The sequence below is a fragment of the Schistocerca serialis genome, chromosome 7 (assembly GCF_023864345.2).
Source record: "Schistocerca serialis cubense isolate TAMUIC-IGC-003099 chromosome 7, iqSchSeri2.2, whole genome shotgun sequence".
NCBI lineage: Eukaryota > Metazoa > Arthropoda > Insecta > Orthoptera > Acrididae > Schistocerca > Schistocerca serialis.
In genome coordinates this window covers 208,527,662-208,671,840 of record NC_064644.1, presented here as the reverse complement: position 1 = coordinate 208,671,840, position 144,179 = coordinate 208,527,662, and positions in this window count along the sequence as shown.

The following is a 144,179-nucleotide window of genomic DNA, read 5'->3' as shown; positions in this document are numbered from 1 at the left end:
TGCACTGTGAATGAAACTGTATTTGTATTGCCACGGAATGTGGCTGGCACGCTACATACACCTAACACAGGTATTTGTTCTCCACTATAAGTAGCCAAAGAATGTTTTGCCGCTGAAAGTTTAGGGCTGCCGATAGCCGCATACGTAGCACTATTGATGAGAGTCACAGACGCACCAGTGTCTAATTGAAAATTGAAGGTCTTATCCTGGATGCGTAGCTTCACAAATAGTTTATTACACTGTCTCTGGATCGGTGCAGTGGAGGCGGAAGACACAAAATCAGCGCGTTTAGCGCGTGTTCGCTGCTTACGACAACTCGTGGGTTGGGCGGGTGGAACAACAACTCCCACTTCACTTGCAGTCTGTACATTACTTTTTACAGCGTTTGAATTACGCTTGGGTCGCATAGCAGAGGGCTGGGTGGGTGGCTTATTGCGAACAAGTTTATTACCAACACGAACCGTGGAAGAGTCTTTAAACGCGACCTTCTGGGCGGGCTGGCTTTGAAGAACATGAATTTCCATGGGCTGGGCAGCACTAGAATTGTTCTTGCGTTTACGCAAACAATCAGTCTGGATGTGTCCTTTCCTTTGACAACAGTGACAAACCGCGTTTCTTAACGGGCAACGTTCACGAGGATGAGCCAGAACACACTTAGGGCAAGACTTAATTCTATCATTTTGCACACGCGGCTGACGAATGTGTTTAACATGACGCGGCCGGCTAGTGTTTACAGTCTGACTCTGCCGGTGGGGCCGCGGGCGTGACATAACTTGCTTAGCACAGGCAATTTGAGAAATGCATGGCTGAACTAACTCACACTCAGCAGAGTCAAAAGTATCTTGGGCTTCAATGATGTTCATCACAATCTCTAATGACGGGTCAGGCAACTTTAAGATAGCAGCACGAATACGAGAATCTGCAATGTTTTGAGTAATAGCGTCTCGTAACATGACATCACTGTAGGAAGCTCCACACACACAATTAAATCGGCACTGACGGGTGAGGCCCCGTAAATCTGTTAACCACTGTTTATTAGATTGATGTGGCAGTTTCTTTAATCTGAAGAACTTGTATCTGGCTGCTGCCGCATGAACTCGCAACTCGAAATACTCAGCAAGCTTGTTAACAACAACGTCATAGTCTAAAGCTTCTGGCTCGGATTCCGGGAACAACTTACAAAGTAGTCGATAGACTTCCACGCCTGCAGTGGAAATTAAATAAAGCTGCCGCTCAGTACCTGTGATTTTGTAGACTGTCATGTGCGCCTGCAACTGCGCGAAATATTCTCGCCATTCTTCTCGTGATGCATCAAAAACACGGAAAGGTGGTGCTGCCTGTGCTTGTTCCTTTTGTGTTGGTGGATTAGCCGCTTGTTTGGCGATTGCTTCCACCAGACTTTGTATTTGCTGACTCTGTAACAAGATCAACTGTTGTAATTCGGCAGACATAGTGAACACAAAGTAAACCAGCCCCCAAAATTTTATCTCTATAATTAGTATAACAAGAACAAGTTGAACCAGCCCTGCACACGAGTTCGGAAGTCCTCGTCGCCAGTTTTGTGGCGGTGTTCGTAGCGACAAACAATTCGCTGTAGAAATGGCTTACGAAGTCACCGCCACACTTTTAATAGCGGGCCGACCGGTCCGCTGGAACAGTGAACAGAAAGATGAAAACCCAAACACTCTGATTAAATAAAAGTCGGTACTTATCTTTATTCACGAAGATACAGTAACACAGTAGTGAACTCGGTGTCTACAGAAATCTGTCTAGTTCGAGTCGGAGCGGCTAGGTCAGCGTCGGCTGACGACAAACAACAACTCTGCTGCGATGAACACACAACTGACTCGCAAGTACACAATTCGGTGGCGAGTATACAACTTGAGCGGCGAATACAGAACTCAACTGTCCTAGCGCTCGCGACTCCAGCTCTTAAGAAGCCAGAAGCCAGCGGTGGCGCGCGCAGACTTGCGGCGATTTCCTGTATCGCTGGCGCTGCTTATGCGGACGGCGTCCGGACTTTGATGCTGCCAACCTTTTGGCAGCGGGCTCGGTTGGCATTACTGGCTAGGATATAACACTCTTCATGATTACCTTTAATACACCTCTCTCTTCCCCCACTGCCCGCATCTCGTGGTCGTGCGATAGCGTTCTCGCTTCCCACGCCCGGGTTCCCGGGTTCGATTCCCGGCGGGGTCAGGGATTTTCTCTGCCTCGTGATGGCTGGGTGTTGTGTGCTGTCCTTAGGTTAGTTAGGTTTCAGTAGTTCTAAGTTCTAGGGGACTGATGACCGTAGCAGTTAAGTCCCATAGTGCTCAGATCCATTTGAACCATCTTCCCCCACTCTTCTCAGCACCTCCTCATTTCTCACTTAGTTTACCTATTCTATCACTTCCATTCTTCTCCAATTCTACATCTAAACTGCTCCTATTCTGGTTTCTTCTCCTTTCCTCAACATACATGTCTCAGCTCCGTATAATTCAACGCTCCATATAAAACATTTCGCCAGTCTCTTCCTCAGATCCCTGTCCATGCACCCACGTAGAAGATCCCTCATTTTATTAAACTACTTTGGCAATTACTACACGTGTTTTGACCTCCTTATTACACTTGTGTCGTCCGTAGTTATGATCTCCATATATCTGAAAGCACACTTGTTCTATATCTTCCTGTCTTAACTTTATAGTTGTTCTTACTTTTCTTGCACTTAGCACCATACATTTTATATGTTGTCCTACAGTCGGTAGGAAAGAACAAACAATCAAGTTTGGACACACTTTATTTATCTAAATCGCCTTCTTGGCGTGCACTAATTTCCAAACTCAAGAACAACAAGAAACACAATAATTCTTCTGGTGACAAAAGCCAGGTAAAAGTTACAAGACATTGAAGAGAAATAATAACAACCACAATATACGGTAAACAATTACAAATTGGCATTACGTCCAACAAGATATAAATACCTACAGAAGACTACAGCGAATGTCTACTGGGCTAGAACCAGTGTAGGTATCGACCGGAGCTGTCCTAGCTATAGGTACACACTGCCGGTCTGACTCTGCTGGCGTTCTTATAACACTGATTCCGCGGAGTGCTACTCTCAGTCACAGTAGTTCTTATTGGTGGATCTCTGTTACAAGGCTTTTCACGAAGTAGCGCCTTGTTTATGCGGAAGGTCTGTTGATGTTTACATTCACTGGCGATGTTTCAAATGAGCTCTTGAAGGGAGGTCGGCAGCCCATCTTGCTTGTCTGTTGTGTGGGTCCTCTAACTGATAAGGGGCCGCTACGACATTTTTTTTCCTTACTAATTCTCATTCAGAATTCCTCATTGGTCTCATTTAAATCTTTTAACATTCCAGTCATGGTTTTATCGCTCTCTGTCAATAATACCATATCGTCCCCGAATACATTGTATCTTCCCTCGACCAACCCACACTTCTCTCTTTCGTTTCAGACGTTCCTGAATAATATGCTCCAAATGTATGTTAAACAACGTTGGGGAGAGACAGCAGACTTGTACGATTCCCCGTCCAATTGTGCTTCGCTGTCATCTCATTCCCAATATGTACTCGTATTTTCTGTTGTACGTCCTTCGAATATGTCGCTGCTGAAGTGCATGGAAATCGCGCAGTCGTTTGTACGAGATCTGACCTTCCTTCTCGTGCACTGACGGCTACACTGAAAGCATGAAGAGCGCACGGGGTGCGCGCATGCGCACGAGGCCCGCGGCAGCGCAGTGGAGCAGAGTGGTGGCTGGGTGCCGGGTGGCTCTGGCTACCAGCCCGAGGCGCCGCGCCGTGCCTCCGCGACTGCATTAGCATACTGATGCCGCGGCGCGCCGAGCCCGCAACTACCGCTGCCCCCTGGTGCTCTTTATATTTAGCCCGACGTCCCAGTCATTAGACATGGACAATTTTGCCCCCGCCTGTGTTTTTCCCCGTATAACCTGCAGGGCTCCCTCAGCAGTTCATTGCCTTGCGTCTTCATTTTTCACGGGTTCAACACTTATGCTCGTTACTGGACTGTGCGTAAGTTTAGGCATGAGTCCGTGCCACAGTTTTACTCGACGTGTCGTATATACACTTTGATATCTGTGACACTTGTCATATCCTATAGTAGACTCGCTGCATGTTATATGAACGGTAATCGTGAATGTTTACTCCTTCTAGTATTTGATTCGGCCTTAAAAAATATCAAAACGCATATACAAATTTCTTCTAAATACACAATATCGACACCTATAACATGAGCTGGTGGCTTTCTGGTGCCAGTTTCCATCGATTGTCATTTTGATCTTTGAGTCGACTTCGATTCTTATTTGTCTTCTGCTCATCTTTGGCGGCGCGGATTTAACGGCAGCGCGTGCGCTCTGCTGGGTAGGTATGTCGGGATCGGTGGTGAGTGAGAGTCACGTTGGACTGTGTATGTAACCAGGATGGCAAGAGGACGAGTCGGACAACGATGGAGCGGTGCCAGCGGCTACGGCGTGTTGAGTCGTGGTTTTCCTAGAAGTCGGAAGGAGAAGCTCCTTCGAGTCTGTTATAAGCTACACCGGCCGACTGAATTGGAGTCGCCGAGTTGCTTCGGTGGGTTGCGTCCGGCTTAATTGAATATACCAGTATACTAAAAATCCTTTGGAATTTTTTTAGTTGTTTATCACTTACCTCGGTGTCGTGACTAACTGTCTTGACGTCAGTTGAGGAAGTGTGGCTACGCCCAAAGAACCGACATGAAGCGTGGTTAAAGACACAGCTAGAGGTGCAACGAGTAATGAGTAAGTCAGGCTCTGGCGTTTCAAGACACGCCGAGATACGTCCTCTGTGCTACCTTATAGTCATTTGGTTGGTAGTTTTGCGTGTAAATGTGCGCCGAGATAATTCTTGTCATCTTAACTTTAGGGCATGATTTTTAGCGAACATATTAATCAAAGTTTGGGGCTGGCCATGGCCAAGTAACTCACGGAGGCTAATTTGTTTCTATTCAGTTGTATTGATCACCTATTCTCTAGATAAGATTGTGAAGTTTATCTCTCAGAATATTGTCTTCCGTTGATGTGTGTGTCGTGTTAGAGACAATTGGCAGCGGTCGACGCGAGCATACTGAGAGTAGAGAACCACGGGGGCAGAGAGATATTTAAGACCCTGTCCTCTCCTTTACATCTTGGATTATGTTGTCAGCGTTGCGTGATTCCATTTTTCCGGTGGAGAATTATAGCATCTGAAGTTCAGTTGCAGTGCAAAGTTGAGTACATTTCTATGTCATTTCCTGTATCGTGGACCTCTCGTACTCGTGGATCTCTCGTATTGATTTGAATCCTTGGTCTGCTCGAGTCTATCGGTAATCCAGCGCGATATTGAAGCAACCTCATGTTCTACTTGTAATCATTCTAAGAATATTGTTGATTCATCAACTGAGTAAGTAAAATTGAAGATTGGTTTGGTCAAAATTAAAGCACCTTCTTAATTGTGTAAGTCATTTGTGTATAGCTTTGTTTAGGAAAGTTGGCTAGCCAATTAAAAGTTCTGTGTTCTTACCCTTAATCTGTTCGTCAGCTGATGGGAAATAATGAGAGTTCTGATGGGAATCGTATGAACATTTGTACTATTTAAGCAAAGCTTTACCTGAGTATATTTAGCTGGTCATATTGAAATTTCCAGTTTTATGGGTCTTGTTCCGGTTAAAGAAATTTATTTGTTATTTGTCCAAGTGATCTGGCCTTCTAAGACAGTCTCCTGTATTATTGTAATTGTCATGTTATAATGCTTTTGATTGCAATAAAATATGTAGCAACTACAACGGATTCCTATTGTGATATTTGTGTGTCACTACCTTTGATCAATTTCATAATATTTTCAAAGCATGAAACTGTTTCTCCTTCAAAAATTATAGTAACGGTTGTCTGGTATGTTTACTCCTCCTAGTATTTAATTTGGTATAAAAATATTCAAAACGAGTATACAAAATTCATCTGAATACACAACTTCGACACCTATCATATTTTCAAAACATGAAAGTCTTTCTGCTTGAAAAATTCTGTGCTGTACGTCATTAATGAGACACAACCTGTGCCCATATATTCAAGGTATTTCCAGCTACAGCATCACAAATCACAAGCAATGGATTGTACCTCATAAATCGTTCATGAGACACTACCTGTTCCAAAAACTAGTTTCAACGTACTTCCAGATACAAGGTCACAAACTACTGGCAGTGGACTGCAGCCCTCTGATCATACATCATTTAAAATGACGAAGTCAGCACAACCAGTGTTGTGAACTTGCATTTGTGAGAGAATTAATATTTGTAAGTTTCAAATAAAAGAAAGAAGGCATTCAACTCTATGTTAGTACAAAAATATACAAGATGTTCGAGAAGAAGTGTTTGAACTGGAGTGACATGAAATTTTTAACTGAATACAGATTTCCAGACACTGATGATCGCCCACCCGGTTAATTTATTTTACTGGATGGTGATCATTCTTACATAGCCACTCACTGTAGACAATCAGCTACACCCTTCTAGTTACCATCACTCGACATTCTCACTCGCACAGCTCAATGAGTACAACTAGGTGCAGCTGATAAGAAATTTTTTTACCCAACAGTCTGTTTAGGTCTGCAGACCACCCTCATGATCCTGTATACCAATTGAAAGAACATGTAAGAATCAGTGCAAGATTAAATTGCCACAGTTATGTTAACTGATATGCATGTCAAAGAAAACCGCACGTAATAAAATGTCACATACATAAAAGTGTTTACATCGTACTACTCGATATAAAACCAATAGTGCCAAATAATAAAATCCATGATATTGTCACTGGAAACAAAAGTGCGACGTACAGAATGGTGTGACCAACGTAGTAATATAAACTGCACTGTGAGTAATAAAACGCAACAAACTGTGCCTTTCTTCATGCTACACCAACAGTCAGCATTCTACATTGTAACGATTGCACAGCTGATCTCTGTTTACCAGTGGAACAAAGACGATGTAGAGTTATGCATACATCTACAGTTCCAGTACGATACCAGCGACTAGTGTATTTCGATTATATGTGTTATGTGTCATACATTACAATAAGTAAATGTGGCAGTCATAACTATTTAATAGTCTGTAAGCCACATCCAACAGCAGCTTATGTGTGTTTCAAGAACAGCTGCTGTGACAGCAAATGCTTAAAATTAAGAACTCATATACATGCGTACACGTCTGCGTGAAAGAAACTACAGAAATATTCACCCTGTACACTGCTTCCATTAAGCAGTGACCACTGAGCGACAAACTACAGTTCAGCCAAAAGTAAGTGGGGCAACAAGTAAGCAAATTGCTATTGGATGTTTCCGAGTAGTTTTAACAATCAAAATCAATCTCTAAATTTGGCAGAAAACACAAAGAATTCTGGTCACAAGTAAAATACACTAGTGGAAATCACAATCCATACAATCACCATGTGCTAGGAACAGTAATGTTAACCGATGAGAGCACCTCTAGGGAGGAGTAATTAAAAACAGTTTTCCATAATTGTTTCATTTAAGAAAGTGCAGAAAGCACTCCATAAATCGAGTTACGATCACTTGCCAACATTAATTTGGTTGTACATATCCTAGGTGGAATGAAGTCACTTGATAAAGGGCAGGCTTCCAGTTCTGGTTGCATACCAGTTAGGTTCCTATCAGAGTATGCTGGTGAAATATCTCCATTTATAGCAACCATAGAAACGTTCGCTGGACAAAACATCCACGTACAAGGACAGGAAAATGGTGCAGATCACACCAATACACAAAAAGGAAATAGAAGTATTTCACTGAATTATAGAGATTTTCCGTTATGAACATGTTGCATTGTGCACATCCCGCATGTCATCTTGACTCTGTTTACATACTTGATCAAGAGGAAATAAATGATATCTTCGTAGCTTTGCTTAGTGATAATCTTCAAAATATAAGCAAAAACATCAACTGCATGGCACGCATTTGATGCTTAATACTGACATTAAAAATATTATGAAATGTGCCACAGTAATTTATTTACAACTTGTGCGCTGTCTGCAGTTCAACAACATATACATCAAGCTTGAAAACCATGTGGATAAAAAGGAAATTCACAATCTACTGGCTCATGTAACTGAATAGAACTATTTAGCATTATATCTAAATAACTGCCGGCACTTCAATGTGTTTTTATTAATGAATCAGCTTATAAAGCGACACTAAATATTCAAATATTCTTGCCCAGTGTAGGAGCCATTGATCAAAAATATATGTAACTCAAAATATTAACCATCTGAAGATGAGCATGGCAACCCAAAACCGGTATGACTGTAAAAAAAATATTTGAAAGGAATTTTTGGCCGTTTGCCCACTCAGGAGTTATAAACTGCAGTTTTTTGACGATTAGGATTCTGAGTCGCTCAACACATTATTAGCCATAAAAACATATCTGTTTCCATGATAACAAGAATCAGGCAAAGCCGCCAGTTTCTCATTTACTGCAGACACTTAACTATCCCGGTATTTTGATGTGGCGCAGGAAACTCAGTAGGAAGCTGAAGTATGAGGAATGATGCTATAACTTGGATGACGTTGTTCAGCTCATGAAACATATTATCAACCTACAGGTTTTCCATTGTTCAAGTGAAAGTGGATTCTTTTATTGACTACAGTTCCTGATAGACTATCTACTAGACCACTGTATAGTGAAAATTCATTTAAATTTGTTGCCAATAATATCGAAAACTTCATTACTGATTTACTTCATATTTTTACACGATGCTGGAATAAAGTTCCGATGGGCATAGGCTACATTTTTAATCTGTATCATAAATACCAGTTTACTTGAATTTTGTATGGAATACTCTCATAAACATATGAAGGGACATAGGTTATAAATTTTGCAACATATATAATTCATTAATATTCATACATCATGTAACAGGGACAGGTTGTTACCAATGATGGCGAAAAGTTCATGACAAATTTACTTCAAATTTTTTCTCATTAACAAATGTTTCGACACCCATAGGCTGCAAATCTTTTAATAAGTGCAGTGTGTAAATATGCATATATAATATATAAGGGATAAACAATGTTAGCAAATATGCCAAATGTCCCTAATCAACTAATTCAAATTTTTCACGATACTCTAATAAATGTTTGGATGGATATCAGTTAAATATTTTTTTAATATATAAGTAATAAATAAAAGAGAAACCTCAGCTGGATTCAAAACTAGGCGAATACCAAGGTGGGTTCAGAAAAGGTCGATCATGCGTAGAACAAATCCTTAACTTGAAAAACTCAATGAAATTTTTACATAGTACTTCAAACAAAAGTTATGTCATCACGTTTGTCGACTTTAAAAAAACATATGACAGTATAGACTGAGAATCCCTTTTTGAAGTATTAGCAGAATTTGGACTAGATCAAAAGACAACAAACATCATAAAAGAAACACTCACGGAGGCCAAATCCAAAGTAAAATTTATGGAGAATTGAGCACAGAATTTGAAATAGACACAGGAGTACGACAAGGGGATGTACTGTCCCCAGTGCTCTTCAATTGTGCTCTTGAAAAAGTTGTTAGAGAATGGAAAAAAGCAGGTGCACCAGCATACAGACTGGGACCAAGACATAAGGGCATAGAATTAGACTGTTTAGCATTTGCTGATGACATGGCACTGACCGCACAAGACATTACCGATGCACAGAAACAGCTAGAATTATTACAAGAACAGGCAGCTAAAATAGGATTACTAATTTCACTTGAAAAAACAAAATTTATGACTGACATCAAAGATGCACCTTCTGATCTCAAAATTGGTAATAACTACATCTCTCGAGTAAAAGAATTTAAATATTTAGGTGAATGGATTGCAGAAAATTGTAATGAAAAGAAATCTGTCAGATCAAGAGTCCAGAAAATGGAGACGGCGTTTCAGTTAACAAAAAACATTTACAACAAAAGAGTCTCTCGTTGGAACTGCAAAATACGACACTATACAACAGTAATTAGAACTGAAGCTCTCTGCGCATCTGAGACACTAAACCTTCAACACAGAACACTAGAAGAGGAATTAGAAGTGAAAGAACGTAAGATAGTGAGGAAAATCCTAGGACCAAGAACTAAAGATGGGGTACATTATCCAAAACCCAATGCAGAAATATATAAAAATATCTCCAAAATAATAGGCACAATGTGCATGAGAAGAATCCAATTCATGGGGCACTTAGAAAGAATGGACTCAAACAGGTTAACGTACAAAATCCATACATTTTTAAAGAACAAAACTACAAGACCGAACTGGTACAAACAGACGGAAAAAGACCTGAGAGAATTAGGGTCTCCAAATCTATATGATAGAAATGAAATCAGAAAAATCACAAACACACGGGGTTTTGAGGGAGAAGAGAGAAAAACATACATGGTCTACGCAACGAAAGCTAGCCCATTCGTTGTTCATAAAGGAATACTGGGCGAAAAGGAAGGCAAACAAATGTTGATTACGCGTGGTCCTAAGTGATCCATCCGCGAAGAAGAAAAAAAGAGAAATGAAGTTAGCAGAAATCTCAAGTTTTCTCTACAGATTGATCAACAATTTTTCCATGATACTCAAATGAACGTTCACGCTGACATAAGCTACATATTTTTTAATACGTCTATATACACTGAAGAGCCAAAGAAACTCGTACACCTGCATAATAACGTGTAGGGCCTCAGCGTTCCCGCAGAAGTGACGCAACACGACGTGGCGTGGACTCGACTAATAACTGACACAATGAATACTGCCTGGCTGTCCATAAACCCGTAAGACTACGAGGAGGTGGAGATCTCTTCTGAACATCACGTTGCAAGACATCCCAGATATGCTCATTACTATGCATGTCCAGGGTGATTGGTGACCAGTGGAAGTGTCGAAGCTCACAAGAGTGTTCTTGGAGACATTCTGTTGCAACTCTCGTGGAATTGCCCAAGTCACTCGGAATTCACAATGGACATGATTGGATGCAGGTCATCAGACTGCATACTCACGTACGTGTCACCTGTCAGAGTCGTATCTAGACGTATCAGGAGTCTCATATCACTCCAACTGAACACGTTTCACACCATTACAGAGCCTCCAACAGTTTGAACAGTCCCCTGATAACGTGCAGAGTCCATGGATTCATATTGTCTCCACACGCGTACACGTCCATCAGCTCGACACAATTTGAAACGAGACTCGTCCAACCAGGCAAAATGTTTAAATTTATCAACAATCCAATGTCGGTGCTGATGGGCCCAGACGCGGCGTAAATTTTGTGTCGTACAGTCATGAAGGGTATGCGGATGGTCCTTTGGCTCCGAAAGCCCATATCGATGATGCTTCGTTGACTCGTTCGCACGCTGACACTTGTTGACGGCCCAGCATTGAAATCTGCAGCTATTTGCGGAAGGGTTGCGCTTCTGCCACGATGAACGATTTCTCCTGTCGTCGTTGGTCCCGTTCTTGCACGATCTTTTTGCGGCCGCAGCGAAGTCGGAGATTTGATATTTCACTGGATTCTTGATACTCACGGTACACTCGTATGGGAAAATCCTCACTTCATCGCTACCTGGGAGATGCTGTGTGGTATCGCTCGTGTGCCGACTATAAAACCACGTTCAAACTCATATCTTGATAATCTGCCATTGTGGCAGCAGTAACTGATCTAACATCTGCGCCAGACAATTTTTGTTTTATATAGGCTTTGCCGACAGCAGCACCGTATTGTGTCTGTTTACATATCTCTGTATTTGAGTACGCGTGCGTATACCAGTTTCTTTGGCACTTCAGTATATATGAAGAGCTCATTATCAAAAAGGGCTATATCCACTTTCGATTTTTTTTTTTTTTACAGGAGAGGCAGAGAACTTAAAAGCATGTCAGGAAATTACCTACGATTATAAAAAAGACTTTAAATAACGAAAACGTAGCAAAAAGTAAACCATTTTAGGTCATCTCTTTTATTTTGTTATGTATCCTTTGGAGCATTTCCATTCAGCTTGAACAAAAATGCAACAACAAACAACGCTAACACACACACACACGCACACACACACCACACACACACACACACACACACACACACACACACACACACACACACAAGTAAACAGAAAAAGATACGGTGCCTTTGCTATGAGTGGCTACTGATGGAGCTTGCCAAACTTATATACATATACTAGCTGATTTCCTTGAAATTTTTATGAGATACCCTATAAACATTTGAGCGGACAGTTACAGATATTGTATATAAATGTAGCTTATATGTGATGTATAAAGGGTAAATGTAGCACAGTTTCGAAATGTTCGGTAGCAGTTACGTCAGATTTTTTGTTCAATACTGTAATAATCATTTGAATGAAAATAATCTATATATTTCATTATATATGAAATTCATAAAGACATAAATGATACGCAAGAGAAATACAAGGTTAGCTAAAATCTTGAAAAGTACATGAGAACTTCACTTCATTACTCTACATTATATTAATTTCTGTTCCATAGGTCATGAATATAACTTTTTGTAATTATGTGTAACTTGTCAGTTTAACCAAGTTTTCATTACACATTTTGTTTGCACAGTTACTACTTCATATCTAAAAATTCATCTATTGAGTAGAAGGAGTTACCATCCAGAAATCCATTTAATTTGGTTTCAAATTTTGGTTGGCTGTCTGACAGACTTTTGATGCTACTTGACAAATGATGAAAGATTTTTGTGGCAGCAGAATTCAAACATTTGTGTGCCAAAGTCAGATTTAGTCCTCAATATTGAAGATTATGTTTTCTTCTAGTGTTGTATCTATGCATTTCGCTATTATTTTTGAACTGTCCCACTCATACCACAATATTTAAGCTTTTCTACAAGAATTTCATGATTCATATAGTCAAAAGTCTTTGAGAGATCACAAAAAATTACATTGGGTAATGTTCGGTTATTCAGAGCATTTAATACTTGATAAGTGAAAGCATATTTAGTGTTTTCTGTTGAAAAGGCTTTCTGATCACCTGACTGACATTTTGTTAGTGATTCGTTTTTACAAATATATGAAGCTACTTTTGAATTCATTTCTGTTTCGGGAATTTTGGATAAAGATGTCAGACGTGAGATTGCGTGGCAGTTATTAGTATAAGATGTATCCCCTTGTCATGGACTGGTTTAACAGTGGCATATTTTAGTCTATCTGGACACTATGTTATAATAAAAACTTATAATGACGTAAGCTATATATCTTTAAACAACAGTTTGGAGGTATTCTGTTGAAAACAGTTGCAGGAAACATAACGCTGTGGTATGTTGCTCCGTGCTGTGAAAATGAGCAGTTTCGTTAACATTTTCATAGTCATTTTTAGCTACTAAAGCAGAGCATTTAAACTAATAGACGAATTGTTTATCTCAAATATTTCCTCCTTCCTCTTTATATATAATTTCAGACAAAAATAGTGTCCTCTTTTGTTTCCTTCCTCACAGTTGATTTGAAAAGAAAGTAGGAGAATAGTTTAGATGCTGTGCTCCAAATGTACATTCTCAGAAATTTCTTCCTCAAATTAAAGCCTGTGTTTGATATAAGTAGATTTCTTTTGGCCAGGAATGTCCTTTTTCCCGGTGGTAGCCTGATATTGATGTCCTCCTTGCTCCTTTCTTCACGGGTTATTTTGTTGCCTAGGTAGCAGAATTCCTTAACTTCCTTACCAATCTAGATAATACGTTCCTCACTTTTCTCATTTCTGCTATTTCTCATTACTTTCATCCTTCTTCGATCCACTCTCAGTCCATATTCTGTACTCATTAGATTGTTCGTTCCATTCAATAGACCCTGTAATTTCTCTTCACTTTCACGGAGGGAGCAGTGTCATCAGTGAATCTTATCATTGATATCCCTTCACCTTGAATTTTTATTTCACCTTTCTTTTATTTCTGTCATTGCTTCTACGATCTTTAGCTTGATCAGTAGTGGAGGAAGACTACATTTCTTTGTTACACCCTTTTTAATTCGAGCACGTCGTTCTTGATCTTCCACACTTATTGCTCCTCCTTGGTTGCTGTATATGTTGTATATTATCAGCTATACCTTACCCCTATTTTTCAGGTTTTCAAATATCTTGCGTCATACACTATGAAGGTGTCTTGATTTTTATAGTCTTGCTTCCATCAACGACCTCAACCTCAGGATTGCATCTTTGGTGCCTTTCCCTTTCCTAAACCCAAAGTGGTCGTCATCTAAGAAATCGTCAGTTTACTTTTCCATTATTCTGTTTACTATCCTTGTCAGCAACTTTAATGCATGAGCCGTTAAGTTGATTGGAGCATAACTCTAGCACTTGTCGGCTCTTGCAGTCTTCAGGAATATGTGTATAATGCTTCCCCGAAAGTCAGATGGTATATCACCAGACTTATACATTCTACACACCAATGTCAAAAGTCGTTTTGTTGCCGCTTCCCCCTATGAGTTTAGAAATTCTGAAGGAATCATGCACATACTGATACTTTAGTAAACATGGTATGTTTTTTCATATTTTTTGCTGTAATACTTTTTGATTAACGTATGCTGTTAAATATTATTGCTGACATTAACTGGAATTCAATTTTATGTTTGTTGTCAAATATCTGGAGATGGCTGATTAACCGAAATTAGTAATGGCTGATGGTAATTTTATTGTCTGTTGCTATCAACATTATAAAAACGTTTAGCTTTGCTAAACACATTGTATGTGCCTTTAAGCTTTCCATTCCTGTGTATGAGTTTCCACAGAGTTTTGGCTACCCTAAAAAATTTTCTACTGCTTCGATAAGGCATACTTTCGAAATTTTTACCGTCCTGTTAGGACACTCTCATATTCAGTCAGTTTTTTTCCTTGCTTGCCGTTATCCTGCAAGTTGGTAACGTGCTACAAACAGCGTGGAGAATGGCCTGTAGGTGGCAGCATAGTGCAGATGCACACATACCATCGTAGTATCAATATAAAGATGGCCGCCCCACTTGCGACTTGCACCAGAGCGTTATTCGGTTTTTGCGTTGTGAAGGTGTGAAACCTACTGAAATTCATCGACTAATGAAGGTTCAGTACGGTGATGCATGTTTGTCACAGCGGCAAGTCTACAAATGGAGCAGGAAATTCGCAAATGGTGCGACTTCAGTGGAAGATGCTCCTCGTCCAGGTTGTGACTGCACAGAACATTGCAGCAGTTGAAGCTATAGTGAAGGAAAACCGCCGAGTGACACTGAATGACATTGCAGCATGTTTTCAGATTAGTCATGGGTCAGCCCACCACATTGTGCATGATGTGCTCCAGTTTCACGATGTGTTTGCAAGATGGGTGCCACTGCAGCTGACTCCTGAAATGAGAGAACGACATGTTGATGCTTGTGAAGAACTGCTTCGGCATTTTGAACGAGAAGGTGATAACGTCCTTGCAAGAATCGTTACTGGGGACGAAAGCTGGATTCACTTCCATTTTGAGAGTCTTCCTCATCCACCCTACTCAACAGATCTTGCCCGAAGTGATTTCCATGTGTTTGGACCAATCAAAGATGCAATGGGAGGAAAGAAGTTCCGTTCTAATGAAGAGGTATGCCACGCGGTGCATGAGTTGTTGCGCGGACTACCAAAACAACGTTTTTCTAAAGGAATTTGTGCACTTTGTAAGCGCTGGAGGACTTGCATTGAGGGTGGAGGAGATTAAGTTGAAAAGTGATACAGCATTGTACCACTTCTGCACAATAAATAATATTTAAAAAAATATTTGAAGTTTTCATTTGACTCACCCTCGTATATAGAGCCTACTGCCGTTCTGTGATCCAGCGCGAATGAAGTTTGCGGTGCCTGAGACTGCACAGGTGATGTGAAAACTGCCAAACGTCTCGAGAAGAAAACATTGTACCTGGGTTTCAGGATTCGTTTAAAACAGAAACGTCACGCCAATGGTAGATAAAGGATCCGCTTGAGCGCACTCTGAGCTAAATTACTACGGATGGGGTCCACTTGTGGCCTCCTGCTGCGAGCCATCAACCAGTCAGCAAAATTTCCCTCTTAATCACAGCGAAGGAGAGTACTAGGTATTGTGAGTGGGGCGGAATGGTGGGGGCGGAGGTCTTAACGAGCCGCGAGCAACAAGTGCCCGACAGCGGCCGGGGCGTGGCGGGCGGACAATAGACTGCCGCCGCAGGTGGCTGGCCTGGCTCCCTCTGGACAGGGTGCCCCGAGTCAAGAGTCAGCCGGTCTCATTACGCATCGTAAACGGCGATGGTTTCAGTGCTATAGTCACACCTGTAACAAGGAGACCACGGCAAGTTCTATAACTTGACTTTCCAGAAACTTCCCACAGTGGAAGAGGTGTCAAAATAGCCGAACACGTGTCTCGTTTTATGCGTAGATACCAGACTATTTCTGAGAAAATCTTGTGTATCTGTTGCACGGCCCTTCTTGAAAACGGAAATAACTTGCTCTTTTTTCCCGTCTTCGTTGTTCCAGCGATCGACGGTAAAATGCTGCTAGAAGGGGAGCAAGTTATTTAGCGTAATCTTTGTAGAATCACATAGGTATCTCATCTAGTCCTGATGACTTTCCACTAATAAACGATTATTGATTTTCCATTCCGTGATCGGTTATCTCAGTATCAGCCATATCGACGTTCGTGATGTAATTGAAAGGAGGGAATGTGCTACGATCTTTCGCGGTGAAGTAATTTCGGAACAGCGAATTCAGTGTTTGGCTGTCTCTCTCTGTTATCTTCCGTTTTGGTGGCAGTATGGTCCCTGAGTCACTGAATACATGATTTAGAGCCGTTTACTGAATTTACATCTAGAAAAACCTATAGCAGTTTTTATTCAAATCGGTTAACAAAATTTTACTTTCGAATTCGCTGAATGTTTCTTTTATAGCTCTCGAAAATTAGCCTAAGTAGAGCTATAAAAGAAACGTTCAGCTTTTGTTTGCCCCTAGGTTTTGATTTATCTTGAATCTGAGATGAAGCTCTCTCTGTTTACCGATAGTTTTCTAACACGGCCATTAAACTCGGTGGGTCTTTCGCACCCCTTAAGACCTTGCTCGGAACGTACTTGTCTAAGCCATACAGAAGAATGCTTCTGAATTTTTTCCATTTTCTCTCCGCGTATTCGTTCATATCTTTGAATATTTGATGCTGGGTACTCAGATAGGCCTACTCTGAAATTTATATCGCATCACTCTTGCCAAGCAAAAATATCTTCCTAACTTTTTTATCATTCCTGGTAGAACTCGTAGGTATAGTTGCTATTATAGCCTTATGGTTACTGATACCTTCACCTACCTTACACCACTAAGGTTACTCAGGACCGATTCCTCCAATATGGGCTCCCCCAAAATGACCTCTCCATCAAACAATTCTCTGTTTTCCGTAATTATTATCTCACCTCAGTGACTGTCAATCTTTCAACAGCCGCCCAAGGAATTTTGTTTTAGAAATTTTATTCTTCCTAAATGATACTAGTTTCTCTTCGTTCACAGCACTTACCACTGTTAATTAATTTGTTACTTCTAAGTTTCAGAATATTGTGTGCACTGTCTCCCCCCACCGCCCTCTTCAGTTGAGTAGTTGTCGTTTAATTCTAATGAACTCGACACACGCTTCACGAATAATCTGTTGTGACAAGTCGATATACCCCATATCGATTGCTTCAGCTGAAAAGTGCCTTGTAAAGTACAGCTTAAAATTCTAGTTTCTGTATGTTGGTTCTGACGCTACATAACAGACACTGTAGGCCACTGCATAATACTGCTTGAAATTAATTGTCCCTTCCCATGCTGATATTTATTTTATCAGCTTTGTTCGTGTGGTTAAATATTTTGTATTTGGTCTCTTTTTTAGGAATTTCCCTATCTTTAGTAACGTGTACCAAACCTTTTTCGCATTAATATAATAGGTATATTTCATAAAGTAACTCTACAAAGCTTCGCAAGAGAGCATTGCTCATTTTAATTTGGAAATTCTTTTGGAAAATTATTTGAAGCAATTGGTACATTTTAATCGAAGCATGAAGTAAAAAAACCTCGGGTCTGGTAGCCAGTTTAACTTAAAAGACATTGCCCTAATTACTATTTATGAAGAAGAATACTGATAAAGACACATTAATAACTCTCCAACAGTTTTCAGTTCCGCAATCCACAGATCAAACGGGATCATTTGATGTATATCACAGTACCTTTCCGGTTGAAAATTATTTTCTGGTTGTCTTTATTTCTATATGTTTTTAGTCGTCACACCCTCGTCTTTCAATTGATTCCGTTTTTATATCATAAGCACAATTTGTCTGTTATTCCACTCCGGGAATCGAGAATGTCGACAACTTTTGTTCCACAAATTCCAAGAATTTCGGAAGTGTTTTAATTTCAATAACACAAATGTGACATAAAGTAATACAGGAGGCAGGCGACCATTTTAAGGAATGACTTTATTGATTATATGACACGTTTCGGAATTTATCCAACATCAGACATCAAGGGGCCAACGGCCTCGCCGCAGTGGTAGCACCAGTTCCCGCCAGATCACCGAAGTTTAGCGCTGTCGGGCTGGGCTAGCACTTCGATGGGTGACCGTTCTGTCTGCCGAGCGCTGTTGGCAAGCGGGGAGCACTCAGCCCTTGTGAGGCAAATTGAGGAGCTTCTTGATTGAGAAGTAGCGGCTCCGGTCTCGCAAACTGACATACGGCCGGGAGAGTGGTGTGCTACCACATGCCCCTCCATATCCGCATCTAGTAACGCCTGTGGGCTCAGGACGAAACGGCGGCCGGTCGGTGCCATTGAGCCATCATGGCCTGTTCGGACGGAGGAGATATCTAGGAGTGGTTGTTGCACGTTGATATGGCGTTTCAAATTGTATGTGTAACAAACATTGGCAGATTGATCTGTGCAGACTAATACCCTGTAGATCCTGATGAGTGAGTTTGCCAGTATCAAAATATGTGAAACAAGTGGCCGCATGATTTGGTTGCATTGACTTAGCAGCTTAAATTTTTTTACATCGCCAAGGGACTGCAGACCTCAATACGTGACAGAAATTTCACCTTTATATCTTAATCAATCTGTATATTGAGCAAGCAGCAAAGGAAACAAAAGAAAAATTCGGAGTAGGTATTAAAATCCATGGAGAAGAAATAAAAACTTTAAGGTTCGCCGATGACATTGTAATTCTGGCAGAGACAGCAAAGGACTTGGAAGAGCAGCTAAATGGAATGGACAGGGTCTTGAAAGGAGGATATAAGATGAACATCAACAAAAGCAAAACGAGGATAATGGAATGTAGTCGAGTTAACTCGCGTGATGCTGAGGGAATTAGATTACGAAATGAGACACTTAAAGTGGTAAGAGAGTTTTGCTATTTGGGGAGCAAAATAACTGATGATGGTCGAAGTAGAGAGGATATAAAATGTAGACTGGCAATTGCAAGGAAAGCGTTTCTGAAGAAGAGTAATTTGTTAAAATCGAGTATAGAATTAAGTGTCAGGAAGTCGTTTCTGAAAGTATTTGTATGGAGTGTAGCCATGTATGGAAGTGAAACATGGATGATAAATAATCTGGACAAGAAGAGAATAGAAGCTTTTGACATGTGGTGCTACAGAAGAATGCTGAAGATTAGATGGGTAGATCACATAACTAATGAGGACGTATTGAATAGAATTGGGGAGAAGAGGAGTTTGTGGCACAATTTGACTACAAGAAGGGATCGGTTGGTAGGACATGTTCTGAGGCATCAAGGGATCACCAATTTAGTATTGGAGGGCAGCGTGGAGGGTAAAGGTCGTAGAGGGAGACCAAGAGATGAACACACTAAGCAGATTCAAAAGGATGTAGGCTGCAGTACGTGCTGGGAGATGAAGCAGCTTGAGCAGGATAGAGTATCATGGAGAGCTGCATCAAACCATCTCAGGACTGAAGAACATAACAACAACAACAACAATGTGTACCAGTTCCTGAGACAAAGGTTGTTAACAATCGAACGGTCACACAGGCAGACAGAGAGAGGGAAAAAAATGATCCTGTAAGGGTTCCTTTGTTACCGACACAGCTACAGAACTCTAAGGAACATCTCAAGTAAATACGAAGCCGTCGAACTGCAACACTGGGCAAACGATAAGCAAATTCGATGGGGTGGTGAATTTGATAATGTGTTGACAAACTAAACATTAAAGCATAGGTAGACCTAATGGTCGAGTCCATTTCATTTGAAAAAAGCGGTTTCCTTGTACACTGACCTATGGTAAAGTTGTCAGCAGTACGAGTTTGATTGAAAACTTTGGTACTATCGTCTACCTCCGGACTTTGAACTGATTTTTCCGACCTAGTGAGACGTGTAGTTTAACGTGTAATCTTAACCTCTTGAAAGTCTCTTCGGGTTTGCTGCCGGATCCTAAAATCAACTTGACTCGATATTTCTGCTATCCAGCTGGTCGCCTTCTTCATGGAGAATGCTGTTTCTGCTGATGAGTCCCGCTGAGAACTCATGCCAGGCTGAAAATCGACGTCCTATATAGGCCACCATTCAGTACACGGCGCATGCGCCACCCATCACGGTTGCTGCCCTCCAAGACAGGGAGGTGGCGCCGCCCTTAGCACAACACTGGCGGCAACGAAATATCGCACTCAGGGCGGCACCGAAGAGCGTTCAATGTTGATGCGAAATAGCACAGGATTCCACGTTCTGCTAAGAGGAAACCCATTGTCTCTGTTGTTTAAATTATCCACCAACGTAATTTCAATCGCCTCTTTGTAGCCACAGTTCCAAAAACCGGAAATTTTATACCGTGTCCCTCATTTAAGCAGTGTTCTGCTACTGCTGATTTTTCCGGCTGTTGTAGCCTCGTACGACGGCGATGTTCCACACACCTGTCATGAGCTGTGCGAATCGGACGGCCAATGCAAGCCTTCCCACATTAACACGGAATTTTGTATACACCGGGTCCCTAAGCCCCAAATCATCTTTCACAGAGCCGAGTAGTGCGCTAATCTTAGAAGGTGGACGGAACACACTCTTAATGTTAAATTCGTCCAATCTTAAACGATATGCCTTTAGCATAAGGAACAAAAGGACACCGATCTATGTTCCTCTTCATGCACCTCTAAAGATGGTCCAGACTCCGTAGCCCGACGAATTCGCTTCTCGGAGTACCCATTCTCCTTAAAAACAATGCGCAAGTTCTTGGGTTAAGCTGTCCGCGTCAGAAATGGAATATGCTGTGCTTTCCAAAGTCCTAAAGAAGCCACTGAGTTTGTGTCGTAGATGACAACTAATAGAGTGCAGATACTGATTTGTGTGCGTCGGCTTTCGATGAATACAGTGTCCCAAAGTACCATCTGGTTTTTTATAAACCATAACGTTTAAAAATGGAAGCATCCCATCACTTTCAACCTCCATGGTAAATTTGATGCAGGGATGAAGACAGTTGAAGTGGTCCAAAAATCTATTAACAGCATCACGTCCATGCGGCCAGACGAAAAAGATATCATCCACATATCTCCAGAAGCTCGTTGGTTGCAAAGCTGAAGTCCTCAGTGCCATATCCTCGAAGTCCTCCATATATAAATTGGCAACTATGGGCGATAAAAGACTACCCATAGCCATTTCGTCATTCTGTTCAAAAATGTTGCCATTAAATACAAAATACGTGGATGTCAGCACATGACGACAAAGCTCAACCAGCTCTTCATCCAGTTTTCCACCAATCAAACTAAGGGACTCTTCCAGAGGAACTCGTGTAAAAAGAGATACCGCACCTAAACTCACTAGTAGATCTGCAGGCCTCAACTTCAACGATTTCAATCGTCGAATAAAATCCACCGAATTGGAGATGTGGTATTCACACCTGCCAACATATGGCCTGAGAACAGATGTCAAATACTTTGCCAGGTTATAAGTGGGTGCACCCAAATTACCAACAATAGGGCGTAGAGGAACCCCTTCCTTATGCAACTTACGCAGACCATACAACCTAGGCGGGACGGCAGCACCACGATGAAGTTTCTTTCGTAAATATTCCGACAACGAACTGTTTTGCAACAGTGAAAGGGTGTTACGCGTAATCCTTTCTGTGGGGTCCCTAAATAGTCTCCTGTACGTCGGGTCGTTGAGAAGTAAATCCATTTGGATCGCCGAAATATCGAGGCAAGTTGACTTTAGGACCCAGTAGCAAATCCGAAGAGACTTTCAAGACTCTCTACGCCGGGAAATCCTACGAGGTCAATCTTAACCTCTGTTTGTCACTACCAGTGGTAAGAGAGATGGAAAGAAACAGAAAAGCCCTTGAAGCGAGTACGGATCGAACTTGTGGCACTAACGCACTGAAACACGTGGGCAGCCCCTCACACACTAATCTTTGTGTTACAGTGGCATTCGCTCAACGCCTTTCTCGACCAAGCAAACAACTCAGGAGGTCACAAGCATGCGTTGTGCCTCAATAATAGTATTCGTCACATTCCTCTCGCTGCACAAGCAGCGACTGCATATCTGCACACGTGGTTGTCTTCCCTTGTACTCCACAAAAAACGACAGAAAATGACTCCACTGAGTACCTTTGAATGTCGACGCACTGCTGTTTTTAAATATAAGTAGGATCCAAACTACCAAGTTAAAACAGATGTTCGAGATAAACTAGTATCTTGTTTCGAGAGCAGTTTGCAAAAACAAATAAAAAGAAATGGAAACTGTATCTAACGAAATATTCAAGACTTAAAAATTTGCTTAACAAATTTAACTTCTGCAATCAAAATATACGCAGAATGGGGAGTGAGAACAGGTATGTGATACTAGGCCCCACATTTATCGAAGAGTCACTTTCTGTGACAGGTAAGTTAGCATTTATCATATGATTTGTAATGTTACTCTTGGAAATTCCTCTTCCGATCCAACACAATCCTCCTCCAGACCAGAGCTCTGACATTAAGACGGTCGAGCCGGAAATCAGCACCGACGACACAGAAAATCAGTGCCGACGCATATCTCGAAAGTTCTAAATATTCGTAATAGTGATAGCCAAACAAGTTTGCTCAAGTCAGGTACTGAAGTTTCCACAGTTCTGAGCATTATGTTAGACAATTTTTCAGTAAGCTGTTGCTAACAGTGGTCAGTGATGGACACAGACCTAACAGGGCGCAGGAAAAAGCTCCATACTTCACTTCGGAGAGCTACCACAATCAATTACCAAACGGTAATTTCCCTCTCTACCTGCAATAAAAGTAACCATATACCACCTTCCTCCACTAATGAATTATGGAGCACTTTTCACGTTTCTGCATTCTCAACGACGAAAATAGAACTTACTCTGTCCATACATCCAGTTCATACTACTAGCTTTGTATTTCCACCGCCACCGTTATTAAGCAAATACGCATTCTCCATCATTCTCTCCTCCGTGGTATACGTAGAGAACAAAACGTTTGGTTTTCGGTGTACTCCACAGATAGATCAAGAGGATGCCTATTAATATCTGCGTTAGTCGATCGGTGGGATTGGCTTTCTTATGTGAGGATTATACTACTGAACTGCGACCAGTTTTCAACCAGCAGACGGACAGTACAAAGTGAACTATACGGGACTCTACTTTTTCAGAAGAGCATGCACATGTACCTACATAATGTCTCGGCTCCCGAGTATAAAATATTGCACGAAGAACCGAGGCAAAAGCCAATTAATGGAGTGTTGATCTGTGAATTTCAGCGCATCGAAAAACCAGCCGCTTCCTGGACGTTATAAGCAACACAAGCGACTGGGAGTTTCGTGTTAATCTTATTCAGCACGTTGTGTACTGATTACGTACGCGAATTTAACTGAGTTTAGCGTGTTCCAGTAAGTCTGTGAGTTATCGTTTGTCGCTGGCACGATGCATTTCCCACGTCAAGATCTTTTCATCAGAATATTCGAAGAGACGACATAATTCAGTACCAGTACCTGTTACCGTCCTCTAAACATCGCATCATAGGTTTGTTGGTTAATGAAGCTGATAACCTGATACTCAGTAGCATGACGCACTGTAGTCACAGAGTAGAACATGCGAAAGTCTGAATCGAATATTCCCCCAACAGATTCTAGTAACAACACATTTATGGAAACACCAAATAAACTAATAATTCTCCTGTAACAATCAACTCCAAAGGCCAGTATTCCTTTTGTTTACTAAAGGTGATCCCGGAATTATGGCAGCAATAAAGACGCATGCAGCCGCATGTGACGTTTGTAGTGAAACCCTGTGTGTTCCCTCAGGGGCAGAAACAATTTAATTACCATGTTCCGAAATTACACGCTATCAGCAGCCGCAAGCGAAGTTATTATGGCAATTTCGGACATGAACTCTGTGTTTAAGCTGCGAACAGGAGCGCTGCATTTGTGTTACAAAACCTGTTGGCTAGGGAACTAGCTCTCTTATTCATGCACGTAATAATCCCTCAGGGCCCCCGTGTTTACCAAACAAATGCAGAGTGGCTTCCATTTACCGACTCTGCTTTAATTTTTAATGACGTGCTCATTTCCTGGGACGGCGTTGCTCTAACAATTAACGGTCACTTTTCTTTACCTGAAAGAGAGGCCAATTATACGTTACTCAGCAAGGGAAACAAAACCTTAAAAAAACACGCTTTGATTGTGTTCCGTTCGCTGGATTTCTGCTGTTTCGTATTTACACACAGACAGTTGTCGGAAACGAAACTGAAACCGCTTGAGTTTGCTGATTTTCGCGGTATGTCCAGATAGTTTCTTCTCATAGCTGAGTCAATAATCATAGGTCCTTGGTAGCGAACATCAGTACGCTAGGCTCCACTCATTACTAGCCTGCTGTCACTGTCAGTTTTGGACGCAGTGCATTGCCGTCGGTCAAAATTACGTTCCTTTCGTCAGTGAAGATGTGTATCTGTCAAAATTTATGTCCGATTTGGGCTTGAAGACGATACCAAACAAACAGGTCTATGTTTATTACAGACTTATGCCTTTCTTGATCCTCAGCACATGCCTTCACAGGACTAGAGCTGAAAGTTGAGTGCAAGAAACGTACTTAGTACATCACAGTGCCTTTATACAGGATACGCAAAGAAATCATGTAATTTGACATTTCATGTCATTGTTACAAGATAAAATAACAAAAATAATAGGATTGATGAAAGGAAACATGGCATGTGAAAGGAACAGTGCTTTTTGTATATCTATCTTGGTATGTAAATTGTTACCAAGCCGTCATAACGTATCTGCTGTAAGTCGTAAAAGGTGTCAGCGAGGATGTGAGCGCATTTGACAGTAATGTGATTTCTAAGTATTTTTGTCTTAGCATAATATTTCAACTCAGAGTAAAAAAAAGAAGTTTGAGGTATTACAGACTCTCTGCGAGAATATTTAGGAATATGTGAAAATTTCTATTTTTGGATTTAAAATTAGAGTGATTTTGACTGCATTAATGTATTGTCTGACCAAGACAAAAAGAAAGTGTAAATTTTGGATTACGAAATTGGGTCATTTCTGGGACATTCGTGTAGCTTTCTTGGGCCTAAATTTGGTCAGTTTTGTATCATGAAGTTTGGCTCCTTCTATGACGAAGAATTAGTGATTCGTCGGAGTAAGTTGACAGAAATGTCTGAGGAGCAGTAGAAAGTAAATGGTGACTGAATTCAAAGTTCTGGATTAGATGCGGGCACCATCAGAGCGAACTACAAAATTACAGAAACTGGTTTTAAAGTCCGAACTTGATGAAGAGTGCTGCAATGGGTGGTACACTCAGAATTACAAATTTTATTACAGTTACTGACACTGCAATTTGTTCTGACACTCTTGTTGCTTATCTTGTAATGAGTCCTAATGCTGGTGGACGTTGAATTGGATATGCCATCCTTGGAACGGTATCTGATAACGACTGCACAGATAGACCTGCTTAAGCAAGGGTGAAGTGACTCTAAGAAGGATGAGAATTCTCGTAAGTTGTGGAAGGTGACATATTGAACAATAATTACAGTTTCTGATGCAGGAAACTGGTGTTTGGGAATAGACGATGACTGACAACAAACCAAGAGGAAGGCGGAGTTTGGGACATGCAGACAGGTAGACGTACCAACGGCGTCTTCGAAGGAAACGGTGGTATTACGGATAATATAACTTATCCACATTGGTGAATGTTAATAGTCGTAAAAGACAGGAAGACGATTCGCAACGGTGAAATCTCGACGACAACTTTGTTAGTTAACGGTTGTAATATCATATGGTTAGGCTAGCCTTTCTAGGTAACGTTTTCGAGGGCCTAAAACACTTATTAAAAAACATTATCATAGAACTTTAAGTTCCGTTCCCATGCTTCCTGAAATAAAAATGAATTAAAGAGATACCACCCTGCAGCAAGAAGGCAGATTTCTTTTGGCACTGACAGGGCACACATAATGTAAAAAGAGGTAAATGTAATCGGAACAACAGCAGAATATGATGTAAACATATTGCTAACTTACATAAGATTTGTATGTGCGTATTTCAGAAACAATGAAAGAAAAAACGCACTGATGATGCCACAAAAGTGATTAAACATGTTTGGTGCTAGACCAAATAACTGCTTTTTTCAAAAAAAAACAAGTCCTCTTTAATTCGTTATTACTTATTACCAAGTCGCTACCAAAGTGAATGCTTTTTCCTTACCTCGCAGTCATATCCCTTAGTAAACAGCAAGATATGACTCGACAAGCGGAAACATAGGTCTGAGTGTATCGGTAACTAACTTCACCACGTTATCAGGTACAGCAACGCTGCAGTTCAAAGTAATGCACGTTGTTGCTTCTCAATAGAAGGAGGGAAAGGTACCGTGGAAAACGCTTTTGATTGCAGTTGAAGAAGCTAGCTGTTAACGTCAATAAAATTAACCACGATTATAAAAAAAATTTCTGACTATTCCCAAGGAGAAGATGACAGAATGTCTGACGAAAAAATTAACGTTGCGTCAGTAGGTGGCATGCAGGTCATACCAGGAGGGAACGATGTTGAGAAGAGTGGGATTCAAGTACGTACAAGCAAAGAGCACACTACAAATATCCCACTGACGAAGTGAATTTCTCCGATGTTACGAACATTAGGAAAGAAAGCTGACTTTGGGAAAAATTATCAGCTTTTGTCGTAGAAAATAGGCCTCTGAAGCAATAAAAGAATAAGGAAAAAAGCTAGGGTATACTAATGGTCATGTGAAGGAGACGAAATTCACTGGTGAAAAAATCGTAACACCAACAATTAGTGTCATGTGAGACCTTAACTTTTCCCGGCGAGTAGAGTGTTCAAATAACATACGGGTTTGCTGCCGGGTGACGTCGTCGGACACCGCCGATATTTCGACAGGAGCACACCCTGCCATTCTCAAGGCACAAATGCAAGGAAGAATAAATGTGCAAGCAAATTTAATACCTCGGTTCATAGAGGAGAAACAAGGAAGATACCACACACAGAACAAGTGTCAACACAACCAAAGATAACCAACGTCAGGAATATCGATGGTTACTATTAATCAACAGGTGAGGTAGCACTAATTTTGTCCCTCTGTTTTTTGAGGAGAGACAGAGCCGGATTCCAAGCAGCATTTAAACAAAATCCACCATCTCTGTTAATAAGGTTGCTTGATAGTCCGATTTCAGCAGCTTCCTTAATAACACTATCCAAATAGTTTGACGTGCAAGCCAGAATCTCCGTGTTGTTGTATTCCATAGGATGACCGGTGTCAAGGCAATGTTCTGCAATAGCGGATTTGCTCGGCTGTTTGAAGCGTGTGTGACGCTTACGTTCAATACACCGGTCTTCCACAGTCCTGATTGTCTGACCAATATATGACTTGCCACAACTGCAAGGAATACGATAGACCCCAGCCTTACGCAAACCAAGACCATCTTTTACGGCCGCCAACAGGGCCTTAATCTTGGAAGGTGGTCGAAAAACACATTTCACCTCATACACTCCTGGAAATTGAAATAAGAACACCGTGAATTCATTGTCCCAGGAAGGGGAAACTTTATTGACACATTCCTGGGGTCAGATACATCACATGATCACACTGACAGAACCACAGGCACATAGACACAGGCAACAGAGCATGCACAATGTCGGCACTAGTACAGTGTATATCCACCTTTCGCAGCAATGCAGGCTGCTATTCTCCCATGGAGACGATCGTAGAGATGCTGGATGTAGTCCTGTGGAACGGCTTGCCATGCCATTTCCACCTGGCGCCTCAGTTGGACCAGCGTTCGTGCTGGACGTGCAGACCGCGTGAGACGACGCTTCATCCAGTCCCAAACATGCTCAATGGGGGACAGATCCGGAGATCTTGCTGGCCAGGGTAGTTGACTTACACCTTCTAGAGCACGTTGGGTGGCACGGGATGCATGCGGACGTGCATTGTCCTGTTGGAACAGCAAGTTCCCTTGCCGGTCTAGGAATGGTAGAACGATGGGTTCGATGACGGTTTGGATGTACCGTGCACTATTCAGTGTCCCCTCGACGATCACCAGTGGTGTACGGCCAGTGTAGGAGATTGCTCCCCACACCATGATGCCGGGTGTTGGCCCTGTGTGCCTCGGTCGTATGCAGTCCTGATTGTGGAGCTCACCTGCACGGCGCCAAACACGCATACGACCATCATTGGCACCAAGGCAGAAGCGACTCTCATCGCTGAAGACGACATGTCTCCATTCGTGCCTCCATTCACGCCTGTCGCGACACCACTGGAGGCGGGCTGCACGATGTTGGGGCATGAGCGGGAGACGGCCTAACGGTGTGCGGGACCGTAGCCCAGCTTCATGGAGACGGTTGCGAATGGTCCTCGCCGATACCCCAGGAGCAACAGTGTCCCTAATTTGCTGGGAAGTGGCGGTGCGGTCCCCTACGGCACTGCGTAGGATCCTACGGTCTTGGCGTGCATCCGTGCGTCGCTGCGGTCCGGTCCCAGGTCGACGGGCACGTGCACCTTCCGCCGACCACTGGCGACAACATCGATGTACTGTGGAGACCTCACGCCCCACGTGTTGAGCAACTCGGCGGTACGTCCACCCGGCCTCCCGCATGCCCACTATACGCCCTCGCTCAAAGTCCGTCAACTGCACGTACGGTTCACGTCCACGCTGTCGCGGCATGCTACCAGTGTTAAAGACTGCGATGGAGCTCCGTATGCCACGGCAAACTGGCTGACACTGACGGCGGCGGTGCACAAATGCTGCGCAGCTAGCGCCATTCGACGGCCAACACCGCGGTTTCTGGTGTGTCCGCTGCGCCGTGCGTGTGATCATTGCTTGTACAGCCCTCTCGCAGTGTCCGGATTAAGTATGGTGGGTCTGACACACCGGTGTCAATGTGTTCTTTTTTCCATTTCCAGGAGTGTATTTCCGTAAAATACGGCCAATCCTATTGGAAATGCTTCCTGCGTAAGGCAAAAAGGCCGCAGACTTCGGTGCCTCTTCGTTGGCATCGTCACTCACCCGTTGCACAGAAGGCTGATGGCGCAACGCACGTTTGATCTGCCTCTCACTATAACCATTGTGACGAAAGGTGACTTCAAGATGTGCTAGCTCAGCTGCCAAACTTTCATGGTCTGAGATAACGTGGGCCCTGTGAACCAAGGTGCGAAGTACTCCTTCACACTGAGCTGGATGGTGACAACTATCAGCTCGCAGATACAAGTCAGTGTGGGTGGGCTTCCTATAAACAGAATGTCTCAACGTACCATCAGTCTTCCTTTTGACCAACACATCAAGGAAGGGAAGGTATCCATTCTTTTCCACCTCCATAGTGAACTGAATATTGGGGTGGATTGAATTCAGATGTTCCAAAAACCGGTTTAAATTCTCACTACCATGAGGTCACACAACAAAAGTATCATCTACATATCTGAAAAAACACGCAGGTTTCAAGGTCGCTGACTACAATGCACGTTCCTCAAAGTCCTCCATAAACAAATTGGCCACAATAGGTGACAACGGGCTTCCCATTGCAACTCCATCAGTCTGTTCGTAGTACTGACCATTGAATAAAAAGTAAGTGGAAGTCAGCACATGTCGAAACAAATTTGTTAATTCGACATCAAACTTAACCTCAATTAGCTGCAACGAATCAGAGAGAGGAACGCGAGTGAAAAGAGAAACCACATCATAACTGACTAAAATATCAGTCATTCAAACGCAATTCCTGCAATCGACGTAAGAAATCTGCAGAGTTCATAATGTGGTGTTCACACATACCCACTAGTATGCTCAACAAACTAGCAAAATGTTTAGCTACACGATATGTTGGAGCACCAATATTAGAAACAATAGGCCTCAACGGGACAGCCTCTTTATGGACCTTAGGGAGGCCATATAATGTAGGTGGTACAGCACAGCAAGAATTAAGACTCTTGATAGTCTCCTGTGACAAAGAACTTTTCTTCAGGGGGCTATTTGTCTTTCTCTCAACACTCTTAGTAGGGTCAGCACCGATTTTTCGATATGCCGAATCAGAAAGTAGACACTGCATCTTTTGAATGTAATCGTGCTTGTTCAACAAAACGGTGGCGTTACCTTTGTCCGCAGGATCCATTCTAAGTGAACGTAAAACAGCCGCCTCAGCTGCTGTAATGTTACACTTGTGTGGACGGGCCCCAGTCAACACACAACAAGCTTCCCTCCTAACCTCTTCCGCAGCCTCGGAAGGTAGTTTATAAACAGCCTGTTCGATAGAACTATTAAAAACAACGAGTGGCAAACTCTTAGGCATCGGTGCGAAGTTCAAACCTTTCCCCAGCACAGACAAAGCTGCGTCGTCAAACGTTTTCTCCGTGAGATTGATCACAGAACGTCGAGAATTAGAATTAGACACTGAGCCAAGGAAACGTTCAAACTTCGCCGAATGACGAGCAGTTACAGATTGAAATTCCCAGTCAGACTGGACCAAGAGGCACCGTCCACCCAATCCCAAGAAAATTCAGAAGCATCAGACGCCATCATTAAATGAAGCTGAAATAATTCCTTAGAAACAAAATCTAATTGACGGCGAGTATAGTGGATCCTTTCACGAACAAGAGCTAAACCAGCACGTTGCTTGATGCGATTGGCGGTAGGAGAACTAATATGATGCACAACCTTGGCAAACGTTGGAACCACACTATGATTTCGAAATATTGGCGGTGTCCGACGACGTCATCCGGCAGCAAACCCGTAAGTTATCTGAACATTCGATTCGCCGGGAAAAATTAAGGTCTCACATTGTTTACCTCTACGGGGAGGAAATGTATCGTTGCCTGCGGAGGTTGGATAAACTTCGCAGCAGTGGAGCACGGTTGGAATGTGCATTATCGTTTTTATTGAAGTGTCGAAATCATAGTGTGTGTCCAACGTTTGCCAAGGTTGTGCAGCTGAGCTAGCACATCTCGAAGTCACCTTTCGTCACAATGGTTATAGTGAGAGGCAGATCAAACGTGCGTTGCGCCATCAGCCTTCTGTGCAACGGGTGAGTGACGATACCAACGAAGTGACACCGAAGTGTACGGCCTTTTTGCCTTACGCAGGAAGCATTTCCAATAGGATTGGCCGTATTTTATGGAAATATGAGGTGAAATGAGTTTTTCGACCATCTTGCAAGATTAAGGCCCTGTTGGCGTCCGTAAAAGATGATCTTGGTTTGCGTAAGGCTGGGGTCTATCGTATTCCTTGCAGCAGTGGCAAGTCTTATATTGGTCAGACAATCAGGACTGTGGAAGACCGGTGTATTGAACGTAAGCGTCACACAAGCTTACAACAGCCGAGCAAATGCGCTATTGCAGAACATTGCCTTGGCACCGGTCATCCTATGGAATACAACAACACGGAGATTCTGGCTTGCACGTCAAACTATTGGGATAGTGTTATTAAGGAAGCTGCTGAAATCAGACTATCAAGCAACCGTTGTAGCGTTGTTGCTTTAATTTGCTATGAAAGCGGTGCTGATAGACAATAAAAGCGGGTTAAAAGCTGTGTGCTGTCTGGGGAAGTTAACCTTGCATTACTGAGCAACTGTTTCACCAGGTATCCAGTCTAGCTTACCAAATTCCCAACCAGACTAACATTAATTATAATCTTTTAATAGTCATACGACAACCGGTGATATATATATATATATATATATATATATATATATATATATCACCGGTTGTGAGAATTTAAATAAAAAGAAATAAATCAGTTTATATTTGGAAATTTATTTTAACATTGATCATTGAAATTTCAGTATATTAAACTTTCATAACTAAGCTGGTGCCTTATTTAGGACTGTGAAAATGTGAGTTTGTAATCTTACGGAGCGCATCAAATATGGAGCAAAGATTGGGAGACTGCATACAACACTGCATTCATAAAATAACACACGAAGAACGTTGAAACATATGCAAGAGGAAATTAGCCACAACCAACCGATTCAATTTTCGCCCAAAGAAGTTACATTCGTAGCACAATCCTGTCCGTCATGTAATTACCACACACTGGTATACTAAATTCATACTAACTCCCGGTGAAATCTTCCTGAAAAGAATAGCTGAGGGCTACTTTGATGATTACACCACATGCTTCACGTGGTCAACTTGGTTTACACAAAGAGAGTAACTCCACAATAATTTTGATGATTAAAATAAATTAGATCGAAAAGCAATTTACAAAAGAAAAACCTCAAACTGGTTACTATCGTCTTACTATTAACCTGATGGGTCAAACCATTGTATGGGCACGTGGTACTGGTCTCACAAAGTACACCCCACGTGGGTTGAACATAAAGAAAAGTTGCTATATTGAAAAATATTGTAAAGACGAGACGTTATAATCTCACGCACATTCGCATTTAAGATTGATGATCTTAGTTAGAGTTACTGATCAACACGTGGTTCCACTTTACTCACAAAGTAGTGACAAAGCAACTACCGGAATATATTCTGAACTTCACACTCCGGAGATCTTACCACTTCAGACGATCGCCGCGGACAGACTGGCGTGGTCCCTTCCTGAGGGTGGCTCACAAATACAAACGGAAGTGGCCAGAGAGGCAGCTTCCTATACCAACATGACAAGGGACGGACAGGACCATACTGAGGATAGAAACCTCTTTGCTTTTAGAAAGCTTAGCTACCTGTTCCGACGTTGGTCCTACTGTTCTCTAGCAGACAGGCTTGTCTGCTACCGTCCAGCATGCAACTAGAAATACATTTGCTCATTCATTCATTCTTTCACACAGAAGGGAAGGGGGATGACAGTATCTTATCATATACAGTATATAAAAGAAAGCAGATGTAGGTTCCGAATGAGACTGTATGACATGAATTGCATATAAACTGTGTTTTAAAGTGTAGTACTGTGACAGATCGTTCTTGTTTATGTGTAAGAGTAACATGTTTCACTGCTGTCTCCTCCCAGATAGTCAGAAACACCACAGTAAATTTAGAAGAGGAATTTATGCCGTAAATGATAACAGATTTAAGAAATTAACACGAAAGGAATCCAACAGAGACCTTTCACCTTATTAACAGAGATGGTGGATTTTGTTTAAATGCTGCTTGGAATCCGGCTCTGTCTCTCCTCAAAAAACAGAGGGACAAAATTAGTGCTACCTCACCTGTTGATTAATAGTAACCATCGATATTCCTGACGTTGGTTATCTTTGGTTTTGTTGACACTTGTTCTGTGTGTGGTATCTTCCTTGTTTCTCCTCTATGAACTGAGGTATTAAATTTGCTTGCACAATTTTTCTTCCTTGCATTTGTGCCTTGAGAATGGCAGGGTGTGCTCCTGTCGAAATATCGGCGGTGTCCGACGACGTCACCCGGCAGCAAACCCGTAAGTTATTTGAACAAATGAGTGTCATATACGATAGTTGGTAGGCGCGTTTCTACTTGTGAAAGACCATGCTTAATGATGTTTCCCACCAATAGTATAAGAGTGGCGCTAGAAGCGCCACTATGAGGATGCAAATCAGGTTTGTTTGTATGCACGCTGTAACAGTCTTGAGCGTTAGTTAACTTTGAGGCTGGATGTGGTAAGTTCTCGTTAGTCAAGAATGCCTTTAAAATCACAAAGACGCTATTATGCCAGCCGCGGTGGCCAAGCGGTTCTAGACGCTTCAGTCCGGAACCGCGCGACTGCTACGGTCGCAGGATCGAATCCTGCCTCGGGCATTGATATGTGTGTTGTGAGGTGTAAGTAGTTCTAAGTTCTAGGGGACTGATGACCTCAGATGTTAAGTCCGATAGTGCTCAGAGCCATTTGAACGCTATTATAAATACCTCACCGAGTTTTAATGAGGTCGTCTAATAGGGCAACGAGAGGCTGGGTGTTATTTCTACCATATTGCAGAAAGGCTTGGCAGAAACGTAGCCACAGTACATGATTGCTACCAGCTGTTCTCATGAGAATGTACTGTTGCAGAAAGACAGATCTGCGGACGGCCAGGTGGCAATACCGTGAGGGAAGACCATGGTGCTCACGGTATGGCTCTGGCTCATCGTACTGCATCTGTAGCAGCAATTTGAGCAGAAGATGACACCACAATTACACGAATAGCTACAGATCGGTTACTACAAGGTTGGCTACGAGCCAGACGCCCAGCAATGTGCATTGCACTGACCCCAAACAACCGGCGTTTGCAACGTCCGTGTTATCAAGCTAAACTCATTGGAGAGTCGGTTGGAGGTCTGTTGTGTTTTCTGATAAAGGGTGGTTCTGCCTCTGCGCCAGTGATGGCTATGTTTTGGTTTCAAGGTGAGCAGTTGAGGACCTGTCTACTAGACACAATGGACCTACACCTGGAGTTAACGTTTGGGGTACGATGCCATATGACTGCAGAAGCACTCTTGTGATTATCTCACGCACCTGAGTATAAATTTGTGCGTTAGTATGGTGATTCGACCTGTTGTGCTGCCATTCATGAACAGCATTACATGGGGTGTTTTCCAACAGGATAACACTCACCCATATGCCGCTGTTGTAACGCAACGTACTCGACATGGTGCCGACATGTTGCATTGGGCTGTTCGATTACCAGACCTGTCCCCAATCGAGTACATATTGGATATCACTGGAGGATAACGCCAGCCTCATCCACAAAAAGCCTTAGCCGTCAGTGTATTGACCGACTGACAGGAGCTGGCATGGGACTCCATCCTGCAAGCTGACATCCGGCACCTTTAGAAAATAATGGACGCATGTTTGCATTCTTGCATTCAGTATTCTGGTTATTATACCGGTAATTAATGTCCAGCATTTTACGTTTGCAATAGTTTATCTTGCGCGTAAATTAATCTGTGACCTGACAGTGTTAATCACTTAAATATGTTACCTAGGCAAACGTATTGCCATAATGTCATCACTCTACATTAATTAAGATTTTGCCTTGCGATTCTTTCCGTCAGTGTAGATTCAAAAAGTTCTACAATAATGTTTTTCCAGAAAATGAAGCTTCAAAATTGAGGCAACAATGGTTTATTCAGGCGAAACGTGAATTCAGGCTCCTTCAGCAGTAAAGTAATGATTTCACTGTGTACAGTGAGTACAACTAAACGATACTGCCAATCAGTATGTAATTTTAATGCTATGCACTACATTAGAGTACTACAAATGTGCAGCATGTGACAGCACTCCACCTGTTGGAATATTGGAATGCACGCAATTACTACCTAGTTTACCTCTTTATCTGTCAAAAACACAGGCCTAGTGCAACCATCGCGTAGCCGGCTGGAGTGGCCGAGCGGTTCTCGGCGCTACAGTCTGGAACCGAGCGACCGCTACGGTCGCAGGTTCGAATCCTGCCTCGGGCATGGATGTGTGTGATGTTCTTAGGTTAGTTAGGTTTAATTAGTTCTAAGTTCTAGGCGACGGATGACCTCAGAAGTTAAGTCGCATAGTGCTCAGAGGCATTTGAACCATTTGAGCCAGCAAACATCGCCAAAATTCAGTTACCTTTGTGCCCCGTAGTACTTTTTGCTGTTACCATGAAAAACGACTACGGAAATTGTGGGGGCAAATTGTCTTCACGGATAATAAAACGGTTTGCTATAAATTTTATCGACGCACTGACTGTTGGCTTCTATTTAGTTTTGTTCGGCCAATGTTTGTTTCAGGATGTTTCAGCCGCTAGCTCGACTCCAGCCCACTGTCAGCGATGGAGGGTGAAGCTCTGACAATGGCAACCACTCGTGCTGACAAAACGTCAGAAAATCATCAAACAAACGTCGTCCAAAGAACCTGCGACAGAAGCCAACAGGTTGGCTGTCAACAAGTGGCCACGAAAGTATCAGCGATTTTGTAAATTGTATTGACTTTGAGTAGGAGTGAAAGTGTCAGTAGGCGAAACGAGGAAACGTTTTAGAGTGTAAACCAATCGGATTTCGTAGGGAGTGAGGTACGAGCATCTGCTGGAGTGCTCGCCATAAGTGGCACACATAGACGTCCAGGATGAAGCGATAAAATAGTTTAAGTTGTTCATCTGGGCATCTTCATTACTGAAGTGACTCAAACGAAGATGAAATCGTTTAGTCGGTAGTGAATCGCTTCCGTTTCTAGACACGTTAGGGACAGCTGTATTCTCTTCTAGTAGCCCATACAGTTGATAGAGAATCCAGCCATTAGGAAGTAGGCTTTCTTCAGACTTCAGACCATTTCCCATGTTCATGGTCGTAGGTGTGGATGTTCGGTTATCCAATGACGTTTTCGTCATTGAGGAAGTGTTCACCGATCTACTGCTAACTTTAGGGCGTGGCTAGAGTGGCGCCTTGTTTTTATGAAGTATCTTAAAACGTGGTAGTCACTATCGTTTCGCTAAAGGGTCGACAACCGAACTGCGACAACCTAAAACCGTCTATACGATTGAAGTTACATGGGCGTTTAGCAATCACGAATCCTTCTCAGGCTTTTTGTTTTCACTGTTACGGCCGGGAGCGGATTTAGGTTTAACTTCAGAGAGGAGGTGGAGAAGGGATTGGCATACTTGTTAGTGTCTTTAATACCCGCATGGATAGCCGGTGTGTCGACCACATTGGGTATGGTCTTTAGACGGTTTGATATATCCAGTAGGTGAATACTGGGCTGGTACCTACGTCCCACTTCAATTGCACAGTTCACAAACCCCTTCGAAAACGTTTTCACGCTTTTACATGGATATCATTTGACACAGAATGGTGTGGTACACAAATTCCGTCCCTGCGGTGGGTGGTAAAATAAGAAGGCGTACATACCGTGTCGGATTTGGGACTTGTTGTTGATAACAATTACTGTCGGCTTGGAGATGTTCACCTTTACCTAGCTAGAGTGGTACTGGTCAGGTTGTAAACCCATACAGGTTCTTACAAGCACTGACAAGTCCAAGCCCTCTTACAAGCACTAACAAGTATCCCACGCTGTATGCAATTTATAGAATTCCTGGCCCTTAGTTTTCATGCTGATTCGCTCTCCAAAAGTTTGCTGCAAAATTTGAAAATTGATACATACAAAAATATAAAGTCTCTGCTGGTACTTTCCTTTTTTTGCGGGGAAAGGGAGGGGGGTGGGGCAGGTCCACGAACCCATGATCCGCCCCGCTCTAACCTTTGGATTCGCGCCTGGATACGTTGCTTTTGCTAAAGCGGGAACGTTAGCAAAGTCAAGATTCCGAAGTGATATTTTACTGTGTTCAGCTACGGCTGCCTTTCTGGGTTGCTTGAAGCGTACATGTCCGTTGTACTCTTTTCTGGAACTGCATGACATGCATCCCATTGTTACACACTCTAATAAGACAAAAGACAGGAAAAACCATCACGAAGGAAATATCCGAATGATGCACATATACAGAAAAACAAATGATTACAACTGCAGAAAAAGTGGAAGATATATTGAAGAGTAAGAGCTTCACAAATTGAACAAATCAACAGTGCGTTGCTCGACCTATGGGCCTTATACAAGCAGTTTTTTCCGCCTACAAGCTCAATGTCTTCAGTGATGAGTCCCTCTTCGAAGTGAACCCCGTTTCCGATGACCAGCGAATACAACTCTGAGGACGACCTGGGCTGCAGTGGGATACCGTACTCCCCGATAACCAGAAATTACGGTCTGGGGTGCCATTGTTTTGATAACCGGAGCTCGCTGGTTATCATCCACAACATCCTTGCAGCACAGCGGTACGTTGCTGATATTCCACGCCCCGTTTTGTTGCCTTTCGTGGCAAGCCATCTTGGGCTTACATTTCAGCAAGATAGTAGCCGTCCGCAGACGGCGGAAGTTTCTAGTACTTCTCTTCGTTCTTGCCAAACCGTACCTTGGTCAGCAACGTCGTCCGTTGTCTCCACAATTGAGAATGTTTGAAGCATTATGGACAGATCCTCCAATGTGCTCGGTGTTTTCAGGATTTTATGCGCCAGTTGGACGGAAATAGGCACGATATAAATTGGAGGACATCGAACAACTCTATCAATCATTGCCAAGCCGAATAACTGCTTACATAAGTGCCAGAGGTGGCCCAACCTGTTATTGGCTTGCTCAGTTTGAGAAGCTCTTCCCCTTGATTAAATCATCCAGTTTTTCTGAAACTGTGATAACTTGTCTGTCTGTAGATGTATATTACATCTACCGATGTCCGTCCTATTTGGATAATTCCTTTGTCGAGCTTCGATTTTTTTGTCTTAAAGTACACTATATCCCAACTGCTCCTAACTTGGCATTGACTGACAGTCTGTAGCGGTTCAGGTAGCTCTTTTGCCGATCCTACCATTAGTTGTATTTTGTGGCTGCTATAAAATTTGGCTGTAGATCTATAAGCCGGAGAAAGTTTTCGATGAAGTCGGTAGCTACATTTATGGAAGGCAAAACACATTTGTTGTGATCGACGTCTATTCTCTTTTTCTTTCATTTCCGACAATAGACAGAGCTTTGAAACATTTATGAATATACGCTTCAAGGATCTGTCTATTGAGTTAGGGTAATAGGCAATGGAAACCAAACTTTTTCTTACGTTGAACTCTTGCTTTAGAAAAGGGTAAGCAGTCATGAATATTTGCGGCGATATTCGCGGGAAATACTCGCCTAAAATAGAGTTTGACAGTACGCCACAGTTTACCCCCAGCTCCTGGAAGACGCCCGGGTATCCATATTTAGGTTTTCCTTTATTTTACTAAACTACTTAAGTCAAATGCTGGGATTATTCCCTTGAAGGGGCACGGCCGAATCCTTTCTCACCTTCCCTTAACCCTAAACTTGTTCTCTGTCTCTGATGACCTCGTTGTTGGCGGAAAGTTAAATAGTAATCTCTCTTCCTTCCTTTTCTTAGCTCTTGAAAGAAAGCTAAAAGTAGGATCATAAGATTCTCAAAAGAAGTATGTGGTAACAAAATCCAAGAACTCTGAACTGCATCTAACAACTGTGACCTGGAAGATAATGGAGACCACAGAGTAGCCCGTCTGTATGTGTGTGTATTTGTTAATTAGTTATTCGTTCCATAGATCAGTTAAACGGTTATTTTACCGAAACGAGTCGCTTTACAAGCCATGTACACATCAGTGATGTCGACATTAGTCAACATACTAATTTTTTAGTCCTACTCACACACTCACGCAGCGGGAAAGTAGGGTAAGACTAGGGAGAGGGGGTAAGCCGAGTACCGTGTTTCTGATGTCACTATTTATCTCTTGTGGTGGAGAGGTACAGAATTACAATCCACTAGTAAAGCGGAAAGAGCGATCATACTAGTGTGTTGTGGATGTTTAATTCACCGGGTCTGTGAAAATAAGTTTGTTTTAGGGTGACAACTGGCTAATGTTCCTTTGTTTTTAAATTGCGATTATTTTTTAACTATTACACTTATGAAAACTTGGGTATATTACACGATTAGTAAGTATCTATACTTTGGAAAACAATCGGGACTGTGTTGAATAATAGCGAGCTTGTGTTTCGTTTTTTATGACCTCAGCGGTTGCTGAAAGACGGGTACGTTGAGTGGGGGCCAGACAGGGAATGTCATTTAAAAGAAAAGAAATAAACACATGAGAAAATGGTATGGAGAAAGTTATTTTCTGGAGACTCAGAAGAGCAGAAAAAGAAATCGTAAATGAAAATCAACCGAAACAGAAGCAAGTTAAAACCAAAATTAAAAACACTGTGTCATGAAAAAACTCTCAGCCCTTGAACAATGGTTCTGTGGATAACGGCAATAAAAAGAAATCAGACGTCAGTTGCTGTTATTTTGTAGACGTATTTTCAAACTCAGAAGAAGGGGAAGTTGGGTACAATGCGAACAACCTGTTTGCTGGGCCCGCGAAAGCTGTAGTATAGCAGATGATGAGGATTGTTACCTTGCATGTGAGTTTTGTGAATAATATTTTTAATTAACTTATATTTCAACAAATATTTATGCTGATTTTCCACCTAAAATCTGGTTTTTCTCTAGTCCAATAAAGTTTGCTTGTGTACCCTGCTGTTACCGAATGGGTGGGGTAAGACCGTGTAATTTGACTTTTTTTTACGAAAGAACCCCCTTATTAAAAAAGTACTGAAGCTATGATTTTTCGTAAGAATATATTATATCTAACTGAACAATGATTACTTTTACTAAATCTGACAATCTCTAGGTTAAACGGTCTAGCTCCATAGCGCAATGGAGTATTAGCTACTCGATTTTACCACACTTTGCTCTACTAAAAACTAAGGTTATATACTTCATACACGCTACAAGATTTAAAAAAAAAAAAATTCGGCCGTGGATTACAAGGAACTATCCAGGAGATATATTTTATGTTAGAATTAAAACTTGCTTTGTTACATGTCAAACATTTTATGCTATTGGCCCAATGAGCAAAAATTTTAGTTTCTGCATATTCAGCACTTTTCTGACCTACGGACAGCTTTAATAATTGACAATAAAGATCATTTTTTCCTTAGCGTTGTAGGTATGGTATGCTATGCCAATGGATCCATACAGCGAACGCCATTGTTTCTATGATAACTGTCTGCAAACTGAAACTACGAATGAAAATTGTTACCTCGGCCAGGATTCGAACTTGTTTCTCCAGTGCACTTCCTTTTGTGGGGAATAAAGTAAAATAAATAAATAAATATTAGTAGCCGTGGAAAAGCGAACCAGGCTCACGAATTAGCAGTCCGTGCTGTTAACTATTTTTTTAAGGAACCTTTCTGCTGAATTCCGGGCTACCATGTTCCGTTCCCACGTCAGAGGAAATAAGGAAAGCATAGGAGGGAACGTGGAACAGAGGTTTCATTTATTTATTTTTCCTTGTTTTTATTTATTTTTTTGTTTTATTTCAGTGTTCAATGGTCTTATGTTATTTTATTTATGTATTTACTTTTTTTTAATACCACCGAGAATAGCAGGAGGAGAGCACAGCAAGTCGCCAGACTCCGTGGGACTATCGACACATAGTTTTGGGGGAAGAATAATCCGTCGACTAGAGAAGGCACCGGTTCTAAGAGAGGAAAAGGCGCGGCTCAAGTCCTCATCGCAGTAACACCCCAACTCTGGGTGGGTTAAGGAGGGCACTACACAGGAAACTAGGCACAAGCGCTAGACACTACGCTACACTACCACAACGGCTTTACACGTCTTCGCGGACTGCCCTGGCACGCCTCCCTCCTCAAACAAAATTCCTAATCACGCCTCAGCTACTTAGTATTTCACCTAAACTCGAATAGCATTTATACTATTACTACTTTCCACGAGCAGTTGACTCTTGGTCTGTTCATATCATTTGTTCATGGAGGTGTGTGAACAGTGTACCCGCAACAGGAAGAATGCATGTGTATGTTAAGGTCTTGTAGAGGAACGATAGCCACACGCTCTTACGCGTCCCGTCTGCCTTTAATTGGAGCACCAGCCGTGCAGTCGGAGCTGCCGCGGCCGCAACACGGAGCCCGTGAGAAATGGCGGGCCTTTGATATGCGCCAGCGGGAAACAGAAAATGTTCCCCGAAGTAGAACAAAGGGCGCAGACGAAGAAGTGCGAGCGACGCGGCGCTCGGCGGCGCAGGCTCGGCCCAGTCTCGAGGAACAATACAGCCGCCGGGGGCGGAGGGGTGGCGGCGGGGGGCGGCGGCGGCGGGGGTGGGAGGGACAGCGCTCTCCGCGGAGGCGGGCGGAAGTTTGCTACAAGGGAAAAAGACTCTTTAATAACTTTGCTCGCTTTTCCTCGCCGGATGCTGGGGAGAAGCGGGAAATGTAGTTAGTGGTGGCGGCGCAAAACGGAGTCTTCCCTACGCGAGTTATTAAAGATCCAATTTACGGGACTTGCACAATTTCATATCTTGTTTCTTATTCTTTATGGCGCGTCTTGTGGAACATTGCAGACGGAACACGAGACCGGATGACGGTTCCGGCAGTCGGAAACAAAAGTTCTGCGCGAGACTTTTCTCTCCCGCAACAGCGGTGCTCACCCTTGAACTTCGCTGGGTGCGAGTCCGGAGCTGGTGTTTCCAAGACATTTACCGCGGATAATTTAGATTAATTGACGCTACTGGAGGGTAACTAACTCCTACAACGTGTGAAATGCTAGACGATAATAGACACAGAAGTCTAAACGAATTAGTGTGTTTTGTTTTAACTAGAGCCGTAAATTCAACTAAATACCTAGGTATTACAATTACGAACAGTTTAAATTGGAAGGAACACATAGAAAATGTTGTTGGGAAGGCTAACCAAAGATTGCGTTTCATTGGCATGACCCTTAGAAAATGTAACAGATGTACTAATGAGACTGCCTACACTACGCTTGTCCGTCCTCCTTTAGAATACTGGTGCGTGGTGTGGGATCCTTACCAGATAGGACTGACGGATGTAACATTATAGATTAAGGGTCGACCTGCGACAGCAATCGCACAGCTTGAGTACGGGCCGCTAGACGCCGCCGCAAGCGCTAAGAGTGCATTGCGTTCGCAGGCGCACGTGTTGCGTACGGGCCGCGAGGTGCCGCCACGAGCGCAACCGTATATAAGTGCCGACGGAGTTCGGCCAGCTTTCATTTTGTTAGCATCTCATTTTTGCCTATTCTCTTATTTGCTTAGTTGTTTAGCTCTTATTCGTTTATGGCTCATGTTATTGTGCTCTCTTTCAGCCATTCTGATTGTTTTGATTTACTCCCAATTGAGAACCGCTCGTTTTGGCATTTCACTTTTGCATATTTCTCATTTTGCTAATAATATGCTCCTTAGCTTTTTACAGTTGAATTGATTAACGCAGTCTCATGTACTGTTTGTTCATTTCAGCCTGTTCATATTTTGATGTTCTTTAAATACTCTAATAATTATCGGAAGCATTTTTTCCCTTAAACTTGTGTAAAGAATGCTCGATGTAGGATTTGTTCTGTGACACAGATGTAAGGATTTGAATATAAATTATATACGAAACTGTGCTTTAAAACGAATTTATTTTTTCAGTTTGTACTACATCAGACGACAGTTTTGTGATATGAGGGAGAAATTTGAGGGGCGAAGCCATGGAAATAGGCTTCAGTGATCCCCTTTAAAAATAAAAATTTGTGTGACACTGAAAGACGCGACACTGTAGGCACCGAAAATTTATATAAATATAAAATTATACGTCACGCGGAGTACATCGAAAAAGTTCAAAGAAAGGCGGCACGTTTTGTATTATCGCCAAATATGGGAGAGAGTGTCACAGAATGGATACAGGATTTGGGCTGGACATCATTAAAAGAAAGGCGTTTTTCGTTGCGACGGAATCTTCTCACAAAATGCCAATCACCAACTTTCTCCTCCAAATGCGAAAATATTTTGTTGACACCGACCTACATAGGGAGGAACGATCACCACGATAAAATAATGGAAATTACAGCTCGTACGGAAAGATATAGGTGTTCATTCTTTACACGCGCTATACGAGATTGGAATAATAGAGAACTGTGAAGGTGGTTCGATGAACCCTCTACCAGGCACTTAAATGTATTTTGCTGAGCATCCATAAAGATGTACAGATAAAATTGCAAAACATTGATCATATTCAGTACCATATTTATCATTTCTACAAAAGAAAATCGTAGCTGTAAGATGTATGAGGGTGGCACAGAAAGTCTGTCCGTCAATTATGTTCAACGGTTATTTATTCCATACAATGAAAACTACATACATAGTAGAATGGTATAACTCCCTCCAGTCATGTAGCCTTCATCCAGCTAGACACCAGGTCGTGTACGCCCTCCCAGTATCACTACTGGTTCTGGTACGAAGCCATTTCTTCACTGCGAGAATCACACCCTCCTTGCCCTCAAAATGTCTTCCGCGAATGCTGTCCTTTAAAGGGCTTACCATTTCGGCCAGAAGCGCCCAAAGTAGGAAGTAGATTATAGCAGTTTAAGCCGCAAGTGAAAGAGATGTTATGCTTCACTAAACATACACTAATAAGTCAACACATGGTGGCCGCTGCGCGTAGCGACGGTGGATGACACTTGGTAGTGTTGCGGGCACGTGACGTGGTAAAAAAAGTATGCAAGCGGAGCAGACACGGACGGGGAATCACGCTAGTGAAGATATGGGCTACAAATGAGGAAATCGATTGAGATAAGCGACTTTGACACAGAGCAGTTAACTATTACGCAGAGACTTTGAACGAGTATCTCGAAAACGGCGAAGCTGGTCAAACGTTCACGTGCTGTTGCCGTGAGCGTCTCCGGAAAGAGGTTGAAGGACAGAGAAAATATAACTAGGTGCTAAATGGTTGGACGTCCACGACTCTGCACAGAACGTGACGTTCGGAGGCTTTTCTGCTCTATAAAGTACGACAGATGGTGATCTGTGACATCTCTGCCGAAATAGCACAATTCTGTTGTAGAAACAAGTGTTTCAGAGCACACCGTCCATCGTACATTGTTAAGAATGAGTGCTGCAGCAGACCACCCCTCTGTGTTCAAATGTTGACTCAACGGCATCGTAAATTACGTTGACAGTAGGAACTAAAACGTGTCGGCTCTTCGTGCGAATCACATTTTTTGCTACACTCCGTCGATGATCGTCTCTACAAACGCCATCATCGAGGTGAACGGCACCTTGAAACGTGCAGTGTGCCAAGGAGGAAAGCTGCTGGGTTCAGTATTGTGCTATGGGAGACATTCTCCAGCGCTTGCATGGGACCTGTGGTAGTAATGGAAGACACGCTGACAGCTGCGAACCAGCTGATCCCTTGATGTTTGATGTTTTTCCCAATAGCGATGTCATCTTTCACCAGTATAATTGTCCATTTCTCGGAGCCAGAACCGTGATACAGTGCATTGAGGGGCATTATAGAGAACTCGCGTTGATGGCTCGGCTATCAGATTCACCTTATGTAAATGCTACGGAACCCATCTGGGTCGCTATTGGTCGCCATCACGAACGCAAATCAGCAGCCCCTTATTTACCGCGAATTACATGAGCTGTGAGTGGACATCAAGTGCCACATACCTCCAAAAATCTACGAACAAACTGTCAAATCCCTGACATGCGAAATCAATTATGTATTTCGTTCCAAACACAGACAAACAAATTTTAAACAGGTGGTCGTATGTTTTGGCTCGTCAGTGTAACAAAATGGCTCCAAGCACTATGGTACTTAATATCTGAGGTCATGAGTCTCCTAGACTTAGAACTACTTAAACCTAGCTAACCTAGGGACATCACACACATCCATGCCCGATGTAGGATTCGAACCTGCGACCGTAGCAGCAGTGAAGCGCCTAGAACCGCTCGGTCACAGCGGCCGGCGTCAGTCTAACACAGCCTCCGCAAATTGTAAGGCGAGCCGGCCTGCCAAGTGTGAAAGTACAATCACAAAAAAAATCCCAACACCAAATAATAATTACTGTAGAGTAATGAAATGTTGGGCATACATTTGCCTAGCTAACATATTTAAGTTGTTAAATTAATAAGATCACAAGGTAAAGTACGCGTGAGACAAATCACTGCAAATGTGAAATTCTGGTATATTAATAACGGGTGTAACCACGAGAGTATTGAATGCAAGCGCGCAAACGTGCATTAATTGTGTTGTACAGTTACTGTATGTCAGTGTGTGGGTTGGACTGTTGCACTCGGTCGGTCAGTACAGGGACGGCTAATGCTTTCTGTTGATGACGCTGGAGTTGTCATGTAATGTTGTAGCATATATACTCGATTGGAGACAAATATGGTGAGTTAGTAGGGCAAGGCAACATGTCAACACAACGTAGAGCGTGTTCGGGTACAAAAGCGATCTGTGGGTAAGCGTTATCCTGTTGGAAAACAACACTTGGGTTGCTGTTCATGAAAGACATCACAACAGGACGAATCACCAAATTCGACGTAACATTTTTGCAGTCAGTGAGAGTGCACATATGCTGTGGTACGAAATCGCACACTAGACCATGACACCATGTGTAGGACCAGTATGTCAAGAATGCAATACAGGTTGCTTGCAGGCCCTCACCTGGCCTCCTTCTAACCAACATACGGCTGTCACTGGCACCGAGAAGAACCAGTTTTCATCAGAAAATACAACAGACCTCCACTGCGAGCTCCCATGAGCTCTCGATTGACACCAGTGATGTCACAAACGACGGTGGTTTGGGATCAGTGGAATGCCCGCTACAGGGCGTCTGGCTCGGAGTTGTCCTTGAAGTAATCGATTTGTAACAGTTCGTTGTGTCGCTGTGGTTTCAACTGCTGCTTAGATTGCAGCTGCAGATGCAGTACGATGCGCCTCTTGGTAGTGTCATGAGACCGTCAAGAGCGCGTCTTCTTGCGTCCGTATATTCCCGTGAACTCCGCTGCCAGTAATTATTCATAGGTGCTACATTCTTGCCAAGTCTTTCTTCAGAATCAGAGAAAGTACATCCAGCTTCTCCTAACCCTGTTACACGACCTCGTTGAAACTCAGTGAGGTGTTGACAATGGCATCTCTGTCGCCTTAATGGCATTCCTGACGAACATTAACTCGACAGTAACTAACGCTAACGACCGTTATATGTGTATATAAGGAAATCTCATTTGTGTCATCATACCAGCACCATTCTTATGCGACCCATCGTCTTTCAGATGTAGAAACAAGCATACCAACTTCCGATGAAGTCGCAGAAATCATTCTTGGTGTTGTTATATTTTTCTCATTAGTGTACCGGACTCAGGGCAGACAGCCGTAAGAGGGCAATTTGGAAAGCACAAACAATCCCTCTGACATTGGTGTTCCTCAGGCCAAACATGTACAACTACAATGGAGTTAGGCCAAGACTGCAGGGTAGATGGGCAACAACATCCAACCCTGTTTCGTGATGTATTCAGAAGTTCTCACACAACTGTGAAATTGAATGTTATCGTGTTGTATCCAGATATCCACAAGGATTTTATGACGCCTAAGTCGTTGGACACGCTTGTTCAGTGTGGTTATTGCATTGGCCAATGCCTATAAATTAATAGTACTACCAATTAGCGTCACAGTGTTGAGGATCATACTCTAGTAGTATTGAAACACAGTCACTTTGAGTTCAACGGCGGAAGCGATTGCTTTGGACCGTTCCTTCTGTATAGAGTGAGTATGACGCCATTCCATCGACTGTCTTCTACATCTGGACTCAAAATGGTGAACCCAGGCTTCGCCACCCGTCACAATCCGGGACATGTTATCAGCCGTCTCAGCCTCAAAACGTTCCAATAAAAAAATTTTCTGTGAGGTCTGTGTTCCACCTAAAACAGCGTGGAACCCATCTTGCACACATTTATGAATATCCAAGGACGCTGATGCTCGTAGTTGCATCTACACTTACTTTGCTGATTGACAACCGCAGCGCCAACTGTCGAGGCGTAATCCGTCGATTGCAGCGGATGCGAACATCAGGTGTGATAGCCGTGGATGTTCTCTCCGCTCACGGCAAATTCTGGAACTCTTACCTACCGTCTTCTGATGCTCAGCGATCAACTTCCTTCCACTGCAGATGCTGCGTGTAATTCTCCACTGTGAGAAATTCATTGACGATATTCTGCTTGTAATGTACTTGTGCACGCCATTTCGAAACACCGCAGAAGATTCTCTCTCTGTCGGAGGAAACGATAATTTTGTGCGCGCACTCAGGAAACTTCAGAGAATTCAGAAACTTTCTTATCACCAGCTTTCACTAAAGGCTATGTGTAGACAGCGATGTCTCATCATCCTTAAGACTAATGTTTTTGTGTCGTCTCGTTGTTACTGTAGGCTTGTGCCATGGGAAGCAAGAAGAGGATGTCGTTTGATAGCCAGTATCCTCTTTCTGTAACACAACTGAAAGCATATATTAATGAGGTTCTTTATTAACCAGACCAAGAAGTTACTTCTCTTAAGGTAGTCCATGTGTTGTTGAACTAGCTCTTCTTTAATAGTCTACGTTAGCCTCGCTGCTGGTGGAGTACAAGTCCCGCAATGTACACTACTCTGGTCTTTAGATACTGACTGACAAGGGGACACTCCGTACCGTGAATCACGAATTTTGACGCGCTTCAAATATGTTGTAGAGGCACTTACCCTAAGTACTTGGCTATCTGGTTTTCTTAGCTATGGTCTTTAGTTTTTGAGAAAATCAATTTTGAAATTCATTGCGTGCTTTGTATACACATAACGTTACAAATATTCAAAACAAATGGTTCAAATGGCTCTGAGCACTATGGGACTCAACAGCTGAGGTCATAAGTCCCGTAGAACTTAGAACTACTTAAACCTAACTAACCTAAGGACATCACACACATCCATGTCCGGGCAGGATTCGAACCTGCGACCGTAGCAGTCGCGCGGTTCCAGACTGAAGCGCCTAGAACCGCTCGGCCACCGTGACCGGCTATTCAAACCAAGTCAGCGTAGTGCAGCGGTAAGGGTTCACGGCTACCGCGCTGGAGGTACCGTGTTCAAATCCTGCTCGTGTACTTTTTTTTCAAAATCGACCGCATTTTTCAATTTTATTTGAAAGAATATCAACAAGCAGTGTGAGGTGTGCGAAATTACAAAGATATATTCAGTTACTAATTTTTTCTATCATTCAGTTTTACAAAATCTTATTTTTCATCGTCCACCTTGCTTGATGTGCCAGAACAATATTGTGGGTGATACGTGTCATAGAAAGAACCGAAGCACAAATTTTCGCAGCACCACGCGTATTTTATGAAAGCCACCGTCTTGCCGGCGCACTGTTTCTTCATGAGCGATACCGGGAAACACAATTCTTTCGCATCCAAAAAGATTTCTCTTTCATCCGCTAATTTCGATGCGAACCATTCGTATCTGATCATGCTTTCAAAATTAGGTGTGCTGAATTGATGTGGGATTAGCCAATGTAATTTTATGGAATCTTCCCTAGAAGCGATCTCTCTCTTGTCTTTCATCAAGTCGGAGGCATTCTGAATAATTTTCGTGAAGATTTTCACTTGCTGGTAAAAATAAACATCGCAGGGCTGGAAATAAGGAGTGCACTTTGGTGGGACCACTTTTAGGGTGCAGGTGCTCGCTTTCCTTTCATCAGTGAATATAGTATAAAGTTGCTTTGCCCTCCCCACGAATCGATAACTTACAAAAAAATTTTCTGTCCCACGTACGGAAGAATTGCAGAATGTAAGAATTCTTCATACACCAGTTTCGTGAACTTCCCGCAATTCGTGCAGGACATGACTACATTTCTATATTTCCCAGTTAATTCGTCTACTCGTTTTTGAACGTTACGACCGAATTTTCCGGACGGTTCTTCCATACATAAGAAACATATGGGAGCAGGATTCGAACAGGATACCTCCAGCGCGGTAGCCGTGAACCCTTACCGCTGCACTACGCTGACTTGCTCGAAATACTTCTAATGTTACTGGTATACAAAGCCCGCAATGAACTTCAAAATCGATTTTTTCAAAATGGCTCTGAGCACTATGGGACTTAACAGCCGTGGTCATCAGTCCCCTAGAACTTAGAACTACTTAAACCTAACTAACCTAAGGACATCACACACATCCATGCCCGAGGCAGGATTCGAACCTGCGACCGTAGCAGTGATTTTTTCAAAAACCAAGGCCCGCCGCTAAAGACCCGGATAGCCTGGTACTAAGGTTAAGTACCTCTACAACGTATTTGAAGCGCATCAAAATCCATGATTTACAGTATGGAGGGTCCCCTTGTGAGCTAAAGACTGAGCTAACTACGACTCCGACTCCCACTGGGCTGCGACTGATGACTCGACTCATTGACTCATTAGATGACTGACTCTGCCCTCCGGTCCGCGGTGACGATGTAATGGCGGTCGAGAGGGCGTTAGTGGCACGTTGCTTGCGAATCTCTATTTGGCCTCTCTCCTGACAGGCGCGATGTTTGCGCCTGCTGTCGAACTTCACGCAACCTCTTTGCCCCGCCCGGTGTGCAGACGACAGCTTACGCCAGCACAAATAACACTGGGAATGAAATACTGAGTATCTTGAAGAACAACCGAAATGCCCCTTTCGTTCAAGCAGTACCGTCGCTCCATATCGCAATCGCGCCGCAACCACTAAACACATGCTCTTGCAGTTGTGTGGTGTGAGAGACAAAATACATGACGTATAATTCTACACAGGCCTATTTAAGAGGAATCAGTACTGTTGGAATCCCTGGATTAAAATTTAAGTAAGGACTGTCAGCCCATTTTTGACCCACGAGACCGGGTTAAACTTGATATTATCGCAATGTTAACAATTAAAGCCCTGCAGCAATCTAGCTATTTTCAGAAATATGGCGATTTGCTACCACTGGAATGGAAAATGTACGCCACTTAACAGCTCTTACACCTCCTCTAGTAGGCATCTAGCCACTTCCATCGATATTATCTACATAGATCACATTGTATTTCACGTACTTTTGGTTTTGTAGAACCATACTGAGGAGATTTCAAGGTTGCGGTAGATGTCAGAAAAAATATATATATTGTATACCTACGAAGAAAAACGAATATACCAACACACCTTCCATAGGTCCCAAGGGAAATTGTCGTCATAGATGTGAAGAAAGTCCCAAGGACCTGGAACATGTTTCCGCTTAAAAGGTAATAACATACTTGCATATGTGTATATGCTGTTGCAGCCATGCATCATCAAAGAGAAAAAACTCAATTTCCAACACTTATTTACACTTCTCTCATGACTGTACTGAATATATGTGCAAGTCAGATTCTACTTAAAATTAACAAATTCTGGAACTGAAAGGAAGCAGTTAACCACCAATAAATCATTTTATTGTTTCCATGATCCGAGCTGTTGGCCAGAAAACGACATATATTATTTAGGAAACATTCATTATGGAATAAATATATTGCGAAGCTCTACTTGATGTTAGTATCCTGGATTCCTTGTTGGGGCCTCTGCATTTCGCACTTGAGATCGCACAGCAAATGACGTTAAAAACTAGAGTGGCTGATTATTACTGAGTTCTTTTTTGTGATTTCAGGTCTATTTACAGATCCTTTTTATCTCCAACAGTTTGTGAAGAATCACTTGAACAACAATTCTCGTAATTTTTTTTTTATAATTTCAAAACCTTCGTAAGTATTTACTTACCTATAATGTATGTGTAGCAGATTTTCGACTGTACTTTGCTTGAGAAATTTCTGTCCTGAGTTCCTGCCATCTCGTTTGCAGTTCATTTCTCCTGGTAGCGTTTTCCATTTCAACGATGTCCTGGTGAGAGGCTCCCCATATTCATCTCTGACAGTGCTAAGGTTCTCTTTCACAACCTTTTGCATACCACGACCTTGTAGTTCTCAACTAACTCACCAAATAGTTTTCTGTATTATTGAGACCTGTAGTTTCCTAGAAATTTACGACAATGATTTTCAAAGAGAACCATGCAACCGATACTTGCCTATTTAACAGCGCTTCAGACTGTGCATCTTTCATAAGTTATCTAGTTTGATACTCAACAAGTGCTCCCTCCTAAAATTCAGCTTCAATGATATTTGGGAATTAGTTTTTTGGAAGAGAAATGCCCTCTCGTCTTGATTCATCGATTTCACTAAATTCTTAATCAAAAATAGTTAGGTATGCAATGGAGGCAATGAGATTTTGTCATCATTTACAGGTAGCTGATGATCAACATTCGCCTGTCCTGCACTGAATAACTTTCTCTGGCCAGCTTTTGTTAGTATAAAGATTGCTTCTATCTCTGCTATCCCATACGAAGAAAGGAGGAAAATTTAGTATAGTCAATTTGTAATCCAAGTAAAAAAGATGTCGCTTTAAAATATGCATACGTCTACCACGATTAGCCATCATATCTGATTGGTGATAGCAAGAGATGAGTGTTCATGTAACTCTCTACCATACCACCTGCATGAGCTATAGGAGTGGATAGAAACGTATTTTTATTATGTAGAAGGCCACTTTCAAGCTGGTTTTCAAAGAGTCAATGAAAAAGCACCAATCTTCAGGTATATGTTCTCCGGCCAGTGACTCTTTCAATAAATCGAAATTATCGTAGAAAAGTAGGTGCATCTCTTTAGAAAGTAAATGCTCAAATTCATTTTGGCTGCGAGCGAGAGAACTTGCTTCGTTGCCATTCTGCAGGAGATACCAATCTTTCAATCTTGAAACGAAAATCTGCTTAACTTTTAGATAACCCGAGATCACGAACTACATCATTTAGATCTCCTGTGTTACAAAGTGAGTTTCATTTATAGTAACCACTTCCACAAAATCTGAGTCACTCTGTAATTTCAATTCAGTAATCTCATCAATATTTGCAAAGTTTTCAGTCACATCTTTTACTTCTGGTCTAGTTGGTAAAGGAAGGCCTGGTTATTGAGGCACTGGTCGAATGGCTGATTCTAAAGACTGATATTTAACAGTATGTTTGGATTTCGAAATAATTTCAGATGTATTTGTCAATCAGACGTAGCAGTCTGTCGCATGATCACTCGGTTCCCACCATTTCGTAGGAACTGCAGAAGGCATGAAGTGGAACACTTTTAACTAGCCAGTTACACATTCGGCACAATAGGTTCCTGAAGCTTAGAACTTAACCTGATCTATTTCATTGTCAAAATAACCTTTTTTCAATTTTAGGTGCCTAATTTCATCTCTGTATTTTAGAAGTGAATTCGCCATAAACATAACAAAAATTATTAGTATTGTTTACAAATCTGTAAGACTGTTTCTCCATCTAAAACACAGTCCCTGAGAAAACAAGCTACTATCCGTCACTACACTTGTCAGATCACAGATGGAAAATGCACAGGATTTGCTTCTCTCATTAAACAAAGCTTCTACACCTCTGGCAACTAAGCAGTGCACTTTCTACCTATAACAGATCTTCTTTCTTAACTGATGTTGAAACAAACTTTGGCCCCAGTGGGAAGGCAATTCTCGTGATCAAATGTCGTGGCTGAACATTGATGTCGCACACCACAATCGCCTCAAGCAAATACATTAATTGCTTATCCAGCTAAATAATTTTCCTTTAATATCTACGTTTAGCACCCTACGCCAATCAACATGAAAATATTTTTTTATATTACAAGAAATTGTGAGAAATGGAAAATTTCTGATTTCATTTTTGGATTTGGGAGATGCAAATACGTAAAAATAACCTGAAATTATTCATTTCATATTTGCATTGTCAGCCAGTAACTAATATTACATGTTTCAAGATCTGTGAAATTTTAGCAAAGATTAATGAGTTACCCCAAGAGATGACCTTGTATGATATTATGAAATGGAAATAAATGAAGTATCCAAACGTTTCCATTTTCATGTACCTATGTCTGACATCTGCATTGGAGATAAGGGTTTATTTAGGTGTTTCAACAGTTATGTGTCTATCTTCCACATAGCTGAGTTTATTATTACTATATAATTCCAAGAATTCCACCTCTTCTAAGTGTCTGTCATCATATTTTGGGCCTATAGCGGCGGGTAACCTCTTACAAGGCTATATGAACTCATATAGCGTTTTTTTTTATTTTTCAAAATACCGTGACAAAGAATTGGCTAGGTACCATGTATTAATGTCCAAGTATATATTGTTAACCTAGCTTTCTATAACTACACTTGATATGCAATTTATTGCAATGTTCGTGTGATCTGAAAACAAAACAAAATTCTTGTGTGCTAATGTTATTGATGACAGGCCACTGATATAAACAAGAGAAAGTAAGCGCCCTAGTGGGGCTCCTAATGGGACACAACAGGTAATTAGTTATTAGTTGCATTAAGACTGATAGCTTAATACAGGACTTGTCACTATTGACACATCCAGACAGATATGAGGTAAACCACTTTGCAGCTTTCCTCTTACACTGTAATATCCTGCAGAAAATGGTATTTTGATTGACCCAGTCAAATGCCTTTTACGCATCACAAAATTTATCACTAGCCTACACTTTATTGTCTAATGAATTAAGTACATTTTGACTGTATGTCTAAAGAGTTTTCACAATGTCAGAATCATTTTGAAATCCAAACTGTCACTTTGGCAACATATTATTTGTACTTAGGTGGTTGAGAAGCCAACAGTATGTTAGACTCTGTAAAATTTTCGAAAATGCTGTGAAAGAAAAATTTATTGGAAAATTGACAGTAGTTCATACACAACTTCTTAACGTCGTCATATTTCAATCATTCAGGATATGATCCACTGACAAATGACTGGTTACAAAAGTACTTTAATATGTTAACACACTCAGAAGGACAATCCTAAATTAACTTAGTTTATATTTTATCGTGACCATTAGAATTTTTTGGTTCTAAGAGTTTAGTGGAGGCATTAATTACTACTGGTTAAGTGAGGGCTGTATTTATAGTATGTAAGTTACTTATTTTGACTGAACTGAGATATTTCGTAGAAGCATCTACCATGCCTGCCAACGGACCATTTGGTAACAGATATGAAACGCTTATTAAAAAGTTTGACAACACTGCACAGATTTGTTACCATAGCATTATTTATTCTTAATGCTATCTCATCCCCTTCATCTCTGGATCTACCAGTTTCTTCCTTCATTATGTCCCATAGTTTTCTTTATTTTGTTGTCTAATGTGTCAATGTATTTCCCATAAAGCGTTGGTTTTGATTTCTGTATTACTGTCTTCAGTATTTTGTAGTATGGGTGGCAATGAGCTATACATCATCATCAGTGTTTTTCTTACCAGATACCTTCATTCCTTGAGTAATCCATGGTTTTTGGTAAAGTTTGGTCTAATGTGGGCTATTTTAGAGGAAAACAGCTTTCAGACAACGTAAGGATTCAGATGAGTTTTACTGAAAGTGTGTTGTTCATTCATGCCAAGAGTATTGTACGCCTCACATCATTTCACAGAGTTGAGGTGTTTCCTAAAGTAATCAACTCTTGGCTCACTGTGTACCTCTTGATCTTACATTTAGACGAATTTATATCCTGACAGTGTCAACTTTTTAACAAAAAGAGTTGCTTATCTTGGTGTGAAAGGGTATTTATCATTGGTTGTGCAACATAATTTTTTCTATGACACCTTTGTGTAAAAGAATCGTCAATTGTTGTTTTTGAGCAATAAACTCTTCTAGTGGCAAAGTTTAAAGTAGGAATTAACTTGAATGATAACGTTACAGATTACAATAGATTCTTAGTAGAAGAGTATGTAAGAAAACTACATTAAAATCACAAGCACACATTCTTTCCTAGTTTCTTACTGTAAAATGGGACAATAGAAATTCAAGGTGGTTTATGAAGAGATTAAAATTATCTTTACTTGATTCATATACACTTGATATTATAAAGGATGCCAAGCAAAATTTATTAAAGCCTGTTTTCTTAAATTTATGACATTCGTGGTGACTGTGGCGACTCCTCCTTTCTTCATTAAGTGCTCTGAAAAAGAGAAATGCTAATGTAAGTCCAGTAACACCTAACACATATATATATCAGAGGTCACGTGATGCTCAGAGAGGCAGTGTATGCCAACTGCGTTTAATAGCTTTAATTCATCAGTGCAATTACACAATTAAGTAAATTTACTTCACAGACTACTTTAATATATGAAAGAGTGTTGTAATTTCACACTGAATGAGATATAATTGGGTGCCAAGAAACTTTCTGATGATCGTTAGTAAATTTTCAATGAACAACGGTTTTTATACTATACGTCAGAGTTCTGTTGTTCACTTTTTTCTCAAACTGAAAGTTTGTTTCAATCTGCCCTCCCTTAAGACTCTGTTACTTCTGTCCTCCATATCCTGCAAGAAGTGCATCTGTGACACTTGTAACTGCAGGTATTTTACCACTCATGACAATGCCTGCCCCAGCCCCCATTAACACTCAAATTTCCCATTGACGCGAAGATCATGCCTAATGTAATCGCACCTATTAACAGAATCTACAAGAATCATACCAATATGTTAACCTACAACAACTGCAGATGAGTTCCAATGAGACTGGTCATCGAACTCAATATTTGTATGTCTTGATGTTGATGAAATATTTGCCAGGAAGCCCTATTAGTGTGATGAGGACCTCTGTGAGTATTATTACTCAGCCCAACCATTATAACCATGGTGTCTTCCCTGGTGAAGTCTGTAAAAAGTGATCCCAAATCCTCTGTCACCTGACCAAGACCAGATCAGTAACAAAACCGAAATACCGTCCAATACCATTAAAGTAAACAAACTGCATTCATATCCTTCAATTACAATTTGCCATGTCCATTTTATTCAGTGAGACAGCACTTAGCGGCCAGATACTTGGTCCACAATCTGGTGAAAGGTGTCTGCGTACCAGGTATATGTACCCTCACTTAAAGCAGCAATCGCCTAAAAAACGGAGAAACACCAATGTAGAATTTCACACGAGATCAGGTTAACATACTTCCTGTTGAGACAGACTTTCCGTACTAGAAAAATTACTTGGTTGATTATTCAGGATGACCAACTACTAACTCGAGAAACAGACATTAGAACACTGGCTTAGTCCCAAAGGACACACGACACTACCTGCAACCACAAGGGCTGCCACCTAACCCCTCGATATCGCGAGCTCCAAATCGCTCCACGAAATTACTCAATATTTAGGCCTTTCAGCCTATTAGAATCACGAGTAGAGTGTAGGAATTTTTATTGGCCATATCTACCTCCCAGTTATAGTGCTTCAGTAAGGTGCTGCCTCCTGAAAGCAGTTTCAGAAGATTCTCTGAAATAGGTGTTGACAAATACATGCCCTCAAGGGGAAGAAATAACTTGACCTTGAGGCGCCCTTATATGCCCAGACCATCACCGACCAAGCGGCTTTAGGAAAGAGTGGTGCACTAACTATTAGCTGGAGAACAAATCTTAGCTGGGGAAGCAATAGTCATAAAAACGGTCTCGAAATTATATTACACAATTGTGAACAACACCGGAAGAAGGAAAAGTTAGTGACTGAGGAGTTTTCATGCATGTAGTGCCACGAGATTCATTTTTGGGTCATTCAGATTCTATGTACAGGTTATACCTCCTCAAAGCCGTCAGACGCGCTTGCTGTGAAATTTCGGATGATACTTACGGTTCCATTTCTACAGCGTGTAGCTGGAGTCAGTCCTAACAAATATTGTCCACCACATGTTCATTCGATGCCTAGTGCCAACCGAAAAGGCTATGCGACAAACAAAATGTTCCGTAAGTGGAATATCAATGCTCAAGCGACACAGCGGCCCAAATTAGTCTAGTGCAATGGTTCTGTGTGGGGGTATTTACACGCTGAGGGATAAAACGGAAATTTGTGACAGGCAAAATCCAATACGTTCAATTGCGTTTTGCTCACTAAATTATGTTGTTCTTATTATTATCACTCTTTCATAAGACTGTAATACTGATTGCGTGACAGAATGTGTCGATGGTTACAGCTTGTGAAATGAATGTATTTGTGTTGAAGTGGAGGTAAAAATTCAAATTTTTGTATACACATAAAATTAATAAATTTTGACAGGTGCTCTTTTCGTTGCCAGAAGGATACGCAGGTGATATTCCAATGTCACCCATATATTTGTCAATACTTGGTGAGGGATGAATGTTATGACGTCGCTAATGTTGCAATGTCATTCACTGGTGTTAGATAAACCTAGTCCTAGCCATAACATCAATGGAAGAAATCCAGTGGTGTAAAATCTGGTGATCACTGAGGGCAGTTAATGGGACCACCACGCCCCGAAATGCTGTTTCCAGACAGGCACAAGGTGATAGCGAAGATCTACACTCATGTTTAGAAAAAATATAGCACCTTGAACGACGCCCATATTCACAGGACATATAAATTACTATGTTCTGCAGAAATGATTAGCATTTGAACGATGCCGGCCCGAGGGTTCGAGGTCAACATTGATATCGCGGCGTAACACCACCTACTGGTAAAATATGCCTGCGGCTCTCGTTGACACCATAAACCGAAGGTGTTGAAACGTCCCCTTTGAAAATTAAGAATGACAGTGCTGGAAAAACTCTTATGTTATTTGATTTTCAAACAGCTGAGCAAAACTGAACGTACTCAGACATTTCTCTCTTTACTTATTCTGATCATCACTAAACTGACACACAATATCTTTAGCGCAACGCAATCTGACTTTCAATAATCCCTACAAAAGAATGGCCCTGACTAACAATAACCTATACCTTTTATAAATCACTTACCTCACAATAATCTTCGTTACTAGAACTACTGCAACACAGCGAGCGCCAATACTGCCAGCTGAATAAAAGATTCTAACTACTGAAGGCACTAACTACTGATAGGCATAGTTAGCAAATGAATGATTTTGATAGAGAACAAACAATGTATTTATTCATGACATCCGTCTTTACAAATTTCCTTTTTCTGGCGGACACACGTCCAGATCGTCTGCCTCTCAAAACTCTGGCATCCCTCTCTCCATGCACCACTGCTGGCGGTTTACCTCCAACTGCCCAACGCTACGCGCTAATCACATCCAACTGCCCAACACTACACAGGCGAATATTCCAACAAGGAGTCGAAACAACCACAGACTGCACACTGCGCAGTCAGCGATTTTCATGCGGAGCACTCTTCACCCCCTTTCTCTCTACCTCTCTCTCTCTTTCTCTCTATGTCTGTCTGTCTGTCTGTCTGTCTCTCTCTCTCTCTGAGTGTATGTGTGTGTGTGTGTGCGTGTGTGTGTGTGTGCGTGCGTGCGTGCGTGTGTGTGTGTGTGAATGTAGCGCCGGTCCACACTTTTCTATATACTTCTTGTAACGTGATGAATAGTCTCCAGTCGCAAGTTGCTGTCAATAGCGATTGGCGATAAGGTACGAATATTACAATAGTATTGTTTTTGACGTTATTAGAAACATTGGTTATATGAGATGGTGTAAGTCTTCACATGTCTACTTGTCTGTCTTAGTAGGAAGTAAATATCACACTAAAATGTAATGGTTCGGGTTTCCATCCTCAATCTGTATTAATATCTTATCCTGTCACTCACAGCTTCTTTAACATCTGACAGTGTATTGGATGTGTCAGAAATGACACGTTACACCGTTGTTCGATGTCTATCTTAAAACACAATTCACCGTCTTAGTGCTTTGACAATTTACCTCAATTATTGGATGATTCCGAGTGCACAATTATCACCTCCGTTACCAAAGCGCTGTGGATTTCACACGGACCTTCCCGTACATTACGTATCTGTCCTGTTTATTCATTGGTTTTTACTTATATTTCTATGCCATGATTTAATGATTTTTTTTATTATATGTTTAATATCTTGTGTAAAATGATTCGGGATAATTACCAACTTATTGTCGTCTCCAGATAGTCGCCTTCCTCGTTAGAACTGTCGTAAAAGTAGACACTCTCAATTAATTAGTAAGGCAGACCCGGACTGGCATCTGATCACTCGTGGACTGGATCGAGAAATTTCCTCAGAAGTATAATTCAACATGCAGTTCTGGAACGGTATCTTTCATCAAAAGCAAATGTAGCACTACCTCCACATCAAATGGTGTGACATATTGTTTTTAATTATGTCTGTACCTCTCGAAGTCTGTCCACCAATGGTATGAGAACTGGCTGAAGCATTTTAAGGCATTAAGAAAGATGTTTGACAGAAAGTGCTTAGTGTGACAACTTGAATCTCTGCACCGGGATTCGAACCCGGGTCTTCTGCTTCTTAGCCAGATGCTCTGACCACCTTTTTAAAAATTTTTTTTAATGATATCAATGGGTAACGGAATAGAAGGGATGGTCTCCGGGGGGGGGGGGGGGGGGGAAGTGGGCGGGGGTCATTTTATGATGCCTGGCCACGATGTCTCCGCTGCCAAACAGGAACCATGGAAGGAGTAAATGGGCACAGGAGAATATTTAGTTATTTATTTACAAAAAATTAATCCGCCTTTTCCATGACTTGTCTCTGAAAAAAAGAAAAACAAACACAAAGCTACACTTCTGGACACGCACATGCGGCGTCGATACTCCACGGAAGCCGCTGCCCCATCTTTCTGGCATGTCTTCTCGCAATATCGTGTGTTCTGTTATATGTTCATCTGCTTATTAAATTTATCTCCTCCGATGAGTAATACAGCTACTGGACGGATCGTGGAAAGTGCTCCTCTAGAAGTTCGAAAAGTGTTCATCTGCTTATCAAATTTATCTCCTCCTATGAATAATACAGCTACTGGACGGATCGTGGAAAGTGCTCCTCTAGAAGTTCGAAAAGTGTTGACTGTATATAGGGTTCTTCACAATAGCGCAATGACGATCTTTTATGTATCTCCTAAAATCAATGAATTTCTTGACACCACCTCCCAATAAATACTGGATCGCGTGATTTCTGATTCATGTGACAGCGCTGTGTTTTGTCCTAGGGTCATAAACACGGTCTGGGTAGAGGAGAGCTAGTTAATCGACATAAGATGGCTACATACGTAAAGAGAGAGCCAAAATTCTACGTACAAATTACCAGATCTCTTCCACCGGTCCACAATGTAGCAGGTGTTCGTCTGTATCCTGGACGTTGCACTTCACACATAAAGTCGAACCTGCAAAGTTCGATCCTACAGAGTCTCTCTCGAGTAGTTTGTTTTCTGTTCACAGTCAAGTACCAGGTCGAGCGGACGTCTGAATCTAGCGTTACCGCGTTTACAGTGCACAGTAGGACATGTCAGTTTGACAACATTTAGTGACCGACGGCGCTGTGGTGTTTAACAGATGTCACCGGCCGTTGTTTGGCGAGAAACTGGAAGAACGTCCCGTAACTAGCTATGGTCCAGATAAAACGTACCAAAGTAGGAAAATGGCACCGGTACCTCAGTAAGTCCAAGTCACTGGGAGACGCTTAAAAAGCCGGAGCTCATTCCCGTGAAGGGAGGACCGTTGGCGATACCAAAGGGACACTACCTCCTAAATATAGGAATATAGGGACTAGCGGGCTGAGGTACGAGGACCGCAGTCTTGGCAGCAGCGTCAGCAGCCTCGTTTCCTGGCAGATCGACATGACCAGGAACCCACAGAAACTGCACAGTGGCTCCACCACGAGTGAGCAAGTGACAGTTTTCCTGGACTCGTTGCGCAAAGGGATGAGCGGTGTACAGCACACATAGACTTTGAAGGGCGCTGAGTGGGGCTGAACAGAGGACACAATTGAAAAGTCTGTGTCGCCGGATGTACTCTGTGACCTGATACAGGGCGAAGAGCTCGGCTGTAAATACTTAGCAGTGTGCCGGAAGCCGATATCAAAAGTAACGGGCGCCAATGCCAAAGGCACACCCGACCCTGCGGTCAGTCAGAGAGCCATCAGTGTACATAAAGGTACTATCGCGAAGTTCCGTGCGAAGGTTGTGAAAATGAAGGCGATATAGCGAGGCTGGAGTAGTGTCCTTAGGAAGCGAATGAAGGGCCAAGGTTAACATGGGACGTTTACTGTTGAAACAATTAACAGTTTACTTACTTTTTCCTTGTGTCTCCCTTTCATTTGACATCTCCTTATAATATTCGAGTATCATCGTTGCTATGGCTTTTCAAGTCCGTTTTAACATTCAGATGTGAAGTAAAGTAAATACCTAGTAATGATGTCACTGGGGTGACGAAAGGTCAAGGCTGGGCAAGGGCATAGAAATTAATTTACGTTTTAGCAAAACTATGCAGATCCCCATTCCGAATCACACTACTGTTCTTAATAGTGAAACCTGGAGGGGGAAGAATGCCGTCTGAATTGTCATACCAGAGTACTTACTATACATTACGAGACTTTTCGGTCGCTTCCACTCTTCCTCCTGAAAAATGTTGAAGGGTTCGAAGAATCGAGGAAAGGGCGCGCAATAGTTGAGAAATTCTGGAGCGGTATGCCCATCGACGATGTCCATTAGGTGTTCCGAGCCCATCGGGTGGCCGCCTCTCGCGGACGTCATAAAAATGCAAATTCGGGGCACGAGGTGCCGACCCAGCTCCCCTCTCTCTCCCCTTCACCACTCCTCCCCCACCACCGCCACCCCTGGAGCAGAGCACGTACAACACGAGGCCCGCCACCCCTCGCTCAGTGGTGCGCGGCTGTCCCGACGAAAATGCGGCCGTTACCTGCCTCTGTATTCCGGCAAAAGGGAGGGCAATTCTCAGGTGGAGACTTTACTGCTGCGTGTAATACTCTTTTCATAAAACATTGCCGGAGAAACACCGCTAGCCCGTGCATCCAACTACAGTTAACGTCGCTTCTATGGAACTTTTGGAGATGATGTACGCTCCCCGGGAAAAGCCGGAACGAAAAACGACTAACGCTGGTGGAGGTCGCCCATTTTTATAGACGCAGTAGCCCGCGCATTCAGAAAGTTATTACTATTCCACTTCCGAAATATAAAACCGTATTTCGTTTTGATACTCCTGTTACTATAATAAGACCACAAGAATACAGTAGAACGATGACTCTGGCTAAAGACCGTGGTGTTTTTGAAGAATTCCGCCACGTATTTAGACATTTGTCGATGGGTATCTGGTGAACGCTACAGTTGCAGGAACGTTCATTCACAACGGTTGCACAAGGCCTGTTTGTGTTTGTACACGATAACATAGTCAATAGTCCTAAGCTCACAGGTTTACTATTTGAGAACGAAGTCTTTCGTGACGGCACTGATTCTCGGATTTCTCGCCGCGTCAATTCAGAATCAAACCTCAAGCTTTCGACGATTACTTCCGCCATCTTCGTCAGGAGCAAATGCCTGTCAGAACTGCTTCTATGGTGGCGTTGTATAGTCCACAGACACCTTCTGATTTGTCAGTAATTACCTATTGTTGTCGCAGATGGTATCAACGTCAAAGCTGATGGCGCAACTGGTCCTGTAGTTGCCATTGCGACGAATATCTCTGTATCGAGAGCTCGCTCCCATGTAAAGCTAAGATTATATCCGCTGTCGCACATTCTTATTTGTACAGCCTCTTTAATGACAGAATCCCCATATATAGGAGCCTCGGACAAAACTTTAGTAACGCCAGACAGTATTTTGCGTTTGTTTGTGAGACTGTGCGCAGCAATCGCATTTTTTCCAGTTCTCGATTTTGGGAATACGCCGTCGAAGATCTGCACAGCGGGCGGAAACGGTGTGGATGGACTTACGGTGTAACTGCTGCCGCACTCACAAGGGATGTTATAAATTCCAGGGATCCTCAGGCCGAGACTGCCCTTAACAGGGCATAGCATCTCCTTTACCTTCCTAGGAGGTCGGAAAATAGCTCTTAAACCTCGGCATCACAGAATCCTGCCTATTTTGCTGAGTGTAGGCGCTATAGAAAACAATGAATACACTCGGTGGCTCATCAGGTGAAAGTTCAAAATTTTCAGGTTTCCTTTACTTAGAGCACGCTGGCTTTATATCACGTGAAACATAGACACTCTTTCAGAACACGTACTTCGGATGACTGATTTCCGAATCCAAATAGTCCTACCAGTAAAAGGTTTTGCTCTCTGCGCCAATGTATTTAAAATTGCTCTCTTCTGGGCTGGATAATGAAAACTCTGGGCGTTAAGACATACAACAATGTGTGTCGCCATGCGTCCATTCGACTTTCACTGTACCAACACATACGAAAATGGGAACTATGCCTCTCTCTCTGTCACGACAGTGAAGTACATGTTTGGGTGTATATTGTTATATGTTCAAGTAAGTGCTCAAGATGTTTTACGCAGTGTGACCTAAACATAAACCTGACGTCAACGTAATGATAAAATGAGGCTGTACGAAGGGGAACCAAATTTAATGCACGTTCATCAGAACATTTCATAAGAAACTTGGCCACTGCTGGAGACACCGGATAACCTGTGGCATCCATAAAATTTATAACATTCCTTGTGAGAGCGGCAGCAACTACATCGGTCAATCCATCCGCACCGTTCCCGACCGCTGTGCAGGACATCGTCGTCGTATTACACTGAAGCCCCGAAGAAACTGATATACGCATGCGTATTCAAATACAGAGATAAGTAAACAGACAGAATACGGCGTTGCGGTCGGAAACGCCTATACAAGACAAGTGTCTAGCGCAGTTGTTAGATCGGTTACTGCTGCTACAATGGAAAGTTATCAAGATATAAGTGAGCTAGAACATTGTTATAGTCGACGCACGGGCTATGGGACACAGCGTCTCCGAGGTAGCGATGAAGGGGGGATTTTCCCGAACGACCATTTCACGAGTGTATCGCGAATATCAGGAACCCGGTAAAACATCAAATCTCCGACATCGCTGCTGCCGAAAAAGATCCTGCAAGAACGGGACGAACGACAACTGAAGAGAATTGTGCAACGTGACAGAACAGCTACCCTTCTGCAAATTGCTGCAGATTTGAATGCTGGGTCACCAACAAGTGTCAGCGAGCGAACCATTCAACGAAACATCATTGATATGGGCTTTCGGAACCGAAGGCCCAGTCGTGTACCCTTGCTGAATTCACGACACAAAGCTTTACGGCTCGCCGGGCCCATCAACACCACATTGGACTTTTGATGACTGGAAACATGTTGCCTGGTCTGACAGGTCTCTTTTCAAATTGTATCGAGTGGATTGACGGGTGTGATGACAACCTCATGAATCCATGGACTCTACAAGTCACCAGGGGGCTATTCAAGCAGGTGGAGGTTCTGTAATAATGAGGGGCGCGTGCAGTTGGAGTGATGTGGGACCCCTGATATGTCTAGATACGACTGTGACAGGTGGCACGTACGTAAGCATCCAGTCTGAGCAACTGCATCCATTTATGTCCATTGTGCATTCCCGCGGACTTGGGCAATTCCAGCAGGATAATGCGGAACCCACACTTCCAGAATTGCTACAGGATGACTCCAGAAACACTCTTCCGAGTTTAAACATTTCCACTGGTCTTAAAACTCCCCAGACATGAACATTATTGAGCATATCTGGGATGCCTTGCAAAGTGCTGTTCAGAAGAGGTCTCCAACCTCTCGTATTTTTACGGATTTATGAACAGCCCTGAAGGATTCATGGTGTCAGTTCCCTCCAGCACTACTTCAGACATTAGTCGCGCCCATGCCACGTCGTGGTCCGGCACTTTCGCGTGCTCGCGGAGGCCTTACACGATATTAGGCAGGTGTACCAGTTTTATTGGCTCTTCAGTGTAAAAATCGAGAACTAGAGATATCTGCAGTTGCTCAGGACAGCTTCACAAACAAAATAATGTTTAGCGAAACTAAAGTTCTGTCCCAGACTCCTTCATACTGGGATTCTGTAGTTAAAGGGGCCATAGAAATTAGAATGTGAGACAGAAACTTTAACTGTGACAGCGAATATAATGTTATGAGTGCATGGCACCGAGCTCTCGATGCAGAAAACAGGCAGATATATTTGTCGCAATGTTTGCTCTACTATGGGAGCAGTAGCACTACCAGCGCAGACGTTGTAACCATCTGAATCTGCATTACATAACTACCAACCAATCAGTTGCTGTCCATGGACGTACATGGTAAAGCCACCACAGAACACTTTCGACGGTGAGTTCCTCCTGACGAAGACGTCGGAGGTAATTGTGGTGTCACCGCCAGACACCACACTTGCTAGGTGGTAGCTTTAAATCGGCCGCGGTCCATTTAGTACATGTCGGACCCGCGTGTCGCCACTGTGTGATCGCAGACCGAGCGCCACCACAAGGCAGGTCTCGAGATACGGAATAGCACTCGCCCCAGTTGTACGGACGACATTGCTAGCGACTACACTGACGAAGCATCGCTCATTAGCCGAGCAGATAGTTAGAATAGCCTTCAGCTAAGTCAATGGCTACGACCTAGCAAGGCGCCATTAACCATTTTAAGATAGAGTCTCACTTGTATCATCAAGGAATGCTGTATTCAAATGAAGGATTAAAAGTTAAGTATTAAAGCAGCTACGTACTTTTCTTGCTACCATTCATTACGTATCCTGTTTCAGACCTCTATCTAGCCTAAGTGAGATTACGCGTGCCTTTCGGCTACTTCAGTGTGGCGTAGCTGTCTTGTTACGCCACAACAGTAATCGTCAAAAGCTTGAGGTTTCATACTGAATTCTTGTGGCAAGAAGTCCGAGAATGCTTTATAGAGGTTTGCTATTCGTTTGTAGGATTTATTATAGTAACACGGCAAATTGATTATGCTTTTACTATTCGAACAAAGTCCACCCCTGATAGCTGAGTGGTCAGCGCAACGGAATGTCGTACCTAATGGCCCGGGTTCGATTCCCGGCTGGGTCGGAGATCTTCTCCGTTCAGGGACTTGGTGTTGTGTTGTCCTTATCATCATCATTTCCTCCCCATTAACATGCAAGTCTCCGAAGTGGCGCCATCTCGAAAGACTTGCACCAGGCAAACGGTCTACCCGACGGGAGGCCCTAGCCACACAGCATTTCCATTTCCATTCGAACAAAACAAATAACACAATTAGTTTCAAATTAACGTGGCTAATATGACCCCGCCTTGATTATTAAAAACGAAAACAAAAAGTAAATAGAAAAAGAACTATCAAGCATGTATAACAGACACAGATCTGATTGTATGAAGTCTCAGAGCTATTACTTCTGTGTTTGAAGCGGCCCTACTGTGGCGTTATCTTTATGAGTATAAAGGCCTTGTGGATAATATTATACATCCAGCCGATACACTATGATATGTGCTTAATGGTATCATGGTCCACATTTGGAACGCAATATAACAGCGATTCTGTGTGGTATATGGCAACAGATGTCTGTGTACAGCAGAGAATTACTGTATGTTGAGGGTCGTGATTTTTGAGCTCGAGTCTGACGCTCTCTGGAGTCCCAGATGAGTCGATTTGGGTTCAGATCACGTGAATGTGGTAGCCAAACCATCCGTGTGAGTTCACTGCCACGGTCCTCAGACCACCGTAGCATAACGATAGCATTGCGATTTGGACAGTTGTGCAATTGGAAGATGCTCTCACATCAAGCATGAATGTATGAGAGTGGTCCGCAATAAGGTACGCTTATTCCAAGCGTACACTGACCACAGCTACACGCTTTAGGTTCTGTGAGTTTGTCTACAAGGCGCCGGTTAATGAAACACATTTTGCGTCCTACGAATGCCAAATAATTTACTTTTAAAAGCCGGTCTCTCAACTCTAAGAGCATTTTGGATGGAATGTTGTTTTTGTCAGTTACACTTTTCCTAAAAAACCAGAGTGTGCCAGGTTGATCAGGAGATACTCACCCCTGCTTTTTCGTGGGAAGTTTGGGGGCTGTTTATTTAAAAGAAATTGTTTCTGCTCTTGTGGGGGAGAAAGTGTGAAGGCATGACGCCACTCCATTTGAAGGAAGGACTTCTCTCTCTTGCAAGGCGGGAATAAAGCCCACTGGAAGTTTAAAAAAAGCTGTAAGTGGGACTTCCGGATGGAGTTTTCTAGAAATTTCGGACTTGAGGAAATAGACCATTGGTTGACTTAGAAAGATATCTGAGAAGTGGGATCTTGGCGATTTTCCCAGTACTATATGTGTTGGAAGTTAGCCCACTGGATAACTTATTACACATTTGCTAGGTGGGGTACTGCATCACTTTAAAAAAAATCTCATTCCTCAATGTTTAGTAGAGCCTCACGACTGGCCGAGTATTCTTTTGCGTGACTTTTGTAGAGAGAAGAAAGAACAGAATATTTTTGACACATTGGATGAAGACTGGGAAGTAGATGCTCTGAGCCTGGAGACACTGAGAAGTGGAAGTTCGGACCTTGGAGGTGCGTCAGACGCTACACTTCGGTTTCTAAGGATCAGTCAGTGGCTGATGATTAGTGGGTGGCTGGACGCTTCGGTGTATAGAGCCTAATCATGAACTATGGTGAGATTATCTTGCAGTGTAGGGCAACTGGGAAGAAAAGCAGTTGAATGTTTTTGGCCCATAGCTCCTAAACTTAATTAGGTTTCGTAACTTAACATCTGGTCAGGGTATCGAGTGCTCATCATTGACCGAGCAGGCTTTGTATTTCCGGCATGACTGAGTGACGATTTTCAAAAATGGTCTGCTGAGACAATGGTCACTCAGATCCCACTAGTCCCTTATGTGCTGTGCCAAACCAGTCAACCTCTGATTGGATTGAAGTGCATTTCCATGTCCATGACTGATAGCAGCCAATGAATGTAATAAACTGGGGCTAAATTCGGCCAAGACTTTTAATACAGTAATTAGATGGAAACCTCCTTTTAAAATATTAAACCTTTAATGCTTTTTGTAAGAACCAACACCCAGGACCTATTTACGAAGGCCATTCCATTCATGTCACCATTCCACTGCGTGACAACAAGATTTACCTATATTATGTGGCTGGGAGCAGACTCTCTCTCTCGGTCAGTCCAGCCAGTGCAGATCATTATAACAGTCAAAAGACTTGCTACCTCTGTTGGCTTCATATATGTTCCCTGTCAGTAAGGATCTTTTTATGACCACCTGTATTTCCTAATGTTACACTGCTGTGGCTGGTGGATCATTCTTAGCAGACATGTCACACTGTCCATGTTGATATAGCCATATTTCGCTCAATTTCATTCATGGTACGGTCATAGGAACATAAAGACACGATGGCTCCATGCTACCCCTATATCACATCTCCAGTCCCTCAGTTCTGCCATTACTTAAACATCTTGCATTATGGTGATGAAAGCTATGTTGTCTTTCAATCAAGGCTGCTGAACATGTAGTTTTTGTACAGCTGGTTTGGAAGGTTTGATTAGGGGGTTTTGGTTGTTTACAGACAACACATCATGTGTGGCAGACATGAAAGCAAATGATCTAAAACAGAAACAGCTCATACATGAGTACAAGTCAGCCTTTTAACTCTCGCAGTCTGTCAAGGATTTTCAGACTCCATCTGTACAAAACACTCATCCAACCAGTAGGGCTGTTTTTGCGCAAATCATGGAATGTAAAGGAAAAGGGCTTCAATAACCTTTGCAGTTTACGCAAGAAATGAATAGAAGCTTGGTACTACAGAAGAAACCTCAGCATTGTGTGGGTAGATCCCACTTCACCTCTATCACTCCCTCCTCACCAGATGTTTGTGACTTAAGAAGGGCTGTGTAAGATATGATTTTACGCTTATTTAACATTCTCAACTTTATGATGAAACGTTTTGCTTGTTGGAACAAGTCATCACTTGCTGGTATAGAACTTGTCTAAGACTGCTGACTAATCACTTTTTCTTGTTGGAACAAGCCACAGATTTCCAGAATAATTCAATTATTTATGGGTCCATTGGTTACAATAGTGTGTACCAAGGATGATGTATGGGCAGTTAGTTACAAATGTAACAACGGTGACATAAGGGGCTATTTCTGACACGTTCAGTGTAACTTAGTGATGTATGGGGAACTTGGGTACAATTTTGTTTGATGCTCTCTGAGTTCCAATAGCTGACACCCACTATTAGTACATTATTTTCGTTAACTTTTGGATAGAATGACGTATTTAGGGTAGCTGTAGTCATCATGATTCAGGGGTAGGGCAGCCACCATGTCAACTGACGTCACCGCAATACCCAGTACCCTGGGGGCAATAGCAGTCACCCTTCCCACATGAAAATTATTGCCCCACTACAATACCAAGGATAATGGCAGTCAAATTGTCAACTTACCATCATTGGCCCACAACAGTACCTAGGGTACTGCAATCACCCCGTCAGCTGAACATCATTGCCCCACAATAGAACTCTGATAATGATACTAAGCATTGTCAGATGACCATGATTATCCCAATAGCATCTGGGACGATCTGTTACAATTTTTAGTAATATAACGAAGTATCTGGCAATTTATTAAAATTTTGCTGTTACTTGGTGAAGGCCTTAACCTCCTCTTATTTTAATTCAAGATTTATTTAAAGAAGATTCATGTTACATGAGTTTCCTTTAATTTACGTCTATGGTCACAAACATTTTGTTAACAGATTACTGGTTTCGGTCTATAATAACCACAATCAGATCTGTTTTGTAAAAACAAAGTCGTAATGTACCGCAGTCATAGTAGCATCGTCAAAAATTAAATGCAGAATCAGTAGAAGTAGCACTGACAACATGACTCGTGCATATGGTGTTATTTACATATATTTGACGATGCTGGTGCTGAGTCTGCATTTAACATTTGACGATGCCACTATGACTGCAGTACATTGGGACTTTGTTTTTATTAAACAGATCTGATGATGGTCATTATAGACCGAAACCGGCAATCAGTTAACAAGAAGTTTGTGACCGTAGACGTAAATTAAAGGAAACTTATTGTAAATACGGGACACTGTTTCATTCGCGACCATGTCGCAGCTTGTGAAACATGTTACATGATTTAATTTTTTCTTTAGTTTCTCTTGGCAAAAATTTGGTTCCCTCACTAACTGTGGGCAAGAGGAATTAATAACTGAGTACCTGTCTGGATGCTCGCTGAGAACACTGCATAGGACAGAGAGGCAGCTAGGCATAAAGAGGCCAGCTTCTGGGAAGTGAGGGTGGCCACAATTCCTGCAGTTCAGAAAGGGGGGAGAGGGTTATCTCTGGCTGAATTGGCAGAATCGCCTTCCCCTTACAAACAGGGAATGGACAACAAAGAGAAGGGTGCTAGGTAATAAAATTGGGTCTTGAGTCAAAGGGAGTTGGGTGAGCAGACGCAAGATAACGCTACTTGAGAGTAAGGCACACGACTAAAGAATGCAGATGGCAGGGCTTGCACTCCCAGGTCAGGAAATAAGAGAAGCACTCAAAGTTACAATTATGGTAGTTGACTGAATTCTTATTTGCATAAGAAGGGAAGATAGGATTCCAACACTAGTGTGTGGAACTGCAGCAATGACTTTGGCCGTACACTCTGTCGGTAATGGAAAGTCCCTCTGTCTCCTCTGTGCTGGACACGCTCGTAGGAGGGGTTAAAATGTTGTTGTTGTTGTTGTTGTTGTGGTCTTCTGTCCTGAGACAGGTTTGATGCAGCTCTCCATGCTACTCTATCCTGTGCAAGCTTCTTCATCTCCCAGTACTTACTGAAACCTACATCCTTCTGAATCTGCTTAGTGTATTCATCTCTTGGTCTCCCTCTACGATTTTTACCCTCCTCGACGCCCTCCAATGCTAAATTTGTGATCCCTTGATGCCTCAGAACATGTCCTACTAACCAGTCCCTTCTTTTTGGCAAGTTGTGCCACAAACTCCTCTTCTCCCCAATTCTATTCAATACTTCATCATTAGTTATGTGATCTACCCATCTAATCGTCAGCATTCTTCTTTAGCATCACATTTCAAAAGCTTCTATTCTCTTCTTGTCCAAACTATTTATCGTCCATGTTTCACTTCCATACATGGCTACACTCCATACAAATACTTTCAGAAACGACTTCCTGACACTTAAATCTATACTCTATCTCTTCTTCAGAAACGCTTTCCTTGCCATTGCCAGTCTACATTTTATATCTTTTCTACATCGACCATCATCAGTTACTTGGCTCCCCAAATAGCAAAACTCCTTTACTACTTTAAGTGTCTCATTTCCTAATCTAATTCCCTCAGCATCACCCGACTTAATTCGACTACATTCCATTATCCTCGTTTTGCTTTTGTTGATGTTCATCTTATATCCTCCCTTCAAGACACCATCCATTCCGTTCAACTACTCTTCCAAGTCCTTTGCTGTCTCTGACAGAATTACAATGTCATCGGCGAACCTCAAAGTTTTTGTTTATACTCCATGGATTTTAATACCTACTCCGAATTTTTCTTTTTTTTTCCTTTACTGCTTGCTCAATATACAGATTGAATAACATCTGGGAGAGGCTACAACCCTGTCTCACTCCCTTCCCAACCACTGCTTCCCTTTCATACCCCTCGACTCGTATGACTGCCATCTGCTTTCTGTACAAATTGTAAATAGCTTTTCGCTCCCTGTATTTTACCCCTGCCACCTTCAGAATTTGAAAGAGAGTATTCCAATCAACATTGTCAAAAGCTTTCTATAAGTCTACAAATACTAGAAACGCAGGTTTGCCTTTCCTTAATATTTCTTCTAAGATAAGTCGTAAGGTCAGTATTGCCTCACGTGTTCCAATATTTCTACGGAAATCTTCCCCGAGGTCGGCTTCTACCAGTTTTTTCATTCGTCTGTAGAGAATTCGTGTTAGTATTTTGCAGCTGTGACTTATTAAACTGATAGTTCGGTAATTTTCACATCTGTCAACACCTGCTTTCTTTGGGATTGGAATTATAATATTCTTCTTGAAGTCGCCTGTCTCATACATCTTGCTCACCAGATGGTAGAGTTTTGTCAGGACTGGCTCTCCCAAGGCCATCAGTAGTTCTAATGGAATGTTGTCTACTCCCGGGGCCTTGTTTCGACTCCGGTCTTTCAGTGCTCTGTCAAACTCTTCACGCAGTAACGTATCTCCCATTTCATCTTCATCTACATCCTCTTCCATTTCCATAACATTGTCCTCAAGTACATCGACCTTGTACAGACCCTCTATATACTCCTTCTAGCTTTCTGCTTTCCCTTCTTTGCTTAGAACTGGGTTTCCATCTGAGCTCTTGATATTCATACTAGTGGTTCTCTTTTCTCCAAAGATCTCTTTAATTTTTCTGTAGGCAGTATCTATCTTACCCCTAGTGAGATAAGCCTCTACGTCCTTACATTTGTCCTCTATCCATCCCTGCTTAGCCATTTTGCAGTTCCTGTCGATATCATTTTTGAGACGTTTGTATTCCTTTTTGCCTGCTTCATTTACTACTTTTTTATATTTTATCCTTTCATCAATTAAATTCAATATTTCTTCTGTTACCCAAGGATTTCTACTAGCCCTCGTCTTTTTACCTACTTGATCCTCTGCTGCCTTCACTACTTCATTCCTCAGAGCTACCTATTCTTCTTCTACTGTTCTTATTTCCCCCATTTCAATTGTTCCCTTATGCTCTCCCTGGACCTCTGTACAACCTCTGGTTTAGTCTGTTTATCCAGGTCCCATCTCCTTAAATTCCCACCTTTTTGCAGTTTCTTCAGTTTTAATCTACAGTTCATAGTGGTCAGAGTCCACATCTGGCCCTGGAAATGTCTTACAATTTAAAACCTGGTTCCTAAATCTCTGTCTTACCATTATATAATCTATCTGATACCTTCTAGTATCTGCAGGATTCTTCCATGTATACAACCTTCTTTGATGATTTTTGAACCAAGTGTTAGCTATGATTAAGTTATGCTCTGTGCAAGACTCTACCAGTCGGCTTCCTCTTTCATTTCTTAGCTTCAGTCCATATTCACCTACTATGTTTCCTTCTCTCCCTTTTCCTACTCTCGAATTCTAGTCACCCATGACTATTAAATTTTCGTCTCCCTTGACTACCTGAATAATTTCTTTTATCTCATCATACATTTCATCAATTTCTTCGTCATCTGCAGAGCTAGTTGGCATATAAACTTGTACTACTGTAGTAGGCGTGGGCTTCGTGTCTATCTTGGCCACAATAATGCGTTCACTATGCTGTTTGTAGTAGCTTACCGGCCCTCCTGTTTTTTTATTCATCATTATTATTCAAACCTACTCGTGCATTGCCCCTATTTGATTTTGTATTTATAACACTGTATTCACCTGACCAAAACTCTTATTCCTCCTTCCACCGAACTTCACTAATTCCCACTATATCTAACTTTAACCTACCCATTTCCCTTTTTAAATTTTCTAACCCACCTGCCCGATTAAGGGGTCTGACATTCCACCCATGAGGGCGCCATCATCATTCAACCATACAGTAAAGCTGCGTGCCCTCGGGAAAAATTACGGCTGTAGTTTCCGCTGGCTTTCAGCCATTCGCAGTACCAGCGCAGCAAGGCCGTTTTGGTTAGTGTTACAAGGCCAGATCAGTCAATCATCTAGACTGTTGCCCCTGCAAGTACTGAAAAGGCTGCTACACGCACGCAGCTCCACAATCGGGTGGCGAGCCTTACGAGACTAAAACCAAGTCATTCTGATGTCAGATTCTAATCTTGGCAGGTTTAGTTCTACCTGGAGACTTAGGGTTTAGACTTCAGAGGCTAAAGAACTGATGTACAAACTGGCTTCCAAACAGTAACTGATCATTTTGTTGAAGTTAGAAATTTTCAGAAAGCTGTAGATTGCCATTTTGGCCTAAATGGTATCCAGACTTCTAGCAGCACTGTTGGAGTGCTGATTAAGGCAGCAGTAAGATTCTGTTAGCATCTGCTTCTGGTAAACGACGTGAGGGCGAGACTTGCAGCCCATCATGTTGTCTGCTGTCATAACCATTGAACTCATATTAAGGATCCTGCACAATGTGAAGAACTAAGTTCACGGCAGAGGGAAGAGATACGGGATTCAATTCACAGGGACATGGAGAGAGGGAAAACAGAACATAGGCAATTAGTAATGATCTTTTAGCCTTCTTTTCCTATCCTATTAGAACCAAGTGGTCACTCATTTGATCGGTTAAATTTGCAGAAACGTTTGTGGTGATGTTAGAAGAAAAGTAACTCCGCTAGTATCCTTCCTTAATTCATCCCTAGTCTTCCTCTATTAATTATTGTGAATAAATATCAAATTATAATTCTTCCTTTTGATTATTAAATTTGTATTTCTTCTTGTACCAAGATATTCTATGTTTTCTTTCAAGTATGAGTATATGTCACTCTTGAAACGACTCTAATAGTGTATCGTTTTATAAGTAAACTAACGCTTTTGTATCACGGTTTTATCATTCAATTAATTGTTAATCAATTGTTAATCAGTAACTTGAAAGTGCTTTCTTTATCCATAGCAGCTTCATGGCCATTAAGTTCATGGAAGCCCCAGCATCATGGGATCCAGAGCGTCACGGATTGGAACAAATGTGTTACGTCAAATCCAAGCGATTTAACATCTAACATACTGGCAACCCTGCAAGGGTTTTGTGATTCATGCACTGTCAGGCGACAACTTGCAAAATCATGTTGTACAAGGTGAAGTATAAAGTAGTTTCAACTGTGTGGTAACATAAGTTACGAATCTCAGTATTTTGTACTTTAAGAATATATCATAACATGGGAATCTTTAAAATGTTAGGCTGACTTTGTACGTTCGTATGACACTTGTAATGCTCAGAATATAAAATACGACTGGGCCTGGCGAGGCTGTTAGCAGTCTTAATTCGCGTGGATCATGTCAAGTGGTATGCTGTGTTTGTGTCAGGTTTCTACAACGTCAGACAAGTGGTGGCTTGACAGAGACGCTGACAAACGATCCTGCAGCTTTTGTTGCCTGTATCTGCCACAGTTAACTTTCGACAATGACATGCAGACGTTACTGACTGGTTTTGAAGGCTGGGACACATTTAAAAATGGCATTAATTACTATCATTCGGCTACTTCTGAACATGACGCTAATTTGCCAAAATTCAGATCGTTCGGATATGTTTGAACATGGCACAGAATTCATATTGTTCACGTACATTTGAACATAACCTCAATTTACGGACAATTCCAGTATTTCGTGTGTTTATGAACATGGTGTTATGCAAAATTCAGATCATTTGGATACTTCTGAACACGGTGCGAAATTCATTGGATACTTTTGAAGTTCGAGTGGCTACATGTTTCTTTTTGTTTTGTTTTGAAATGCATAAAACTGGGGTGATTTTATCATTCTTGTATAATTGTGTACGTATAAAATTAATATTATTTCAAACTTCGCATTATTTATGGTAATGAATTATTGATGCCAATATCAACCTTTTAATTATGTATGAAGAAAACGTCCACACTATTTTCCCTTTTGTGGATTCGGCTCCCAAGTGCATTATCTAGTCAGGCGTCCAGAGAGGGCAGTGAGCCATGCTTTGAGGATCGGTAACTCCTGCCACGCTCCTGCGTTCCACAGATTTTACTGTCGAGAGCGACCACTTCTTCCGCGCCATGCTCTCTTAATGTGAGAGGTGCGAGAGTACGATGTTCTCGCTTGAAGAGGACAGGCCATGTTTAGCTGCTGCGGCAGGAGATTTCTCATCTGGAAAAATGGACAAGCAGACTGATCTCGCTGCTACCCGGAATACTTCAGATCAACAGCACCGCATCAGCCTAGGACTGGACAGGAGATTCTGTGGGCAGCAGCTTATGGAGGAGAGAACCATTAAAGTTGGGACTCGAGCCACAACACCTACCGCTGACAAGCCCCCTGCCACTACTATACTCGGCAAGTGCTTATTCGAACAGATTTAAAATTGTGACTACTCGGCTAAATTGTGTGAACTAGAATTAAATTATCGCACCTAGAAATGTAGTTCTCAACGGCCTTGCCACCGAGCGAGGTGGCGCAGTGGTTAGACACTGGACTCGTCTTCGGGAGGACGACGGTTCAATCCCGCGTCCGGCCATCCTGATTTAGGTTTTCCGTGATTTCCCTAAATCGCTCCAGGCAAATGCCGGGATGGTTCCTTTCAAAGGGCACGGCCGACTTCCTTCCCCGTCCTTCCCTAATCCGATGAGGCCGATGACCTCGCTGTCTGGTCTCCTCCCCCGAAACAACCAACCAACGGCCTTGCCGCAGTGGATACATTGGTTCCCGTGAAATCACCGAAGTTAAGCGCTGTCGGGCATGGTCGGCACTTGGATGGGTGACCATCCAGGCTGCCATGCGCTGTTGCCATTTTTCGGGGTGAACTCAGCCTCGTGATACCAATTGAGGAGCTACTCGACCGAACAGTCGTGGCTTCGGTCAAGAATACCATCACAACGACCGGGAGAGCGGTGTGCTGACCCCATGCCCCTCCTATCCGCATCCTCCCCGGAGGATGACGCGGAGGTCGGATGGTCCCGATGGGCCACATGTGGCCTGTAGACGGAGTGGTTTAGAAATTTAATTCTGGTGGGCATGGTGTATGACTGACACCTAGTAACATTTCGAATTATGTACCTTCGTGTGAATCACGCTTAAGCTCCTATTCTAAGTGCTATTTTGTCTAACAAGTGTTAGCAGTATAGCTCACTCTCTCATGGTGCACATTAACTCATGGGTTTTATTCTTGTTCTCTGTAGTGTGTAATGTACATTTGGAGATTATTTAAATTGGGCTGTTATTGTGTGTCAAATGTTATCTGAACGCCGGCCGCGCTGGTCTAGCGGTTCTAGGCACTCAGTTCGGAACCGCGCGACTGCTACGGTCGCAGGTTCGAATCCTGCCTTGGGTATGGATGTGTGTGATGTCCTTAGGTTAGTTAGGTTTAAGTAGTTCTAAGTTCTAGGGGACTGATGACCACAGATGTTAAGTCCCATAGTGCTCAGAGCCATTTGTTATCTGAACTTCCTCATGTAGTTTTACTTCAGCGTCGAGACTAGTATGTGTGGCATTAATAACTTGTTCTGCTAATTGTGTTTTGCTTATCGCTGAGCCAATCGTGTCTCCGTTACGAAATTATTTTAAATTTGCAACTGCCTCAACTATTAAATAGCTGTTATTGTTCGTTCATTGAACTATGGGTGTGGGACACTATTGTGCAAACTGGGCACCTGCCCCCATTTGGGTTCTATTATATAGTTTTATGTCAAGTAAAGGGTTCAGATTTCATTCTGTGTCAGCAGTTAAAAACAATGTGAGTTCAAATGTGCATTTGCATTTATTACATGTGTTTTAAGATACTTTGTATATGTTCTAGAAGTGCCTGGTTCTTTTGTTCTCTGACCACTGTATGGTGTGGTCCATCCAGTCTAGTGGGCAACAACTGTGGTTTGAATCCTGTCTCCCAATGTGTCTCTGGGGAGCGGGATGATTACGTTCAGCTGCAGCTGCTAGTCCTTGTTATTGTGTCACCAAACTGTATTTTTGTTTGTCAGTTGAACACAGAACTGAGAGATCTAATAAACTGTCTCATTGCTTTGGATGATGTTCAGCTCCCGCCGCCCGGTTTTTCCACTCCCCAAGTATCCACTGACGGCTCCCCATGTATTGTACGCTAGCAGACAGTGGTTACTTTGAAAGAGGGGTCTAATTTAGCATCATTTCTAATAAATGTTTCGTGAGTAATTTGGGTTACACTTTTCTTTCACAATTTACCTTGCTTGTTATGTTCGCCGCTGTGTTCAGTGGTACCAGGGACGTCTGCGGTGGCACTCTGTCCGCGCAACTAGCGTCACAACTGTGGGCTAATCCCACAACGGGACTTGAATATGAGTTCAACAAATGTTAAATAAAAGAGATTATAGTGCATACATCTCCACTGCAACAATAAGCTCCTGGCCTACTCCAAAGCAAGGAATTAGAAACAAGTACACATAATGTTGCTATCCAAAGTCCATTAGCTACCTCTCCACTAGGAGGTACACAATCACGTTAAATTTTCCTTTTACTAATTACACTTGGGAGCGTAAGGCAAAGGACGACGCTTCGGTGCCATAAGACAATGTTATTCTGCTCACAGACAGGCAAGATACGGCTAAGCTGGCCAGACTCTACCCATGGCAAGATACGGCCAAGCTGGCCAGACTCCACCCATGTGTCAAAACAGAAGCAACACTGATGAGCCAGAAGGCTGTTACACATAAAGCCAGTTAAGTACTCAAATTAAATACCGGGCTCCTAAAACGCTACTAAAATGATAATGACTATTAAACCCTTATTTTTTGTAAAGAAAACAACAGCTTGTCCGATGGCTTCAATCACACGCCCACAAGGACTTTGCAATAATACAATCATTGCATAAATTACTTTCCCAAAATCACTAAAGCCAAGTCTTAATCCAGCAACACACCTGCCGCAGCACGATACCAAAGAATGACTGCAACTACTCAACTTGAAGCTGACACGAGAGATCCGCAGAAGCGCTTGTGACCTGCCAACACCTGGGCCTCGTGCCATGACGGGAACGCCGCCGAAGCAGAGGGAAATCGCGTTCCTGTCCCGAACCAGCAGAACAGCAACGCGTCAACCGCTGCCAGTACGAGGCTGTCAACATATGCCAAACAACAAACAGCAAACAAATATGATAGAAACCAGCAAACACAGTAATACTGAAAAAGAAAATTAATGATTTTTTCAAGGAAACTAAATATTCAAACATCAGTATAGGAGCGGCCGGCCCATAAACATTGCAAGTTAAACTTCCTAGCAATAACAAGGAGCCGGCCGCTGTGGCCGAGCGGTCCTAGGCGATTCAGTCTGGAACCGCGCGACCGCTACAGTCGCAGGTTTGAATCCTGCCTCGGGCATGGATTTGTGTGATGTCCTTGGGTTAGTTAAGTTTAAGTAGTTCTGAGTTATAGGGGACTGATGACCTCAGATGTTAAGTCCCATAGTGCTCAGAGCCATTTGAACCATTTGAATAACAAGAGACAATGTACAAGGCTGTTTAAAAGAATAATCACATAATAATCAAACAAGATTGAATAAGTGAAGGTATACCTTTACTGGGGACTCTAAGGGATTAATAGGCACTGTAATTTGGATATGCACCAAATGGAAGATGGCCAGTTAAAATGTGCAACTATAACCTGAAAGGCTCCTCAACACGAAGTAAGAGTGTGCAAATACAAACACACATACACACGCGACACACGCACGAGTACCCTTAGGCTGAGCGCGCACACAACTTCAGTTGCAGGCCAAATACAATAACTCGCCCCAGGAAGGTCTACAACAGACAGACATTACAATCAGTAGTATCAAATACTCAATGACAACGCACACAGATTTCAAGTACCAGAGTAACATTGCAAAATACACTCCTGGAAATGGAAAAAAGAACACATTGACACCGGTGTGTCAGACCCACCATACTTGCTCCGGACACTGCGAGAGGGCTGTACAAGCAATGATCACACGCACGGCACAGCGGACACACCAGGAACCGCGGTGTTGGCCGTCGAATGGCGCTAGCTGCGCAGCATTTGTGCACCGCCGCCGTCAGTGTCAGCCAGTTTGCCGTGGCATACGGAGCTCCATCGCATTCTTTAACACTGGTAGCATGCCGCGACAGCGTGGACGTGAACCGTATGTGCAGTTGACGGACTTTGAGCGAGGGCGTATAGTGGGCATGCGGGAGGCCGGGTGGACGTACCGCCGAATTGCTCAACACGTGGGGCGTGAGGTCTCCACAGTACATCGATGTTGTCGCCAGTGGTCGGCGGAAGGTGCACGTGCCCGTCGACCTGGGACCGGACCGCAGCGACGCACGGATGCACGCCAAGACCGTAGGATCCTACGCAGTGCCGTAGGGGACCGCACCGCCACTTCCCAGCAAATTAGGGACACTGTTGCTCCTGGGGTATCGGCGAGGACCATTCGCAACCGTCTCCATGAAGCTGGGCTACGGTCCCGCACACCGTTACGCCGTCTTCCGCTCACGCCCCAACATCGTGCAGCCCGCCTCCAGTGGTGTCGCGGCAGGCGTGAATGGAGGGACGAATGGAGACGTGTCGTCTTCAGCGATGAGAGTCGCTTCTGCCCTGGTGCCAATGATGGTCGTATGCGTGTTTGGCGCCACAATCAGGACTGCATACGACCGAGGCACACAGGGCCAACACCCGGCATCATGGTGTGGGGAGCGATCTCCTACACTGGCCGTACACCACTGGTGATCGTCGATGGGGCATTGAATAGTGCACGGTACATCCAAACCGTCATCGAACCCATCGTTGTACCATTCCTAGACCGGCAAGGGAACTTGCTGTTACAACAGGACAATGCACGTCCGCATGTATCCCGTGCCACCCAACGTGCTCTAGAAGGTGTAAGTCAACTACCCTCGCCAGCAAGATCTCCGGATCTGTCCCCCATTGAGCATGTTTGGGACTGGATGAAGCGTCGTCTCACGCGGTCTGCACGTCCAGCACGAACGCTGGTAACTCTGAGGCGCCAGGTGGAAATGGAATGGCAAGCCGTTCCACAGGACTACATCCAGCATCTCTACGACCGTCTCCATGGGAGAATAGCAGCCTGCATTGCTGCGAAAGGTGGATATACACTGTACTAGTGCCGACATTGTGCATGCTCTGTTGCCTGTGTCTATGTGCCTGTGGTTCTGTCAGTGTGATCATGTGATGTATCTGACCCCAGGAATGTGTCAATAAAGTTTCCCCTTCCTGGGACAATGAATTCACGGTGTTCTTATTTCAATTTCCAGGAGTGTACTAGCTTGGCTCTTCCAGAAACCACAGAAACCTGCGACTGGCCGGAGTGGCCGAGCGGTTCTAGGCGCTTCAGTCTGGAAACGCGCGACCGCTACGGTCGCAGGTTCGAATCCTGCCTCGGGCATGGATATGTGTGATGTCTTTAGGTTAGTTAGGTTTAAGTAGTTCTAAGTTATAGAGGACTGATGACCTCAGATGTTAAGTCCCACAGTGCTTAGAGCCATTTGAACCACAGAAACCTGCAGGTTGACACTCACAGCCCCAAAAGGGGTCACAGATAGGCATAGAAGAACGGGCTTCCTGGCCATCTCACACCAGGACAAAATTAACAATCTTTAAGTGCTCAAATAAATACCAAGGAAGCCAATCGCTTCAGCACTCCAGGTAGGCACCAGATAATTCTGTCCTCCTGCTCGTAGTTTTTAACAAATTGCTCAGTACGTCTTCGGAGTATTCAGCACACCACAATTTACCGATACACTCATAACCAGGTTGCAAGCGATGAGAGCCGCTCTTTGCTGCTACACTCTCCGGTAGTAACGGTCAACGCTGCAGGAAATCTCGAGCTCCCATAGCCCAACGGTTAACGGTGTTAAACCGCTACAATCACCATTACGCCGAGTTCTCAGGCACACCAGTTCGGCTCCGTGTCCCACACACCGTTCACTATCACTCAGCCTCAAGGAGAACATATAACCATGCAAGGATAATACGACGAGAGCCAGAATCGATGGAATGCGCGTAAAAGTGGCGCCGGTAGGACCGCTCGCGCGCCCTCACAGAAACCGCCACGGCTCAATTACGCGAAGTATAAGATCATAAGAAAGAAATAGGAAGCGTGAGGAAGTGTGAGGAAAGCCAAGCTTTCGCCCTTGTCTTTTCCGTTTGTGAAGCACCTTTTCTACAAGAGAAAAGGGGCACAAGGGTGATACGACAAATAGAGTCGAGATAGGAGTTACGGGCGACTTTGTCGCGTTCCGTATAGGGGTCACTATTCACATGGAAAAAAGTTTATCGCAGACAGACTGAGCTGTACGCAGTACCATTCAGCAGCGGCAGTGAGACGACGTGTTTCAGTGCACTCCCAAGACATTATTACGTGCACATATACGTTTATCAATACTTCTGCATTAACGTCTCTGATTACTGTTTGCTACGGTTTGCAAGACTTACCACGCTAAATTATGTGTTGCAAAGATTGCACCACTTTGCTTTAAGCAGACGTAATAAGCCGGCCATAGCAACCGTTTTAAACCAGAGATATGAAGAATTCGCCGAAGTGTTTTAGCCAGCATATCTTCTAAAGCACTGCTCATAACATCGCAAGCTGCAGAGTATTCTTTTGTTACTCTGGTAGATGGAGAGCTACATTTAATTCAACGCGTACTCTCATCACGTGTGTCTTTGGTCACTATAGTGACTTTTATACGAAAATCTTGTGACTGTTTAGTTTAAAATAACCGTTTCATTTAACTTAAATACACCATAAAAATTTATCAGTGCTGGGTCTAACAGCAGTAATAGTAATTTACAAGGTTCTGGTTACTTTAATAGACAATTTTACACATCTTTGAGGCGCCGCTTTGTTGCAGTACTTTCTAGATAATATTTTATTGCTAAATACCACGACGAGATCGTTTCTCTACTTTCGCCCTTGCTGTTCAGTCTATACATCGAAGAAGAAATGACGAAAATAAAAAACAGGCTCTAGTGTGGGATTAAAATTCAGGATGAAAAGATATCAATGATAAAATTACCTAATGTCATTGATATCCTTAGCAAAAGTGAAGACGAATAGCAGGCCCCGTGAATGGGATGAAAAGTCTAATGAATAAGGCGTGCGGACTGAGAGTAAACCGGAGAAATATTTAGGTAATGAGAAGCAGCAGAGATGCGAGTAGAGAGGAACTTAACATCGGAATTGGTGATCACGTAGTAGTTAAAGATTTCTGCTACCTTGAATGCAAAATAAGCCACGATGGGTGAAGCAAGGAAGGCACAAAAAACAGAGTAGCACCGATAAAAACGGTTTTCCTGAACAAGAGAAGTCTACTGGTGTCGAACGTACCCCTTGATTAGAGGAATAAGATTCTAAAACTGTACGTTTGGAGCACTGCATCTACAAGGCGTTGTTTGCTTTAATCATAAGTACGTGTCTGAGTTACGCTAAATGTTACCATTTTATTATAAATAAAAGTATTATCTTCTCAACGCCCTTCAAATCATTAGCAATCCTTAACTTTTATTTACGAATTAGTGAATTTATTCATGGAACTTTTGTTGCCTATGCCTGTGATCACTTTCAGAACTCAAATTAATAATTAAATTAATTAACTTAATAAGATTGAACCTTAAATTTCTGGTGTACCCATGTACTACCACAACAAAATAAAAATTGTGAATAGCTGAGGCAGTATGAATGAGAACAGTGACGTATTTAAATTTACAAAATAAGACAAGTTTTATTAATCCTTTTGTAACTGCAACTGGCTGATAAATCTTACACAAAAATGACAGACACAAATCGGAAAAGGAATGGAGTTTGATTGGCAAAGAATACATTGGGATAGGAGCTATACAAATTCTCCCCATAATTAATCCCTTTCAGAATACAATCTGACTTTGTTTACATGAGTCCACTGTGAGTCCCAGATCCATTCAAATGGAATCAACTACGACCAAGTATACCACAACTACAGGTCACCTGAGAACAGGGAGCCGGTCAGCAGCATTTTACCCTTTCATCCTGATCTTGGCGGCACAAGAAACGGGGTCGCTGCGAGCGATGAGCGGTGCGTTGCGGCAGTTGTAGTGTCCAAACTACGCGGTTTAGCGTCCTGATTGTGAGAACACAGGAAACTTCTGTATCAGAGTCCTGAAACCTCAGCTTATTTCAGTGTCTGGTGCATCCGGTTGCTGGTCTGGCATAGCCAATTTTACTCACAGGCATATCGGGGCCTGCTGGTTATTAGCCGGCCGGTGTGGCCGTGCGGTTCTAGGCGATACAGTCTGGAACCGCGTGACCGCTACGGTCGCAGGTTCGAATCCTGCCTCGGGCATGGATGTGTGTGATGTCCTTAGGTTGGTTAAGTTTAAGTAGTTCTAAGTTCTAGGGGACTGATGACCACAGCAGTGAAGTCCCATAGTGCTCAGAGCCATTTCAACCATTTTTTGAACCTGCTGGTTATTAAACATCACACAGCCCACTCAAGACGAGTAAGTGCACCCTCGTGACACACGATATGTCCGAGGTGGTATTCAGTTCCACTATCAGTAGAGTTGGAAACATGATGATGATGATGACGTTTGGTTTGTGGGGCGCTCAACTCCGCGGTTGTCAGCGCACATACGAATTCCCAATTTTTAAACAGTTCAATTTTTTTCACAATTCAATTTAGCCACAGTTAGGAATGATGATGAAGATAATGATGACATGATGAGGACAACACAAACACCCAGTCCCCAGGCAGAGAAAATCCCCAACCCGGCCGGGAATCGAACCCGAGACCTCGTGATTCAGAGGTAGCAACGCTAGCCCCTAGACCACGAGTGCAGACAGTTAGAAACAGGCACTGGCTCTTAGTCCACTCCGAGATACAGATCACAAGTCTCACCCACTAGGGAAATACCTGAAGTTCTCCACCAGGGTAGGACCAGAAGATAAAAAAGCTAAAAATCACAACCACATTCCGCCAAACCTCGGTAGGGAAGCCGAATTAGCAAAACGTAGGGAAGCCGAATTAGCTAAAACGAAATCGCCTCCAATGCCCAAACTAATCGAACTATCTTCTACTCATTGAATCTCCCCTCTTGACTGTTCTGTAGGCCTGGTAGCCAATCAAAACACATCGTCAGGGCTCGCAAGCTCAAGGAGTAAGCCTCCACTTTGCATATCCTCAGAGGAGCCAATCAGCGACTCCAAATCTCTCTTGTCTGAAACAAGAAGATTTTAGTGCAGGGAGACTTCGTTTTCATGGTAGGCACGGCCATGTTTTGGCAAAAAAATATCTACCTATATTGGACCAGAGACCTTCATATATGGAGAGCTCTAATCTTTCCAGGCGGACCATTTCCAAGTTCAGAAAGAAGGCTGTTAAGCTTCCGAGATAGTCACGCCCATGGCATATATGTTTTTTCCGCTCGCTTAAAGAACCTGACCACTTCCCGATGTCATAGGAGGGGTGGTGGTGGTGTTACAATCTTGCCTTCACCAAGCATGTATACCAGCTGGTATGTCCGTATCATCCCGGTTTCTAACATGAGAATGCACAGAGCTTTATGACATTCCCACCATTTCCACAAAAGCTCCGTTAATAGCAGTCTCTCCCAAATGGCTTCTTTCACATACTCTCCGTCAGCTGGTCACCTTCGTGACGGACTGCCGGCTGGACCAGGTAAAGTGTTTTGCAAACCGGCGCTCTTCTCTCTCTAAGCAAAGGAGGAAAAGGCTTCGGCCGGAATTCCCTCTGCAGGTACGATCAACTGGACGCTGCTCCCCAGAATCACTCACACAACAACACAACAAGGTCGTTGCAATCAGCATTTATGGCCCGAAATTCATCTCCCTCCTTGTTCTCCTTCGTCCCTATTACGGCCCCTCAGGTACAACTTCCTTACAGGTCACACATGCAGATATAAGAACATGCTGTCCACAATTTCCCATGTAAAAAAGTAATAAATCACACATACCAAATGTAATACTGGGGAACACCGAGATAATGACTTCAAATATGAATGTTAATCTGGCTGACATTGCTGTTAAAGTGAGGGTTAAGTGATGTGCCATCTCCCACATTATATGATTTGCAGTCGTGGAGCAGAAGAGAATCGAAGTGATTGAGATGTGGTGCTACAGAAGTATGTTGAAAAATAGGTGGACCCATAAAATAAGGTATGAAGTTCTCCCCAGAATCGGCGAAGAAAGGAAAAGGTGGAAAAAAACTGACAAGAAGGGACAGGATGGTAGGATGTGTGTTGGCACATTAGTGAATAACTTTCAAGACGCTAGAGGGAGTGACAGAGGATAATAACTGTGGGGGAAGACAGAGGTTGGAATACGTACGAAATAACTGAGCCTGTAGGTTGGTAGAGGTGATGAATTCGTGGTGGATTGCATCCAATCAGACGGAAGATTGATGACTCAAATAAAACGAAAATTCTTAAATCGGACTTTAATTTCATTAGGTCCGATTGATACAATATTACCTACCGACCACTTGGGCTCACTTCTGTTCCCCTCACCCCCACCGCCGCTCCATTGTACCGGGTGATCAAAAAGTCAGTATAAATTTGAAAACTTAATAAACCACGGAATAATCTAGATATAGAGGTAAAAATTGACACACTTGCTTGGAATGACATGGGGTTTTATTAGAACCAAAAAAAAAATCCACCCCTTATTGCTAGACGCGTGAAAGATGTCTTGCGCGCGTCGTTTGGTGATGATCGTGTGCTCAGCCGCCACTTTCGTCATGCTTGGGTTCCCAGGTCTCCAGACCTCAGTCTGTGCGATTATTGGCTTTGGGGTTATCTGAAGTCGTAGGTGTATCGTGATCGACCGACATCTCTAGGGATGCTGAAAGACAACATCCGCCCGCATCTCGTGGTCGTGCGGTAGCGTTCTCGCTTCCCACGCCCGGGTTCCCGGGTTCGATTCCCGGCGGGGTCAGGGATTTTCTCTGCCTCGTGATGGCTGGGTGTTGTGTGCTGTCCTTAGGTTAGTTAGGTTTAAGTAGTTCTAATTTCTAGGGGACTGATGACCACAGATGTTAAGTCCCATAGTGCTCAGAGCCAGAGCCAACAACATCCGACGCCAATGCATCACCAAAACTCCGGACGTGCTTTACAGTGCTGTTCACAACATTATTCCTTGACTACAGCTATTGTTGAGGAATGATGGTGGACATATTGAGCATTTCCTGTAAAGAACACCATCTTTCCCTTGTCTTACTTTGTTATGCTAATTATTGCTATTCTGATCAGATGAAGCGCCACCTGTAGGACATTTTTTGAACGTTTGTATTTTTTTGGTTCTAATAAAACCCCATGTCATTCCAAGCATGTGTGTCAATTTGTACTTCTCTATCTACATTATTCCGTGATTCATTCAGTTTTCAGATTTATATTGACTTTTTGATCACCCAGTACATCAGGTCATTATCTGTGATTCTACATTGCCTCAGTGCGAGATTACTTATTGAGTTGCTACTTTAAATTAGATATTTAAAAAAGTTACCTCATAATGTCTAACTACGAGGGAAGGGTTAAAGCAAACAATATACTACACTTCTACTGTACGATATAAAAAAAAGAAGTCAAACTTTTTCAAACAACTGACCGGAATTCAGCCAGTTAATATTTACAGCGACCATCGATATTTCGGCGGGAGTACACCTCGTCATTTTCAAGGCACAAACTGCAACGGATAGGCGGTGTACAAGCAAATTTAAAACCTCGGTTCTTTGAGTAATTCATGAAAGATAATACACACACACTGAACACTAGTGCCACCAAAGATGGCCAAAAATCAAAGGGATCGATAGTGAAAAACTACGAACTAGCAAGTGAGGTAACATTGACTCTGTCCCCCTGTTTTCTGACAAGGGAAAGAGCAGGATTTTATGCAGAGTTTAAATAAAAACCTCCACCTCAGTTTGCAACGTTGCCCGCTTATTTAATCTCAACAGCTTCCTTAATAACATTGTTCCAATAGCTGGACTTGAATGCCAATATCTCACTATTGTTATATAGCTTAAAGTGAGAAGTATCAAAGCAATGTTCGGCAATAGCAGATCTACTTGTCTGTTATAATCGTGTGTGCCGTTTATGCTCAGTACATCGGTCCTCCATGGTCCTGATGGTGCGACCAGTATATGCCAAACCACAGCTACAAGGAATGCGATACACACCTGCGTTACACAAATCAAGATCATCCTTAACACAACACAAATGCACTATAGTTTTACATGGAGGTCGGAAAACACATTTCACATCATATTTCAGCAAAATACGACCGATCTTGTTGGAAGTGCTTCCTGCGTAAGGCAAAAAGGCAGAAGACTTAGGTGTCGACTCAGTATTATCTTGAGCGCAGCTGGCCAAGTCTCAGTGTCGGTGATGGCATTTGCCTTGAGGACGCTTTCACGCTGAGCCGGATGATGAGAACTATCATACTGTTTCCATTTAAGGGTTGCTTCTAAATTGTCTAATTTCACTTGGAATTGGTTGGACGATGCCTCGTGACTCAAGCTGATTGGGAATACAATTCTGTTACTGCTCGGGATTTGGCAAAGTTAGAACGTTACCATCGCTCGAATCTGATTTTATTTCTCGACGTTCTGTGACATATATCACAGAGAAATCTATTGACAACGCAACCTTATTTGTGCTAGGGAAGTGTTAAAGTTTGCACCCATATCTAAGAGTTTACCAGTAGTTGATTTTATTAGTTCACTTGAACAGGCAGTTCGCAAACTACCTCCTGACGCTGCAGAGGAGGTTAGGAGGGATACATGTCATGTGTCGAATGGGGCTCGTCCACCCAAGAGTAACGTGACAGCAGCAGAAATGGCTGCTTTACGCTCTCTCAAAGTTGATCCTGGCATTGTGATTTTACCTGCGGACAAGGGAAATGCCACCGTTGTTTTAAACAAATAAGATTTTGTACACAAGATACAATGTTTATTGTCTGATTCATTGTATCGCAGGATCGATGCTGACAACACGAAAAGTGTTGAGAGAAAGACCAATTGCCTCCTGAAGAAAAGTGCTTTGTCGCAGGACACTATCAAAAGTAAGCTCAGCTGGCAAAGTCTCAGTGTCGGAAATGACATGTGCCTTGTGTACCAAGGTACGAAGTACCCCTTCGTGCCGTGCCGGATGGTGACAGCTATCAACTTGTAAATACAAGTCAGTGTGTGTACGTTTCCGGTTACCTGCATGCACCAATGATCTATCACTCTCCCTCCTAACCAAAACGTCAAGAAAGGGAAGGAAACTATCCTCTTCTTCCTCCATAGTAAAGTGAATGTTCGGGTGGATCGATTTCAGATGATCTAAAAAGGCATTAAAAATCTCTCTACCATGACTCCAATCAACAGTAGTATCATCAACATATCTAAAGAAACAGGTGGGTTTCAAAGGCGCTGACTCCAATGAATGTTTCTCGAAGTCTTCCATACAAAAATTTGCAATGACATGAGAGAACGGGCTACTCATCGCAATTCCATCTGTTTGCTCGTAATACTGGCTCAGTGAATAAAAAGTAAATGGATGTCAACACATATACAAAGAGATACGTTAATTCATCACCAAATCTGACCTCAATTAACCGCAGTGAATCAGACAGAGGAACACCAGTTAAGAGTGAGACCACATCAAAACTTACTAAAATGTCAGAGTCATTCAACCGCAAGAAATCACCTGGGTTCCTGATATGATGTTCACACCGACCAACTTGTGGGCTCAACAGAGAAGCGAGATACTTGGCTACACGATATGTCAGAGTGCTGATATTTCTCACAATACGACAGAAAGGATCCCCTTTCTTGCGTACCCTCGGAGGCCATATAACCTAGGGGGAACAGCACTATAGGTGATTAGCCTCTTAATAGTGTCCTGAGACAAACCACTTTTCTTCAGGAGGCTATTAATCTTTCTCTTTTCGTGGTGTCAGCATCTATCCTGCGATAAGCTAAATCAAATAATAAACCTAGTATCTTTTGTACATAATCCTGTTTGTTTAAAACAACGGTGGCATTGCCCTTGTCCGCAGGTAAAATCACAAAGTCAGGATCAACTTTTATAGAGTCAACTTTTGGAGAACGTAAAGCAACCATCTCTGCTCCTGTTACATTACTCTTGGGTGGACGAGCCCTACTCAACACTCGATATGCATCCCTTCTGACGTTTAGGTAGTCTGAAAACTGCCTCTTGCCGGCCGGGGTGGCCGAGCGGTTCTAGGCGCTACGGTCTGGAACCGCGCGACCGCTACGGTCGCAGGTTCGAATCCTGCCTCAGGCATGGGTGTGTGTGGTGTCCTTAGGTTCGTTAGGTTTAAGTAGTTCTAAGTTCTAGGGGACTGATGACCTCAGAAGTTAAGCCCCATAGTGCTCAGAGCCATTTTTTGAAACTGCCTCTTCAACTGAACTAATAAAATCAACTACCAGCACACTCTTCGGTGTGGGTGTGCGAAATTTGGACCCGCCGTAGCACGGATAAGGTTGCGTGGTCAAAAGATTTCTCTGTGAGATTTATCACGGAACGTCGAGATATAAAAGCAGACTCCGGGCCATGGAAACGTTCTAACATTGCCAAATGCCGAGCAGTAACAGAATTGTATCCCCAATCAGGTTGAGGCCATGAGGCACCGACCAACCAATCCCAACTGAAATCAGACAATTTCGAAGCAAACCTTAAATGGAAACAGACCGTTAGTTGTCACCATCCGGCTCAGAGTGAAGGGGTACTTCGTACCTTGGTACACAGGGCTCATGTCATTTCGTCAGAATGGTTATGGCGAAAGACAGATTGAACGTGCGTTGTGCTATCGATCAACTGTGCATCGGTTGACTGATAATAATACTGAGTCGACACCTAAGTCAACTGCCTTTTTGCCTGACGCAGAAAGCACTTCCAACAAGATCGGTCGTATTTTACGGAAATACGATGGGAAATGTGTTTGCCGATCTCCATCTAAAATTAGATTGCTTTTGGGTTGGGTTGTCTTGAGGATGATCTTGATTTGCGTAAAGCGGGTATATAACGCATTCCTTGTACCTGTGTCATGGCATACACTGGTCAGTCTATCAGGACTGTTGAGGACCGACGCACGGAACATGAACGGCACACACGTTTACAGCACCCAAGTAGATCTGTTATTGCCGAACATTGTTTGGATACTCTGCTTGGAATCCTGCTCTTTCCCCTGTCAAAAATCCGAGGGACAGAGTCAATATTATCTCACTTGCTAGTTCGTTATCTTTCACTATCGATACCTCTGTCTTTGGTCATCTTTGGTGGCACTAGTTTTCAGTGTATGTGTACTATCTTTCATGAATTACTCAAAGAATCGAGGTTTTAAATTTGCTTGTACATCGCCTGTCCGTTGCAGTTTGTGCCTTGAAAATGACGAGGTGTATTCCCACCGAAATATCGATAGTCGCTGTAAATATTACCTGGCTGAATTCCCATAAGTTGTTTGAAAATTGTGTACACCAAAAGATTCCCAGGTCTTACAAATGTAAACCTATTGTTATTTGCCCCTCTGCCTGCACTGAAGCATGTCAGAATGACACATATTGTGGTATTTCTGATAGGTAAAGGTAGTTCGTCTAGTTTTGTGAAACAACTGACAGAAGTGGTGGTGGTGGAGATGATGACCTGCGACGCAGCCGGACATTCCAGGTAAGTTACGTTTACGAGTTCTCTTGACTCTCCGTTGTTTTGCCAGTGCTCTGAGATCTAGGACTTAACGACGTCTCTAAAGCAGAGACTGTTATTAGAAATTCCCATAATGACTGCGAGACGGAGTGTTTTCGGTGTTCCGTGCGCCATTACTCAAGCGTAATAAATCGTTTTACGAGCTGGAATATGGTGCTCGACAACCAACGGTTCACGAAGGAACGCGCACGCACAGCGTCGGATGAACTGTCAGAAAAACTCGGTTTCACCAAATTCTTGTTTTGCCGTGTATTGCATTCCTAAGTACATAGGCAAGGAATTTGAAAACTCCTTTATTGTCACAGGAGACTGTACTGATTGAAACTACTGTACATTCGCAGTTCATACAATCAGATGCCAGGTAACAGATACTAGCTGCGTGCGGTCCACTTTATATGTATCTGTAACGGTCATATTCAGTAATATATTCAGTAGTGTAGCCAATTTTCCTTGTGCCGTCATTTATTCCTTTTTCAATGGCTGTGGTCGAATCAGTACTTAGCAGTCTGTCTTTGACACTGTTGTCGATCGTACCCCTCGAAACTGTCTCCATCATCTGCCATTTCGTACATACCGCACTTAACACTGCAGATGCGTATTTCAAAACTTTCATGTTATTAACGGATGATGCAGAATTCAAAGACTGTGACAGGCAACTGCAACAACAGCCAGGAGTGATCAGATGCAAATCCTGGAGCTATGATGACTACCTGAGGACCTCTCGAAATTTGCAAATAATATGTTCTCGTTTTACATATTTTTAACAGCAATCTGCTTAATATTCGGATGAGAAACATGTTAGTAACTGTGGTGTCACCGCCAGACACCACACTTGCTAGGTGGTAGCTTAAATCGGCCGCGGTCCATTTAGTACATGTCGGACCCGCGTGTCGCCACTGTGTGATCGCAGACCGAGCGCCACCACAAGGCAGGTCTCGAGATACGGACAGCACTCGCCCCAGTTGTACGACGACTTTGTAGCGACTACACTGACGAAGCCTTCTCTCATTTGCCGAGAGACAGTTAGAATAGCCTCCAGCTAAGTCCATGGCTACGACCTAGCAAGGCGCCATTAGCCGTACATAGTTTGATAGTTATCGTATGAAATGTCTCATCAAGAGCGATGTACCACAAGGATGGAATAAAGATAAGTATTCGAGGAGCTGCATACTTTTCTTGCTACCATTCACTACTTATCCTGTTCCAGAATTCACGCCCGTCTGCGTTAGATAGTGTGCATTTCGGCCGCCTCTATCTACAAGGTGTTGGCACATTTGCCAACACATCATTGGCAACGAGGGAAACGTGTTCTTTCTAATTGCTTACATTGACTTGTCATGGCTTCGCCACATTCTCCAGATGTACTGTCCGAATTTTATCGCTTGCAGAATCAGCAGACGCAGGCGTTATTGGATGCCCTTGGACAGCTCGTCCAGGGTCAACATGCCATTCAAACCGATGCGGCAGACGCCGCTTCTCCGCTACCGCAGCCACAACTCGCAATTGCACCGCCTTTTAGGCCCTACGACCCAGACGTGGAATCCTGGACGGAATGGTCACGCCAATTTGGATTCCATCTCGCCGCCTACAGAATTCAAGGTAATGAGCGGCAGCCGTTTTTGCTTTCGTATGTAGGTGTGTCCACCTACCGTGTGATAGTGAAATTGTTTCCCCGACGCGACGTAGCAACTCTGTCCTACGAATAAATTTTGTCGGCATTGGACGCCTATTTCAGAGAAACGGTTAATGTAGTTGCAAGAAGGTATACTTTCTTTCGTACAAAACGTACGGCCGGTCAAACTAATAGGGAGTGGGTTGCAACTTTGCAAGGCCTTACAGGGGATTGTGCATTTGAATGTGACTGTGGCCTTCCTTATTCAGATACTATGGTACGTGATGCAATTGCACAGAATGTTTCGGATGTTCGCATACGGGAGCAGATTTTGAAACTAGTTAATCCCTCCCTTCAGCAAGTGATAGACATATTAGATAGACAAGACACACTTGACTGTGCTCAGGAATCTTTTGAAACTTCGCCAGCCGTGTGTAACATTAACCGGCCCGCAGGGGTGCGCTGCACGGCCCGGTAAACTGCCCTCGCGCACGTTTGCACAGCTGCCGCCACGCTCTAAACCAGGTGTGCCGCGCCAGCACACAACTGCAGTGAAATCATGCCCGCGGTGTGCAACTAGACATTCGCGTGAAAATTGCCCATCACGCCAAGCAATTTGCTTTTTCTGTAATAAGAAAGGACATGTTCAAAGTGTTTGCCAGAAAAAGCTCCAATCAGACAATCACAATCATTCCAGGCCCTTTGCTTCGCGCCGGAATCGATCCAAGGACACTCAGGCTCGTGGACCTTCCCCCATGGACATTCATGTAGTTAATTCCACTTCGTCCAGTGCCACTATCTCTACCTGTGACTGTGTTCGTCCCACAAAAAGTGTGCGTCGACGTCGCCGGAAATCACATCAAGTAGCCAGTGATGCTGTCCCTGTATCAGTTCAAATTGCACGAGACAGTCGCTCTTGTCGTCAGCAGGACAATAAACTTTTTGTAGATTTGGACTTTAATGGCAACGTGATCCCATTCCAGCTCGATACCGGAGCTGCAGTTTCATTGCTCAATCACGACACGTACAAACAACTGGGCAAACCTCCGTTGCGTGCCGCAAATGTTCAGTTAAAAAGTTATTCAGGACAGAATATTCCTGTGTTCGGACAGTGCAGTCTTCTTGCAACATACAAGGGACAAACAAAACTTGTGTCATTTTACATTCTTCGTTCTTCTACTGCAGTGAACTTGTTTGGTTTAGATTTATTTCAGTTGTTTAACATGTCTATCGTAAATCAGGTCCTATCCGTGAATCAGACTGTGCCTTCAGCCAGTGTTTCTCGTCTGTGTGAAGAATTTGCAGACATTTTTGCACCGGGCCTTGGTTGCGCTAAGAACTATGAAGCACATTTGGAACCGAAAGTAAACGCGCAACCGAAATTTTTCAGAGCGCGCAATGTTCCCCACGCATTGCGTGATGAGGTCGCAAGAACATTAAACGATCTCGAATCACAGGGTGTAATTGAACGTGTGCAAGCTTCTCTCTGGGCCTCACCCTTAGTAATTTTTCCAAAACCTTCCGGAAAACTGAGACTTTGTGTGGACTTCAAGGCAACAGTGAATCCACAACTAGTGACTGCAACTTTTCCCTTACCCCGCCCGGAAGATCTTTTTGATACACTGTGCCCGGGTAACTACTTTTCCAAGTTGGACCTGGCAGATGCGTCCTTGCAAATCCCAGTGGACGCCGAATCCCAGCGCGTCTTGGTGGTTAACACGCATCTTGGTTTGTTCCGCTTCAAAAGACTGCCATTCGGGTGTGCATCCACCCCTGCATTGTTTCAGCAATATTTACAAACTGTTTGTGCGTCGGTCCCTACTGCTGCGAACTGTTGTTGTTGTTGTGGTCTTCAGTCCCGAGACTGGTTTGATGCAGCTCTCCATGCTACTCTATCCTGTGCAAGCTTTTTCATCTCCCAGTACCTACTGCAACCTACATCCTTCTGAATCTGCTTAGTGTATTCATCTCTTGGTCTCCCTCTACGATTTTTACCCTCCACGCTGCCCTCCAATACTAAATTGGTGATCCCTTGATGCCTCAGAACATGTCCTACCAACTGATCCCTTCTTCTGGTCAAGTTGTGCCACAAACTTCTCTTCTCCCCAATCCTATTCAATACTTCCTCATTAGTTATGTGATCTACCCATCTAATCTTTAGCATTCTTCTGTAGCACCACATTTCGAAAGCTTCTATTCTCTTCTTGTCCAAACTATTTATCGTCCATGTTTCACTTCCATACATGGCTACACTCCATACGAATACTTTCAGAAATGACTTCCTGACACTTAAATCAATACTGGATGTTAACAAATTTCTCTTCTTCAGAAACGATTTCCTTGCCATTGCCAGCCTACATTTTATATCCTCTCTACTTCGACCATCATCAGTTATTTTGCTCCCCAAATAGCAAAACTCCTTTACTACTTTCAGTGCCTCATTTCCTAATCTAATTCCCTCAGCATCACCCGACTTAATTAGACTACATTCCATTATCCTTGTTTTGCTTTTGTTGATGTTCATCTTATATCCTCCTTTCAAGACACTGTCCATTCCATTCAACTGCTCTTCCAAGTCCTTTGCTGTCTCTGACAGAATTACAATGTCATCAGCGAACCTCAAAGTTTTTATTTCTTCTCCATGAATTTTAATACCTACTCCGAATTTTTCTTTTGTTTCCTTTACTGCTTGCTCAATATACAGATTGAACAACATCGGGGAGAGGCTACAACCCTGTCTTACTCCCTTCCCAATCACTGCTTCCCTTTCATGCCCCTCGACTCTTATAACTGCCATCTGGTTTCTGTACAAATTGTAAATAGCCTTTCGCTCCCTGTATTTTACCCCTGCCACCTTTAGAATTTGAAAGAGAGTATTCCAGTCAACATTGTCAAAAGCTTTCTCTAAGTCTACAAATGCTAGAAACGTAGGTTTGCCTTTCCTTAATCTTTCTTCTAAGATAAGTCGTAAGGTCAGTATTGCCTCACGTGTTCCAGTGTTTCTACGGAATCCAAACTGATCTTCCCCGAGGTTGGCTTCTACTAGTTTTTCCATTCGTCAGTAAAGAATTCGTGTTAGTATTTTGCAGCTGTGACTTATTAAGCTGATAGTTCGGTAATTTTCACATCTGTCAACACCCGCTTTCTTTGGGATTGGAATTATTATATTCTTCTTGAAGTCTGAGGGTATTTTGCCTGTTTCATACATCTTGCTCACCAGATGGTAGAGTTTAGTCAGGACTGGCTCTCCCACGGCCGTCAGTAGTTCCAATGGAATATTGTCTACTCCGGGGGCCTTGTTTCGACTCAGGTCTTTCAGTGCTCTGTCAAACTCTTCACGCAGTATCATATCTCCCATTTCATCTTCATCTACATCCTCTTCCATTTCCATAATATTGTCCTCAAGTACATCGCCCTTGTATAGACCCTCTATATACTCCTTCCACCTTTCTGCTTTCCCTTCTTTGCTTAGAACTGGGTTTCCATCTGAGCTCTTGATATTCATACAAGTCGTTCTCTTATCTCCAAAGGTCTCTTTAATTTTCCTGTAGGCGGTATCTATCTTACCCCTAGTGAGATAGGCCTCTACATCCTTACATTTGTCCTCTAGCCATCCCTGCTTAACCATTTTGCACTTCCTGTCGATCTCATTTTTGAGACGTTTGTATTCCTTTTTGCCTGTTTCACTTACTGCATTTTTATATTTTCTCCTTTCATCAATTAAATTCAATATTTCTTCTGTTACCCAAGTATTTCTACTAGCCCTCGTCGTTTTACCTACTTGATCCTCTGCTGCTGTCACTACTTCATCCCTCAAAGCTACCCATTCTTCTTCTACTGTATTTATTTCCCCCATTCCTGTCAATTGCTCCCTTATGCTCTCCCTGAATCTCTGTACAACCTCTGGTTCTTTTAGTTTATCCAGGTCCCATCTCCTTAAATTCCCACCTTTTTGCAGTTTCTTCAGTTTTAATCTACAGGTCATAACCAATAGATTGTGGTCAGAGTCCACATCTGCCCCTGGAAATGTCTTAACTATCTGGACGATATTGTGATCTCCGGAAAGACGGCCGACGAGCATTTAGCACACCTACGAACATTATTTCAGGTATTGCGACAAAATGGTCTTCGCTTGCGGAAGGACAAATGTGTGTTTTTTGCTCGTGACTTACCATACCTGGGACATGTCATCAATGCCCAAGGCATACATCCGAGTCCAGAGCACCTCCGTGCCATACAAGATTTGCCTTCGGCACAGGATATGAAACAGCTACAGAGTGTGTTGGGTAAAATTAACTATTATCATCGCTTTCTGCGCAATGCCTCCTCCATTTCAGCTCCGCTTCATCGCTTACGCCGTAAGGGTGTTCCGTTCGGTTGGACGACGGAATGCGAACGCGCCTTTCGCCAGTTGAAATCGGCGTTGCTTTCTAATACTTGCCTTACGCCGTTCGATCCCCAGAAACCCCTTTTGTTGATGGTAGATGCATCGGAATTCGGGATCGGTGCTGTGCTTGTGCACAAAGTTGGCTCGCATGATCGCCCTATTGCCTTTGCGTCCAAATTGCTCTCGTCTGCGCAAAGAAATTACTCACAGATAGAGAAAGAAGCTTTGGCTCTCGTGTTTGGTGTTACTAAGTTCCATGATTTCTTGTATGGTCGTCACTTTACCATCATCACAGACCACAAGCCTTTGACGTCGCTTTTTCATCCGAACAAGCCTGTACCTCCGCGTACAGCGCAGAAATTCATTCGCTGGTCTATTTTCCTCTCGCAGTACCGCTACGATATCTTGTATCGGTCCACTGCTAAGCACGGAAACGCCGATGCGTTGTCCCGTTTGCCTGTTGCTGAGGATAGAGCATTCGATTCTTCCGAACTTGCTTGCATGTTCATTGATGCGGAAACCGATGAAGTGGTCGAATCGTTTCCGATTGATTTTCGTCGTGTAGCTACAGCCACAGCTGCTGACCCGGTCCTTGCTACCGTTTTGCGTTTTGTTGATACGCAATGGCCTTTGTCAAAGTCTCGGATCGAGGATCCGTTGGTTCGCCGATTTTTTGCTCACAAGGAGAGACTTTTTGTTCGACGTGGTGTTTTGTTGTTGCGTTCTGATAATGATCAGTCCCGAGTCGTGGTCCCACGTTCGTTACAGTCCTCTGTTTTACGGCTTCTTCACCAAGGACATTGGGGTATAGTGCGAACGAAACAACTTGCTCCTCAGCACTGTACTTGGTTCGGAATCGATGCTGCGATTACGAATATGTGTTCTTCTTGCATGGCGTGTGCCGAACAACAATCCGCACCGCCGCGGGAAGTCTTTGCATGGCCAAAAGCCACTTCCCCTTGGCAACGCTTGCACATCGATTTTGCTGGTCCATTCTGGAATGCTCGATGGTTGGTTCTGGTAGATGCCTTCAGTAATTTTCCTTTTGTTGTCCGGATGTCTTCCACGACATCAACTGCCACCATCCAAGCGTTGTCCGCTATCTTTTGCATTGAAGGTCTTCCGCAGACTATTGTTTCTGATAATGGCCCACAATTCATGTCCGCAGAATTTCAGTCATTCTGCCAGGCCAATGGTATTCAACATCTGACACCCGCGCCGTTTTCGCCTCAGTCAAACGGTGCTGCTGAACGATTGGTCCGGACTTTCAAGTCACAGATGTTGAAGTTGAAAGAGTCGCATTCTCGGGAGGACGCCTTGTTGCTCTTTTTGTCATCGTCTCGCTCTCAGCCCCGAGATGGTCGCTCGCCGGCTGAGTTGCTCCACGGTCGTCCTCATCGAACCTTGATGTCTTTGCTGCACCCGCCGCATCAGGTTCCTGTGCAGCAGCAGACTCCTGCTTTTGCTCCAGGCGACATTGTATTTTATCGCAAGTATCGAGGTTCACGGCGTTAGCTCGCAGGACGCATTCTTCGCTGCCTCGGCCGCGCGATGTATTTGGTTTTGGGGGCCTCTGGTGAGGTGCGTCTGCATCTCAATCAGCTGCGCCTCTGTCGTCGCACGGGTTCTGCCGCTCCCCGTCTGCTTTCAGCGACGGTGCCGTCCGGTCAGCGCCCTGGGGACCCATCTACTGGCTCGCCTCATCCCCAGGTGTTACCAACGATGCCTTCCGTTTTGCCCCGTGGCGACGCGCCGCCGAAGCCGCCGCCGTCGCCGCCGCCGCCGCCGCCGCCTGTCCTCCAGCCGGCGCCGCCCGCATTCGCCGCTTCGCTGCAGCCGCCAAGCGCCTCCCTGGGTCACGCGCCGCCGATCGCTTCCCGTGACCAGCTGTCCTCCGCCATGGAACTCTTGCCCGCTCCGGACCACATGACGTCTTCGCGCGTCGGGTACCCCGACGCAATGGAGGTCGACCCTTCGGCCCCTCCTCTCTCTTTACGGGCGCATACACCGCATGTTGACGTGCACCCTGGAGTAGGTTTTCAGGCGTTTCCTAGCTCCCCTCGGACCGAATGGCCGGGTGCGGGTGGCACAGCCTCGCCTGTTGTTAGGCTCCCCACCTCATCGCATACGTCAACATGGGGTCCTCCCCACGGCGGGCGGAAGTCTTATAACACGACCGTTCGCCGATTTGCGGGGGAGGAATGTGGTGTCACCGCCAGACACCACACTTGCTAGGTGGTAGCTTAAATCGGCCGCGGTCCATTTAGTACATGTCGGACCCGCGTGTCGCCACTGTGTGATCGCAGACCGAGCGCCACCACAAGGCAGGTCTCGAGATACGGACAGCACTCGCCCCAGTTGTACGACGACTTTGCTAGCGACTACACTGACGAAGCCTTCTCTCATTTGCCGAGAGACAGTTAGAATAGCCTTCAGCTAAGTCCATGGCTACGACCTAGCAAGGCGCCATTAGCCTTACATAGTTTGATAGTTATCGTATGAAATGTCTCATCAAGAGCGATGTACCACAAGGATGGAATAAAGATAAGTTTCGAGGAGCTGCATACTTTTCTTGCTACCATTCACTACTTATCATGTTCCAGAATTCACGCCCGTCTGCGTTAGATAGTGTGCATTTCGGCCGCCTCTATCTACAAGGTGTTGGCACATTTGCCAACACATCAGTAACGATTACTTATACACCGAAGATCCAAAGAAACTGGTACAGGCATGTGAATTCAAATACAGAGGTATGCAAGCAGAAAGTAAATGGGGCTGTGGTCGGCAACGCCTGTATAAGACAACCAGTGCCTGACGGAATTGTTAGATCGGTTGCTGCTGCTACAATGGGAGGTTATCAGGATTTAAGTTTGAAGGTGGCGTTATAGTCGGCGCACGAGCGATGGGACACACCATCTCTGAGGTAGCGATGAAGTGGGGATTTTCCCTTACGACCATTTCAAGAGTGTACCGTGTCAGGAATTCGGTAAAGCATCAAATCTCCGACATCGCTGCGGCAGAAAAAAGATCCTCGAAGAAAGGGTCCAAGGACGACTGAAGAGTATCGTTCAACGTGACAGAAGTGTAGCCCATCCCCAAATTGCTGCAGATTTCTATGTCGGGCCATCACCAAGTGTCAGCATGCGAACCATTCAACGAAATAACATCGACACGGGCTTTCGGAGCCGACGGTCCACTTGTGTACTCTTGATGACTGCACGACACGAAACGTGGGGCTCTCCTGGCTACGTCAACAGCGACATTGGACTGTTGATGACTGGAAACATGTTGTCTGGTCGAACGAGTATCGTTTCAAGTTCTATTGAGCGGATGGACGTGTACGGGTATGGAGACAACCTCATGAATCTATGGATCCCGCTTGTCTGCAGGAGACTATTCAAGCTGGTGGAGCTCTGTGATCGTATGGGGCTTGTGTAGTTGGAGTGATAGGGGGCCCCTGATACGTCTAGATACGACTCTGACAGTTGACACGTACGTAAGCATTCCGTCTGATCACCTGCATCAATTCATGTCCATTGTGTATTCCGACGGACTTGTGCAAATCCAGCAGGACAATGCGACACCCCACACGTCCAGATTTGTTATAGAACTCTTCTGAGTTTAAACAGCGCTGGCCACCAAACTCCCCAGACATGAATATTATTGGCATATCTAGGATGCCTTGCAACGTGCTGTTCAGAAGAGATCTCCACCCCCTCGTATTCTTACGGATTTATGAAAAGCCCTGCAGGATTCATGGTGTCAGTTCCCTTCAGCACTAATTCCGACTTATTCGAGTCCGTACCACGTCGTGCTGCACAACTTCTGCGTGCTTTCGGGGGCCCTACACGATATTAGACAGGTGTACCAGTTTCTTTGGCTCTTCAGTGTATAACAGAGTCAGAAGAAAATAAAACTTTCACGATGATCGTCGTAGACATCTGCTCGCTGAAATGTTTTCAGAGACTAGGTCTTGCTGCTTTTCTCTATTTTTTAAGTGAAGTAACTTAAAGTCTGGACTGCGGAGTCAGTTTCCCCCCATTGTATAATTGTACTGATCTCAGGGCTCTTTTTTAATACTCTGCAATATGTACGTCATTCCTGTAATCCCTTTTGGGAACGAACAGTCACATAGTTGATGCTGCCGGATGTATTGCAACTGCCTTGCTCATGACGTATTTAATAAACGGTCGTTAGAACGTTTGCTGCTCCACTAAATCACTGGATGAAAGGAGTGAGCGACTAATTACATCAAATGTTATCAACATGCTGAGTCGTCATTGCTTCTCGATGAGGCTCTCATTTATATTACGATTGCTGCTGTACTAGTGACAACAATCAAATTGCTATATTACGAAAGAAGTAATGATCTTGCAATTAATCTTGAAACGAAGATAGGGGCATTGTGGTAAGACGGAAGCTCCGTCTTCGTTGACGTATCATCGATTCCTCTGTGCCTTGCAGCTGTGTCAAAGAAAATAGTAGGCAGACATCGCGCCTGGAAATTGTAACTTTAACACGCCTACACAAAAAGCGGAAACCGACTTGTCTGTCAAGATATTACACTCCCATTTACAAAACAGCTAAAAGTCATTGTTTACGTTGCTCAGAGGGAGAGTCGACAGTACGAGAATCCTGTCGTCTGGATATTAATGCGAAGTATGCGTAGTTTTCAACCGTCTCATTGACTACCTACCACTATCTGCTATGCGATATAGGTATACAGTTATAGGAGCCTTCAACTGTCAGCCGGCCGTGGTGGCCGAGCGGTTCTAGGCGCTTCAGTCTGGAACCGCGCGACCGCTACGGTCGCAGGTTCGAATCTTACCTCGGGCATGGATGTGTGTGATGTCCTTAGGTTAGTTAGGTTTAAGTAGTTCTAAGTCTAGGAGACTGATGACCTCAGATGTTAAGTCCCATAGTGTTCAGAGCCATTTGCATTTTTTTTCAACTGTCAAATCACATAAATACGTGCAAATTTCTAGTTTTAAATGACTATTTAATCCGAACAGCAATCCGACCTAATATGTTAACAGTCAGCATATCGTCCGAAGTGCTCAAAGTCAAGCATCTGTTGGACAATAACAATGTCCATGTCCATGTTCGCATACGAAAGTTTTAACCACCCCTTTCGATGACACTGAAATTCGTTAAAAGCCCCCTTTATATTCCGTGTGGCCAGACAGCCTCACATCCAGCAAATACACCTCTCCCTTCGATTCTCGCTCGCTCCATACCCTGACCACCTGCCCTGCAGTTACATGGATGACCCCGAACACTAGCACATAGGAATTCGGCGACACGATCCACCCACAAGGGGCTTCCCTTTTCCAACCGCCAGCTACGATTTACATCTACATGTATGACGAGGCTCAGAGGCCGCAATGTCATTACGGGTGGCTTATTTTTACACATTTTCCTTATCGTTTAGAGTAGACATTCCCTATATTCATACGTGCGCGTGCCTTGTGTTGATCTGAAGTAACTGTCATCATTGCACTATTATGAGATATAGTTCAGTCTCAATTAGTTAAATTTCCCTCTTCACCCTAATTACTTGGGAAGTGATTTCCCCTCGCAAAATTGGTCTTTCTCTCCTCTGCTAAATACCTATACAACGTTCCCACCTTTGTACCAGGATTGGGTACTGCCGGCACTAGGAGTCCACCCTCCTTTCACTATTTGTCACAGTCCAGATGAAGCTGGCTCCCATTCATCGACAGTGCATGGTTAACAAATATTTATGAACTTCCAAAGAATCCACTTCCGACTTTAAGTCCTTTATTCTTGTTAATATATGAGAAGCTTGAGAGTTAATTAACAATTAAGTTAGCCAATCAGTGTCAGCTGTTCTCGTAGCCTGGAATTGCTATGCCGTTGGTACAGGTTCCATCCTTACTACAGTCACATGTCAAATTTTTGTATCCCTGTCTTGTTCGGTCTTAGGAAACCAAACGTGGAACACGTTTGGGGACACCATATCGTTGGGGCCACTTGAATTCGTACGCGTAGAAACTGATTGCTGAACTTCAATGCTAATTAATTCGGAAACCTCACAAGGCAACGAATTTTTTTTCTTAACAATTGTAGTTCAGCACAGTCTACACTGCAACATCGTTGCAAGCTTCTCAGACTGTTTCTGACCATCTTGTATGTGCAGGGCTTTAGGGGTACAAATGCAGATTTGGTGATCCCTGTTACCTTAAGATGTTTCAATGTGTTAGTTGCTTTTTCTCTGAGTGTAACCGTCTTCTCGCAAGCATGTAACGTAATTTACTACCCGATGTTTTATGCACAGTCGTCTGCACCACTAGGTGCACTGTGCCTCTCAGTATACACTAAGTGTTTTGTGTCCACACATCCACACAGATGACCTGCGACCCAGGGGAGTTAAACATTGAGGGATTGCTCCTGCCACATGTACTTGCAGGTAAAAACCTAACTGAAAGCACACTACTCCTAATAGGTGTAATTATTACTCTGCATATCAAGTAATTACTGACTTAATGTTTTTTACTACACTGTCATCAATCACCAGCAAAAAAATCAGCTCTCATTCCGCTAACGCCCTGTATATATATAAATCTCCCGTCCACTTAAGTTACTAACTCAGTAAAGAACGACCTGGATGTGCATGAAGTCATCCTGTGGAAAATAAATCATCCCATGTAATATAGCAACATGGAGAAGTTGGCGTGCGCTTCCACCTACTCGAGTAGTGTTATTAAAGAAACAGTCGTGATAAAATCAGCAAGTGACTTTCCAGATACAGACGGAGGTTTTGACTTAAAGTCTACGTGGAGTTCCGCTGTCTTCCTGATCGTACAACAGAGGAAGAATTAATGCTGTCCCACCCATTGGTTATTAATATTCAGTATCGATAACTTCTGACGTTCGTCCTGTTGCGCCGCTTTTACTTACAGTGTGCTTGTACGTGTTACGTATATGCATATGCTCTGCACACCGAGGTTTTAAATATCCTTCCATGTCGCTTGGTCGTTGCATTTGTGTCTTGAAAATGACAGGATGTGCACCTGTCGGAATACAAGCTGCATTCCAGCAAGTTATATCAGTTCGGATATATGTTTAAGTGAACAAAAACTCTTTTTTTATAACATTAGCTTTCGATAGGTTAGGTGTTCTTCTCCACCTTTACTTGTCATCCGCGACACCCTTACAGGACATCGGTACGTCGACCATTTTCTATGGACTCTCTCGTTGCCCTTCATGGCAAGTCATCCTGAGCTTACATTTCAGCAAGATAATGCCCACCTGAACACAGTGAGAATTTCTACTGGTTGCCTCCGAGCTCGGCAGAAATGTTGGCGGATTTCTTCCCTGTTAAGAGTGCTTCGAGCATTAAGGGCAGGGCCCTTCACCAGCTCGGGATTTTGACGATGTAACGCACTAATTGGACAGAATTGGTCACTACATCAGTCAGGACATCGAACAACTGTATCAACCAGTGCCAAGCAGAATAACTGGGTGCAAAGGGGCCAGAGGTGGACCTAAGCGTTATTTGCTTGCTCAAGTTGTAAAGCTCTTATTCTGGAATTAACCATCCAATTTTTCTGAAACTGTAATGATTTGTTTGTATGTACGTGTACATCACATCCACCGATTTCCGTCTCATTCAGATATTACTTTCGACGGAGTAATTTTTTTTTAAAGTATATTTTCAACTTCTCGTAACTATTACACCAACCCCTTCCATGATTTAATATGCCCCTATTACTACGTTCTACACTGCTTATTCCAGTGACAGGTCATCTACTCACTGACGTCGTAGAATATCTTCCGCTGTCTTGACCCTTCTTCTGATAAATATATTAATTTTAGTATTCCTTCATTTCCTGTTTTATCTACTCACTTATTTCTAACATTTTTCGGTGGCATACAGTTCATATGCTTCCAGTTTCTCCTTCTCTACGTTTCCAATGACCCACGTTGCTTCTTTCACAAAATTCTATGGTCCAAATATAGGCTTTTGAACTGCTTCCATATTGTTAATTAATATTAGTAGAGTTCTCGCATTTCTTTGGAAATGCCAATCTGCTTCTCATCTTTTCCTTACTTTGCTCCCAAGTTAGGAGGAATTTTCAACGTTCATACATTTACATCTATGCTTCCCAAGTGGCCTTGTTCTGTGACAAAGGGTACTTTGTGAGCTAGTGTCACTCACCTTCTTGTGTTCTTGTCCAAATGGTGCACCGGAACAAGGATTGTTGGGAAGTCCGTGTGACCACGAATCTCTATAATGTTGCTGTCACAATCTTTCCGCGAGGGACAGTGTTGTATTTGCTGATTAGTCTAATAACGCATAAGTTTGTGGAATATTAATACAGTGCGCAACAAAACTACAGCATCACTTTTGCTAAACACCATAGTTGACTACCATAAGTTCGACGAATAAGTTTGAAATTTTCCTCAAAGATGCCAAAAATCTTCTTCTGTAACGACGCAAAAGCACGGCACCCTGCGACGTCATCCTCGGGCTTCAAATACACATGCGAAGGATACAGCTCAGAAGTTCATGGGTTAATGATGTCACATTGGCACCAATTTTAACCACAATTCTTTACGACGCCACCGTGGGCATGTTACATGATGCGAAGGTCGTCACTCCCTCTTATCCACATTTCACCCCCTTTTTTTGCGATGGAGGTCAGAACTTTGACTCCCAGCGTTGAGATCACGTGGTTTTCTTATGAGAGGCACAGCCTGTCAAAATTGTCACGAAAAGCCTTGGAGGATGGCATAAAGGGCGTCAATGAAACCATACATTTCTCAGGGGCATTGATTTCCACACATTTAGCAATCGAATAGGACAATGCGCAGTGTGATGAAAAGCACGAAGACATTTTTTACAACCTTTGACACTGCTGACACCCTTGGTCGTTTCAACCCTTATCTAAGAACATTGGCAAGCTGAATCCCAATTGAACGACATGACACCCCTATGGAGTGCAGCGTGACAGCAGTTTTTCCTATAGTGTACAGGCTGGAGCAATTAGGAGCCGTTCAAAATCATTCGACGAAATTTGAAAGCGCAGCAAAAGGTACTTATCGTTTTTAAGCCATCCTGTTTGGCGCCCTCCTGTGGCATGGTCACTGGACAGTGCAACATTGACATGTGCTTGCAAAAAACGGCAAATGGTCCCTCTAAGAGCCTCAAGTTTGACTTCACCTTCGGTGCCACCAACGCACCTTCGTTGAGCACGTTACAAATGTACCTGTCAGAAATTTCGACGCCAATTCAGCCTCGTGACTGCTCTAGCTCCTGAGGTTTAGGCTAACCCTTGGATAAATGTCAGATGGGGGTTTCCCTATTCAGTTAGGTCTCACGATAGGGGGCAATTTCACGGTTTCGAAAAAGTGATCCTTAAATTTTGCTGCGCATTGTAGTTAGGTAACGAAATGTAAAGTTGGCGTTGTGGTCCTATACGGACCAACTGGGCCTCACCGACCGCCGTGTCATCCTCTGGCAATGGCGTCTCTTGATGCAGTATTGAAGGGCATGCAGTCAGTACACCGCTCTCCTGGTCGTTGTCATGTTTCATGACCTTGGAATCACTGATAATCGGTCGAGTAGCTCCTCAGTCATCCTCAAAAGGCTGAATGCAACCCATAAAGTCCTTCTGGCAAGGAAAAATCCCGGCAGTACCGGAAACCGAACCCAGTTCTCCGTCAGAGCAGTCAACCGAACTGACGACTCAGCCATGGATATGGAGACATTAATGTTAAGCAACACCGTAACGGACAAAGTCTCACTTGGAACGTCCGCCAAAGGAGCTGGAAGTGCATATCTGTGAAGCTTCTACAAGCAATAAACGAAACTATGACGAAATGCACTGTTATTCTTTGCATTAAATCATCTATCAATCCATTCCGGTATGGTTCCAGACTGTCAAATAATATTCAAGTATCAGTGGAACCAGGGTTTTCGTGCATATACGATATTCCTAGGGGTCCTGCATGTGCAATCCGCTTTTCTTGATGTTGATTTCACGTAGATGTTCGTCTTAAAACCACAGCGTGCATATACTCAGAATTATGTAATAGATGCGGCTGCTTCCAATGATCGTACTTTAACGAGCTTCTTCACCTATTTAAGCATGATAAGTAAAATTTCTTTACTATGAAGGTCATCTTCCAAACCTTGTCCCAAGCGCCGCTCCTCGGTAGATCTACTTGCATTTATCTACAGTTTTAGTAGTGTCGCTGCTTCTCTGTACACAACAGCTGTAACGTTCTGAATTACGACGAGTATTACAACTTCCTCATAAAAACAGTGAAGCGCCTCGAAGCCATTGTAGAACGTCAGTGTAGCTTTCTACACGTACACAGTACCGCCGGATGTATAAATTGTGACAGCTGCAGTTTTCTGCGACACGTAGAAGGACCACTGGAGTCGATTAATGTTGGTGGTCTTAAATGATGCTACGTGGTTCGAACCTGAAGTAGAGTGGATAGTGTCGGTTGTTATGTGACTTTGAAGGGCACGTAGTTGCTGCATACTCATGTGAGACACCACCCTCAGCATATGACAGTTTAAAAGGTTAGCTATTATGGTTCTGAGTTGGACACGCCGGTCGAATCACGCATTATCCAGATTTTTGAGGCATTTGGGTGTGTCAGTGGCACCCTACTGGACGGCATGGGAAAGTGAGGATAGGCATACTCGGGAAGGTTCTGGCTGACGATGTCTCTCCGCAAAAGGAAGGGACATTTTATTGTGCATCATGCACATCGAAAGCTTGTCATCTGTGCCTACGATCCGTAGAGTAATGGGTGCATTTCAACAATTTACATCATCCCGCTCGATTGGTTGGAGCCTAGCAGCAGATATATAAAGGAGTTATCATCCCATGCACAGAAGGCTGTACTTGGGGAGGTGCTGTGATCAGGAAGCATTTACTGCTGATGAACGTCGTCACGTTGTGTCCTGCACAGGCTATCCACCATCGACGAGTATGGTGATGACCTGCAGGGAAGTCCCATCCTTCCACTGTTTTGGAGGGGCCCATCTACGTTACTCGTTTATTCAGGGTATAGAAACCCGTCAGGTAGGTCTCAATTGAAGACATAAAGTCTGAAAAAGAGTCCTTAATCATATTGTTCACTTTCCATTATAGTTCCATCTTGATCACAGAAAGTTTTACGTTTCAGTATTACCAGTTCCGGCTAATGCCATCTTAATACCATAAAATATTCTGATATAGGTATCAATATCAAATTATAGACGTAGGTAGGTCACAGGTCACAGCTGCTAGGGACTGAGGGATCTCTCATGGTGAAGCACGATATGACAGTATCTTAGCTCCCATTTCCAAAAGGACAATGCTCGTCCGAACATGGACGTCTCTTTATGAACTGTCTGTGTGACTTTGAAGCACTCCCATGGCCAGCGAGATTCCCAGATCTGCACCTGTGGGACTACTTCGGACGTCACCCCTGTCCTAGGGTCATTATCGATGATACTAAGGATTGGGTACAACAGTGGCTCTGTGGAAGGATGCAAAGGCTTTATGACACCTTTCCCAACCGATCCAGTGAATGTATCCAGGTCGTACTGAAAAATGGTCTCATACTGCCGACTTGTTTGTGAATTTGACTCGTTTTTATAATTACTGAAATAACCTCACCATCCCTTTCAAGCTATGAAGTTTTGTCAGGCAGTGGATTTACAAGTAAGTTTTTATTCTCGTTTCTGCTATTCTTAATCGCCTTCATCTTTGATTTGTTTACCTTTCAGTCACATTACATGTTGTAAGCGTAGGCTTCCGCGGCCGTTGTCTTCTTCAATAAAATTCTTCAGGGTATCAGACTGCATCGTCATAATTTTAAAATGCGCCAACGTTTCGGCCAGCGTTGCAGCTAGCCTTCATCAGGGCCTTACGTTAACTGCCTTACGTTAACTGCCTAACGTAAGGCCCTGATGAAGGCTAGCTGCAACGCTGGCCGAAACGTTGGCGCATTTTAAAATTATGACGATGCGGTCTGATACCCTGAAGAATTTTATTGAAGGACATTACATGTTATTAAGTTGTCCAATCATTTGAATTGTTCCTCTGTTGTTCTTAAATTTTACTGGGCGCGTTAGATCGTTGACGAACCACGGTATGGTTGTGAGTTCCGCAGAACTTTTATTACACTTCTGAAACATTCTTTGAATACCTTTGCCGTTTCTTTGACATATACGTCGGAAAATAGTTAAACTGCCACACACACTTACAAACTAGAAATTTGTCCTCTTGAACTCCAAAATGTTAAACTTATACACCAGTAATTTGTTCTCTTTGTGAATCCTATGCAGAAGTGTGCTAATTAATTGATACAAGACGATTAAACTTTAACTGTGTACATTTACTGCTTTATGTATAATACGGATAGTAGCTAACTGAATATTGATAACATGTGTCTTGCTTTTGTCTTATATAGCCTCTGGAAACACTGTGGCAAGGACTCAACCAGGTTACAGAAAATTTTTCGTAGTTCGTCGTCAAGAAAATCAAAATTGTTCTTTTTTTCTACGAATATCTTGACTGCTTTAGACGTGTAATATGGGACCAGAACATGTTGAAATGTTCCTCCTCCATCTGTGTAGGTCTGTAGAAACCTCTGTAGGCCTGTAGAAGGATTTCCATACACTTTTTGGATTCATCATGCCATGAATTGCAACTGGTGCCACAGGACCACTTGCACTGAAGAAAATCCTCAAAAAGTTTTGGAAGGGTATTTTACAGTCCGTTCAAGAAGGTCAGCTCTTATTGCCTCATGGCCTGACAACCTTTGCTAAGTCAATTTGAATAATACAATGTGACTCATCACTGAAAATTACAGTAGTGTGAAGTCCTACATATACTGTATATGTTTTGGCCCATGTTAACCGCTTCTCTCCATGGCAGGTGTTAAAAATACTTCTTTATTGGCCCTTGTGCCGTCCGCCTTCAGTCGAGAAGACTATGCCGTACCGTTGAAGAGTCACAATTTCCCACTAATTTCTCTGGAGTTCCATATTAGTCTCAATTCTACTGTTTCTAAATGGAGTTTTGACGGTTACAACGGCGGTTTTTCATTTCGTTCACATCTGCCTCTTCTCTTTTGAGAAAATGACGCAGTAACACTGAATGCCCTAATCAATCTTGAAACACCAGATATTCTCACACCAACAACCCAAAAACAGAGGTAAAGTCTCTTACACCTAGTCATGGATGTGCGTCCATTAAGAGCAACTATTTTTGCCCGTTTCATAGGTGAGACGTCCCTTTTAACACAAAGTTTCCCTGTTAACACAGAAACACACTCATTTTCAGAAAACACAGAACAGCTTGAACAACTATAGAGATAGGAGGTCCAGATTCACAGTACATGTACATCAGCATGTTCTACAGAAATGATTAGCATTTCAGTTACCTTGGTTCAACGTGTATTCTCTTGCCTAGTGAGCACAGGGCCGTTCGAGGGCCCTGATAACTTGTTCCACGAGAGATGTCATAAGGCGCAAATGGCACGCTGTGGTATAGCCTTCCATGTTCCATTCACCTAGTTCCGAACTTCATCTGTGATTGTGTGCATTCGGTCGCCGCACTGCCCTCATCGTTTCACCATATCCCATACATTTTCGATTGGCGACAAGTCTGATCATCTGAGGAACCACAACAAAAGGCCTACATCCTGTGACACCAAGAAGACACGTGTCTGTGCAGCAACATGTGGTCGTGCATCGCCTTGATTAAAAATTGGCATCTGGCGCGTTGTGCAGAAAGGATATAGCTACGGATCGCAGGATGTCATTCACGTACGTGTCACTTGTGACAGTGCACTTGACACGCACCAACTGTGATTTGTGGTTGTACCCAACAGTACCCCAAATTATAAGGGACTGAACTGGCGCTGTATGTCTTCTGAGAATGCAGTTACTGTGATACCGCTCCTTCTGTCTATGGTGCTGAAAAATGCGACCATCATTGTCAAATAAACAGTTCCTGCATTTTTCCGAAAAGACTACCCTGTACCCAGTGACGTCGTTTCATACACCATTGTATTCTAGCGTATTTCTGCACATTCATCATTCATAAAACGTAAGCGGAGAAGTGGACGGTGCACACGTAACTCATGCGGCAATAAACGGAGGCTGACTGTCACACATGATGGTGTAAAGGTGTGTTACACTGTCCATTGTTGCGTCAGAGCCGAGGAGGACGCAGATCTGTCCAGCAATGCCATTCGGATAAAGTGTCCACCATGTAGGAGTGGGCGGAGGACGGGGGAGGGGGGGGAGGGAAGGGGGTGGGAAGTTCTGGATGGTGCGACCTGACCCACCTCGTCGTGTTCTATGGCCTTCCGGAACCATTCTGCATACACCCGCTGCACTGCCGAAACACTTCGTTATACTGGAGCAACAATTTCCCGGATGGATGCATCACATTCTGTCACGCCAATACCGCGACCTCTTTCTTGAGTCTCACTGATTTGACGGTACGCTTCGTGCATACATCTGCGAGGCATCCTGCACGTCTGCTCAAGCCACACTGATCCATTACCTTCGATTTGTAGCGATAACGAGAGCCACAGGCATATTTTATCGATAGGTGGTGTTGCGCTACGATATCGACCTTGAACCCGCGGGCCGAGATGATTTAAATGCTAATCATTTCTGCAGAACATACTAACGTGCATGTCCTGTGAATAAGAAAGGTTCTATCTCTAGTAGTTCAAGGTGTTCTGTTTTTTTTCTGCACATGAATGTAACATAGTCACTAAACATAAAAGCACTGAACTCTAACAACTGAACTGAACAATTAAGGCAACAATAATTCGCCAAGACTCTAACAACTGAGCTTATAAAATTAGTTACATCTATCTAAATACAATTCCTTTGCATTATGGATGAAACACGCAAGACTCGTGTAATGTTCTACAATATTCATTTTTTATTTGACAGTCGGGTTTTAGGATGTTGCGCCACCATCAGGTAGAAAGGTAAGTATGTGGCGCAGTGAAATTTTGTTCGATCAAGGATTTTAAACTAGTGCATCTATAATTTCTGACCCAGTAAAAGTTCACTGCACTACATTTTTATCTTTACACGTGATGATGGCGTGACAACCGAAACCCGGTTTGTGAAGTACACTACTGGCCAATAAAATTGCTACACCACGAAGATGACATGCTACAGACGCGAAATTTAACCGACAGGAAGAAGATGTTGTGATATGCAAATGATTAGCTTTTCAGAGAATTCACACAAAGTTGGCACCGTTGGCGACACCTACAACGTGCTGACATGAGAAAAGTTTCCTACCAATTTCTCATACACAAAGAGCGATTGACCGGCGTTGCCTGGTGAAACGTTGGTGTGATGCCTCGTGTAAGGAGAAATGCGTACCATCGCGTTTCCCACTTTGATAAAGGTCGGAATGTAGCCTATCGCGACTGCGGTTTATCGTATCGCGACATTGCTGCTCGCGTTGGTCGAGATCCAATGACTGTTAGCAGAATAGGGAATCGGTGGGTTCAGGAGGGTAATACGGAACGCCGTGCTGGATCCCAACGGACTCGTATCACTAGCAGTCGAGACGACAGGCATCTTATCCACATGGCTGTAACGGATCGTACAGCCACGTCTCGATCCCTGAGTCAACAGATGGGGACGTGAGCAAGACAACAACCATCTGCACGAACAGTTCGACGACGTTTGCAGCAGCATCGACTATCAGCTCGGAGACCATGGCTGCGGTTACCCTCGACGCTGCATCACAGACAGGAGCGCTCGCGATGGTGTACTCAACGACGAATCTGGGTGCACAAATGGCAAAAGTCATTTCTTCGGATGAATCCAGGTTCTGTTTACAGCATCATGATGGTCGCATCCGTATTTGGCGACATCGCGGTGAATGCACATTGGAAGCGTGTATTCGTCATCGCCATACTGGCGTATCACCCGGCATGATGGTATGGGGTGCCATTGGTTACACGTATCGGTCACCTCTTGTTCGCATTGACGGCACTTTGAACAGTGAACGTTGCATTTCAGATGTGTTACGACCCGTGGCTCTAACCTTCATTCCATCCCTGCGAAACCCTACATTTCAGCAGGATAATGCATGACCGCAAGTTGCAGGTCCTATACGGGCCTTTGTGGATACAGAAAATGTTCGACTGCTGCCCTGGCCAGCACATTCTCCAGATCTCTCACCAACTGAAAACGTCTGGTCAATGGTGGCCAAGCAACTGACTCGTCACAATGCTGCAGTCACCACTCTTGATGTACAGTGGTATCGTGTTGAATCTGCATGGGCAGCTGTACCTGTACACGCCATCCAAGCTCTGTTTGACCCAATGCCCAGGCGCATCAAGGCCGTTATTACGGCGAGAGGTGGTTGTTCTGGGTACTGATTTCTCTATGCACCCAAAATGCGTGAAAATATAATCACATGTCAGTTCTAGTATAGTATATTTGGCCAATGAATACCCATTTATCATCTGCATTTCTTGTTGGTGTAGCAATTTTAATGGCCAGTGGTGTAAATCAAAAAATTGTAGAATGCTTCACCAGTACTGTTTGTGTTTCATTCATAGTGTACAAAATATCCTACCAAGGACTGACGGAACACTCAGTCAATAAAATTATCCCAATGAATTTGCACACTGCTGTATCTTCAGAGAGATGAGCGGAAGATACGCGGTCTTCTACTGTCGTGTATCTGACTTATTGCCGTATATCGGACTATTGCCTCTGGTATGGCTGAATTACCGATCTACGAATTTACGAGAGCTGGGAGGAAGCAGCCCATCTTCGTGCGCTGTGTCGCTGGCAGCAGCAGCAGCAGCAGCAGCAGCAGGTAGTGGAGGCGGTGGCGCCCTCAGGGAGTCCCCGCCACCCACACCGCCAGACAGCCGGATGCGGCGGACTCATTCGCATGCTGGCGTGGAGCCCGGCCGCATATTAATTGGGGATTACCTGCCGGATGCGGCCCCCACGTGTGTGTGGGTGGGGCACACGTGGGTGCCGCTACTGCCGGCGGGTCACGAAGCGTGGACGGCAAAAAGCGAGCCGCCACCTGCCCGTGAGCCCGGCCCTAACGACAGAGTGGCTGCCGCCAACTGGAACGGACTGTGCGCGGGTTGGGTACCTGCACGCCCTCTACTTAGGCTCCGAGGCACGTAATACTGCCAGAGACCCATAAAGCCAATACTATCCGACGCAAATCAGATAATTATATCGAATAAATTAACAAACCATTGTACTGATCTCACATGGTACACAAAATAGGTCAGAGCACGGTTGCAGAAGCAACGAGAAGAGCATGCCAAATTTAAACCAACACAAGATATCCAAGATCGATAATGTTTTACTGAACCTAGCAATTTGAGCAGACTTCAATGCGAGATGCTGTTAACAGCTTCCGTAACAAAAGTCTGTCTCATAATCTGACAGGGAGAATAATGCAATGTAGTCGAATTAAATCGGGTGATGCTGAGGTAATTAAATTCGGAAATGAGACGCTTAATGTAGTAAATGAGTTTTGCTATTTGGGGAGCAAAATAACTGATGATGATCGAAGTAGAGATGATATAAAATGTAGACTGGCAATGGCAAGGACAGCGTTTCTGAAGAAGAGAGATTTCTTCACATTGAGTATAGATTTAAGTGTCAGGAAGTCGTTTCTGAAAGTATTTGTATGGAGTGTAGCCATGTATGGAAGTGAAACGTGAACGATAAATAGTTTAGACAAGAATAGAAGCTTTCGAAATGTGGTGCTAGAGAAGAATGTTGAAGATTAGATTGGTAGATTACATAACTAATGAGGAGGTATTGAACAGAATTGGGAAGAAGAGAAATCTGTGGCACAACTTGACTAGAAAAAGGGATCGGTTGGTAGCACATATTCTGAGGCATTAAGGGATCGCCAATTTAGTATTGGAGGGCAGCGTGGAGTATAAAAATCGTAGAGGGAGACCAAGAGGTGAATACGCTAAGCAGATTCAGAAGGATGTAGGCTGCAGTAGGTACTGGGAGATGAAGAAGCTTGCACAGGATAGAGTAACATGGAGAGCTGCATCAAACCAGTCTCTGGACTGAAGACCACACAACAACAATCTGGCAGGAAATCCAAATATATTCGTGGCTTATCTTAAGTACGACAGTGACAAAACACCATTAATACCTTTCCTGCGCAAAACTAATGGTAATATTACATACGACATCACCAATAAAGTGGAGTTATTAAGTATGGCTTTTAGAAATCCCGTAACAAAAAATGACTACGTAAATGTGACAGAATATGAATAAAAAGAAGCAGCCAACATCAGTACTTAGCAGCAGAAGTTCTCGATGTAGCGAAGCAGCTTAAAGCACTTAATGGAGGCAAGTCGTCCGGTCCAGGTAACATATCAGTAAGGTACTTCTCAGGGTATGCTGAGCCTCGTGAGGGATCCGTTCATAAAGAATGGAAAATTTCTCAGGTCACAGCAATACTCAAGGAAGGAAATATTAGTAATCACCTGACACAGTCTTATATCACTAACGTCAATCTTCGGTAGGATTTTGGAACACATACTGTGTTGAGACATTATGAATTATCTCGATGGTAACGTGCTATTGACACACTGTCACCAATGACTTAGAAAATAACGTTCTTGTGACACACATAACGTTATTCAGACGATGTAATGAATGCTATCGGCAGGAGATCTCAAATTGATTCCATATTTCTAAATTTCCAGAACTCTTTCGACTCTATTACTCGCAAGAGATGTCAAATGAAATTGTGTGCGTATGAAGTGTCGATTCAACTGTGCTAGTAGATTCGTGATTTCCTGTCAGAAAGTTCAGTACATAGTAATCGACGGAAAACCACGAAGACAGAAGTGATACCCGGCGTTCCCCAGGCAAGTGTTATAGGCCTTCTGCTGTTCCTAATCTGCATAAATGATTTAGGAGGCTATATGAACAGCTCTTTTAGATTATTTGCAGATCATGTTGCCATTTACAATCTTGTAAAGTCACCAGAAGACAAAACCAATTGCGAAATGACTTAGAAATGATATTGGTATGGTGTGAAAAGTCGTAGTTGCCTCTTATTAGGGGAAAGTGTGTGGGCATTCACATGAGTACAAAGAAAAATTCGTTCAATTTCGGTTACACGATCAGTCACAAAAATTTAAAGGCTATCGGTTCGACTAAATTCCTAAGGGTTACAATTAAGAACAACTTAAATTGGAACGATCACATAAATAATGTTGTGAGGAAGACAAACCAAACATTACGTAATACTGGCAGAGCGCTTAGAAGATGTAACAGGTCTACTAAAGAGACTTCCTACATCATGCTAGCTCATCCTCTGCTAAAGCACTGCTTTGCTATATGGGATCCTTACCACATAGGATTGACGAAGGGCATCGAAAAAGTTCAAAGAATGGCAGCTCGTTTTGTATTATCTCGAAACAGGAGGTAGAGTGTCACGGATATAAAAAGCGAGTTGGGATGATAATCACTAAAAGAAAGCCTTTTTCATTGTGGTGAGATATTTTCCATGGAATTTCAGTCGCCAGCCTACATAGCGAAAAGTGTTCATTAATATAAAATAAGAGAAATCAAAGCTCGTACATAAATGTTTAAGTGCCAATTCTTCCCACGCACTGTTAGAGAGTGGGACGGTTGAGAAATAGTCTGAAAGTGGTTCAGGGAATCCTCTACCTGGCAATTCATTGTGAATTGTAGAGTAGTCGTATAGATGTAGGCTAGCAGATGCAGATTTATAAACGATTCTATTAATATTACTGTTCTCGTTATGTCGTTACTTCCATATTCTGTAAATCTGAAGCAGCTACAGGTACTTTACTGAGCCGCAAAACTTCGAGATCTGTACCTATTTTTTCTAAGTAGCACACATGTATCAATGTTGAAGTTCCAATCCTCATATAACCTACTCCAGTTCAGTTTCTTGCGTGTCCCACCGACTATTATTTTCCGATACTCTTTTGTGAAATGCTAAATTAGAGCTTGGTTCAAATGGCTCTGAGCACTATGCGACTTAACTTCTGGGGTCATCAGTCGCCTAGAACTTAGAACTAATTAAACCTAAGTAACCTAAGGACATCACACACATAAATGCCCGAGGCAGGATCGACCGTAGCGGTCGCTCGGCTCCAGACTGTAGCGTCTAGAACCGCACGGCCACTCCGGCCGGCTAAATTGAGCCTGTAGATCAGTTGTCACATGACTGTGAATGTAAAATATTAGGTATGTAGGTTATTTGGAAATTGTCCATAGTTTCCTATATCTGAAATATGGGTACTACTTATCTGCTGTACTTAGTTTCCTAGGTATTCCATCTTTGGTGGCCTCCATAACTGAAGTCAATTGCATTTTGTTGGACGTACTTCTACCAGCCGCCTCACTATCCAACTTCAGTAATAGAAGAACTTCGTTTAATTTGATGGTCCCAGCTCGTCTTTCCTCTTAGCAAGAAATAATTCTTCTCTAAATTTTGCCAAATATGGTTTAAGGCAGCATAGGGCAGGCAGGTTCAATGGTGCACGTTAACGCTGTTCTGTTTTCCTGTTCTGCTTCTTTGGTTACATGACAATACACTTAGAGTCATAAACGACAGCATTAGTTCAAGGTTGTTTGTTGTATTTAACAAAATGTTAAAAATGAAGGTCATTCATCTCTGCCCCAGGAAAAATTGTAGGTCACTCCGGTGATTCGACCAGATTTGCTGCCAGTCATGAAAAGCACTTCACGGGTGTTTTCCAACAGGATTACGTTCGCCCTCATACCACTCTTGTAACCATCATGCTCTACAGAGCGCCGACTTGTTGCCTTCGCCTGTTCGATCATCATATTTGAGTCAATCTAGTACACAAGGGTCATCATCAGCATTAACTGTCCCTGCGTTGACTGACCAAGTGCAAGAGGCATGGCAGTTCATTCAGCAAACTGACACCCGGCACCTGTACAACACAATGCATGGCCGTCTGAGTGCTTGCATTCAACAGTCTCACTGTAACACGGGTTATGAATGTACCAGTATTTCACATTTCTAATGTCTTTTCTCGGGCTTACTTTAACTCGTGATCGTGCAATGTTAGTCACTCAAATGTGTCACCTACACAAATTATTCTCGAATTTTATTACTCCACATTAATTGTATTTTCTTGTTGCAATTTTTCGTCCTTCAGTGTGTGTTGCACCTTGTCTTCAGTGATCAAGGAACTTGATAGTTTTGTTTCTATTTCTCTTGTTCTGGAGCCTTCTCTCATTGTGTTCTTCCTAGAGAAATAATTTGTTTTCTTTTCAATCCCCGAATTGTGGAATTTCTATATATCGAGTTTTATTTTCAAATTATATATATAATAAAAAAATAGAAAATAAAGACAAGCCAGTACCATGTGAGGTACCAGTGACAGGAGCAAGGCTCGGGATCCGACCACAGCACACCTCGACTCCACCCAGCCTGAAGCTGACTGTGTCCGTTCTTCCTGTAATGTAACATAAAAGAGCGGTAAAGCGCATACGTTCAAATTTCGAAGTTGCGTGGTAGAACCTTGTTCGGCTCATGGATTCTTCGGTTTTCTTTTTAACCAAGAAGTTACCTCTCAACAGAATGAGGAGTCGCCAGAAATAACACTTGGTTCTGATTCCACGTTAAGCTAGTCACCTTTCCTGTAATGTAACATAAAAGAGCGGTAAAGCGCATACGTTCAAATTTCGAAGCTGCATGGTAGAACCTTGTTCGGATCATGGATTCTTCGGCCTTCGTTTTAACCAAGAAGTTACCACTCAACAGAATGAGGAGTCGCCAGAAATAACACTTGGTTCGGATTCCACGTTAAGCTAGTCACCTTTCCACAGCTGGATAACTGGGATGGGTTAGAGACACACAAGTCGCCGAAGTGAGGTCAGATAGAAGGACTTGCAACACGTCATTGAACTACAAGATATTACTATTATTATAAATATTCACAAATTTGTACGGATCTCTCACAGTGCGAGTCTTGTTATCTTTAAGTTGTAATTGTTACATAAAATCACGAGGGAAGAACACAGCCACACTGGGTTCTATATGCTGCTCTGGTTTTTTACTTAACCAACATCTGCCAACATCTACTTTTTACACGCTAAGCACTATCGGACAAATTTCGTAATTTTAACTTGATATATCTGGGAATCACGCCTCTGAAAACACTATTCTTATTGAATGCGATCTTGAGTTGGTTAACCATAATTCTTATTTTCGCTAAATACAAATTTCTTCCTTATTTGCTTCTGGAAACAAAAATACAAACGATAGAAAATATACAAAGGTATGCAGAGCAACATGAGAAGAGTGCAAGCACTTGTACTGCAAAGATTCGCCGTAGGCAGGGGCAACAAGCATGTCGCCTGTAAACATCCTTTAACAGCTAGAGTAGTCAACTTACCGAACCTCGAGTTGTCTTCTGATGAACAGCACTTGTTAAGTAAAGGTTTGAATTTTAATCTCCTAGCAGCAGGTAACAACCAAATTGTTAAAGGAGCTACTGCTGAAGTTACAAACGTTTGTGAACAATGTAAAATTCCTAGATCTCCTCAGGCAGACATTGAAGTGAAAACTCGTAAGGTACTCGACAAATCCTTTAAGACTCCATTTGCCCCCAAAGCACTTCTCTCATCAGTCATGAATCTGAACACAAGATAATGTGCAAGTAGTGTTATCGTAACAATATCCGACAAAGGCAGCTACGTCGTACCATTTTCTGATTTTCAGAAAACAACGACATTAAGGAAGTAAAGAAAAATCATGTGCCAACATTTATTGATGTGAAGAAATGTGTGATCAATTCAAATTTTTGTTCCTCTTCAGACGTTGCTAAAAAAAGATGTGTTGTCATGAACCCAAAATTACTGAAACTATTACTGTGGTACCGGGAAATCCCAACCATCCAAGGTGTCGTTGCTTTGCTATCGCTTCATACCGGAGACGAAAAATATGTCTTTACCATAGAAAACGACCTTTCCATCATTTGCGCGCCTTTACCGCGGGAAGAGAAAATATTTCTGCAACGTAATACACTTTATTGGAAATGTAGGAGTGTAAGATCCGTGATTTGTGAAGAAGGTTAAGGGAACAGCGTTCAGTTTACGAACTGGCCCTTGAATTCGATCCGTCACCTCCTGCCAATTGAGTGCAGACATTTTCATTCGTCTGTGATTCACGGTTATCACCAAAGATTTGTGACGAGCAACCATCGATGCCCATGGAATGACAATTTGACGGAAACCACGCAGTGGTTACAGGGTGCATTTCCGTTCATTGGTGGAAGCCACAGAGAGGGAAAAAAGGAATTCAATACGTCCTTGAAGAAGGATATGTCATCCATATGACGTAGCAGTACCATAACATCATCCGCGTACGCCCACAGCGAGACGGCTTCTTCTAATATCTACCAGCCCCATTGAAACATCCCCTTTTTAAAGAATTATACACGACTGTTCTTAAACTGACATACACTATTTTTAGCGCAACGCAATCTGACTTTCAAAAATCCCTGCAAATGAATGGCCCTTACTAACATTAAACTTTACCTTTCAGAAATCACTTACCTCACAAAAATCTTCATTACTCGAACTACTGCAATACAGCGAGCGCCACTACTGCCAGCTAAATAAAAGATTCAAACTACGGAAGGCACTAACTACTGATAGGGATAGTTAGCAAATGAAAGATATTAATAGGGAACAAACAATGTATTTACCTTGATAGTCATAATATATATAACAGTTCATGACAAATTACAAAACTCCGCCATCTCTCTCCCCACATCCACCACTGCTGGCGGCTCACCTCCAACTGCGCAACGCTACGCGCTGTTCACATCCAGCTGCCTAACACTACAATGGCGAGTGTTATAACAATGCAAAGCAGCCACAGACTGCTACGTAACGTTGCCAATAAGAAAACATAAACAGCCTACTTACACCATAACGGATCAGCAATACTGCGAAGTAGATGTTCTAGGGACACAACAAAAAGCGACATAGGGTTCCCTTGGGATAATCTCCGTTGGACTGGGATCTGTGAATTAAGTTATGTATGTTGCGTCTGTTCTTTTGTAAATGCCCGAAAGAACAGGCATCACTGTGATCCTGCTGCCAGTACAATTCAAGATACGAGGACATTAAAGACATTAGCTGCCGGCAGGCTTCGATTTATATCAGTGGTGGAACCCGGGCCTCCTGTTTACCAGGCAGATTCCCTGGCCACTGCGCCATCCAGACAGAGTAGTCACCATAACTCTACGTACTATCCTAGCACGCCTCTCATCACAGCCCAGATTCTCAACATATACCATACACTAATAATGTGTTGCTCCTGCTCATTAGCTTCATTGCTAGTGTCATCTCACCAGTTCCAGTAAGAATTAGAACTTGGCGTGCATCTGCACTGAAGGAATCATTGATTGTCATAGCCATGATTATGAATGTGGTGCTATTCTTCCGGACGAAATTCAGAATGGTCATAACAAGAAAAATTTTTTTGCAAAAAATAAATTTATTATCGTCTGATATAAATTTAAATGTTACGAAGTCATTTCTGATGGTATTTGCTGCAGTGTAGCCTTGTACGGAAATGAAACGTTCGCCATAAATTGCTCAGAAAAGAAGAGAAGCGGTGGAATTTGGTGCCAGAGCAAAATGTTGAAGTTTTGATGGGTAGGCTGATAATGAGGAGGATTGAGGCAAAAGAAAAATTTATTCACAACTTGACTTAATAACGGAGCAGTTATTGGGATACATCCTGAGGCATCAGGAAATAATCAGTTTAGTAACGGAGGGAAGTGTGTGCAGTAAAATGTATTGACAGAGATCAAGGGATGAAGATCACAAATCAACAACAACAGTAATAAATTAATGAAAGTATTATGTGCATGAGTTTAGGGTAACTTGAAGCACTACAAAAATCAATACACTCACGTAACTTTGTAGAAAATAACTTCCTTTTTTCCCTGCCAAGTATTGCTACAGCATATCCAAAAGACGTAATACATTACAGGGAACGAGGTAGAACACTCTCAAAGACAAGGTCATTCTATTGGGAAGTGATGTGACAGGTAGTTACAGGCAGCGTTATAGGCCCTCTGCTGTTCCTTATCTACATAAACGATTTAGGAGACAATCTGAGCAGTTGTCTTAGGTTGTTCGCAGATCATGCTATCGTTTATCGTCTAGTAAAGTCATCAGATCAAAAAGAATTGAAAACCGACTTGTAAAAGATATCTGTATGGTGCGAAAATAGGCAATTGACCCTAAAATAATGAAAAGTGTGGTCATCCACATGAGTGTTAAAAGGAATCCATTTAACTTCGGATGCACAATAAATCAATCAAATCTAAAGATCATAAATTCAACTAAATACCTAGAAATTACAATTACGAACAACTGAAATGAGAAAGAACACAGAAAATGTTGTGGGAAATGGGAACCAAAGGTCGAAATTTATTTGCAGAACACTTAGAAGATGCAACAGTTCTACTAAAGGGACTACTTACGCTACGCTTGTTCGTCTTCTTTTGGAGTACTGCTGCGCAATGTGGGATCCTTACCAGATAGGATTAGCGCCGTACGTCGAGGAAGTTTAAATAAGAACAGCACAGTTTGTACTATCGAAAAACAGGGGAGAGAGAGTTACGAACATGATACGGGATTTGTGGTGGACATCATTAAAACAAAGGCGTTTCTCGTTGCCGTGGCATCTCCTCACGGAATTTCAATCACCAACTTTCTCCTCTGAATGCGAAAATATTTTGTTGACGCAGCCTTACGCAGGGAGAAACGATCATTGTAATAAAATAAGTGGAATCAGAGCTCGCATGGGAAGACATGAAAGTTTGTTTTCTCCGTGCGCTGCTCGAGAGTGGAATTATGGCGAATTATTGTGAAGGTGGTTCGATGAACCATCTGAAAGGTACTTAAGAGTGATTTGCAGAGTATCTATGTAGATGTGCCTCATCATTGTAAGGCTATATGATAACAAATTCATGCCAAATGAAAAACACATGTCACAGTAAAGGGTCCCAAAACAGAGGCACCCATATATAGAATGTACCCTCCCGCTCCCCTCCGACTGTCCGAAGAATCTTGACTCTTGTCAGAATTCGCCAGTGGTTCCCGTTCCAACTGGCTTGAGATCTAGTAATCTTTTTGGCCAGGGCGGTTGTTGTGCGCTATGAAGAGAATGTTGGGTTGCAGTAGCCGTATGTAGACGTGCGGTGTCCTGCTGGAAAATCATATCACCTTTATGTAAAGGAAATGGCAGTAGCACTGTGATAACAACATATGTCACTTTGGGGCACTGGGAACTTTACCCTGCAGAAACACCAAATGTCGCCGCATGTTACAACTGCTGCCTCCCATCTCCATCCCTCCCACGCACACACACACACACACACACACACACACACACACACACACACACACACACAGACGAGCGCCATGAATCCTGGGCTGGGACGTGTAAATCGTGGGCGAACGCACTCCGGAACAGGCTGCTCACCAGGTCTACACCGTACACGTGTACGTCCAATAGTCGCACCTAGACAGAACCTACCCTCATCAGTGAAGACAACAGAGTACAAATGCACCGTCTAGTCAAACCTTTCACAACACCAGAGCAGCCACGGTTGGCGGTGTCGTGGTATCAATGGTAGCCTGGCCAGGGGCGCACGTTACCTTCGTTCTGTTACAAGCCCACATGTGTCCTTGATAGCATATCAGGTGCAGCATGTCCCAGAGATCTTCCCTGGATAATGTTTGGTGAGCCACTGCTGCTCTCACGATGCGTCGACCTCTGAGTGCGTCTCTAATACACGAACGTCCAGAATCCGGTGTACGGGATGGGAATGATCCACAGAATACGCCTGAAAGCAGAGATACCACGTCGATGTATTGTGCCCAACATGTGCAGCTACCCGTCGATAACTTCATCCAGCTTGTAATATTTCTGGCTTATTCAGCTATCATATTAGGCTCCAGGAAGCTATTCCCAGGGCAGTGGAGATGCAAGAAGCATAGAGATGACGCAATGTGGGATGAGGTACATTCCCGTGAGAAAGACCGCCTGCATGATGGTGATGCTCTGTGACTGGTTGCTGTGTTCGGCGGTAGGGCGCCAAAACGTTAAACTTTTGTTGATATTATTGATTAAACCTGTCATCCAAATTACTTCATTTTTTTTAAATAAACATCTCTCAACAGCCAGCTATCAATCAGTCATTTCAAAATTATTAAAATCAAAGTATTACTAAAACAAAAGACTGACGATATTACTGCCGATGCAATTCGGTGTCGTTCGGGTCACGCCTTGCTGGCTTGGCGCGCGAAGTGTCTCGGGCAGTCCGGCTCTCCAGTTCTGACCGTTCCATTAGACAGAAATTTTATTTACTACAGTTCAAATGGTTCAAATGGCTCTGTGCACCATGGGACTTAACATCTGTAGTCATCAGTCCCCTAGAACCTCCATGCCCGAGGCAGGATTCGAACCTGCGACCGAAGCGGTCTACTACAGTTCCGACCGTCACTAGGTACAGACATGTTGTCTGTAATAGTAGTATTTGATTCATGTAATTTTATTCTCCAGTTCTGACGGTTCCAGTAGACAGACATGTTGTCTGTGGCAGGATGTATTTCATATTATTTAAGCCAGATATAATGGCTGTGGAAAGATATGTTCAATACGTTGTGATCAAGAATAGTTTCTCGTGTCTATATCAATAAAAACGCGAGTGGCATCTCATATGAGTTATAGTTTATTCGTAGCAGCAGTTCCTTGCGAAGTTAATTTCAGCCTCAAGAAAAAAATCCACGACCTGCGTGCTTTTTTCTGCGCTGGGGACATCATCATCATGAAGACAGCAGGTTAGTGAAGTGTACAAGAACTTACGTATTCCACACAGGGCAGTGGAAACTACTAGGCACCTCAGGTGTACTGCATGCACAGTTCAAATGTGCTCAGTGACACGTCATCTGCAGTAATGCAGAGGAGGTAAAGAAGGATGAAAGTATTAACACTATCTCACTTTTATTCCATTTTTCTTGCCGTAAGCTTCCCGCAGGCCCATTTAGCGATCCTGTTCAAATGACTGGATTTCAACAGCAGTACGCCCTTATCGGCGAGATATGGTGATATTCTAGAATGAACGTTGCACATACTGTTCATCTCTACATACAGTACTGTTACTGCCTGCAGAGTCAAAACACGGGGCGCATCTGATCATCGATTACCATTACAAAAGAATAATACTACAGCCCCTCAGTACAGATATATTACCCATGATGCCATTGATCACAATCCTTGAAAGTTTTCCGGCGCTGTATAATCAACGTAACAGATACACCAATTTTTTGTATTAATAAGTGATATCCATTATGGTCGTGGTTGACCATAACTTAAAATGTCCACCATTAAAGATAACATTATCCCTTTTAAGTGATCCCTTACATTTTTATTTAGTTATTTACTGTTATTTTGTTATTTACTGGTTATTTATCTGATTTGCGATCGGACTATTAAGAGCGACGACTCAGAACTTTACCTGTAGTTTAGGTGTCATGGATACCAGTCGGGCTTTACCCCATTTCTATCACATACTCTATGCAAGCAGTTTCTTACTAGTAACTGAAACCGGTGAATCGTCTAAAAACTGTGTGAGCATCTATAAAGGACTGTGTGACTTCGAAACATTTTTGCTCGGTTTCATGCAAAAAGAGAAATTCAGAGCTGCAACTAAAATGAATGTTGATTTAGTCGGTGACCCGTTTCGGGCTACACCCGTTCTCAAAGCAAATAATGTTTGCCAATAAAATGTCCGTCAAGACAGCAGTAAGCTGTGTGTGTACATAAGTGCATGACACCAACTAACGTTCTTTGGAATCACACGCATATGAAAGCACTTTGTTTACTTCCATTTTGACGGACATTGTACTTAGCAAACATTTGTTAGTTTGCCGGTCAGATACTAAACAAACATCCATTATGGTCTCAACTCTGGCTGTCTCTTTTTGCATCACAATCTGAAAATGAGTTGCTTTCCCACTATACCCAGCACGCTGGAGTTAAGAAAACTTTTGCTCTACATAGATATACTCCTGCCTGTAACTTAGAAATAAACGATATTTATACCAGTACTGAAACTGTCGACGTTTAATTCAGGTTTTATTTGAAAATTGTTCATTTCTGTTACTTAAAGATAAACGATACTTATACAACTACTGAAATTGACAATGTTGGTAATTCAGGTTTTATTTGAAAATTGTTCATTTGTAAAGTGCAACAGAGGGATGTCGTAGAAAAAAATAAGAAAAAAGGCAATACAGATTTTTCACGTACCGTAGCGATAGAAAACGTAATGCCTTACAAAAAGGAAAAATAAAAAAAACATAAAAACAAAAACATACCAAAAATCACTTCAATAATTCGTGACGTTTATGTAAAATATATTCCTGCTACTCAGCAACAACTTCCACACTTATCAATTACAGCAGGGAATGCTTGCTTATGATCATGGTAAAGAACGTTCCGCGCAGTGCAGATTAACAACAGATATATACACTCCTGGAAATTGAAATAAGAACACCATGAATTCATTGTCCCAGGAAGGGGAAACTTTATTGACACATTCCTGGGGTCAGATACATCACATGATCACACTGACAGAACCACAGGCACATAGACACAGGCAACAGAGCATGCACAATGTCGGCACTAGTACAGTGTATATCCACCTTTCGCAGCAATGCAGGCTGCTATTCTCCCATGGAGACGGTCGTAGAGATGCTGGATGTAGTCCCGTGGAACGGCTTGCCATGCCATTTCCACCTGGCGCCTCAGTTGGACCAGCGTTCGTACTGGACGTGCAGACCGCGTGAGACGACGCTTCATCCAGTCCCAAACATGCTCAATGGGGGACAGATCCGGAGATCTTGCTGGCCAGGGTAGTTGACTTACACCTTCTAGAGCACGTTGGGTGGCACGGGATACATGCGGACGTGCATTGTCCTGTTGGAACAGCAAGTTCCCTTGCCGGTCTAGGAATGGTAGAACGATGGGTTCGATGACGGTTTGGATGTACCGTGCACTATTCAGTGTCCCCTCGACGATCACCAGTGGTGTACGGCCAGTGTAGGAGATCGCTCCCCACACCATGATGCCGGGTGTTGGCCCTGTGCCTCGGTCGTATGCAGTCCTGATTGTGGCGCTCACCTGCACGGCGCCAAACACGCATACGACCATCATTGGCACCAAGGCAGAAGCGACTCTCATCGCTGAAGACGACACGTCTCCATTCGTCCCTCCATTCACGCCTGTCGCGACACCACTGGAGACGGGCTGCACGATGTTGGGGCGTGAGCGGAAGACGGCGTAACGGTGTGCGGGACCGTAGCCCAGCTTCATGGAGACGGTTGCGAATGGTCCTCGCCGATACCCCAGGAGCAACAGTGTCCCTAATTTGCTGGGAAGTGGCGGTGCGGTCCCCTACGGCACTGCGTAGGATCCTACGGTCTTGGCGTGCATCCGTGCGTCGCTGCGGTCCGGTCCCAGGTCGACGGGCACGTGCACCTTCCGCCGACCACTGGCGACAACATCGATGTACTGTGGAGACCTCACGCCCCACGTGTTGAGCAATTCGGCGGTACGTCCACCCGGCCTCCCGCATGCCCACTATACGCCCTCGCTCAAAGTCCGTCAACTGCACATACGGTTCACGTCCACGCTGTAGCGGCATGCTACCAGTGTTAAAGACTGCGATGGAGCTCCGTATGCCACGGCAAACTGGCTGACACTGACGGCGGCGGTGCACAAATGCTGCGCAGCTAGCGCCATTCGACGGCCAACACCGCGGTTCCTGGTGTGTCCGCTGTGCCGTGCGTGTGATCATTGCTTGTACAGCCCTCTCGCAGTGTCCGGAGCAAGTATGGTGGGTCTGACACACCGGTGTCAATGTGTTCTTTTTTCAATTTCCAGGAGTGTAGATTTGTTTGTGTGCGAGTGTGAACTACACTCACATCAAATGTAACTGGTTTCGTTGCGTAAACACGCTGAAGTTACACGATCAAATAATTTATCTCACTTACATAATGTAGTTTATATTTTGTAAGGATGCAAAATACACTATGTAATGAAAAGTATCCGGACACCCCCAAAAACATACGTTTTTCATATTATGTGCATTGAGTTGCCACCTACAGTACTACATATCAGCGACCTCTGTAGTCATTAGACATCGTCAGGGAGCAGAATGGCCGGCCGGAGTGGCCGAGCGGTTCTAGGCGCTACGGTCTGGAACCGCGCGATCGCTACGGTCGCAGGTTCGAATCCTGCCTCGGGCATGGATGTGTGTTATGTCCTTAGGTTAGTTAGGTTTAAGTAGTTCTAAGTTCTAGGGGACTGATGACCAAAGAAGTTAAGTCCCATAGTGCTCAGAGCCATTTGAATTTTTTGGAGCAGGATGGGGTGCTCTGCGGAACTCACGGACTACGAACGTGGTTAGGTGATTGAGTGTCACTTGTGTCATACGTCTGTACGCGAGATTTCCACACTCCTAAACATCCCTAGGTCCACGTTTCCGATGTGATAGAGGAGTGGAAACCTGAAGGACACGTACAGCACAAAAGCGTACAGGCCGACCTCGTGCGTTGACTGACAGAGATCGCCGACAGTTGAAGAGGGTTGTAATTTGTAATACGCAGTCATCTATCCAGACCATAGAACACAAATTCCAAACTGCATTAGGATCCACTACAAGTACTATGACAGTTAGGCGTGAGGTGAGAAAACTTGGATATCATGGTCGAGCGGCCGCTTACAAGCCACACATCACGCCGGTAAATGCCAAACGACACCTCGCTTGGTATAAGGAGCGTAAACATTGGACGATTAAACTGGGGAAAAATGCTGTGTGGAATGACGAATCACGGTACACAATGTGGCGATCCGATGGCAGGGTGTGGGTATGGCGAATGCCCGGTGAAGACCATCTGCCAGCGTGTATAGTGCCAACAGTAAAATTCGGAGGCGGTACGGTAATGTTATGGTGTGGTCGTGTTTTCCATGGAAGGGGCTTGCACTCCTTGTTATTTTGCATGGCACTATCACAGCACAAGCCTACATTGATGTTTTAAGCACCTTCTTGCTTCCCACTGTTGAAGAGCAATTCGGGGATGGCGACTGAATCTTTCAACACGATCTAGCACCTGTTCACAATGCACTGCCTGTGGCGGAGTGGTTTCACTACACTGTAATTGACTGGCCTGCACAGAGTCCTGACCTGATTCCTACAGAACACCTTTGGGATGTTTTGGGGCGCCGACCTCGAGCCAGGCCTCACCGACCGACATCGATACCCCTCCTCAGTGCAGCACTCCGTGAAGAATTGGCTGCCATTCCCCAAGAAACCGTCCAGCACCTAATTGAACGTATGCCAGCGAGAGTGGAATCTGTCATCGAGGCTAAGGGTGGTCCAACAGCACATTGAATTCCAGCATTAGCGATTACTAACTAGTAAGTCATTTTCAGCCAGGTGTCCGCATACTTTTGATCACGTAGTATACCTGATGGAACAACACTGAACGATGCATGATTCTAATTATGTGCGAAACAAACAAACAAAGAACGAAAAAACAAAGGTAATCCGTCAGGTCCTAGTTTTTCTCTTACACATTCATTTATATTACGTTTGCTACCAGTGCTACCAATACCACCAATAATCCTACAGTTTATTGCTCCATTTAAGTACTGCCCCAAAATTACTGGGGTTGGTTTTGGCAAAGCATGACCCTACTCACAACACGTCACGTCCTACTTGGAAAAAAATCTTGTACCTGTCGTTCGTGATGTGTTTGTAATCAATGGTTATCTATTTCGCTATTAAACATGAGCAAAATCTGTCATCAGGACAACAATGAATGATCATACCTACGCTTTCCACACCCACTCTTTTGTTATCGATACTGATATTTAGTTATTACAGAGAAGTCGTCGTTAAAATGGTCTTGATTTTTTTCATCTACAGCAGGTTCCTCTTTTACTACAGCATTCTGTATATTGTTACTTAACAGAAATTCTAACCGAGTTCAGCTCTACTAACCCCTGAAAACCAAAAACTCCTTCTTTCCGCTTAATTTGGAGATGTATGATTATTATTAATAAATATTCGACTTCTTAACACCATTCTCCCTTCTAACATCGTATTTAGTTTTATACTGCCACTCATCCCCACAACAATCTGACCGTCACTTCTAGCTGTACACGCCGACCTACTTTCATGCCCGCCCGTTGCGTACTGAAAACAACGCCGGTGCGACTCGACAATGGCCCAGCAAACAATCAGGAGCGTAGCGTACCAAAGATACTGGAGTATCAGACTCCCCGGCTATCGCATGCTGACCAGTGGGAATGAGTGTATTCTTACCTATTTTATATCAAACTTGAATGTCTACTCTGATAAATTTGTGTTAAATGAAAGCCTATCAGAATGCATAGTTAAACTTTTTTAACTTATTGCTACCAGTTTCGGGCACAGCCATTTTAGAGTGGTACCTAAACATACTCAACCTGTTATCAATAATATATACATAATTGTAATAAAATAAGAGACATCAGAGCTTGCACGGAAATTTCATTATATATATATATAAATGTGTGTGTGTATGTGTGTGTAATATTTCGTAATATTTGTGTTCTGATTTCTCTTACTTCTTTATTACGATAATCATTTCTCCCTTGGTAGATCGAAAAACACCTTTGTTTTAATGACTACCACCCCAATTCGTGTTATCATATCTGTGGCAGTCTCTCTCCGATTCGCAAGGATGCCAATTGATTTGCCCTTCTTTGAACTTTTTGATGTCCTTCCTCACTCGTATCTCATGCGGGTCCCACACCTCACTTCAATACTCCAGCAGAGCAGTCTCTTTAGTAAACCTGTCACATTTTCTAAGTGTTCTGTCAATAAATCACAGTCTTTGGTTTGATTTCCCCACAACATTATCTATGTGATTATTCAAATTTAACTCATTCGTATCTGTAATCCCAAAGTATTTAGTTGAGGTTACAGCCTTTAGATTAGAGTGATTTTTGTGTAACTGATATTTAGCGCCCGCCGCGGTGGTCTAGCGGTTCTAGGCGCTCAGTCCGGAACCGCGCGACTGCTACGGTCGCAGGTTCGAATCCTGCCTCGGGCATGGATGTGTGTGATGTCCTTAGGTTAGTTAGGTTTAAGTAGTTCTAAGTTCTAGGGGACTGATGACCAAAGATGTTAAGTCCCATAGCGCTCAGAGCCAGTTGAATTTTGATATTTAGCGGACTCTTTTTAATGCTCATGACCTCACACTTCGTGATTTAGATTCAGTTGCCAGTTTTCGTGCCATGCAGATATATAGTCTGAATAATTTTACAATTCGTTTTGATCGTCTGATGATATTACATGACGATAGATGACAGCATCATCAGCAAACATTCTAGGAGAACTGCTCAGATTGTCTCCTAAATCGTTTATGTAAACCAGGTACAAAAGTGGGCCTGTAACGCTTCCTTGGGGAAAGCCTGAAATTACTTTTGTTTTACTCGATGACTTGTCGTCAACTATACGCCATAGTTACACAATTTAGTTAGAAGTGGCTTGTGAGGAACGGTGTCAAAGCCTTCTGGAAATCTAAAACCGTGGACTGAATATGACGTCCCCTGTCGATAGTACTCATTACTTCGTAAGAATAAGGAGCTAGTTATGTTTCGCAAGTACGACATTTTCTGAATCCGTGTTGGCTGTTTCTCAATAAATCATTTTCTTGGAAGTGTCCACTGTCCTAAAGTCCTACGGCAAATCGACGTTAGTTATACGGGCCCATAATTCAGCGGATTGCTGCTATTTCCTTCCTTGGGTACTGGCGTGACTTGTACAACTTTCTTGTCTGTTGCTGCGAATCTTTCTACGGACGAGTGATTTTAAATGATTGCTAAGTACGGAGCTAGCGTATCAGCCTATTCTGAAAGGAACCTGGCTGATGTACTGTCTATACCGGAAGCCTTGCTGTTCTTGAGTATTTTAAGCTTCTCCGATACTGCAAGGATATATACTGCTAAGTTATTCATGTTAGCAGCAGTTCTTGATTCGAAATCTCCACTATTTTCTTCCTCTTTCGGAAAACCGTGTTTAGTAACTCTAGTGACTCCGTCATCAACAACATCACCACTGCTTATTGTGCAGTGAAGGTACTGATTGCGTCTTGCCACTGGTGTATTTTAAATACAACCAGAATATCCTTGGGTTTTCTGTCAAATTTCGAGACAGAGTTTCATTGAGGGTACTATTAAAAGCATCTAGCACTGAAATTCACACTAAATATAGAACTTCTGTAAAACTTTGCCAATCTTTGGGATGTTTCGCTCTTTTAAATTTGTCATCCTTCTTCCTTGTTTCTGCAGTAGTATTCTAATCTGTTTCGTGTACCTTGTGGCATCAGTAAAATCTCTTATCGCCGTCGATACTGTTTTTTTACATTTAAACCAAATCTGCTCTATGATTACATAATCATATATGAAAGGGTGGAGACTGTCCCTTAGGAAGGTGTCAAGAGAAATTTTATCTGCTTTTTTTAAATAGCTTTGGGTTTATTTCTGGCGTGTTTGGATGTTAGTTTATTCAGTCTAGCGACAATAGCCTTGAGGTCACTAATCCCTATATCCGTCACGATGCTCCCAGTTTTGTCAGGCTTATTTGTTGCTAAGACGTCAAGTGTGTTTTCGCCACCATTTACACTTCGAGTGGGCTCCTGAAGTGATTGTACAAAATAATTTCCTGAGAAGGCATCCAGTACGATTTAGGACGATGTTTTATGCCTATCACCGGCTTTGAACATGTATTTTCGCATTTCGCCAACATATGGAGGGTAGATTGCAAGCCATGGTTTATGAAAATCGATTTATATCTCATGTAAAATTTAGGATTGCATTTTGTTCTGAATTATCCGTCACTGACAAGAACTTTGTCGAAGTTCTCAATTGATTTTTTATTTCTAAGTTCTTTTCATTCATTTAGAATACTATTCGAATATTTTACAAAATGTGTATAGATTTGTATTTCCTCCAAGATGCTCTTGTAGCTTTCTTTTCCGAATTTATAAAGAAAAGAAATGTTAGAGCCGAAAAAGCAGGCTACACGGGCTTCTTGAAGGAAACAGAACTCTACACTCCCTTGGTAAAAAATTTCAGTACCCTCATAAATGACTAAACAGAGCTGAGAAATAAAGGAATACGTTGAGAACTTTAACGAAATTCTTATCAATTATAAATAATTCAGAAAAAAATACAGTCCTAAATTTTAGGTAAGGTACAATGAATTTACGTTAAACGAAAGAAACTTAAAACCAAACCACATCTCTAAGAGAAAGATCGATAATGTAGGAGCCATGTACAAATATAACACAAAAGTGCATAATATTTGAAAAACAGCTTTTATCATCTCATTGCAAGTAAAAAATTGTAATATAACTGAATATTACCCACACACTGACACACGCATGTGTGTTAATAGTTCAACTGTACTTGAGTACCATTTGAAAGCCGGCCGGAGTGACCGAGCGGTTCTAGGCGCTACAATCTGGAACCGCGTGACCGCTACGGTCGCAGGTTCGAATACTGCCTCGGGCATGGATGTGTGTGATGTCCTTAGGTTAGTTAGGTTTCAGTAGTTCTAAGCTCTAGGTGACTGATTGCCTCAGAAGTTAAGTATCATAGTGCTCAGAGCCAAGATATGTTAAAGAAACCTATGATACGTGTGTAGAATATTTCCCAGTCGTGAATGCACTGTTTTTTTTCTGCTCTGTCAGTCAGAATTCCAATTTCTGTAATCGTAGACAAAGAGAAAAATGGTATGCTCCCTATGAAGTTAATTGTCCTGTTTCCTACAATAAAAGGGGTCCAGGTTCTCTAGTATGAGTATCACGCCAGAGTTGACTCGAAAAGCAGCTCCGAGCACGAGCGGGAAGTGTTAATGGACTCGTTAACCGGCGTGTCTCCGGTAACTGCACCGCTATTAGGCGGAAGTGTGTCCGGCTGGTCCCTGCGACTCTGCCGGGCTGCATACCGCACAGTTCCAGGAACGGCGGACGTAGCGGCTGTGTACGGACGCTGCTGCCCGGCGGGAGTCTTGATTACCCGCGCCAGAACGATTAATCAAGCCGTCCACTCGGAGTACACCGACGAGGTCCCATCACAGGAGGCCGCAATTACGGAAATTAAGAAATTCCTTTCGTAGCTGTTGTTAAGGAGACGGTGCTAACTGATAAAATTCTAATGTGACGGACGCATTTGCATTTTAATTTACTTAAACCGCAAGGGGGAATTAGTTGGTATGCTAAAGTTCACCTCCAGACAGAAGAAAAAGGAGAGAAAGAGTCTGACGTGTAGCACAAAAAAGGTGAAGTATCGGCCGCACCACTACCCTAGACCAGACCCGGACTGCAGGAATAGCTGTCGATAGCGCTCTCTCGTCCGTTATCTGTGGAGAATATGGGCGTTCTAACTTATCTACCTGTTTCGTAACCCTCTACCTCATAAGTCTCGTGGATTTTCTGCTTTTGTCTTCTCCGTAGTTTTATTGTCGGGGCGAACATTTAATAAACGATATAAAAAAAGGCTGTAGAATATGGTATTGATCTGTCTTCAGGTCTGTTAGCACAGAGTTTTATTTCGATAATCAGCTGTGTAATCTATACGACACCTACAGCTTAGCACAGGTTAGTAAGTCACATCTCACAGAATTTTCAAAATATCTGCATGTGGCAATGACTAAAAAACCAAGTGTTCGGGTTGGAGAATCACTACGAAATTTTCCAGACGAACACAAGGTATCTGCACACTTTCACTATGAACTTTGCGTAGGTCTTCATGGCAGACATGGAATTACTAACGTAGGGAGAGTGCTTGTTGGAGACTAATTGCAGACTAACTAAGGCTTCATGCGTGAAACCTACTTAGAGGCATGTTTTTGTAAAGTCCTAAGCTAATCCATTTTTGATGTTAATATCAAGGATAAGAAACTTTAAAGGGACAGAGGTACAACAAGCAGAAAATTGAGTTTGTTTACTTACTAACTGCATACTTAGAAAATGGCAACATTATTGGTACTGTTTTGAGAGTCAGTTTAATGTGATAGGGCATCTCTAAAGTTCACCAAAAACATTTAGAAAATGTGAAATCTTCTTATAGGAGAAAGAAAGAAACTAGCATGTTAGTTTAGTGAATGTGTACGTATTTATCAAAAGAAAAATCAAGCTTGGAAATCTGTGGACACAGAATTTTGGAAAGAATTAAATTTTGCGATTGGGACATTCTGGAACACGAAGATTTTAAGTGCGAATAACGTTTGAAATGTTACGTTTCCAGAAAAAATAGAACGTTTGTTGAAACGAATGATTGCTCCCAAATAAGCTATGTCAATTTTGAAACGTACTGCTGGTTTGCAAGTAGAGTAAATCACGAATATTTCTTTAAATAAAATGTCTTCATAAAATACTTTATTGTCAGTCAAATGTACCATTATCATCTCCAGGTATTAAATGATTAAGTGAATAATGAAGTTTAACTAATTACTGTGTGAAAAAGAAATTAGTTACTTCGTGTCACTATCGTGGACGTGCTATTAACAAAAAGAAATCAGGAAACAGATAAAAATTTACTGACATCAGGAGTGGTATGAGAACAATTGCTGTGGTGCACTGTCAGCCCTGCAGTGGGTTATGTATTCTTGAACTTCGTTTGGTAAGATCTCGCTAGTATCTGTAATGAAAGTAGTACCTCTGAACTCACTATCTACTGTAAATGCCAATAATCTCCTTGCATGATGCTGACCGGTTTGATGACTGCCCTTCTCAACATAGCCTACCCGGTTCGAATATCTGCAGTTCTCTTAAATAGCATGATCAGAATCCTCCAAAGACAAGTAGCTACTGACAGTTCATGGACACCACAATGAGCATGATTCTCCATCGCTACAATTGTCTACCATTTGCAGACTTACAGAAAGCTTTTGACAATGTTGACTGGAATACTCTCTTTCAACTTCTAAAGGTGGCAGGGGTAAAATACAGGGAGCGAAAGGCCATTTACAATTTGTACAGAAACCAGATGACAGTTATAGGGGCTGGGGGGCATGAAAGGGAAGCAGTGGTTGGGAAGGGTGTGAGACAGGGCTGTAGCCTCTCCCAGATGTTATTCAATCTGTATATTGAGCAAGCAGTAAAGGAAAAAAAAAAGAAAAATTCGGAGTAGGTATTAAAATCCATGGAGTAGATATAAAAACTTTGAGGTTCGCCGATGACATTGTAATTCTGTCAGAGACGGCAAAGGAGTTGGAAGAGCAGTTGAACGGAATGGACAGTGTCTTGAAAGGAGGGTATAAGATGAACATCAACAAAAGCAAAACGAGGATAATGGAATGTAATCGAATTAAGTCGGGTGATGCTGAGGGAATTAGATTAGGAAATGAGACACATAAAGTAGTAAAGAAGTTTTGCTATTTGGGGAGCAAAATAACTGATGATTGTCGAAGTAGAGAGGATATAAAATGTAGAGTGGCAATGGCGAGGAAAGCGTTTCTGAAGAAGAGAAATTTATTGACATCGAGTATAGATTTAAATGTCAGGAAGTCGTTTCTGAAAATATTTGTATGGAGTGTAGCCATGTATGGAAGTGAAATATGGACGATAAATAGTTTGGACAAGAAGAGGATAGAAACTTTCGAAATGTGGTGCTACAGGAGATTGCTGAAGATTAGATGAGTAGGTCTCGTAACTAATAATGAAGTATTGAATAGAATTGGGGAGAAGAGGAGTTTGTGGCATAACTTGACAAAAAGAAGGGACCGGTTAGAAGGACATTTTCTGAGGCATCAAGGGATCACAAATTTAGTATTGGAGGGCAGCGTGGAGGGTAAAAATCGTAGAGGGAGACCAAGAGATGAATACACTAAGCAGATTCAGAAGGATGTAGGTTGCAGCAAGTACAGGGAGATGAAGAAACTTGCACAGGATAGGGTAGCATGGAGAGCTACCTCAGAAGTATCAATAATAGCTAAGTGCCACATCAACAAATTATTTCAAGTTCAATGTTACATTAACATTTAATAACCTCAGTATATTTAAGAATTAGATGTGGAGAATAATTATTATTATTTGGGGGATAAAGAGGCTTCTTTAACTGACAAGCAAAACATTGGATTATTGCAAACTCGTACTAACAATCACGGGCCTAACCTTGCAATTGAACTTTACGCCATACTTGCGAATTATACCTTGAATTCCATCTTCGAGTGTAGTTAAGCCCTCTAAATAGCTCCTGGCCATATTAAATGAAATCAGGCCTTGAGTGTGGTAAGATCTGCCGTCAGCGAGCGTCTTCCGTCTCCGAGCTCTCGACCAACACTACTGAAATTTTACTCTCTCAGACAGATCTCGTCACACAACAATGCCTAGAATCCTGCTCCCATGTTTCGCCCTCAGATTGTTACTATCGATATCTGGGTGCTTATTTACTTCCGTAGAGAATCGCAGAATTTTACACAATGCAAAGTGTACCCTTAAGTTAGCTGTATTGTTTTCGATACTCAGTGTAATATTTAATCAATGAAATGGAGATTTCTGACACATTCCTTACAGCACTATCTGCTTCTTCTCCACTATACAAAGCCACGTACCAGCGTCAGAATTCAAACAAGCACTTCTTTCATTTTTAAACAGCAACAAAACAAAAAACTGGTATCCCCTCCGACATATACCATCTGCTGTGCATTTCGTATTTTCGCGGCGCAATGATCGTTCCTTAGAATTTCGGACGTGGGACCGCACAAATTTCACTACTTCTCCTAATATTTCGGCTGCATACCGTCCACCAGAGGCGAGGCGACTGAAGCTCAGCACCTGCTCCGTCATTTTAAACATGCGGACCGCGCCAATGCGCATGCGACAAAAGGTGACAAAGAAGATTGCTTCGCTTCTGAACGCCTCCCCCTTGCCACCAGAAGGTGTGCGAAGATTGAAACCAAGTGGTGCGGTTCCTCTGAGGCTTTACAAATTCCGAAGATCGACAAGAACGGTGTTCCTCGGCGTCCGATAGTAACATTGGCTCTCCAACCTATGACTGTGTCGAACACTAAGCGTGGTTATTAAGGCCCTGGTGGGAAAATGCGCTCATCACATACGTAACTCTGTAGACTTTATGGAAAACTAAAATCACTCAGACTGAACAGTTCTGATATGTAGCCAGTTTCCATGTAGAGACGTTGTTCGCAAAGGTTCCTCTTTCACAGTTATTACTTCTCATTGGAAAAACCTTTGACAAAGAGATTTCAGCTTTAAGATGTTTTGACATCTACATGTCTTTTATTCAGTAACCAATTGTATGAACAGCCTGACGGTGTTGCCATGGGTAGTCCTTTGTCGCCTTTGGTGGACAAATGTGTTATGCAGGACTTCGAGGACAAGGCACTGGAATCTGGTAGATTGAAGCCCACAATATTTTGAAAGTACGTTGATGACATGTTTGTACTGTGGCCCCATGGTGAAGATAAATGAAAACAATTTTTAAATCATCTGAATTCCATAAATAGACAAATTCAGGGTATGATGGAAATAGAAAAAGATACTTGCCTTTTATTTTTGGATGTTCTGGTATGACGCAAAGATGATGGCATTGTGGGACACAGTAGAGCGGAAACCAACCCATACGGGTTTATACTTACGTGCAAATAGCTACCACCATTCTTCGCGGACGATGAGTGTTCTCAGAACTCTGGTATGCAGAGCACACGTCATTGCTGACGAAAGCAATCTGGAGGACGAGCTTCCAAACCAGGGAAGAGCTTTTGAAACCAACGGGTACTTTCCACAGCAGATAGGTAAGGCACTACTAATGAAACCAACTGTGGGCATAAGGAATGCAGAAGAAGACATGGAAAGTTTTAAAACTATTACTTTTCTGCTTTAAATGGGAACTCTGTCGTATACAGTAGGACGGATTCTCAGCATACACAAAGTGAAAGTGACTTCTGCCCTCCGCCAAAGACAGCAGCAGTCCTGGGTTCCATTACAGATGGTATGGTGCTTCGGAAGCCTGGTGTTTACAAAACCCCCTTTAGTGTGGCCGTTCATACATCGGACAGACGACATGTATTGTCCGTGAGAGATGCACAGAGCACCGCAGATACACCCGGCTCATAAAACCTAATAAATCTGACACTGAGCACTCTATGGTGTACGAAAAAGTCGAAATTTTAACCTCGACTTCATCTCTCTGGGACTCAGCAGTGAAAGAAGCAACTGGAATTCGGTTGGCGACGAATTTAAGTAATGGAGATCGTGGCTTAAGCTAGGACAAATCACAGAATGCGGCACTTTCTGTGATAAACTCACAAAGACGTCGTGAAGGTGCTGCTCGTAGTGATACGTCGATATCACCATGTGAATCGACCGCGCAGCCATAGATCTAATTTCATGCGCATGTTACACCTCTTGCCGCAAGTGTATCTGTGGCCGCATACGCAGTGGCGCTGTCCGCGGGCTTAAAAGGACAAAGTACTGGAGCGTCAGTCACCTCGGCTCACTCTGAAGATGGCTGGACGGTATACAGCCGAAATATTAGGAGGAGAAGTGAAATCTACGCGGCTGCACGCCGAAAATTTTATGGAACATATACCATCTGCGGTTTTGAAAAACAACCTTTCTAATTTCAGCGACTCTCAGGGGGTCAGCAGTCAACAATCACGCACCGCCTTTCCTCAGTACACGCAAATGCGAAATCCGGTGACCTACGTCCACTTTTTTTTTCACTGATTTTCCATATGTGGCACGTTCCAGTAAGAATGAACACACCTAGGTACATTCAGTGTGTTTGTGTGACATCGGTCTGTAGAGTGGTTTCATACGGTCCTCCACGATTTAGTGTCATTCCTGTCATGAGCTAATCTCTTCGTAAGAAAAAAAAATGGCTTGGAATCCTCTTAGAGAAATGTTCAGCCACCTGGTAGGCCTACGAGCCTTTTCATTTACGCGTTTCTGTTTTCAGACATTGAGTCTCTGAACTGAATTTACACCCAACATCCTCTATTATTCGTTGGATATATTCTAATCTCTGTATTTCCTTGCAAGTGCACCCTCTTCGATTTTCCGTAGCACCAGAGACCTTAATCGCCGATACCTTAACCCATGTCCTATCACCATATTCCCAGTAATCTCCACGTATTTCTTTTCTTAGCGATTCTGTGGGGAAATTCCTGATTTATTATCAGTTCACTTAATTTTCAACACTCTTTTGTAAGAACAGGTCCCGTACGCTTCAATTTAACTCTTTTTCGGTTTTCATATCGTCCATAATTCACTTTCAACCAATGATACTCCACAAATGAACATTATCATAAATTTATTTCTCAAGTTAGCAAATATTTAATACCAAAAGACATCTTTACGAGAATAATGTTCACCTTTGCCTTTGTTGGTCTGCCTCTTATAAGGGAATTCCTTCACTTTGTCTGCTATTTGGTCCTCAATTTTGATCGTAAGTTTGTCACTAATGTCATTTCTACTGCTCCTTACTATTTTCGACGTCCTTTGGTTAGCTCTCTACCCACATTCTGTGCTCAGGAGACTGTGCGTCTCACTCAAGAGATACTGTATTCTTCATTTTCAGAAATGATAGAAAATGTGTCCAGTGAAGCATAACACATACCTCTTCACTCTGAATTTTAATCCCACATCTAAACCTTTATTTAATTTTCTTCATTGATTCGTCGATACACAAGTTGAACATAAGAGGAGAACGACAACGTCACAGGTTTACGCTTATTTTTATTACAACACTTCTTTTTGGTTTTTGACTCTTCTCTTTTACGTAAAACCTGGGACTTATTTTTGTTTAATTCTTGTGAAACATATTTTTTTTCAAATTATTTCTCCCTACGCCTTTCCTCTCGATGTGTGCGTCGTTTAGCGTAAGTAAGAAGAGTAGTATAAGTCATCTAACATTAATTTGGACAAATTTGGTTCTTTGTGAGTGTGTGGTTTGACTATTACGTGATATGTTCCTGTGCTGGAGAAGCGGTCCCTCTCTTTAGTATGTAATAATTGCCAGCTGCTTAAAAACTACACTTACGTTAGCTGATCTACCAAATGTACGTTCGGTAATGTGGCGTGTAGATTCGATCCTCGTCTGACACTTCTTAGTGTACCTCAAATCAGTGCTTTGCCTTAAGTTTACGAGTTCAGTACCGAATAGGACCATCTAATTTAGTCATAAAACATTTCAGGGTATTGTTAACGTTTATTACGACAACACTAATGTAATGTTTCTTCACTTGGAAACAGTTATTTGGCAGTGAACATAATACAGATATTTAGGTGATTAGGTGTGAGGCATTTTTCTCTGTTTACTTCTTCAATTGCTCCACACACTGCTGCAGTAATTTCGCTAAACGTACAATGATGGTGACGTGTTAGAAAATTGACTTATTTCAATATGGGGAATGACTCTTGACTATTGCTTCATATGTAACAATTTCATCGTTTTGTTCTTAATACGTCGATCTGTTTGATACTAGCCTCCCAGGAATAAATGATAATAAAATTTAAATGAGCCTTAAATGAAACGGTGACTGGTAACAGTGAACTTGTTGTTTCATTTAATGTCAGTAACAGTCACGGTAAAGCCTAACCTAAAAATGTTCGCATTTAAAGTTAAATGAGCCTGTTTAAAATATCTTTCATTTCGTTTAAATTTGTGACATTCCATGTTCATAGAAAGTAGGTATTAACACTATCAGAAATTCTGTATATTTTGGCCATGTATTTTCATGACATGACATTATTTCGTCATTCCCGCATCACTTACTGTAAAATGAAAACTTCTACACCTGGTAACGTCACAGTTGCGTCGTTGTGTAATGAAATTCCTGGAGAAACACAACAATTTTCACAGCCTGGTTGCCGAATACACTACAAATGATTCATATTGCGGGACTACACCGGAGCATTTAGCGAACCCTTATGATACTTGATACCAACAAATTCTGAAACCAGTGACCCGCACAGTGAAAAGACCAGTCCCCATACGTTTATGTGAAATATTAAGAAAAAGTCTTACAACGGAAAGTATTGGTTCTCTGAATTTAAACAGGGGTGGATCTCTTAAAAATGATATATCGGTATAATACCCCACATAGACATAACGAGGAAAGGTTTCATCAAACTATGGAACTAAACTAAAGGTCACAATAAAATTCTGTTTTTTACTAAATTATTTGCACTTCACTCCAACCGTTGAATAGGTAATATAAATAATTACAATTTGCATAAGATTCATACGAATTGTTCAGCATGATAGTACCTGGGTAAACGTGGATGGAATGGGAGTTAAAACGACAGAACTAGCTGTGTCCACGTTAACTCCCAATGGCTGCTGAATTAGAAAACAAATTAAAGAGAAATACCCATAAAAGTACGTGTAAAGATCAGTTACTTGCCTAACCTCATGGTGAGTTCAGCTAGCTGACAGCATGAATTAATTCAGTACGGTAAAGCAAAACTTCAACTCGAAGCAAATGACAACAAGGTCACCTTGTCACAATGTACGCAAACGCAGCTCATGCCTACCATCGTTCTCAAGCTCAGGTGCACCGATGGCTGCAGTGATAACTGCCACTTGTAATTGCAGCCCCCCCCCCCCTCCTGCCACCCCCAATCTTTGATCAGCTCTAGGACAGAGTATCCATTCTCTGTTGTCATAAGGCAAAGACACCTCTCTCTCTCTGATGATCCAAGACAAAATTTCTATCTCTCTTCTTTCTCAATATGTTACTCGTTCTGACAACAGTGGATTCTCATTGCCCAATCAATGAAGACCTTCCGAGCTCTGACCAACGAAAAATTTGTGAAAATAACAACGCTCTCCCTTTTCCTAAGGAATCTGTAGTGACCAACCTGGAAACCACATTTCTCTTTTAGAGCTGAGCAGAAATCAAAATTTCTCTCCCGTTAAGAGGGTAGAGTCACGCGCAGTCATAGTGGTTGCGAACCTGCGCTTTTGAGCCTTCATCGACACTGCAAAAATAATTTTGGTCTGCATAACAAAATTTAAACACGACTTCATTCTCTCCAACTTTGGGTTCATTTTAGCTTCATCATCAGGTGCAATAAAATCACG